The 144,179-nt window shown below is 37.4% G+C and overlaps 1 protein-coding gene, 1 long non-coding RNA gene and 1 pseudogene across 15 annotated transcripts in view; all 3 read left to right on the plus strand.

Annotated features, from left to right (window-relative positions):
• The first annotated feature begins 4,993 nt into the window (after positions 1-4,993).
• On the plus strand, positions 4,994-76,996 carry LOC128780864 (uncharacterized). Its single transcript, XR_008426842.1, has 4 exons — positions 4,994-5,036; positions 10,861-10,996; positions 74,309-74,593; positions 76,808-76,996. It is a non-coding gene; the product is annotated as an uncharacterized lncRNA (long non-coding RNA).
• Positions 64,563-64,994, plus strand: LOC112298133 (large ribosomal subunit protein uL24 pseudogene; annotated as a pseudogene).
• Positions 76,997-89,758: 12,762 nt separating the features above from the next.
• EHBP1 (EH domain binding protein 1) overlaps positions 89,759-144,179 on the plus strand; it is a 370,181-nt gene continuing 315,760 nt past the window's right edge. For 4 of the 14 annotated variants that reach the window (XM_045189390.2, XM_053924179.1, XM_045189391.2 and 1 more), the window contains exons 1-2: positions 120,853-120,936; positions 122,107-122,499. In XM_045189390.2, coding sequence (XP_045045325.2) covers positions 122,396-122,499 — 104 coding nt within the window. In that variant the 5' untranslated portion in view covers positions 120,853-120,936; positions 122,107-122,395. Of the gene's footprint in view, positions 89,780-120,852; positions 120,937-121,008; positions 121,224-121,526; positions 121,973-122,106; positions 122,500-144,179 lie in introns of those variants that run through there. The other 10 variants (XM_053924181.2, XM_053924180.2, XM_053924183.2 and 7 more) reach the window with 7 other exon arrangements.

Raw genomic sequence — 144,179 nt, forward strand, 5'->3', positions numbered from 1 at the left:
TAGAGATGAATAAAGGAATGAGGAGTAAGGAAAGTGTTAAAAATGTGGTTAATTGTAAGTAAATACTGGCTAAAAACCAATAACAATAGTAATCTCTTTAAGAAGTTAGAAGAAACTAGCTAGAAATGAAATATACAACCATCTGTAGCATGTAAATTTGGAGAGGAATGAGCAGAGTTAAAGTTTTCTTTTTATTGTTTGGGAGAATGGTAAGTATCGAAGTTAAAGTTTTTAACCATCGAAAGGGTGTATACTATTAAAAAGGAAAAAGAAAAACAATAAAAAAGTAAATGAAAACAGAAAAAAATATTAGAGGTTCAAGACACATAAAAAGAACAAAATAAGATAGTAGAAATACAAATATATCAGGAATTAAAATACTCAAAAATAGCCCTAGCAGGTGTGGCTCAGTTGGTTGGAGCATCACCTGTACACTGAAAGGCAGTCGGTTTGATTCCCTGTCAGGGTACATACCTAGGTTGCAGGTTCAGTTCCTGGTCCAGGAGACTACAAGAGGCAACTGATGTTTCTCTCTCTCATCGGCATTTCTCTCCGTCTGTCTGTCTCTCTGTTTCTTTTCCTCTCTCCCTCTCAATCTCTCTCTGTCTTTCTCTCTCCCTCATCTCTTTCTAAAAAAGCAATGAAAAAGTGTTCTCGGGTAAGGATAAAAAAATAAAATAAAATAAGCAAAAGTAGGCTAAATGCCCAACTTATAAGGCAAAAATTTACAGATGGTGTGCGTGTATACATATATATCCTGTTTTAAAGAGTTCAGCTATGTTCTGTTTGTCACATTTAAAACATAAAAGGATTTTAAAAAATTGAGAATAAGAGTGTGAAAAAATTAAACCATGCAGAGACACTAACCAGAAGCAAGTTGATATTGCTATATTAGTATCAGACAAAATAGTCCTTAAGATAGAAACCTTTAAAGGGAATCATTTCATAAGGATAAAACGTTCAGTTCTCCAGGAAGTTGTAAGAGTTCTCTATACTTATATGTACTTAGACCAAGCCAGAAAATAAGTACGGAGATAGAAGATTAGAACAACACAATTAATGAGCAGGCTCTAATTGAACCAGTGGGTAGAACGCTGCACCTAATGGCTACAGAACATAATTTCATTTTAACCAATGTGGTTAAATTTTTTGAAAATTGACTACATGCTGAGCTGTAAAACAGTAATTTTCAAAAGACTGAAATCATACAAACCACAGTTTATGATCATAATGCAATGAAGTTAGAAATCAGTAACAAAAGAATAACTAGAAAAAGCTCATATGTAAAAAATTAAGATATCCTCTATGAAATAAGTTGTGGGTCAAAGGAAACATTCTAATGGAAATTAGAAAATACTTAGAATGTATGACAACAAAAATACTATAAATCAAGACATATTCAATGCAGATAAAGTGACATATAGTGAGAAATTATATCCTTAAATACTTTTATTAGGAAACATGGGAGGCTAGCAATTAACAAGCTAAGAAGTTAAAAAATAATGAAATAAAAAACAAGAGTAGAGATGATAAAGATAAGAGCAGAAATCAATGCAATAGAAAAAATACAAAAGATATCTCTTCGTTTAATGAAAAGAAAAAATACAAAAGAGAGGATTAAAAAGGCCTAAAATTCTTTCTTTGAAAAGCCTTTTGCAGATAAATATTAGAACAGATCATAACTATAGTTGATGCTGACAATTAAATGGTTAATAAGGAGGATTACAAACAACTTCAAGACTATGAACTCAAAAATTTAGAGAAAAGACTAAATTCCTACAAAAATATAATGTATACAAATTTAAGAGGAAAAAGAAAATAATTCCAAAAAACTAAAGAAAAAGAAATCAGTTGTTTAAAATTACCTCCCAAAGTAAAAATCAAGACCAGACCAAATGTTATTACTGTTTTCCTTTAAAAAATTTTACTGTAATAATTTCCAATCAAGCCAAACAGTAGAGAGAATCATAAAATGAGCTGAGCGCCACTCAGCTTCAACGATTGTCAGCACTTGCCTTTCCTTTTCATTCAATCTCTTCCCCAACTTTAAAAAAAGGAAACAAACTTTATTTTGCAATAATTTTAGATTTACTGAAAACTTCCCAAAATAGTACCAAGAGTTGCCATGTACATTTTATCCAGCTTCCTCTATTGTTAACATTTCAGATGACCATACTACAATTAATCATAATTAAGAAGTAAAGTTTGATATAATAGTATTAACTAATCTTCAGACTATATTGGAATTTTGCAAGTTTTTGCATTAATGTCCTTTTTTAAATCCAGGGTCCAAATTGAGTCTCCTATAGCCTGCAATAGTTCCTCAAGATCAGATAGTTTTACTGTTGAGTTCTAACTATACACAGGGCATATAATTTCAATTTTCCACAATCTATTTCAAAGACAAAAAGAATGAGGAAACATTCCCCAGCTTATTTTATGAAGTTAGAATAATTTTAATACTTGAGGCCAGTCTCAATTATGAACAATGATGCAAAAAATAAATCAAGACAAAATGTTAGCAAATCAAACATTTAGAAAATGTATATGAAAAAATGAATAAATACTGACCAGGGTGGATCTACTCTAGGAATGAAAAGTTGGATTACCATTAGAAAGCCAATTAATGATATAAATGATTACATTAAAGATAAAAAAATCATATGTTCATCTTAGGTGCAAAAAATGATAACATTCAGATTACATTCTTGATAACAATTCTTAAAGGAGGAATAGAAGGAAACTTTCTTCATCTGATAAAGAATATCTACTACAGTGTATAGTAGGTATCATGCTTGAAACATTGAATACATGTCCTATAAGATTAGGAAACAAGACAAGGGTGTCTATTATTACTACTTCTATTTAACATTGTGCTAGAGAACCTAGCTAGCTCAATAAAGCAAGAATAAAAGAAACAAAAGTGTATGCATGGCTAGAAAGGAAGAAAACTCTCATTATTCACAGATGGTATATGACCATCCACCTATAAAGTCCCACAAGTATCCAAATTATGAAAATTAATGAGAAACTTTAGCCAGATTGCTGATTACATCAATAGACAAAAATCACCTGTATTTTTATATACAAGCAGCAGTGTGATTTGAAAGTATAAAACTGAAAATATACCAATTAAGCAAAATCAACAGTATTAAGTACCTGGGAATAAATCTAGCAAAATAAGTACAAACCTTTATGAAAAAAAGTGTTATGTTTTATTAAGGAAGATTTAAAAAATATTAAAAAAGATTTAAAGAAAGAGATTAACCATTTTTATAGATTGGAAAGCAATATTATAGGGATTTTGATTTTCTCCTGAATGACCCATGGAGTCAGTGAAGAAGCAAGAATATATACAGTTTTTTCTATTTATATGAAGTTCAAACACACACACACACAAATAAAATCTTTAAAAAATAAATACAAATACAGGGTCCAGCAGAAGTAAGGCCTGCTTGAGTATGGTTGGTAGGTTAGTAATATGGGTGGAATAATTTATTGTTTTAATTTGAACATTTCACCTCAAATGTCATGTGCTTGAGTGTGATACTGTTATGTGACAGAATTACATGCTTATGATTTTGTAATAAAATATTTTGTAATAAAAGGGGCATTATTTGTGCTGGACCCTGTATATATGCTAAAACTATAAAGAAAAAAAAAAAGGAAAATTTTAGGGTACTGTTTCTGAGTGTAGAGGGAGAGAGGCGGTATCAGAGAGGGGCTTTACAGAGAAATTTAAAAAAATAGTATTTTCTTCTTAAACCAGGTAGTGGGTACATGCTATCCTCCCTTAGGGTGGATATTCCAGGTCTCAGCCCTGGGCCCCATGCCTTGGATTGCCTTCCTTGGAACTTTGTAAGTTCCTCTCTGGTGCTTGAGACTCACTGTGCTGTTCAGTACCTTCCTGCCTCTGAGCTCAGACCTGATCCCGCCTGAGTTGCAGTTAGCAGAATGGCTTTCCTCAAAACTTTGTAAATCCTCCCCCAGTGACTAAGACCTGGAGGTCTTAGGTCTTAAGACCTCCACTGTGCTGGCAATACTGTCTGGGTGAGGTACCTAAGTGTTCCTAGGTACCCATTTCTCCCAGGGGTAGATTTCTTCTCTGGGGTACTCTTTGACTCGCTGCTTCCTCACCCCATCTCCCCTGCTGGATCGACCAGATGCCCAGAGTTGCTATGAGTGTCTGTCTGTGAAGTGGAGCCTGGAGTCTGGTGCCAGGCCCTGGTTACAGGAGAGTGATTTAGTGAGCAGGGAGCTCCCGCTGCCCGTGAGGCATTTCTTTTGCAGGATGGCAGGGATACCAGAATGGTAGGGACACGCTGATTTGGGGAGGTTCTCATTTATATTAGATTAAGGACAAGATCAGGGCTTTGGGGTACTCATGATCCACCAGTGACTAGAGCTTGAGCTGTGTGTATTAGCCATGAGTGTATCACCCAGGGTACAATACTCATGTGTAGCAGGAGTGGTGGCGGAAGTCCTGTACCCTATGGCACACCCTCCTCTCCTTATCACTGTCACTCTCAGCCTACCTCTACCACAGGCTCGAGGCCCCGAGTCAGACAGTCCTCTGGGTGGCCTTCCCTATCTCCTCAAGGGATTTTTAGAGGCTATTCTATAATCCTAATGGGCCTTTCTGATCCATGACATCATGCTCCCCCAGGGGAACCTTCAGGTTTGTGGACTAATGGACTGACTTCTTTGAGCTAATGCGACTGATATTTTGGCTCAATCTTTGGGTCCCTCACTTGTAGCCCTGCTGGTTGGTGATGTTTGGTAGGCAGGGGGGACCTTCTCTTAAAAGTAATCACATTCTAGGAATGCAGTAATTACAACCTCATAAGAGAAGACAAGATTAGAAAATGTTTTCCTATGCTTTAGATTTAAAATTCCTATAACTTTGACATGACCAGAAAACAAATTACTTTTCACATTTTTTTGCATGCCTCAGACTCATGTTTGTCATCATCATCAAAGCTCAGCAGCAACATTCAAGAGCGCAATTGGCAGCCAGTGTTCACAGGTGGCACATGGTAGGTGATGCAGCCTCACAACGTAACCAGCATTAAATACAGTGAATAGTATTAGGAAAGTACAGGGGTAAGAAATCCATGTTGTTCAAATATAAGTAGGTTTCAAAGAACCATGACAGTGTGAACAACAGTGTTGCTACCATTTTCCCTGCTTGTGAGACATATGAGATCAGCCAGGAACAATTCATTTGTCAATAAAGAATATGAAGAAATGGTTCCTGGATCTGAACAGGAAGAGATGCTGCCTGGACTCTATGAAGAAACTTCATCTGCACTGATTGGGCAATAAACAAAATACCTTGTCTTCTTTTTTAATCAATTGTTTTAAATCTTCATCCTAAATCACTATTATGCATATTGGGTGATAAATTTTATAATGCAGTTTTTAAATCAAATTGTGTATATTGACAGGGACCTGGCAAAACAAATTGACTGTGGCCCCACACACCCCAGGGGTAGCCCTGGGTACTTGATGTCTATGAAACATTGCCTTTTGTACTTTTGTGGTTGACTATTAAATTGTTTGCTATGGACATACTCAGTGAATAACTGTACTTTTTTCCCCCAATACTATTTTACCTCTTCAGTGAAGTACAAACCCCACTCATCTTTCTCTCTCTCTTTAAAATGCAAAATGAAATGGTTTAAGTGGGATCTTTCCATCATTTATTCCTCGTAACTAGTTCAGGAGTTGTTTTCAGGATTTGCCATGGTTGTTTCTACTACAAAGTCATGGTGTCCTGGATCAGCTAGCCCCTCAATACCGCTGTAATCTGTTTGGGTGCTGAGTAATCTTCCCCTTCTTGTCTTCTGTGACTGTCCCAGACTTCAAGCTATCTTCCCCATCGTTTGGCTAAAAGTAATTCCCCTTGCCCTTACCCACAATAAATTAGTTTTCCCCTACTTCACATACACACGAGCATACACACACACACACCTTAACTTTCTGATAAATCTCCAACTTTTACCACCATCAAAGGACCTTCTCTCACCCTTTCCTTACATTTCACTGTGAGTAGTGTTCTTCATTCTACTTGTGATCAACACACTACAGTGCGTTTTGATTCAAGTCTCTTGGAACCAGCTTAACTAAATTACTGGTTCCTTCATTATTTAATGAGTTAAATAAAATCTTTGACAAGTGTCCATTCTATATTAATGTGAGACTGATGTTTTTAACTTGTTTAAAATTATACTTTGATACTGTGATGCTACTAATAAATTATTTCCAAATTGTTTGTCTCATCATGTTATTTCTCTGCTTATTTCTCTTAATGGCTCCCAGTAACCTTAAGGGTGGATGTTCACACTCCTTAGCTTAATGTCTTTTATGTCTTTCGCAGCCTGGATCCTGCCTACTTTTCTACCCAAATCTCTTGTCATCCCCCAACCCCCAAATACTTTGTTTTAAACATATGACACTAATAAATAAGCAATACTTTTTTCTCTTTGTGCATGCTGCTTTCTTATCTAGAGTTCTTCCTCCCCATCACATCCCCATTACCCTTTCTCCCTTCCTTTCCTTTCTATCTTATTTATTTTTCAAGAATCAGCCTAGCTATCACCTCCTCCAGAAGCCTCCCCTGGGAGCCATTGCTGGGCTAGGTGTTCCTCTCCTGTGCTCTCCTTGTGTTTACTGCTATTGCAATGTCCACTGAAGTCTCTATAGTTCATTTATTTGCCTGTTTCTGAGACTGAAGCTAGATTGTAAAGCTCTTGAGCAAGAAACTGAATTGAATATCTCTTAAGTGCTTAATAGACTGTACAACCTAGTAAGAAAACCTGTTTTTGCCTCATCTGCCTTAGCAAAGAATAAATTTTTATAGTACAATTATGTTGAGTTTACTGTCAACACTGTGCCAAATGTAAGCAAAGTGAGATGTAGCCTCTTTCCAATGGCCATAGCTCCTAAATTTAACTATTACTATATAGATTCTTTTCCTTGATTCCTTCTTAATCATGTAGTCAATGAAAGAAAATAATACATTTTATCATACTTTTGTCTAATAAAGGTTGTTCTGTGCTTCTCCATCATATAGTCCTTAAAGTACTCAGAATTTTATTTATACTTCTAATTTTGCCCACAGCAAAATAAGCAGCATTTATGAACATGAAATTGTTTCTATTTTTCCCCAAGAAATCTAGAGGAAATTATCTCTTACTGGTTTTAAGGCTAAGGCTCCCACTGGTACAGTAAGTGTCCACGGCCTGCTGATAACAGTGTGCGCCACAGCCTCACCCAGTGTATCGAGCGGGCCCTTGACTAACCTCCCCTCTTGACTGCTTCAAACTGTACCTCATCTGCCCGAGAGACATTTCATTGTGTGATTTCCTGTTGACAACCGTCTTGTACTTTTCTCAGTGCTGGTCTGTCTGAAGCAAGTTGGTTGCCCTTGGCAGAAAGCAGTATTCATGAGAAACATTTCCTAATGAAAAGAACCCTAGACTTCAGTGCTGAGTGTCAGCAACATAAGAAAAAGCACAACTGCGTGAGGATTAGAACTTTATACATGTGATTCATTCACTTCAGGCTCCAACCAAAGCAGACAGCATCAGGGCAAATCCTCTTATGCTTTCACCCGCTCTGAACCACCCCTCAGATGTCAAGGTTCATGGTAAGATGTGTTCAAGCTATGCCCTGAAGTACTCTGAGCCTCTAGATCTTGGAAAGAGTATTTTACTCTTTCATTCCAGGTTAGAAAAGCATCATCAAGTAAGCTGAAATAGGGTTACTTAATGGTCTCATCTGAGATTCCTTATTTCTACAGGTAAGTACCATGTCCTATTAGTGGGCACTCAGAAGATTATTTAAAAAAAAAAGTCTCAGGTATTATGACTGTTTCTGCCTATTTGCAGTAGGACTGGTTGGATCAATGGTTTTCAAAGTGTCCTAATGGGTTCCTTAGAAATCCCTCAGGATCAAGAGGGATGAGTGAATGAGGCTTGTCACTCCAGTTTCAATATGAGCAGCTCTATTTTTGTCTATTTCAATTGGGCTCTAACATATTTAATTTAAGAAAGGATTTCACTGCTTAGAAGTTAGTTTTACAAAAGGAAACAGACTAGAGTACTTTTTTTTTACTCAGTAGTTAGCTTACATTGCATGCAAATAAAGTAGACTTAGGACACTGATATTGCCACTAGTTCAAAGCCATGAAGCCTTTATTTTCTTAATATTTGTACTACAGATATTTATTGAACTTCTATATGCTAGGCCCTGTGCTAAGAACAAAGATATAATATAGGCATGGCACCTGCCCTCATGGACTATAGTCTAGGGGAAAGACAGTTAAATGGGTAATTATCATGCATTGTAATAACTAGGTGTGTGTGGTAGGGGAAGGGAGTTAAGAAAGACTTTTATGTGTTAGGGAAGTAGGAATGTTCAGGAAATGGCACTTATATATGCAAAAGCCTATGGTTGAGAGAGAATATGGATCTCTTAAGGAGCTGAAAAAAAAAAAAGAAGTATTAAGTGTGGATTGTAGAGTGCAAGTTAGAGGAGTCTTGTATGCTGTCTTAAAGAGTATGGACTTAAGAGCCATGGGAAGTAGTAGGGCAAAACGGTCAGATATCTGTTTTTAAAAGCTCACTCTGGCTGTAAGATGAAGAATGAAGAGGAGCATAAAGGGAGAACCAGAGGAAAAGGCTATTAGAATGTTCCAAGTGAGAGTTCCCTTGGGGTTAAGCGAGCAGAGTGCTGGTAGAAAGATGTGGCCAGATTCCAGAGATAATAGAGGGTTAGATTCAGTTATGTGATGATTGATGGGATGGGTGTTGGGTAGGGAAGAGAGAGTGTCGGTTGCTATTGAGTTTTCTGGCTCAGTTTACGGAGTGGATAGTGGAGTCATTCATGGAGACGGGGAACTCGGGGGAGAGGGTCAGCTTTAAAGAACAGGTGATGAGATTCATTTTGGACATGTTGAGTGAAAGATCCCCGTGAGCCATCTGTGTGCGGATGTTAAGTAAGCAGTGGATGTTTGGGTCCCTAGGTTAGGACATAGTACGGGCTAGAGATATAGTTGTGGGACTTGTCAGGTTAGAGATGGTGATCAATGTCTTAAGAGCAGTGTGAATGACAGCTCCTGCAGAGACTGAGTGGGCAATGAAAAGAACTGGAGGACAGAGAGAAGAAAATAGAGAATGTGGTGTTTGTTATAGAAGCTAAGAGAAAAGCGTGGTTGGAGGAGGAGTGAGTGAGAGATAGTGTTAAATGTTGCAGAGGTCACAGTTTAAAAAGTATCTACAAAATGCCAGTCTACATTCTGTCAGTAGCAATATCTGAAAGCTGTCTGTGATTATCTTCGGTCTAGTTGAAAAGTTTTCTGTAGTAGCCCAGGAACAAACCTCATATGTAACAAAATTAACGAGGAAACTGGGCACTTTTAATTCTTAGAGAACTGCTACATCATGGTGAATTTTTGTAAATATCTGAAGAGGTTTAAAAAACAAACAGCTAATGATTGAAAAATCCCTCCCCATAGACGTGTGGGCAAGCAGCTAAAGCTCCCCCTCTAATGTGAGTTCCATATGGACTACTCTTTAATGTAGTATAATGTTAGTGTAATGTAAAATATAAGAAATATGACTTGGAGATAAACAACTAAAATAAGTGGCACACCCCCATCCCCCCAAAACTTTGCAAAGTCATGTTAACCCACAATTACATTTCCCTCAGACTTACTTTCACTCCCTACCCAGCTTCCCTTAACTTCTGTCCTTTTTCCCCTTTCCACCTGTAATTTGGGGTTAACTTTAAGGGAGCTATGATTGCTGGTAAATATATTGAGTTTGGGACTTTTCACAGGATGGGATAGTGTTTTTCATGCGTTAAGTGGTTCTTTGCAGATATTTACCCCTCTATAAATCACATGGCTGGAAGGAAACTTATCTAGCCTTCTTCCTTTTATAGTCAAAGAAATTAGGGTAAAGAAATGAAGTAACTTGAGCAATGACTCAGGCATTGAGTAGGTAGCAAAAGTAGGTCCACATACAGCCTGCTCTCTATGTATAAAAATAATGCTTCTTGGAGATGACAGAGAATTAAAACATGTTTTGTCCTATTTTATACTACAAGACTAAATCAGTTCATGTTAAGTTGCTAAACCATTCAGATATAAAATAAAGAAAAAGGTTTACTGTTGTATGTTTGATAGACATTGTGAGAACCAGTCCACAAATATGAATTCTCTTGTATTTTCTGTTTCAGTGCACTTTATGCAAAAATTTGTTTCCAAAGAGATTGAGAGATACACACTGATTTATTCTGTGGTAGTCTGTGTAGCCTGAATTTTGGTCCAGGGTACTTTCTACTACAGCACTCAAGCTCATCCACCGTCCCTATCCCAATAGTACTAACATAGTGACCTTCCAGGGAGATGTCAGAGATTCATGCAGCTGCTTAAGGTAGGACTTGCAGTGGCACAGAAAGAGACTGAGCCAGGAGGTGCTGTTAAATCCAGCTGGCCCTGAGCCAGGTTAATATAAGAGACGAATGGCTTTCTGTGGATAGATCCAATTCTGAGCTGCCAAAGAACTTGATGGTGTTTCAGAGGAGGTGTCTCTCTAAATATTGGAAACCCCAAACCCATGGAAAGTGATGGAGCATAAGGAAAAACTTCAGACTGTGGAATCAATGGACTTGGCTTAGATATCCCAGCTGTGCTTCTTAGTAACAAGGACATTCTTCAAATTCATTTTATTTAAAATAAAATTCTCTAAGCCCACAGTTTTCTCATCTGTAAAATGTGGCTGGGAAGATGTAGTGAAATAATGTATTGAAACTAAATTTTAGTATCTCTTTTCTTCCCCTTAAATTCCTTAGGTGCTTTCCATCTCAGGCCCTCTCTCTTTGCATCCCCACCAAGTGGCTCTGCTAAAGAAAGACTTAAGCTTTTGCTAAATTACTCCTGAAGAAAAGAATTTTGAAATTTGGACCTACAGTTTCAGAAGTACACGCGGTGAGTCAACACTACTGTGTTTTTTCTTTGCAGTTTTACTTAGACATAATTGAAATATAATGCTGCATAAGTTTAAAGTATACAACATAATGATTTGATTTTTGTATATATTGCAAAATGATGACCAGAATAAGATTAGTTAATATCCATCATCTCACATAGTTACAATTTTTTTTCCTTGTAATGAGAACTTTTAAAGTCCATTCTCTTAGCAACTTTCAAATATACAATATAGAAGTATTGCTAACTATAGTTGTCATGTCATATTTACATACCCGGAACTTATTTATCTTATAACTAGTAGTGTGTACCTTTCGACTACTTTCCCCAATTACCACATCCCCCAGCCCTGCCTCTGGCAACTATAAATCTGATCTCTGTTTCCCTGAGTTTGGTTTTTTAAACTTCCACACAGAAGTGAAATCATATAGTATTTGTCTTTTTCTGACTATTAAACTTAGCATAATACCCTCAAGGTTCATAAATGTTAGTGCAAATGGCAAGATTTCCTTCCTTACTATGGCTGAATAGTATTCTATTCTACATATATAATATATAGAATATATGTCACAATTTCTTTTTTTACTTTTATGTTTTAATTACAGATTCTATTCAATATTATTTTGTATTAGTTTCAGGCATACAACATGATGGTTAGACAATCAAATACTTTACAAAGCGGTCCCCTCAATGTTTTAGTACCAACCTGGCACTGTACATAAGTATTACAATATTATTGACTGTATTCCCCATGCTGTACTTTACATCCCCATGATTATTCTGTAACTTCCAATTTGTACTTCGTAATCCCTTCACCTTTTCACCCAGCCCCCTACCCACCCCCGACAACCATATGTCTGTTCTCTATATCTATAAGTTTGTTTCTATTTTGTTTGTTTGTTTATTTTATTCTTTAGATTTTGCATATATGTGAAATTATTCTCTGTCTGATTTATTTCACTGAACATAATATACTCTAGGTCCATCCAGACATGCTGTCACAGATGGTAAGATTTCATTCTTAATCCATTTTGAGTTTATTCTTGCATGTGGTGAAAGAAGGTGGCGTAGTTTAATTTTTGACATGAATAACCATTTATTGAATAAAATCTCTTTACCCCATTGTATGTCATATATTAATTGACCATATAGGCATGGGTTTATTTCTGGGCTTTCTATCTGTTCCGTTGGTCTATGTATAACATACAGCACAATTTCTTTTTTTTTTAATTTTTATTGTTATTCAATTACAGTTGTCTGCATTTTCTCCCCATCCCTCCACCCCACCCCATCCAAACCCACCTCCCTCCCCCACCTCCACAATTTCTTTATCCATTTATCTGCTGATGGATACTCAGGTTGTTTCTGTGTCTTGGCTATGGTAAATAATACTGCAATAAACATGTGGGTGCAGATATCTCTTTGGGACAGTGATTTTGTTTCTTTTGGCTATATACCCAGAGTAGGATTGCTGAATCATGTGACAGTTCTATTTTTAATTTTTTGAGGAATTTTCATACTGTTTTTCATAATGGCTGCTGTATCAATTTATACTCCACTGATAGGGCACAAGGGTTCCCTTTTTTCACATCCTTGCTAGCACTTGTTATTTCTTGTCTTTTTGATGATAACCATCCTTACAGGTGTGAGGTGATACTGTTGTGATTCTGATTTGCATTTCTCTAGTTATTAGTGGTGGCCAACACTATGGTGATAAGGGAAAAAATGATCTGTGACAAAGAAAAACAACTTGCAGTTTATAATACCCAACTAATTCCAAAGGGAGTTCATTGCTGGACAGAGTGATGGGATGAAGATGCAAAGTTAGAAGAGTTTACTGAACTGTTTTGCATTAGAAAAAATTGTGTTTTGGAGGAGGTGGAGGAGGAGGCAGGGCTGACGGACAGTGCAGTGAGATCCAGAAGCAGGGAAGACTTTGAGCCTCTGTGTGGACATGATGAAAGGGTGAAGAGGTAGCTGAGGGGGGCCTTCTGGGGGTCCCTGGAGTGTTTAACAGGAGTTTCTATTAAAGTGTGCCGTGTGGTGCTTGATGCAACCCTTTCATGCACTGACCCATGAAAGCTGCAGTAAAACCTGTGTTTCTCCTTAATGTCTTAGGGGAGCTGAATTTTTTCTTGTTCAGAAGTGTAGGCCTGCTGAGCCCTACTTCATGGTGTCTGTGAACTCAGCATGGAGCTGGGAGGCTCAGGCATATGTGGGTCACATTACTAATATATATCAGCATCCTCAGCTGAAGATACACACTGTATTTAAAAAGGAGAGTAAAGAAATAAACACCTGGAAACCATCATCATTGGGCCCAGAACAATACAGCTTAGCTTTGAAGGATGAAGGTGGAGATTCATCTGGGAAGGGCACACAAAATTCAGATTTTGGCAGAACTTTCCTATGTACCTCAGAAAACTGTCATAGAGCTTCCACTCCAAATATTTCTACCCTGAACAATGTCACTTGTCCAGACCATTTATTCAGTGCTGCAAACTTTGTGTGACAAGTTAGAGTATAACAGTATTCAGCAAATCCAAAGGTAGAGACTTGCAGTTTACTGAGAACTTGTTCCATGCCCAGAAAATCAACAGCAGCAGCCTTCTGAGCTCATCTGTGAGGTAATGGGGTATTGGGATAGATTTTCAGAGCTTCCAGCAGAGCTTGTGGCCACATTAAGCTCCATAGCTCTACTTCCCCACAATTTTCTTTTTTTCACAGTGGGAGAAGACCTATTAGGAAGCAAAAAGTAGCTTTTAAGAAAAAGGTCACAGAGAAACACATACCTTGAAAAACTAGTAAGAGTGGAAATTGGATATAGAGAAAGATGACAGAGTCCAGGAGAGACTCCGGGAAGCTTTTAACATTTGAGAGCAGTGTACAGTGTAATGCTTGGAAATAATGGTTGCTCAAATGAATAAAACTGCAGGAATTTGTTGTGGGAGCTTAATTGCTTCAAGCCGTTGGTGCTATTTTCAGAAGAACTACCATTTTAATTGGAAAATTGATTTCCACAGGATGACTAACAGGTACAAATGAGTGGATGGTGCTCTGCTGCACAGATAACGTGAAGATGTCCCTGATGGGATGCAGTGAGCCATCACATAAGCCAGCTCTAAGAACTGAGCATCGTGATGTAGAGGAAAGCATAAGATTTAGAATCAATGGCCAAGACTGAAACCCAAGCTCTAATACTTGTCAAGTAGTAGGTCACTCGGTCACTCAGTTCTTCTGAGCCTCAATATTTTTTTCTATAAAATAGTATATGATATGTGACATGATTGTTATAAGACTCAGTGGATAGAAAATGTGGATGGAGGCACTCAAATTTTTTTCTTAACTACAAAAGCAATACACATTCAAAGCAAGAAACTTGGAGAACAATAAAAGACAGAGGAAAACACCAAAGAAGTGCTCATAATTTTACCAACCAAGGACAACAGATAGTATTTTAATGTCTTCAATGTTTTTATATATACGCACTCACACACACACACACAAAGCATACACTTTCTTTAAACAAAAATAGCATTTTAACTGTGCGTACATTTTGTAGCTTGCCTTTCCACTTAGTAATATATTGCAAAATATTTCCCATGTCAAATAATCTCCTACTACATGTTCAGGAAAGCATTTTTAGAACTGTAAAGGACCATTCAAATATTAGTAGTTATTATTAAAACATGAATGAGTGAATATATTCATCTCACCTCAATATACACAAAACCCCAAGCACCCAAAAAGTCATTCTGCATCATTCTCTTGGCAATTGTCTAAATAAAACTTATGACAAGTAGAATTATTTTTGTCTATCTTTTATTTCTCTTTTGGTATTGTCTTCCTAATAATTAGAAAGACAAAGTTACCAAATGAGAGTATGTGCCAGCATATATTTTTTACTTTAAATATTGATATCTTTGATTTATTCTCTTCAAATTTGCTTTGGCAATGATGCATGGATTCTGTTGAGACATGCTGCATGTGTACCATGGTGTTTTCCATTAAATTTTAAAAATAATTATCCAGAAATCTGGACATGCCATCTCTTAGTTTTCTGTGTCCAAGCATGATGCTAAGTGAAATAAACCAGGCAGTAAAAGACAAATACCATATAATCTCACCTATAAGTGGAACCTAATCAACAAAACAAAGAGAAAACAAAATATAACCAGGGACATGAAATTAAGAACAAACTGACAGTAACCAGAGGGGAGATGGGAAGGGACAATGGGGGGGAAAGGGGGGAAGGGTTTTCAGGAACATGTGTAAAGGACACATGGACAAAACCAAAGGGGGGTAGGATCAAGGGTGGGAAGTGGGGATGGCTGAGGTGGGGGGTGGGGGGGAGTCATAGTGGGGAAATGGAGACAACTGTACTTGAACAACAATAAAATAATGTGAAAAAAATCAACAAACAGCAAGTGTTGGAGAGGCTGTGGAGAAAAAGGAACCCAAGTGCACTGTTGGTGGGAATGCAGACTGGTGCAGCCCCTGTGAAAACAATATGGAATTTCCTCAGAAAACTAAAAATGGAACTGCCTTTTGACCTGGCAATTCCACTGCTGGGATTATACCCTAAGAACCCTAAAACACCAATTCAAAAGAACCTATGCACACACAAAAATGATGATTTACATGTTAATTTGTCATAAGGATATTTTGCCAGTTTCCCTTACCTCATGTGACCTGGATTGAGATTTAGGAGATGTGGATCCTTGTTCTGGCTCTTCCTATTCATGCATCATGGACAAGCCCACCCTTTTCTCAACCTTGGTTTTCCCATTTGTAAAATGGCATGAGTAGAACACGTAATCTCTAAATACCTAAGATTTTCAGGCCAAATCTGGAGAGCTGGATGAGCATTCTGATAGCACACCAGAGATAATATAGACATATAGCCTTGGAACAGCTCTAGCCCATTACTGAAATATTAAAATCTTCTGTATCACTTATTATGAACATCCCTACTTGAGCTTCCAAGTGCCCTCTTTCTCTGGTCCCTCCCCCATTAACTTCCATGGCCCTTTCTCTTGGACCCCAGACTTCTCCAAATTTCAGCAGCTAAGCAGCCTCCTGCTGGCATCCACTCTCATTGGTTGGTGCCTGATTCTATCCAGTTTTAAAATATTTGGAGTATCACTCCTGCATGTAAGGAGCTCCTTTGCATCCCCATGCATGCCAGCTGATGGCAGGGGCCGAATCATTATGGCTGTGACTAAATCTTCTGGAGGCTATGTTTAAAACTGGCTGTTTTACAAATAGAAAGTGAAAACCTTAACTGAACTTTGTGAATTGTAGCAATCTAGGTATAATTTTAAATTGATACATTATTTTTCTAAGTGTGTCCAGTTGTTTTTAATGTTTTAAAAAGTAAAGTGAACTTTTTAAAAGTTTAGCTCTAGACATCAATATTATAGGATGTATGAATGTGCTTTTTTTCTTAAACATCTTTATTGAGGTATGTCACGTACCATAACACTCACTTATTTAAAATGTATAATTCACTGGTTTTTAGTATATTCACAGAGTTGCATGACAGTCATTACAAGAATATTTTTATCACCACCAAAAGCCCAGATCCCTTAGCTTTCACTCCCTGGACCCTCTCCCTTCAGCCACTGGAAACCTCTGATATACTTTTACTGTCTATGAACTTGCCTATTCTGGAAACTTCTTATAAATGGAATCATACAGTTTATGGTTTTGTATGAGTGGCTTCTTTCACTTAACATATTGTTTTCAAGGGTATGTGTGGATTCTTGATGTTTCCTTCAAGAATCCACACATACCAGAAGCAATTTCCAAACCAGAAGCAATTCTGGGCAAAAGTTTGAAGACACAATAACATTTGGATTTGGTATCCTCTGACCTCCTCTTCTAGACACAGCTCTCCCTGACCCCCAGGCAGTTTCCCACCTGTGGTCTAATCTCTTCCCCTACAAACCAGTTTTTGTCAAATACTTCTGTCTATGGAGATCTGTTTTATCTAAACTCTCATAAACGTGATAAAAGGAAGGAATCATGAGTAGTGGGGACTTAATATGTTACTCTTACTTTTAGCTGATAATTTCTTAATAACAAAAATAACTTTCATTTTGGAGCCCCAACTCAAGACTGGGATCTTCACTAAGCATATTTTTATGCCTAATTTTAGGTAATTATTGCTAACCAGGTAGGTGTATATTAGTATTTTAATTTCACAGAGGAGAAAGTAGAGGTTCAGAAAAGTTAAGTAATTTCCTCAAGGCAACCTATTTATCCAATGGCAGAATCAAGATGTCCATCCAGATGTGTTTGATTTCAGATCAATGCTCTTAATTACTCAAATTCATAGAGTTTAAGACATATTTTTCATATTTTAGTATGTCTGAAGTTGGGATACCTCTTACAATTGATGGTGCCTTATTATAATTGGTGTTGGTTTTTCTTTTTATTAAATTTATTGGGGGTGACATTGGTTAACAAAATTATACAGGTTTCAGGTGAACAATTCCACAACACATCTGTACACTGTACTGTATGTTCACCACACTGTATGTTCACCACCCCAAGTCAAGTCTCCTTCCATCAACACTTATCCCTCCTATTCCTTCCTCCACCTCTCCCCACCCTGGTGTTTCTTTCTTAGTGGCACATAAAATAGTATATCTTACAACTGATTATATCTCTTTTGATAAAAGTTGGCACTAAACAACATTGCCTCCCTAAAGGAATTAACCTTTAATAATGAAATTTAAGACATTAGTGCCAGAGTTAGGAAGAGAGGAGGAGATAGGTTTTGAGGGAAAATTCCCCCATCAACATAGCATGGATATCACATAATACAGATGCTCACCTGCTTCTTTGAATAAAAGTGACTTGGTAAGTACTATCTGCAGAGTACGTTAGTCTCCAACACTGTTACTTTGATGTCTGTTTCCATTTCAGTATAGGGCAGTGATGGTCTTGGAACATCAGTTAAAGGTGTCAGAGTAATTCAAATTGTGTGACTAACTCTTAAGCCACATTTTAAACAGCTCTGTTTACACTTCCAATTCTTTTTTTATTTTTTATTAATTTTTATTGTTATTCAATTACAGTTGTATGCCTTTTCTCCCCATCCCTCCACCCCACCCCAGCTGAACCCACCTCCCTCCCCCACCTCCACCCTCCTCCTTGATTTGGTCCACATGTGCTTTATAGTAGTTCCTGTAATCCTCTCTCCTCACTGTGCCCTCCCCACTCCCCCCCTGGCTATTGTTAGAACACTTCCAATTCTTTTGTCCTTATCACATTTATAAAAGGATAAATAATTTTGGCCACAAATCTTGTTATGAACATGCCTTTTTTTTCCTTTTGTGTGTTGTTTTTGGTTTATACATTTTTTTCTACTATGACTTAGCTAGACAACTGGAATCATAGCAGATAAAAGCTAAATGTCAACATGTAAGCAGGTCAACATTTTCACTAGCCTTGGGAGAGACTAGATAATATTTTAGCAGTAAAATGTCTGGTCATGATCATTCTCTGGGTTATTTACATGATACCAAATAAGTTTGTCAAATTATAGAAAATTTTTTCTTTGTTTTTAAAATTGAGATATAATTGATGTATAACATTGTATTAGTTTAAGATATACAACATGTTGATTTGGTACATTTATATATTGCAATATGATTATTACCACTACCACTCTCACATCACATTATTATCATTTCTTTTTTGTAGTGATACAATTGACTTTTATCTCTTAGCAACTGTGAAGTTTAAAATACAGGATTGTAGACTATAATCCCCATACTGTGCATAAGACCTCAGAACTTATTTATTGATTAGTGTCAAATTTGTACCCTTAAATAACATCTCCCTAATTTCCCCACTCCCAGCCCCTGATAACCAACATTCTACTGTTTCTATGAGGTGGTTTCTTTTAGATTCCACCTGTAAGTGAGATTGTATAGTATGTCTTTCTTTGACTTATCTCACTTAACATAATGTTGTCAAGGCTCATGTTGCAAAGCAGGATGTCCTTCTTTCTTTGGGTTAAACAGTATTCCATTATGTGTGTGTATGTGTGTGTATGTATCTCACATCTCCTTTATCCATTCATTCATTGGCAGACACATAGGTTGCTTCCATACCTTGACTATTGTGAATACTTTTGCAATAAACATGGGAGTGCAGACATCTTTTCAATATACTGTTTTCATTTCTCATGAATATATATCCAGAAGTGGGATTGCTAGATTATATAGTAGTTCTACTTTCTAATTTTTTGAGGACCCTCTATACTGTTTCTCACAGTGGCTGCACCAACTTACATGCCCATCAACAGTCCACAAGGGTTCCCTTTTCTCCACACTCTAGTCATCTCTTGTCTTCTTCATGATAGTCATTCTTACAGGTGTGTGGTGATATCTCATAGTGGTTTTGATTTACATTTCCCTGATTATTAATAATGTCGAGCATCCTTTCATTTACCTGTTGGCCATCTAGATATCTTCTTTGGAAAAATGACCGTTCCATTCCTCTGCCCATTTTAAATCAGATTGTTCTTTGGTTGTTGTTGTTATTTGAGTTGTATGAGTTTTTTAATATTTTGTTGCTTGTGTTTTTGGTGCCAGATCGAAAAAATCATTGTCAAGATCAGTGTCAAGAAGCTTTCCCCCTAAGTTTTCTTCTATGAGTTTTATGGTATCAGGTCTTATGTTTAAGTTTTCAATTCTGTTCAGTTAATTTTTGTGAGTGGTATAAGATAGGGGTCCAATTTCATTTTTCCACATGTAGCTTTCTAGATTTCACAACACCATTTGTTGAAGAGACATCCTTTCTCCCATTAAGTATTCTTGGCTCTCTTGTCAAATATTAGTTGACTGTTTGGGGCTTATTTTTAAACTCTCATTTCTGTTCCATTGTTCTGTGTGTCTAATTTTGTGCCAGCACCAAATTGTTTTAATTACTACTGCTACTACAGTAAATAATACAGAGCTACTACCATATAGTTTAAAATAGAAAGTGTAATGCCTCTGGCTTTGTTTTTTTCTCAGGATTGCTTTGGCTATGTGGAGTCTTTTGTGGTTCCATACATATTTTTTCTATTTCTGTGAAAAATATCATTGGAGTTTTGATAGGGATTGAATTGACTCTATAGATGGCTTTGGACAGTGTGGACATTTCAAGAATATTAATTATTTGGATCCATGCAGATGAAATATCTTTCCATTTGTGTCTTCAATATTTTTCATCAAAGTCATATAGATTTCACTGTACAGATTTTTCTCTTTCCTGGTTAAACTTGTCCTAAATATTGTTTTTGATGATAATGTGAGTGGGATAGTTTTTAAAATTTCTTTTTCAGATATATATTTTTTATTTCTTCTTTGTCCCACTGGGTCTTCAGGGAATGTGTTAGTCTCCAACATGCTTATAAAATTTCCAGCTTTCCTTTTGTTGTTAGTTTCATACCATTGTGGTCAGAAAGGATACTTGGTATGATTTCAGTCTTCTCAAATTCGCTAAGACTTGTTTTGTGGCTTATCATATGATCTACCTTGAAGAATGTTTCATGTGTGCTTGAGAAAAAAATGTATAGTCTGCTCTTGTTCTACAAATATCTGTTAGGCTCATGTGGTTTAACATATGGTTCAAGTCCAATTTTTCAGAAAAAAATTTTCTGCCTGGATGTTAAAGGTGGGATATTGAAGTCCCCTACTATTATCATATTGTTGTCTAATTCTCCCTTCAGATTTGCTTAATATATTTAGGTGCTCCAATGTTGTGTATGTATATATTTATGGTTGTTATATCTCCTTGATGAATTGACCCCTCTAGCATTATATAATGATCTTTTTCCTTTTGTTATTACCATTTTGGCTTAAAACTATTTGGTCTGATATAAGTATAGCTACTTCTGCTATCTTTTGGTTTTCACTTGCATGGAATATCCTTTGCCATCTTCTATCTCTTCACTTTAAGTCTATATATGTCCTTAAATCCGAAGTGAGTCTCTTATAAGTAGCATATAGTTGGGAAAAACTTTTTTCACTTGAATATTTTGGGAAAAATACTGCCATACGGATAAGCAGAACAGGACAGTAGAACAGTCTGTGCTTTCTGTGGAAAATTTTATATATATATATATGAAATTGGGCCTGGTTTTTGAACTTTGGGCTATTCTTGGACTAAAATTTATTACAAAGGGTCAAATATCAAAAATTCTAACTTGTCATGTGTTCCTGACTTCTCACACCAAACTAAGCCAGTTTTGATGAAAAAAATTGTAAAATATGAGTGTAGATAAAAGAGTAAACAGACTTCTTTTAATAACATGAGATTTAGGAATTAAACATAGTAGGCAGAAGATCCTGTAGGAATTTCAAGTGATATTTTATGATGATTCGCTAAAGGATGTTTTAAGCCTTGGTTTACATAGCATGCTACTTTATATAGTAGTCTTTATTCTGGGGATCCCTGCAAGATAAGATATTGTACTGATATAGATAATCATCTCTGCTTCTTTTCTATCTGGCCAGGTGGGATAGGAATAAACAAAAATAATGTCTAGCTAATAGAAGAAGTAGAAAATAAATTTTAGAAGAGTAAAGGCCAACATAAAAAAGAAATGTGAAATAGTGAATATTTTGAGTAGGATAACCTTACATTATGGCTCTCCTAAAAAATAAATACGACTTGAAAAGATGTCTGAATGTTTAATGAACTTACTAAGAATTACTAATTTTATGGCCTTTGCAAGGAGACATCTTACAACATCTTACAAAATATCCAAGGGTCTTCTGATACTCATTTATCATTACTCTTTTTTATCCTGGAGAGAAGGTATATGTGTGTTTGTTTGCTTATTTGTTTGTTTGTTTATACCTGCACATAAATGTTTATACCAGCATTTATCATTATTCTTATTTTAATTCTATAATTAGTGGTGGCTTTACTCATTATGCATTTGTGAGGCATATGTCAAAGACTTAACACTTAAAAGCTACAAAAAGGCAGAGTTCTTGCTCTTGGGCTGCTTATCATTTGCTTGCAGGGCCAGATGGATAAAATGATTAGAGGACAAAAGCAATACAATGACAATGTTTCAGGAGGAAGAACTAGCAGGGGTAGAGAGGAAAAAACTATTTCTGTTGCTATACTTTAAGAAAACAGCCTCCTGGAGAGGGTTGCTTCTACTAAATGGAAAGCCCTTTTAATACGATGAGCACTGTGAAGAGATTGGCCATGTGAGTTTGAGCGAAAAGCTGGGAAGAGTTGAACTACATGTTTAATGGAGGAGAATAATTGGAAGTTCTTGGTTCAATACAAGATAAAGAATAGAAGAGAGGAGCCAGCGAGGTAAAGATAGACCAGTGAAAGGCCATTAGACCACGAAAGGCCATGGTGATGCTTGTGGTGCCATTTTGATATTGTTTGTATCCCTGTAGCTTAAATCCCTCTTTCCCTGACCTTCCCAGCATGCTATCTACAGTATGTTCAACTCTTCTTAAGAATTTGTGTGGTGGAATAGTTTATCGTTATCTTCTGTGTGTGTGACTACCAAAGAAGGAGCTAAGTTTCACATGATGGATCTCAAAGAGAGTACCTGAAGAAGCAGAAGGTGGAGGAGGCCATGAAAACCTACAGCTTAGAGGAACTCGCCAAAATCTTAGAGGATCATGGGCCATGGAATTTTACCTAGGCCAGCAGAAAGGAAACCCCAGCTGACATCAAGTTTAATTTTACACAAATAAAGAGGGATATGATCCACACAAATAAGGGGTGTGTGTGTGTATGTGTGTGTGTGTGTGTGTGTGTAGTGAGAGGGGTAGGTAGTTAGAGAAAGAAAACTTAAATCCAAATCTTGGGAGACATGGTGTTTTAGGATTGCTTGCAGGGTAACAATTGGGCGCTACAGAGTGAGACCTAGCATGAACAAGGCCGTTAGCATGAACAAGACAAACCCACAATGCATAAATTAGAATAGAGTTTTGGCTATAGCTGGAGAGTATTGTTTTAACATCTCTTCATTTTTGCCCTGAAGAAATAAATTTTCAATTCCTCTCTAAGTTGCTAATGGTTCAATGAGAAACAAGACTCAGACCCAAGGTTTGCAAATGTGTTTTTTTTAATTGTATTTTTTTCTGTTGCCATTTTTGCCCCTTATATCCCCACCCATCCCCAAAATCACCACACTGTTGTCCATGAGTCCTTTTTCCTTTTTGCTTGATCCCTCTACCCCCTAAACCCCCTCAATAGCTGTCAACCTGCTCTTTATCTATTAGTCTGTCTCTATTTGGCTTGTTAGTTCAGTTTGTTTAGTAGATTCCGCATATTAGCGAAATCATATGGTATTTGTCTTTCTCTGACTAACTTATTTCATTTAGCATAATGTTCTCCAGGTCCATCCATGCTGTTGCAAAGGGTAAAATTCTCTTTTTTTCTTTTTTTTACAGCTGAGTAGTATTCCATTGTGTAAATGTTCCATAGTTGCTTTATCCACTCATCTACTGATGGACACTTGGGCAGCTTCCATATCTTGGCGATTGTAAATAATGCTTCAATGAACATAGGGGTGCTTATGTTCTTTCAAATTAGTGTTTTGGGTTTCTTCTGACATATTCCCAGAAGTGGGATTGCTGAGTCAAAAGGCAGTTCCATTTTTAATTTTTTGAGGAGTCTCCATACTGTTTAATCTTATCTTCAAATAAAACCTAATCCCAAAGTGCAACATGTAAAACAGATAAAAAACTCAGTTGCCTTGGTTAGGAAGGTGGAGGTCCTGTCCTCTTATGCTCCCCAATTCCTATTCCTTAGCATTCCACAGAGCACAGCTTGAAAACCACCTTCCTAGAACAAGAGAAATGAGACTGTCTCATTGGTCTCCTTCCTTGATTAAAATATACTGACCTTGCCAAGAAAAGTTTCATTTAGAAATTGGTGGCAGAACATGAAAAAGGTTGATAATATCTAATGTTGGCAAGAGAAGGGGGAAATGGACATTTTTGAACACTGTTGGTGAGAGTATAATTTGGTGCAGTCTTTTTGAAGATAGTTTATCAAAACTTTAAATGTAAGGCCATGTGATCCCACAGTTTCAATTTGAGAAATCTATTGTATAGAAATATTTCATTATAAAATTATATATATGGGCATGCTTATTACTTATGACTGTAAAATCAGAAACAAATGGGAATGATTAAGTCAATTATGCTACCTCCATATAATGGAATATTATAGTCAGTAAAATTAAAGTGGTGGATTTATTTATGTTCACATAGAAAAATGTTCCTAATACAGTACAAAGTGAAAATGCAAATTATAAAATGCCATAGTTAATTTGATAAATTTTTCAATCAAACAAATAAAACTTACATTCTATGAAAACTGTATAAGTACTTGTAATTGTAAAATGAGGACCTCTAGAAAAAAATGGTTAGTCTCAGGGGTTAGGGTTTACTTCTAGAGAAGGGAAGTGAAGGTATAGGCAAGGTGGGCATATACTTTTTATTATATAGATGTTTGTATTATTTCAGTTTTTTAAATAAAAGACATGAATTAATTTTATAATTTAAAAAGCAATGAAGACAAAGGTAAAATACTTTGCCTGTTTTCAAGAACTGCTAAGTTTCCTCTTTTCTATCAACAAAATTCAAATAATATTCCCTGTTTCCCTTTTTGCCCGACTTCCAGGAAATCCAGCGTGAACCTAGCAATGACATTGACATTTAGACCTAAAACATTTACCTATTCCTTTTCCTTTGGTCCAGCTTTTCTATTGCTAGTTAACTAACATCTCCCCAAAGCTTTCTGGGCTCATTTTCAAAAGAGATAGGAATAGGTTATAAAGAAAGAAACAAACTATGAACACCTCACTGTAAGGAGCCCACATTTCTCTCTGAGCACCAAACTCCCTGATTACTCGTGCATAGAATATTCGCACATAGATTATTCTGGGGACAAGAATCGGTAGTTTTGCAGCTCTATAAAACACTTGGCTCTACTTCGGGGTTTCACTTTGTCTCTATTCCAAATTTAAGAGCTTCAGGGATAGGCAGGGGCCTGTATGACAAGTCTTGTCTTTATCCTGTAGATGGCGGGAAACCACGGAGGGTTTTTATGCAAAGGAGTCATAACTGGATCTTAACCAAGATAGTAAAAAAAAAAATAAATAAATAACTGGCAAAGGAGAAAGTAGATTGGTGCAAGGAAAGGCAGAGATGCTCATTAAAATACCTGTAGAACAGTTGAATAATTGATGGTTAAATGCTTAAGGTAGTTCTAAAGTCTGTGTTTATTGGAAGGGAGTGTGCATCATTTGTCAGTAATACCAGAGTTGGATCACTTGGTCTGAACATGGGTTAGTTAAGCTCTTAGCATAGGTGTAGTGAGATTCAAAAAAGAAAACAATATTGAGTTTCAGACTGCAGTCTTAAACCCAGCACACCATTTCATAAGGAGAGTGTATAAACAGCTCCAAGCAAAGATATCCTTGTGGTCAAAAAAGAATGGAAGGCAACAGTTTACTCAGGTACTGTGGTAGCCAGCATCTTTATTTGTATAAAGAGGGGCGGGCTCCTTCTCTTTGCTAACAGAGGTGAAGAAACATCTGCCTCACCTCTGAGAAGGGAATGCTGAGAAAGGACCCCTTCTTGCTGTGAAACCTAGTTCAACCTTGATTCTGTCACTTACTAACTGTGCAACCTTATGCGACCCCTCAGAGCCAGTTTTTTCATTTGTAAAAATATCCACTTCTGTGGGTGAGGGTGAAATAAGGAAAGACAAATTAATCCTAAAGACCAAGCATGACTTTTGTTTTTTTATCTTGTTTTAAGTATTCCACTGTACCTACAAAAAGATTTAGGATGCACTTATTATATTGATGCAAATAGCCTGGGTGTGTTTTAAGCCTCTGTACATTGAATAGTTTACAGAATTAATAGCTGGTCTGTGTTCTCCCTTTAGATCTGTGGGTGGGTGTCACACGAAGAGGTGATAACTACTTGCCCTGCGGCCCTAACCTCAAGGTGGGGGGGCAGGCTCCTCCTCTCCCAGGAACCCAGCCTAGGCTCCAACTCCAGGAGGAGTGTGGACCTCAAATCTACCTTCAAAGGCTTGGGAGTTCCTGGCCTGGGTCCCTAAAAACACCCTACCTGCACACACACCTAGTTAGCAGCTGGCTCTGAAAGGTCTTGGGTTAATTGCTGTGAGCTCCACCTAGTCCCATCCTCAGCTCCTGCTCCTGCTCAACCTGGGGCAGGGTGTCAAAGGAGTTGGTGCCAAAAAATGTTACTGAATTAATGTTGGTATTATGTGAGGGTGGGTTATATTTCAAATGCATTGGGATGAGAGACTTCCTGGTTTAAAATAAAGTCCATGTTAAACCTTCCTCCATCGTGCTGGACCAATCTGGGAGTTCTCAGGTACTTTTCTGTCCCCGCCCAGCCATAGATGCCCATTGTTTGACCATGGCAGGATGTGTCTCTGGGAGGAGGGAGAAAATCATCCTATTCTAGTGAAAAATCTTATCCCACTGACTGGAAAATTTATTCCCATGCTCCATAAGTTCTTCCTTTTGGCTCATTCTGCACCCTCTTTTCTCTCCTCAGCCATGGGGATGTGAAAGGTGGGAGCCGCCATGTGCCCATGATGAAAGTCACCCAGGTGGTGTCAGGCTATCCTCCACCAAGCATGTCCTGGGCTTCTACTGTTGCACTCACCCGAGCTGCTGCTTGCTCCCTGGGCGTCAGAACAGCAGTAGGGGCTAGCAAGGACATGCTGCCCTGACACCCCCATTCATCCCTACCCCCAACTCCATGCCCAGGCATCTTGCTAAAATCCAACCTTCCCTGAGCCAAGTGGCTTTGCCAGTCTGTACTTAGCAGCAGGTGGTGTGTGGGTGCAGAGGAGGGGAAGTACTGCAGTAAAAACAAAGTACTTGTATAGGTCAGAGTTTATTAACATGATGGGCAAATTCCTGCAAAGCGTAGTTGTGTGAATACAAATACACACATGTGTTTTTCTGGGAAAAGTGTCCAAGGGATCAGTGACTCAAAAATGCTACCAAATTAATATTTGTATTATGTATGAGTTATATTTCAAATGCATTGGGACCAGGGGCTTCATGGTTAAATAAACAAGGAGGGGAAAATAGTTAAACCATGTTAAACCTCCCTCCACCATGCCTGAAAATATAGGGAGTCTCAGTTACCTTTCCCTTTTCAAGTAGTAATCTGTAAGAAGTACTCTTGTCAAAGGTCCCCCAGGCTGCTTATAGATTATTCAATACATTCAAACAAACCATATTTTGCCTTTGCTGATATGTCCTCCTTTAACACTCTTGGAAATATATGCTATACAGAACAAACTATGCTATCTTAATGCCGTTGCTAGCAGATGAGGAAAATGGGGAAAGAATATACATTTTTAGAGTTTAACCACATGCCAGGCATCTTTTTTTGTTTGTTTGTTTTCCAAAATGTACTTGCAGATGGAGAAAGTGGGTGTGGAATATGGGCATCCCTCCCATGCCAGGCATCTTTTAAACTGTCTTTTTTTCATCCCTGTGTCTTCAATCTCCATTTGTATGTGAAAAAACTGAGGAAAAGGAGATCAAAAATTTTGCCCAAAGTTACGGCATTTGAATACAAATCTCAAAATTCTTTGGGTCCAAAGTCAATACCTTTCCTACTCCACTTAGAGGTTCCTGAAGGGAAAATTTTAATTACCATTAAAATTTGTATTTTAATACTAAAACACTTTCAAACCTCTCTCCCTTAAAAAAAAAAAAAAAAAAAAAGTGTACTACCTCCTAAATCTCAGCTCCTGAGGTGGCCAAGCTGAGGATTGCTGGAGGAGAGGAGGGAGTGCTGAACAGATAATCCCGAAGATATTTCCCGAATCAGGCCACTAGCAGAAGCCATGCCTGGGATTTGACCGTTAGCTGTCCCTGCCATGCCAATGCACCAGGAACATCATCAGTACATTTGAGTAAGTAAAAAACATGGTTCAAAAAAACACGTTCCAAAAAAGATTATTTAAAGAAAGCCAGGGGGTTCTGGTTTAGATAATGGATTGCATGTGTGTATCTAATTTTATTTCTTCTTGAAGCATGCTAAAACTACATTAAAGAGATTTTAACAAATGATGCAAACACACAAGTACAGGGCAAATAGGAGAGATGGTAAGAACAATTAAATTTTGGAAGCCGGAAAGCAGATGGACGAATGGTAACTGACTTAACAGACCCAAGAAAGCTGAATCCCCATCTGGCTTCACCCCAGAATGCTCAAAAATTTCAGGAGTTGGCAGCATTAAGTGTGCCTAGGACTGGGGTAAATGAGAATTCTCGAGTGAGGAAGAAGGAGCTACTTGAAAAGCAGTTGCATTCCTAGCTGCCTTTTCCCTTTTCATGGCCCCAGGTGACAGGCTGAAATCTGGAGGTTTTCTCTTTGTAAGGAATAAAATAGATGGTCCTGGACTGAGGGATGCCAGCCACAGTTGAGAGTCGGGCTTCCTCCTGGAGGGGCCAGCGGGGCCTGGAATTAGGTCGTGTTCTCTGATCCTCCCTCCTGGCCTCTTTCCTCATCTGTTTCTCAGGCAGACTCTCATCCAGCAGGCAGGAGATTAGAAAATTCTTCTCTGGGCATCTGACCAGAATAAGAAGAAAATATGAAAATACTAATTCCAGAGATCCCCCAAGAAATAGCCCACCCAGATCACCTTAAAGTTTAAAGTTGGCAAGCCCTGACCCCTTGCTCAGTAGTTTTAATCAGTTTTTAGTTCTCTTATTTATCAAGAACAAAAAAACAAAGGTAACCAAATATATGAGGAGTCCCCAGTGAAAAGACAGAGACTCAATAAATATAAGAAAAAGGCAACATGGATAAATAGCGACTATGCAGGGAGGATTCCTATATGCTCAGATAATAGACAACACTGCATGTGTAAAACAAAAATAAGATATTATAAGAAAGGTTCATTTAGAGAACAAAAAAGAGTTCTTATAAATTAAAAACAATTATGAAATAAAAAAATAGAAGGGCTAAAATGTAAGATAAAGGATTTTCTCTGAAAGTAGAACAAAAATAGACAAAGGAAAAGAGTAAGAATGTGAGGGGTATGTTTTAGAAGATTCATCATCCAAATAATAAGAGCCCCAGAAAAAGAGAAAAATGTAAATGGATCAGAGAAAATTACCAGTGAAATAATTCAAGAAAATTTCTCAGAACTGAAGAACATGAGTTATCAGATCAATAGGGCCTTTAGAGTCCTAAGCACAATGGATGAAAATAGAACCCCCACAAAGGTGTGTTATAAATTTTCAGAACTCTGGAGCAAAGATGATTTACACAAGCTCCTAGAAAGGAATAAAAACATATATAGAGAATTAAAAATCCAAATAACTTAAGACCTCTTCACAGTAACACCATAAACAAGAAGGCAATGAAACAATACTTTTAAGGTTCTGAAGAAAAATTATTTCCAATGTAGAATTTTATACCCAGCCAAACCATCAATTAAGTAGGACTATTGTATTGCACAACTCCAAAAAACAACATTCAGAACAGTGTTGTCCAATAGAGTGACTTGCATTCAAGCATGAGGACAGAACAAAGACATTTTCAGACATTAAAGTTTCAAAGACATATTGCCCATGTACCTTTTCTCAAAAGACTACTGGGGAATGTGCTCCTCTAAAACAACAGAGTAAACCAGGAAAGAGGAAGACATGGGATATAGGCAGGGCCGGCTTTATGGGCATCAACCCACATAGTCACACAGTGTTCCATATGTAAAAGGGACATACATAGTTTAATGCTCTGATGTCACCATTTGAAATTATTAATAATTTTTAAACAAGGAACTCTGCTTTTTCATTTTTCACTGGGTCCCACAAATTATGCATTTCAGTCTTGGATAAAAAAACAGGTGATACAACTGTTCTAAGGAGAAAGGCAAAGGAAATCCCTGTGAGGACAGTAAAGGGAGATTTGAGAACAACTATCAACATACATAGAGGACAACTGTCCTAGGGAGGAGCATGAGACTCAAGAGACAGACATGTTGGTGGCTGTCGTAGCCAAGTTTCCCCTGTATTTCCACTGTGACTTTACTGTCTGTTTCAACCCGAGGACACAATACTTGAATAGGCCTTCTCCAGATTCTTACCTGTGTCATGATCATTTGCTGACTAAGTTTCTGTTCTCTCCCCATGCCCTGTCACCCGGATCAGCTGAGGACACATTTTCTCTCACCAAACTTTCTGCTTAAACTTCCCTCTGAGAGCTGAAGCTAAGGTAGAAAATAGAGAGAAACCCATACCCTCTCTATGTCTACCTGACTCCAGTACCAGGCTCACCGGGCAACCTTGCCAGATGCCCTGAGTGTGCCAAGCCCAGTGTTTGCTAAGGACTAGCTTATAACCTTGCCTACTGACTTCCCCGGAAAGGGCTCTTGCAAATTCTCGGGGAGCTGTCAACAAGAGATTCTGTTGTTTTCATCCCGTCGTTTTCAATTAATAGTGTAACTTTGATCTTTCTTTATGCAGCTACCAAATTTTCAGAACTAAACATGTTGTTTGGATACATAAACATAGGTGGTAAAACCATAAAGAAAGCAGGAAATGATAAACACAAATGTGTGAATTAGTAGTAACCTCTGGGTGGTCATTGAGGGGGAGTGAGCAGAGGAGAACCCAACTGTAATTATTTTATTCTTAAACTAGGCTAGGTGATAAGTACATGGGTATTGGGACTTTATTCTTTTATGAACTATACATATACTGTAAGAAACTCTTCTGAATGCAAAATACAGTAAACTATAAAATAATTGGCCCTGGCTGGATGGCTGGCTCAGTTGGTTGGAGTGCCATCCTGTACACCAAAAGGTTGCGTGTTCAGTCCCTAGTCCGGGCATATATGGAGGCAATTGATCAATGTTCTCTCTCATATCAATGTTTCTTTCTCTCTGTTTCTCTCTCCCTTCCTCTCTCTCTAAAATTGATAAATATATCCTCATATGAGAATTAAAAATGCCAATGCCATTATCATAGGATAAATTTCATCTGGCTCTTGAGTTGCATCAGTGCACATAGTACTTTCATCATGGAATTTCAAGTAAAAGACCTTAGACCCTCCAATCTAACCTCCTTTTTTGGGTAATTATTATTATTTTAACTGGGTTTGTTATATCCTTGTATCATATAAGTTACAACATAAATGCATAAGGTCATGTTCTGTCAGAGCTGGGTGAGTTGTTAGACTCTGTTTCCTACTGCTGTCTCTGCCTTTCTCCTTCACCTGGATCCTTTATCTTTTGAAGGGTTTGCTTGAGATTTTCTTCATTGGCCTTGATAATTTCATTTTGCTCAGTTATGTAGGGTGAGGAAGTGGATGGGGAAACTGATGGAGCAAAATATATTTGTTTGTGTATTTTTACCATGAAAGCTTTACTGCCTTTACTTTTTCCCCAGGAACTCAGTTTAATGCAAAGAGCTTGGGGATCTGGGATCTTTGTGCCAAGCAATATGAGCTGACTCACTGACATATATCTCAAATGATCCATTGGTCCAGTGAGTAACATCCTGGAAGAAACACGAGTTATTGTTAGTCATGATTATGCCTTCACCTTTCCTGGAATGCCTTTGAAGGCACTAGGCATCAGCAATATCTTGTCATCAAAAACTCTTTAGTCTGCAGTTTCTGTGATTGCATTCAGCTTGTTTGTGGCCGAGAAAGGTTTTTATTCCCCCCCTAAAATGATGGCTCTTTTTCTATAAAAGGTATCCACTATTTAGTCTGCCTGCAGAAAGGAAGTTGGCACAGATTCTGAACAGCCAATCAATTCCTTAGCTGTTCTTGAACAAGCAACCCTTTCCTGATAGCTCTAGAATTTTGCTACAATTGTAGAAGCTGAGTAACTTGTCAGCTGGTTATTTGTAACCAATAAAGCTGAAAAGATTATCTACCTTAATTTAAATTTTGTATAATTAGAGAAGATCTGTAATTCTGGATTACAGAGTTAAGAGTTGACTCTTTCATGGAATTTCATCTGGAAAGATTTTGCTCTAGATCTTGGCATTCCTGGCATGAAGGAATTAGAAACAGAAGTCAGAACCATATCTATTAACTTGTTAGTTGTTTTCATGGTATAATAAGTTAAAGAATGAACTGAAGCACTGAGATATGAGTGGTATTAGTTATAATTCTTTTAGTTGCAAAAGACAAAGATTTTTTGGTTCAGCTTACTAAAAACAAGAAGTTTACTATAATAAGGATATAAGAGAATCACAGAAGCCAAGGACAGACATATGGTTTGCTTCAAGAAGGGATTGGAGCCAGGAATTGGAAGGATCCAGGTTCTCTTTTTCTCATCTCTGCTCCTCTCTGCTCATGTACATCATTTTCTTCCACTTTGCAGATCAGCTGTTCTTTGCTTCTTAGCAGAATGAGGCCACTCCTATGTTGGGGCTATGTTAGGATACTCTAGGATATGCTGAATCAAGAAATAAATTCTAAACCTTAACGATTTCTTTCCTCACTCATGTCACAATTTTCTCTGGGATGGGAAGCCCTTCATCATATAACTGTGCCATCTGGAACATGTGACCTTCAAGGTCACTTCTGGGGAAACAAAAAGTGAAATGATTTCAGGGATATTTTCAATAACCACACCTGAAAGTGGTTGGAATCACTTCTGTTTATTTCCTATTGGCCAGGATTTAGTCACATGGCTCCAATCTACCTGCAAGGAAGACTGGAAAACAGGAGTGTATGGATAATTAGGGAGCACTAACAGTCTCAATTACATCTCTAATCAATAGACAACCCAGACCAATTAGTTAAAATCCTCATTTCCTGGAAGTGTTTCTATTAGTCCAAACTCCACATTCCTAGGGAAGAGACTCTGGCCTAGCTCTGGTCAGATGTCCACTGTGATCCAACCTGCTCTGTCTTGGAAAGAGTGTCCTGTTAAACAGAATGGCTTCCAGGTTCCCACCAGTTTTAACATATGATTCAAATGTAGAAGAAAAGGACAATACTCAGAAAGATAGGCTCTTCAGACAGTGTCTGTCTACTACCTGGAGTCATGTTTCACTTCTGAAGCCTCTGAGAAGCAGTCTCTCTTTTGCTATTTCTCAGTAATGGTATCCCTGATTTATGAAATTCTTTACTTTAAAGATGAAAAAATAATGAACCCACATGAAAGAGTTAGAACTTACTGCTTTTCTCTTTAGAGAATTGTCTACAACATCCATTTCTGGAAATAAGGTGCCTGAATTGTGAGGATGGTTACCAGAGGTATAAATGCAGACATCATTTTTCCTGGTCTCTTTTGAGAGCTACTAGAACACAAAGGTGGCACTGGCATCCCCCCAGTTGTAATCACTAGAGTTGCTCCAAATATTTCCATTCTCTCCTCCTTCTGGACACGTGGTAAGATTGCATTTCTCTGCTTCCTTTGTAATTAAGTGTGGACATGTGACTTGTGTTAGCTAATGAAATGGAAAGAGAAGTGACATGAGTCCCAAGCAGAGGCTTTAAGAGCCAGTGTGTGGTTCACTATATTTCTCCCAGCTGAAGTAATTGTAGAAACACGTTGAGATGCAGTAGGATCTCCCTGCCAACCCATGCTGGGCATTTAGCCCGAGCGAATAATCAACCTTTGTTGTGTTTAGCCACTGAGACTTTGGAGCTGTTTGTTACTGTAGGTAACCTAGCCCATTCCATCTACCACACCGCCGTTTGTAACCATCCATACTGCAAGGGATCCCTGCCAATATGCACAATCATTGTGGCAATTCCGCTCAAAGCCAAGTGCTCTTCCTCCTGTATGCCATCCCTAGGAGGGCCAGCTGTGTGGTTTACACTAGCTTGGTAGTGACTGTGACACTTGAGTCCATTTACATGGCCTCTTATTGTAAAAGCCATATGAATTATATGGTCATGGATATTTTAAACTGGAAAATCTTTGGATGTAGAGGACCACAGTATATGTTATATATGAAATAAATATTTAGGCACTCTATACTGCTGCCACCTTCCAGAAAGATAGGCTGATTTGCTATGCTTACTCTACAGGCTGCCTGCACAGACTATGCTTTGTTAAAGATTAGATAAAGATAGAGTGCTAAATAGAGAGCAAGGAAGAGCACCAGACACTGCTGTGGTTCAATACAAACAAAGGCTGCTTGTCTCACTGCAGCAGCTGTAACATCCTTCACAGGCTCCAGGCTAATGAGCCACGCTTTAACTCACTGTATAACAAGCTTTGCTTAAAGATGTTCTCAGGTTAAAGCAAGAACCAGCAAATCAGATTACTTGTTAAAGGACCAAATTTTACTTTAGTCATTAAAGATAAGACAATTAAAAAGGTATATGGAGATAAAGAGTAAATTCTAAGAGCTCCTTCCATGTAGGTAGGACCTAACATATGACTAAACTGAATTTCTAAAAGTCTTAGGTACTAAGTATTAATGTCACAAGACACCAGGGGTGAAGGTAATGTAGTTAAAACTGCCCAAGAACAGCAAGAAAAAAGCCCGTGGGCTGAAGTCACAGTCCTGAACCTGAGCACTTGCTTGTGCATCTCCTTCTCACCATTTCCTCAAACGCTGTTTCTCCCACTTGGCCTTAATACTGCCAAATTATGGTTTTGGAATTTTTCCAGAAAGGCTTAGCATCTTCTTGTGCTTGTTCTTCCCAACTCTGGTAATTAGCACTAGGCCTGTCTTAGGCTCACGGATGCAGCCAGCCCATAGCCTATGGGCAAATGAGAAAAGATGTCTCATCTTCCCCGCAGATGCTACTGTGAGCCAAGGTGTTCTGCCGGGAAAGCAGAGCACAGATCGGATTTCAGAATCCACTCACCCTCCTAGATGGACCCTGACTGCATAGTCCAACCTGCAGTCTGCACCAAACAGCCCTGCCTATTTACCCACTGTCCTTAAATTCTTTCATTGTTCAGCCTGGGAGCTGCAGTGTACAAAAGTGTAGAACTTGGCTCAAAATCTCGAAAGAAACTTTGATGATAATGATTATAAGGAGGAAAAAGATGAAAAGAATGATAATATTATATCACAATTATTATATTATTAGTGATAATAATTATTATTATATGACAATAATTATTATTGTTAGTCATTAGTAATATTATATAACTACTTACTATTGCACTTAGGTTAGTAGCACACTCCCAGAAAGCCAATTTAATGAATAATGCTGCTAAATGTTCATACTAATAATATTGGTTTAAATTCTTATTCCTGGGAGCAAGGATTGAGCAAGGCTCAAATCTCAAATGGAAAGAGAAAGGAGAGCATGAGGAGAAGGAAATGAAATGTTTCCTCCTTTTTAGGCCACATGTTGAAATTAGTGATATTTATTTGAGGCATCTTTTTACCTTATTTCTATACCTCTCCTAGGATGTCCTGTGCCCTCATTGTACACACACACACATGCACACACACCCATATCCCTCTACCCCACTTCCAGAAGGGCACTACTATACACTAGAATTATCTACTTTTCTCTCCCCAGTGTGTGGGAGGAAGACACTTTCCTTTACCCTCAAGGTTCTTTTGGCTGGTCCACAATCAAATGGACATGAGACAGGAGAGAAAATAGCGAAATTTAATACATGCAAATATGTGGGGAACCCACGCACATGAGAGAATCAGAGACCCCTCATGCACAAGAGATTCAAAGACAGAAAGGGGACGTGTGGTATGTATGGCATTCTGAGCTAAGGGTGAGGTTAGGTGCCTTGGAGGCTGCAAAGGGTCATTGCAGGATGAGAAATACAGATACTTAGTGTTAGAAGTTTCCCTGCCCTACAGATAGGTAAAAAGAAGTTATCTCTGATAATCCCTTATTCTGGGCACAGCCCCAGTTCAAGTTCTTCTAGGTAGTTAAATGGGGACAGAAGTTTCTCTGGAGCCCACAGGGTCTTGGTTGCCTCTAGCTTGAAACAATCCATATACCACGAGAAGCACATCTTGGGGTGACTCATTCTAAACTCCCACACCAGCAAATAAAATTCCATCTTCTTGGTGCTGGATTATAAGAAGGGAAGCATCTGGCTGAACCAAACCATATTAAGATTAAGAATAACTGATGATAACAGTGCTTTCCTGCAAGTTTGTTTTCCACTCTTTTTTATGTTACATTTGGTATTTGTTTTCAAAGGGATGTTTACCAAAAAGAAGGCTCACCCTGGCTGAATGTTTGCTCCTGGAAACGGCTCCCCTGAGCTGTTCCTTATTCTTATACTTCTCCCTCTTTTCCCTTAGGTACCTCTGATTTTCTAGAGGTTCTCATTTTTTCCTACAATGATTCCCTTGCAGGAGAAGCAGGGACCCTGGGGCCACTTTATGAAGAGGGCAATGGACTAGAGATTGTGTCCATTTTATTTTGGTTAGGGACTACACAAACTAGATATTCAATACAAGGCAGGCTCTGGGGCAGACTGGGAGCCTTATGTGGATGCCATATACCCATACCTGGCAGCAGTACACACTCTCGGTCCTAAAAGTCTTTACAGAAAAAGAGTATTTTCTGTAGTGAGACGTTCCTAATTGGATCTGAGTCAAACATGAATGAATGCAGAAAATGAGAGCAGCACAGTGTACATAATATCGCTGTCAGTGTATCTCTCAACTGACATTGAGGTGCCTGAAATTTTACATTATGGGAAATTATCTTTTTAATTAAATGACTTCATGGTGAATAGCATTGTTCTATAGTGAACACTAAGTGAACTAATGAGCCCCCCTCCCTTAAAACAAAGCATGATGTGGGAAGAGAACATTGCCTTTTAATGGATCCCCAAGTATATGTGAATCACTATTACTGGAGATTGATAAAGACAGACTCATGCTTAGAATATTGATCCTACAGTCTGTAGGAAGTACCATAAATACAATCTTCGAATCTGAAACAAAGTAAATGTATTCTTTTAATTCATATTTCAGGACTTCAGTAGGAAATCGCCAGTTACATATCAAAAGGTTTTTGCTAGAGCTTCCCCAGCTTCTTGCCTCTGCTTCATTTGCACAAACATAAAAGGAATGTGCTGGTCTTTTTATTTTTATTTTAAAAACAGAAATTGGAATAACTTGTTGAGAATATTTGATACGACTAAGCTGAAGAACAAACAGTCAGAGGAATTGTCCAAGTTTGGGTTGGGGAAGGGCTGGCTCAGCAGCATTCTGCCCCCCGGGTACTCAGTGCTCTCAGAGGGACCAATATCTGAGGGCTGCTCAATGGACGGGGTGGGCCACGTCATTAGTTTCTGGGTTTAAACAAAGGGGGCCTACAATGGCTATTTTGTTTTCTGCTTCACAGAAGAACAAAGCTAGAGAGTATGCTACTCATGATTAATTCTGGAGGAAAAAATTCCATGCAACTAGAATTTTTTCCAAGATTTAAAACAAAATAAACACTATTTTCGACCCATAGCAAAACCCTCTTAGGACAACTGATACTGTACAGTGTGGAGAGTGCTTAGGAGTATGTGTTATTTGTTCTCATCCTTTCTGGGGCCTCAGGCATCATTTTCCTGGCAAATTTCAAGGCCAACAAAAGACAAAGGCAGAGGCAAGGCTGCCCCTGGACCAATGGTGAGTAGGCAGAATGGGGTGGAGACCAGAGGAAGTTGAAGGGTGGGGTTGGGAGGCAGCTCACCACTCATAAACTGTGGGACTCTGAATCTGTCACTTAACATTATGAATCTCAGTCTCTGCATCTGTAAAATGGGAGACTGGACTAGATCAAGGGTCCCAACCTTCTCTGTGAGGCCTTCCGTGATTACTCAGGTTGTATTTCTACTTCCTTTCCACTACATCATTTAAAACTCCTTAACCATGACATTCTCTTAGGCAATACATACAGATTTACATTTTATCAGCAACTGCAGAATTTCAGTCCTGGTATATATAAATTGCAGGTCATTCCTTCTGGGGTAGCTGGGCAAAGAGAGAAATGCCTGCTGAACATAGAAAAGGAATTAAAATGGAGTAGAGATTTTTGAAATGAAAATCTGGGCAGGACCAAGACAGGCGGGAATAATCCTGGGCTTTGGAAGTACTTTCTGTGGTATTAGTGGGGAGGGAACAGAGAAAAATGCATGTACTTGGCTAAAGTTATCGTTCACAGATCCAGGGCTGCAAAACTCTGGTATTCAGGGAGATGAATTCTCAAAGGCTTTTTCATCTCAAGCCTCCAACATTTCTCTGGGACCCAGATATTTAGGAGGCAGAGCCCAGAGTGGTGTCAAACTTCCTGTTAGGCTTGGTTTTCCCCCAAAGAGCTAAAACAAGGCCTTTAATGAAAGCAGTTCTTTTAGATGCAATCCTAGGAAGTCATTACAAAGTGTTAGTGAGGACACATTACTGCTGAGGTCAGCTGGGGCCCAATTCTTCTAGAGACCTCTGGGATACTGTGTGGCCCACCTGCATCATCCCACTCTTCTACCAAGTTTCTTTTGCTTCTGGAGTTATTAAGTCCCTAGCATTTCCAGCCTGTCCCCTCCCCACCTCCCCTAGTCTGTCCCTGCAATTGAAAAAACCTTCAGGCTGAGTCACAGATACTTGTAGTAGGAAGTCCCTGGCATGTAAGAAATATGCACACAAAAACAATGTTTGATGGAAATTACAAAATTATAAAATAAAACAGAATTTGAACATTCAGAGGAGGACAAACCTCAGAAGGAGTTTTTCTCACTATGGACATTTTTTATAATCCTACAAAATGATTTATAAACATCTTATTGGAACTATAGAAAAGAAGGTCCTGAAAGGTATCTTGCTAGTGAGTCTAAAATGATAAAGGGTTGACTATTCATGTAGTATTTATGATTACTTAGGTAAAATATATAAAAGTTACTTACTTTAGTACAAAAAACCTATAATCCTAATGGCTTTCAAAGGTTTACTCCAAACATCACTTCCCCTAACATGATTTCCACCATAGGGATTTAAGTTCTTGAACCACAGGTCCTTCTGTCTCTGTGTCCTTAAGAACACTATTGTACAGCTTTTTGTTATTTCATTTTTTATTCTTATTGTTCAGTCCCATTAGAAATTGAATTTTCTACAGTGATGCAGGACACTGAACTTTTCACGGAACCCAGAACAACTCCTTGAACATAGTAGTTCTTCAATAACCCTTTTGATGTCATCCTAAATTTTCTCGGTAGTTATATTTCCAAATGTATATTTGGAAATTTAACTGAATTTTTTAACTCTCTATATTTTATATATAGTTTTTAACTCAAATTTAACTCTGTATTTGGAAATTTTCTCAATAGTTATATTTCCAACTATTTATATAGTTATAGTTCCAAAACTATTTATATTTTGGGTTGGCAAACAAGTTCATTTGTTATGCTTTATTTTTTGTAACATGGCTCTGGTAGTGCTTAAGTTGCCTTAACTTCATTTGAAACACTTTTGTTAGATTGTATTATGACAGCTGGCATATCACGTGTATTTAAAAAACATCAAAGTTCATGAATTTTTGTGTAGCCATTTTAATATTGAAGATGGAAGAAAATATGCAACATTTTCAGCATATTATTTCAAGACAGGTAAAAATGCAACTGAAACATACACAAAAAGATTTGTGCAATGTATGGAGAAGGTGCTGTGATTTATCAAACGTGTCAAAAGTGGTTGGTGAAGTTTGTTGCTGGAGATTTTTCAGTGGATGATGCTCCACAGTTGAATAGACCAGTTGAAGTTGATAGTGATTAAATCAAGACATTAATTGGGAACAATCAACATTATACCACGTAGGAGACAGTGACATACTCAAAAGATCCAAATCAATGAAGTTATTGGTGAAAATGAAAAATATGTCTTTTATTTTATGGATAAAACTAAAAAGACTTTTGGCCAACCCAATAGTTATTCCAAAGCTATTATTAGGGACATGATATAAGTTTATAAGGGAAAATTTATTTTGATGACAAATGGTCAAAGATATGAGTAGTTCACACAAGGGGAAGAGATTCAAACAAGTACAGTAAACAGATGTGAAACATGTGAAGCTCCTCTGATAACTTCATCTGGTGGATTCTATTGTTTGGCCTGACCAGAGCCTTTCTATTTGGTAACCTGTGTTTGGATTAATGCTCTTTCTTCCACACTCCAAACAAATTGCTCTCACAGGGAGTACCAGTTACCGTGCCTAACTTCCTGGCCACAGCTGATTGGTTAGGAGTAAGCAACTATCCAAGGCGGTCCCATAAGACTCCTTCCCTGGGAATGTGGAGTTGGTAGATGTGCAGTCACCATCATTATGAAGCATGGGAATGCTGGCGGCCAAGTTTCCTACTGTGTCGAGGAGGCCTTGTTGAGAAAATGAAACAAATGCACGTAGAAAAGCAGAGGCCAGAGACAGAGGGAGGAAACAAGCACCCAGCTGTACTTGTACCTTTGCTTCCTGTTAAAGGTTTTCTAACTTGAAACCAAGGGTTCCATCTGGTACAATGGGAAAAAACAAATGTAGCTAAAAGTAAGGTTAGATCCTTGTACCAATAAAATCAAAACAATACATGAAAAGGAGAGTTCACAGGCACCTGGTAATTCTGTAAGCTAATGTTCTTTTTCTGGAAAGTGTCTTGGACACATGTGACATGAATCAGAGACTAAACCTTTAAAATTCTGCACACCTCTCAGCATATAATTCCATGATTAATAGAAACGATTAAACACTTTGTCCAAGGTATAATAATTTGGATGGATCAAAAGAAGGAAATGAGCATTTACTGAGTTTTAGAATGCAACAAATAGTATGCTAAGAACCACATATAATAATGGCTGACATTATTGAGCACTAAGGGTTCTACGGGTTTGCATATATATAATATTGCATATAATTCTTAAACTAATCATACGAGGTGGGTCCTATTATTATAACTATGTTTTAGATGAGCAAACTATGCCTCAGAGAAGTTAAGTAGTTTGCCCAAGTTCACACAGATGGCAAGTGCTAGAGCCAGGATTCAAACACAGGCAGTGTGCCAGTGTGCACACCCTTAGCTGTACTATATATATTACCTTATTTAACTTTGGAAAAATAGGAGATGATTCAAAGGAAATAAAAGGCATATGGATACATACAGTAGAACTCATTAATATAAACCAGAAAAAACCCAGAAAAATCAGAAAAAGCCCATATACATACCTGTAGGGAAATGCAGCAGCAAGAATAATATGTTGATACAATAAAACAGTATATAGCTGGTAGAAATGATGAACATGAGAAACATAAAATGGGTAAAGGGCTATGGAAAGCAATAGCAAATGAGAAATAGTATATAAATTCAGAATGATAAATACTGCTTCTAACAATAATGCACAATTGTTTTTATGTAAACTAGTAGAATGGAAAAAGTCTTCAGAGTTTATGAAAACGTGGAAACTTGGGATTTTTTTAAAGAAAGTTCATGTTGCTATTGGGACTTAGATATTCCTATTTAGCTTTCATTGTAAGGTTGATTAAATACCCAATTAAAAACAAACTTACTGAAGATTTAACACAATATTAATGGAGGAAAATAAAGAAAAGAGGTTTGTGAGATTAAAAAAGATTTTTTATTTGGAAAACCTCATTTGAAGAATATAAGTAAATATGGGAAGGACTGTTTAATATATGAAGAAGAGAAAATGGTAAATAAAAAGGTAAGCCATCATCTGCTTACCTGCCCCTGATCTGTTGCAGTTCTACCTATCTCTTAAGTCTTGCTCCAGGGCTGCCATCCTATGCCAAACCAGAAGCTTTTTCTGAGCAAACGTAGTACTTGTCTCTCTCATGGTGCTTTCATCTTTCCACCTTGCTTTATAGCTGTGTACTTGGCCTCCTTGTCAACCATAAAGGTAGCAACCATCTATCTGCCACGTCTTTGTAGGCCCCAGTTGCCCCACGTAATGCTACACAGTGGGCGCCCACCTGTGTTTGTTAGATGAATAATTGTTCTTACAAGAGTAAAGTCACAAAAAAACTTGGGAGGCAGTTTTGAACAATTAGCAACTATAATTGGAGATATTAAGATGGTTGTACTTAAGAAAGTTATTTCTTCTGCCAAGTTAAGGAGGTGAGTGGTGTAGTTCTAATGGGCTCCAGAATGGTAGTAGAGCATAAGGTGATTTTGATTTGATGAGCTCTGAGGCCAATATATCTGGTGATGATGAAAACAGTCCAAAACCTAGATTTATGATTATAGCTGCAAAGAATACTGAAAAGAGAAAAGTTGAAGGAAGAGTAAGTGGGAATAGAAATCAGAGAAATGTCAGAGGTATTATCCCAAAGAAATCTTATAATCTTTCCCTCATAAGTCCCAAAGTCCTTATTTTTTATGACTTTAAAAAAAAATTAAAAAGCCAGGATTTCTGTTTACACTTCCTTTAATCATAGTGAGTTAATTGGAATGAGTGAAGTGAACTGGGCATTTTTTCTAACACACACACTTTCTCTGTCATGCCAATGACTACAATGGTTTTTTACCAAGTAGGAAGAGGCACACAGTGTCAAAGAATTCCTATTTCTATTTGAACCTAAAGGCCCAAGGATTCTTAACCTTTATGCTGATTGTAACCCAGAAGGAAATGTAGCTCTGATTCAAACAGTATACAAAAATATCTGATGGTTCTTCCTTTCCTCTTTGCTTGAGTGATGTGCAGGAACATCTTGCAAGTTGGAATTGTAAACTTCTTTGAGCTCAGGAACTAGGTCATAAATTATACAGTATCTGAGCAGTTCCAAGCTTAAATATTTACTAGTATGATTTTATTGACTACCAGTCACGAAGGCATAAATCCTCCCAGTTCCTACCCTTATGTGAATGGATAATTCCTTTACCTTGCCCATTAAATACATAGAGTCCTCTTTAAAGAAACTGTTCTTTGGGCAATTTTTGGCTTATTGTTTATCTTCTCTAACTAAAATGTAAGTTTTATGAGAGCAAAAGTATTGTCTTTTGTTCAACTATGGTATCCCCATAGCCTACAATGGTGCCTAATGCTCAGTGTATACCGTATTTTTTGGACTATAAGACACACTCCCCCCCCCCAAATTTGGGAGGAAAATGGGGGTGCATGTTATAGTCCTAATGTAGCTTACCTGGCTTGCTGGGGGCTGGGGATGGCAGTGGAGTGGGTTTTTTTTTCCCCTATTTTCCTCCTCTAAAACCTGCACATGTCTTATGGTCCGGTGTGTCTTATAGTCCAAAAAATATGGCACTCTGCTGAATAAGTGAATGAATAAATGATTGAATAATCAAACATTGTTCTGCTTGTGGCTTTAAAGTCTTTAGTATTCACTAAAATTCATATATTTTAACCTGAATATCTTACATGAACACACACACATGTGCCTCTTCAGTGACCTTCCCTCCCCTGCTATCCTTGTCCATGAACTCACCAGATAAATTATTATTGGCCATGCATAAGGATCCATCCATCTGGCTTTCACTGAATGGAAGATAAAAATGTTTTGCATTTCAAAAACTTATGTAGGGAACTTACATCTTATAAGAGATGTTTGTAATACCAAAATGTATTTTGTTTTATTAAATCCAGATTGTTGGGTGGAGTCCCTTAGCTAAAAGTCACTCTCAAGCAAAATGAATTGCTTGTTATTCTCACAAAGAATTTACAGGAAGCAATTTGTAAAGGTTGCCATCAGACTGAAGTCATTGTTGGCACTAGGAATCAGTGTGTTATCAACTCCAGAGCAATCATTTAACCTGGGTCTGCTCAGAGAAATCTCCATAATGCAAGGAAAATTGAATTCTACTGCCTCAGATTACAATCACTTTTGATATTATTCCAATTTGATTATGGAGCTTAAAATGTCTGACATATCAGTTTCTCTCCTCCTCCCACTATGTAGAAATATCTATTTTACATATGCTTAACAACAGGCCTGTCATTACCAGCTATTTCACAAAGAGGTTTTTTGGTTGTTGTTTTTGGTCTTGTGTACTCAGGAAATTTGTATGGGAATAGCTAGGAATTTAATGGTTTCCCAACATATTCTGGCCCATTCCACCCATTAGCCTACCTGCTGGTCAAGTAATAGTGGCAAAAAAAAAATTTCTACTCATTTTAGAGGAACTATCCTAAAATCTAGGTGACAGATGGGACACTGAATCCAGGCATGCAGTGAAGACGGACAGTTCTGTGCTCCTAATTTCTCCCAGTATGTTTATTTTTGTCACTCTGGGAAAACAGGGTTAAAAAGATAGAAACACATAGATTCATAGCGTTAGATCAGTTCCCTATGTTTCCAACACTAAAATGGAAAAAAAAATGACCTTGGCAAAGCCAAAATGATCAATATTTAGCTCAGTTCATTTACTGATTTAGCAAACATGTATCAAATGCTGTGAGCCGTGGCCATAAAGCACTCTGAAAATAATGCAGAAATGTCTTACTACTCAGACTCTCCAACCACTAAATGATTTTGAATGACTATTTTCCTTACTATCCATTGAGAACACAGACTGATGTTAAAATCCCCCAACTGTCTCAGGTAGAAGATGCAGCAACCATCAAGTCTAAGTGCTTTAGAAAGCTTCACTTCATCAAGCAGTTATCCTAGAAAAAGACTGACAAGAAGTATGTGGTCCTCTCTCTCTCCTCTCCAAACACAATCACATCCTTTGTTTAGCAGCTGAAACTGCTGTTTATAAGCCTTGTCATTCAGCATCCTGGTCTCTGGGCCTCCCAAGTGGAACATGCTTTCTTGATTGAGTCAAGCCATACATTTGCTGATTGTCCTGGACCAGTGTGGCCTGTTGGCTGCTATCCCCCTTAACAGCTGATGCTTAGTGTGACATGATTTGTCCTGATAGCACTTCCACAGCCTACCTAGTATTCCCATCACTTGTCCATTCCACAGCTGATTAGGCAACCTCCTGTCAGTAGTTCTTGTGCATCGGGGCCAAAGAAATTAATTTGCACTCATCATTCTTAGTTGCAGCTGGCTAATTGGGCTCTAGGGTCACTTCTTTGCCTTATATAATTAATTAAGGTCTACCTAGTTGATTACAATATTTGATATCTGTTGAACATTTACAATGTGCCTGGCACTGTGCAAAGTGCAGAGGATACAACAGGACATGCAAGTTCCAGTTGCCTAAAAAATTAATGTACTTTTCTAATTTCTACCTAGTTTTTCTATTTTTAAGTTGATGAGTGTTTTTAAAATTAAGAATAAACTATGATCCTTTCCTTTGTAATTTCTTCTATTGTTTCAAACTCAAAAAAATTATCTTTTAAGATCTGATTAACATTTACTCAGTCCTGTTTGCTTATTTTTGAGTTTGAAGGTGGTTATCTAAAGGACTTCTGGAATACGTTTTGGTGGTAGTATGAATTGTTTGAGCTTAAACAATTTAATGCAAATTTCTGGTGAATGATTTCCACAAATATATATATTTTTAAATCTTCTCTGTTGTTTTGTATTGCACTCTGGTATTTTTAAATCCTTACGCATATATAATGGGGACCTATTTCTGAGGCTTGCTTTTGTTTCACTGACTTACACTTTTAATTTGTTTGCTCTTTGTCCTTTCTCTTTTTAAGAATATATTTTCCTCACCTTTTTACTTTTTAAAATGGATATTATAACATTATTTTGAAATTCTAAAGAGAATTTCACTTTTATTTCATTTAGGATTACATTAAATTAAAAACATATTAAGAATTAACATCTTTATGATTTTTATTTCTCCTAGATGTTGTTGCTCCATAAATTTTATTACTCTGTTTATGTAGCCAAACACTTGTTATTAAGTCTGCTACTCTTTATGTATTTTATTGCCATTGTAAATTGGATCCCTTTTTTAAATTAGGTTTTTCTAGTTTGTAATTGTTGGTATTCAAGAATCTTAATGGCTTTTCTATATTGTACATATTATCTAGCCATTTATTTTTCTATTAAGTCTAAAGTTTTAGCTGATTCTGTGGGCATTTTGTTAAATGCATAATCAATTGTCTTCAAATAGTGATATTTTTGTTTCCTTCATTATTTATTCTTCTTCGGTTTATTTCATCTCTCTTCTTACATTGGCCTGAACTCCCAAACCAATATTAAATCAAAATAATGATAGAGGGCACGTCTCTAGTAATATCATTTTAAATACTTCCTCTCATGCCTTAAGCTAATCAGGAACATGTAGTGTAGGAGGAAGAAAGGCAGAAAGTTTGAAATTAAACATTGTTCTATGGAAAACTTGGCCTTTTATACATTTAATAACTGTGATTAACTTATGCTTCTTGGTCTTTTAGCCAAGATCTGGTAATTATGATTCTATTGAAATTCTAATGAATTGAAATTCTATTGGTAGAATTGAATTAGAAACCAGAAATATGATGTTTGTCATAAGTTGAGGTTTTATTCTAATACCTTGGGTTGACATTGTTATAATTATCACAAAATTATAGGTTGAATGTCAGGTTTCTTCCAAAAATAGTATTTCATACTAATTTAAAAGGCTATATAGCTACTAAGAAGTAAATTATGATTTTGGTTTTTTAATTCTTTTTTATTGATTATGCTATTACAGTTCTGATTTTCCCCCCTTTATCCCCCTCCACCCAGGATCCCCCGCTCCCTTAGGCAATCTCCCCACCATTGTTCATGTCTGTGGTTCATGCATATAAGTTCTTTGGCTACTCCATTTTCTATATTGTACTTTAGATCCTTATGGTTATTCTGTAACTATCTATTTGTACTTCTTAATCCCCTCACCCGTACAACTGCTCCCCCACATCTCTTCTACCTTCTAGCAACCATCAAAACACTCTCCTTATCCGATTCTGTCTCTGTTCTTGTTTACTTAGTTTTTTTCAATTGTTGATAAATATGTATTTTTGTTGTATTTTGTTCATAATTTTGATCTTCATGTTCTTAGATAAGTCCCTTTAACATTTCATATAATAATGGTTTGGTGATGATGAACTTCTTTAGTTTTTTTCTTGTCTGAGAAGCTCTTTATCTGCCCTTCAATTCTAAATGATAGTTTTGCTGGGTAGAGCAATCTTGGTGGTAGGTCCATACTTTTCATGTCTTTGAATATTCACTATTATAGAGTTTACTTGTTAAGACAACTTTCTAGCCATGATGTAAGAAAATTTTGTTGGTGTTTTTTTTTTTTTAAACAGTTCTGGGCTTCAAGTTCTCATTTATAAAGTAAGAATAGCAGCAACACCTACCTTATAGGGTCACTATAAAAATTAAATTAGGTAATGTTTATAAAACACGTAGCACATGTAAGAACTCAAAAACTTGAGTTTTTTTCATATTTTAAACATCTTCTTTTGAAACAAATTGTAAGAAACAAATACTCATTGTAGAAAAGATCATTTAAATCATCCGTATCCTTATCATCGAGAGTACTTATTGCTATTTTAACATATACATCCAGATTTTTCCTATGCATATATTTCTTAAAAGAGAATTAGTGGCATATACTTTTTAAAATTTGAGACCCTTTTTACCCAATTGCTCTTTAAAAAGGTTGGACCAGTATGTATTCCCACCAGTCCCATATGGGAGTGCCTGTCTTTCTTTGGGGAGATTTAATGTCAATTGAAAACATGTTGAAAGAATGGTGCCCTCTTTAGATCATGCAAATTTTGCTGTAGCTATTGATTATGACTTCCAAATTAAACAGAACAACACATGAGATCACCAAGTCCATATCATAACTAGAGATCTTTTGGCTTTAAGGAACCCACTCGAGTCACTTCAAAAACAGAGTATCTTGCCCTGACTTGTGTGGTTCAGTGGGTTGGGCGTCATCCCACAAAGCAGAAGGTCTACAGTTCAATTACTGGTCAGGACATATGACTGGGTTGTGGGCCAGGTCCCTGGTTGAGTGTGTGTGAGAGGCAACAAATCCATGTGTCTCTTGCACATTGATCTTCTCTCCCTTTCTTTCTCCCTCCCTTCCTCTCTCTCTAAAAATAAATAAATAAAATCTTAAAAACAAAACAAATAAACAAGCAAAAAAAAACCCTGAGTGTTTTCTGAGGCTATGGGGGCACTGGAACCACAACCAGAGTCAGAAAGTCCTCAAGGCCCCAGGAAGTTACTTCTCCTGCCTTCCTCTCAGAAACCTCAGCAAACTCATGGCAGCTCTGCATCTGCATTGGTCTGTGCCTATGCTGACCCTGCCCTCCAGGGGCTGCTTTCCAGCTTGCTCATGGCTCATAGTGGCCACCTCATGACCTTTCTTTCAGTCCAGCTCTTATGGTTATTTAACCTCACCTAGTTTTTCAGTTCAAAGATCCTTCTTTGAAGATGAATCTTCAAGAAAGATGAATCTTCTTTTCAACCAATACATTCAAAGCAGGGATCACTGAACAACCTATAGATGGGTGCTTTGGGTCAAGTGTATTCCTTAGTTGATTAATTGTGTCAGAGTACAGGACCATGTAATATAGATGAGAGCGTTAGGAGGTGTGAGCAGGGAAGGGTATATGGGAAGGTAGGCGTATTGAACATTCTAACTAAGGATCTTTGCCAGATGAAAGGGGTAGTATAATAAATATAATTTTGGTGGTCTAATTTTTGAAAGATATTTTAAAGGTTTATGAGGACAATGGTTTGGAATACTTGAAATTTGAACTATTCACCCAAATTTAGAGTATATATAGTCACTGTTTCTAGAAAAAAGTATAAAATCTGAAATCAGATGATTTTATAGTACTTTATAGCAAAAATTCAATAAGTATTACTTATAAATAATATAAGGCTTAAAGATCAGGTTGTGTGCCATTCCACTGCTTTGAATATAGATTTTATGCTTTCTTGAACTACCCATTCATCAGCAGTAAGAGCTTCCCCTTGCAAGCTGATGTTATGCAGAGGACATCTGCCTTTAAAATGTATGAACTAACACTGACTGGTGGTGAATTGTCATCTTTTGATCCTGGTTAACATATCAGGACATCAATGTATAAAAAGGCCTCAAAGTTTGGCCTTAAATAATGACCGAAGTCAAAGGCTTCAGCGTAATCCTGTATCTACAAAATCAAATGTCCTCCCACCTATGGCCCCATTCTGATTTTTTCTCATAATAATGAAATAGTGGGAGAAAATATTTGCAAACACATAACTGAATATAGATATTCAATATGTATAGATATTATATATAATTATATATTTTATATAGAATATATAGATATTTAATACAAATATTTAATATATCTAAAGCTTAAAGCTCAGCTGTAAAAAAAAAAACAAACGTAAAAACAATCCAATGATAAAATGGTGAAAGATATAAAGAGATTTCACAGAATCTCTTTACAGAAAACAATGTAGAGATCACATGAGAAGGTGTTCAACCTCATTAGCCATTAGGAAAATGCAAGTTAAAGCCACATAAGATATTACTACATACCTATCAAAATGACTGAAATAAAAATTGAAAATAGTGATAATACTAAGAGCTAAATATCTAAGTCAAGGAAACATTTGATTTATTTTTTAAGTTGAAATTTTCTCAGCTCTTGGTCTTTTGGGGATTAAATGCCTCTAAGAGATTCAACTGGAGAATCTCCAGTGGTGGCTTATGAGATTGTATTTTCTTACTGATGTGGCCAGAAGATGAGGAAATAGAAATTGAAGCTGGGAAAGGAAGACCAAATATATTACTTATTTGTTCAAGGAAGCATATGTATTGAGACTCAAACTGACCATGTGGATTTTAAAGATATTACCTGAAATTCTCATTTAGTTCCCATTGACGAGCTGCCCTTGGCTCAGTGGAATCATAGGTTTTGAAATATTATGTGACAATTCAGTAGAAATGAAGTCATAATTTTAAAATGGATTCATAAATGTAAATGAGCATGACTCATGCTCTGCATTTCTTTAACTGCCCTTAGATTATAAACTCTGAAATAAAAATCTTTTCTAGCCAAGTTGCTCATTTTTAATAAAAGTTCATTGACTGAAAGCATGGCCAAATCTCTGAAATTTCAGAGGCGAGTATGTGAATCCTGGTATTATACTAAATTTTATGGCTACGTGGTCAACTCTGACTAATGGTTTGAGCTACCTAGTTGTGAAAAAGCATATCCCCTTTTAAAGAAACTACTGAAATAAAAGAAAAAAGTCACCATATTTGATGTTAATCTGGAGTCCAAAATTGAGACCAAATATACTAGTCTTAGACGAGATTTGTACACCTATGCCTGTGTGCTTTGGAATAAGTGATTATTCGGCTTTAGGATTATATTTGTATTACAGGTCAAAACTTTCCTTCTCTCCCTCCTCTTCTCCTTTTTCTCATCTGAGTAAAAGAGTGAGGAGTAGCTTTTCAGGAGTGAAAAGGTAGATGATAATCTGAATGAACTTCAGAGGCAAGGCAAGGTCTGTGGTATTGATCATTTGTGCAGGTGGGCCCAGATCCCAAACAGAATGCACGAATATTTGAATGTTCCACTATTGTTTCATTCTAGAAAATACACAGTTTTGGTTCTAGTGCTGAATAAATCCCTAAATTTTGTCATTGTTTTTGAAGTTCACACAAAGGCATAAAAAATGGAGCTGGGGTTCAAATTCCTTCTTGTTTAGGATTTTGGGGAATTGCAGTTTCTTTCCATTCTACCCAGCTTTAAATTTTAAATTTCTACGAAATATATTTTGTACCAAATGTCCTTCTCTGTTATATCCCTTTTTCTCTTATATGCCTTCATTTTATTTTTATTACTTTTATTGCAAAAGTAAGCCAATACATATTTTTAGAATATACACACGTATATTTAAATAATTTATAAAGTATAAAGTAAAAATCTCCAACTGCTCACATATGTCCCCCCCCCGCTTGGAATGTGGTATAAAAACAAGTCTGGTTTTTCCTCCTAAATGGACATCCAGTTGACTCCAAATTTTTTGATAAGTTTATTATCTTCACTGGTTTGAAACATTTTTTTGGTATACTATTTTCAAGTTTATATGGATTTGTTTCTAGACACTATTTTATTCTTTGATCTACTTCTGTATCAACATTACACTACTCTAATTACTATCATTTTATGGTAAGCTTTGTTAAAGGACTGAGTTCCTTCTCATTATTTTTATTTTTATACCTTGCTTTGTAATTTTAGCTAATTTACTCATCTAAATGAACTTAGAATTACTTTGCCAATTGTCATTAAAAAATTCCATTGGAACTTTTAAATTTGAGGTGTTTCATCTTTATAACATCGTGTTTTCCCATCTAGAGTCATATTTTTCTCTTTTTCAGGGTCTTTTTAAATAATTTCTAGAAAGTTTTATAGTTTTCTTCATCTCTTTTGTATTTTAATAGTTTTGTTGGTAATATAAGTGGGGTCTTTTTTCATTACTTCTAATTGGCTATTGTTGGTATCTGCAAAGGCTATTAGAATTGCATAGTGGTCATATATGTACCTGTTTTCCTTGCTAAAGCTCTTCCTTCATAGTTTTTTGGTCAATTTTGGGGGATATCTTTTTAGATACATAAGCATAGCATTTTGTTGCACCTTTTGCAATATTTCTCTTGTTTTATATATTATGTGTATATGTATATGTGTAAGTATGTACAGAGTCTGGTACAAATAAGACCCCTTTAGATTTATATATTCATCTTTTATTACAAAATCATAAGCATGTAATTCTGTAACATAACAATATCACACTCAAGCACACCATGTGACATTTTAGGTGAAATGTTCACATTGCTGTCCATCTTGTGTGAGACATTCATGTATCCTCCCAACTAGGCTCAATGGTGTTACTTCTGCTGGACCCTGTGTATATGTGCAAATGTATGTATGTGTCTATTTATCTACAGAGAAAGAGACTCAAATTAGTTGGGGTTTCCAGAACATTGTTGAGCAATATTAATGATGACAAGCATTTTTATATTGTTTCTGATTCTGGGAACATCTCTCTAGTGCTTTAAGATTTCATATAAATTTTATTACTGACTCCTGATACTCTTTATCAAGTTAAGTTTTCTTCTATTCTTAGCTTAATAAAAATTTTTGTTGAGAACTGGTATTGCCTTTTCTGAAGCTGTAAAAATGAGTACATGACCTTTACTATATTAATGTTATGAAAGAAAGTAACAGATTTTCTGATATTGAACTAAATTCTATTTCATTGTAATTGTAATGCTTTTACCTATACTACTATATTTAGTTTGTTAATACTTAATTTATATTCCTTGTACCTATATGCATAAGTGAGGTTAGACTACAATTTTTTCTTTTGTATAACTTTCGTCTATTACTGGTATAAGACATTACATTAAATTTATAGAAGGAATTTGGTAAATTTCTATCTCCATTCTCTAAAATAGTTTAAATGACATAAAAGTTATCTGTACCTTGAATGTTTGAGAAAATTTACTCACAAATTCACCTGAGCCTGGGACTTTGGGGGAAAGAAAATATTTGATTAACTTAAAAGTATTTTAAGGATATTGGTCTATATTTTACCTTTTGTTGCACTGCATATGGGTAGGCAAATTTCTATTTTCCTAGACATTCTTACATTTCATCCAGTTTCTAAATTGTTGTAAAGTTGCACATACTGTTTTAATATTTTTAACATATCCTGTATCCATGGTCATAACTCTGTCTTATTATTGGTGTTATAATTTTTTTAAAATTTGAGTTATTAGAGGTTTGTTCAGTAACTTGCTCTTTTTAAAGAACTAGTTATCAGATGGCAGGTTTTATTTCCATCCAATTTTTGTTTTATCTGTTATTTTCTTCCTTCTATTTTTTTGTTCTTTTTTCAGTTTATTGTGTTGAATGTTCTTATTTAATTCAGTCTTTTTCTTACCAATAGATGCATCTAAAAAGATTATATACATCCTTGAGTCATATTTTAGCTGAATAGCTTTTTTCCTTTGTATTTATTTTATTAAGGTATAATTTATATATCATAAAACTCACTCATTTTAAGTGAAGAATTCAATGATTTTTAGTGAATTTATAGAGTTGTGTAAAAAACATCACAACCCAATTTTAGAACATTTGAATCTCCCTGAAGAGAAAACTTCTATCCTTTTGCAATTGCTTCTCATTTACTACCAATAGCTCCAGGCACTTGATCATTTTTTAAAACAATGATGTCCAAATTCCCCTACAGGACTGCATTTTTCTCTGGAGGTTTTAGGGGAGATATGTTTTCTGCTTATTCAGACTGCTAAAGCTTTAGTTCCTTGCACTTGTAAAACTAAGGTCTGCATTTGCTTCTTGGCTGTAAGCCAAGGGTTGTTTCAAGTTTCTAGAGGTCACTGAACTTGGCTTATGATCTTCTTGCCTTATTTTCAAAGCCCACAGTGGCAGCTTTTCATGTCACATCCGACTCCCAAAACGTGTAATAGGTAAAGTTGCCATAGACATCTATTTCCAAATGTTGTCCAAATGTTGTCCATTTCCAAATGATAATATAACATCATTTTTCTTTGTTTTTCATCCATGGGTCACTTAGAAGCCTGTTTTAAAATTTCCAAATGGTAGGACTTGAAGGTGTGTGTGTGTGGGTTGTATTATGGTCAGAGAGCATAACATGTATGGTTTCAACTTTGGGAATTTTCTTGGGATTGTCTTTGTAGCTTAATACATGATCAGTTTTTGTAAAAGTCCCATAAACATTTGAAAAAGATATGTATTTTCTGCTTATTGGATATAAAGTTTTATATATTTATGAGATTTACTTTGTGACTGTGTAGATCAAATTCCCTATATTCTCATTTATTTTCATTGGCTTGATCTGTCATTGTTTTTAGAGAGATGTACAAAAGTGTGCATTTTATTTAGGATTGTGAATTATTCTACGATTTTTGGGGTGAGAAGAAGCACTATATAGACTTAAATCACGAGATATATATAAACATATAGCCAATATTCCTGAATAGAAATGTAACTAATTAACACTAAAGAGATCTGTTAATATAGTGTCACAAAAGCATCCCAACAGGTTTTTGTTACTTCCTCTTCTTGTACTAGCCCCACTGGTGTGGAACCATTAAGTTGGTTCTTTGTTCCTCATTAGTTTTCTTGAACACTGAGTATTTGTTGCTTCCCAGGATCTACAGGCTGGAGACTCTGAAAGAATATGGCAATCCAAGAATCTAGTGAAGCATTCTGAGAGTAATGTGGGGTTCTTTAACCAATTTCATCCCCAAATCTCAAGGGAGGAAATTTGGGAGACAAGGCAGCTTCTGGGACTCAGGTCTCTACTTTGCTTGCAGCCTTTAGTGTGAAATAGACTTTCTATTGACTTGCATTTGTAAAATTAAAGTTGTACAGTTTGTTGATTTTTATTTTTATTTTAAATCTTTTAGCTTAGTCTAGTGACTATCACCATAAAGAACTATGGCGGATAATTTTTTATTATAAATTAACATCCCAAGTGCTGCCTTAAAAGAAATTGCAAAAATTTTTACAAATCACATAATCCCTATCTTAAATGTGTTGAGTCTACATTCCTATGTAAAGACCTAATGAGTGTACACCCAGAAAGAATTGCTTCCATTTCTCCCCCAAGATTTATGGGTTTCCACTGTAAAATTGTTTATTTTTTTCCATAACTTAATCTTAAGGACTTTACGTGTCGTGTAGTTAAATGTGCTTAGTTTGGAGAGTTAAGAAATGTAAAACCTATTTTAAGAACCATACTCCGCTAACTTACTTTTTAGGAAAGCAACTTCAACAGAGTTCTATGTGATAATGAGCCAGTGAAGATTTACTGTCTTAGTCATTTTGAGGGCTGAACCCCTTGGTTTTCTGTGGCTTACCAAACTAGTTACTCTGCTGAACTTTGAATTAACAAAGTAAAAACCATCAGCAGCATAAAAGGAGAGCTGCTGCAATATCCTCTTATCAGAAAAAAAGAGACAAGGCATAAAATCTTGGGCTTTAGGAACAAATAGTAAATCATTTATGTAAGAGAGATTTGGGAGAGGAAAAGTGGCATCCAGACAAATAAATAAAATACTGACAGTGCAGTATTAAAATGAGTTTAGCTAGCATTTAACCAAAGAGTGAAAATAGCCTGGGTTTAGCTTCAGGCTGGTTGAAGAGCACAGACTTCTTGGGCTGCATATGCTGACCCACTAGCAGAATTTTCCTCTCAATTCACATTTCACTTGTTTTCCCGAGAAACAACTTGTCAAACTTTAGATGCACCAAGATCGTGTTTTGAGATCATGGAAATACACGTGTCTTCACAGGAAGATATATAAAAGGTTGCAGTCAAAGTTCAATGTAAAGCATGAGGTTTACCTGTCCACGTTCTTTCTTGTCAACTGCTCATTGGTACCCAAGCTTTAAAATGCCCTCTTTTCCTTTTCCCTTGTCTCAACTAGAACCCTGGATATTCTACAAGAGCTCAAGTCTAAAACTTCAACTCCCTGACAAGTAAGCCTGACAGTTCCTGCTCCCACCCCACCCCCCACCATTCTCACCCCAGTAGTTTTTCTCTCCTGCTTCTAAATTTTTGTACAATTTTGCACCCATTAATTTGTCAAGCAACCATGTGCTGACTTGTGGCTCTTTCCTTTACTATTTTTATTTTTTATAGTATATTTTATTGATTATGCTATTACAGTTGTCCCTGTTCTTTTCTCCCCTTTATCCCAATCCTCTCTGCACCATAACCCCTATAGCATTCTCCCCCCACCTCCCTTAGTTCACGTCCATGGGTTGTACACAGATGTTCTTTGGCTTCTCCATTACCTATACTATTCATAACCTCTCCTGTCTATTTTGTGCCTACCTATTATGCTTCTTATTCCCTGTACCTTTTACCCCCATTCTCCCCTCCCCACTGAAAACCCTCCATGTGATCTCCATTTCTGTGATTCTGTTCCTGTTCTAGTTATTTGCTTAGTTTTTATTTTGTTTTGTTTTTTTAGGTTCAGTTGTTGATTCAGGTTTAGGTTCAGTAGTTGTAAGTTGTTGTCTCTTTACTGTTGATAGTTTTTATCTTCTTTTTCTTAGATAAGTCCTTTTAACATGTCATATAATAAGGGCTTGGTGATGATGAACTCCTTTAACTTGACCTTATCTGGGAAGCATTTTATGTACCCTTCCATTCTAAATGAAAGCTTTGCTGGATAGAGTAATCTTAGATGTAGTTCCTTGCCTTTCATGACTTTGAATACTTCTTTCCAGCACTTTCTTGCCTGTAAGGTTTCTTTTGTGAAATCAGCTGATAGCCTTATGGGAACTTATTTGTATGTAACTGTCTCCTTTTCTCTTGCTGCTTTTAAGATTCTCTCCTCATCTTTAATCTTGGGTAACTTGATTATGATGTGTCTTGGTGTGTTCCTTCAAGGGTCCAATTTCTTTGGGACTCTCTGGGCTTTCTGGACTGCCTGGAAGTCTATTTCTTTCATCAGATCGGAGAAGTTATCCTTTATTATTTTTACAAGTAAGTTTTCAATTTCTTGCTCTTCCTTTCCTCCTTCTAGAACCCCTATGATTCAGATGTTGGAATGTTTAAAGTTGTCCCAGAGGTTTCTAAGCCTCTCCTCAGTTTTTTGAATTCTTGTTTCTTCATTGTGTTCCAATTAGATGTTTATTTCTTCCTTTTATTCCAAATCATTGATTTGAGTACCAGTTTCCTTCTCTTCAATGTTGGTTCCTGTATATTTTCTTTTATTCCACTTGGTATAGCCTTCATTTCTTCCTTCATTTTGTGACCAAGCTCAATCAATTCTGTGAGCATTCTGATTACCAGTGTTTTGAACTCTGCCTCAGTAAGGTTGGCTATCTCCTTGTTGCTTAGTTCTTTTTCTGGAGTTTTGATCTGTTCTTTCATTTGGGCCATATTTCTTTGTCTCCACACACCTGTTATGTTGTAAGGGGTGGAGCCTTAGGTATTTGACAGGATGGAGCAACCCACCTCTATGTGTTGTGGTGCTGTCTGTAAGGGAGGGGTGAGAGAGGGAACGATGCTGCTTACTCAGCTCCTGCCCCACTTTCTGTCACTTCTCTCGCTTCCCAGGTGGGTAGGTTTGTGTACGTCCTAGGATCCTGTGGGTGTCTCCAGTGGACTCTCCTGTGAGGCTGGGAGTTTCTCCCATCACTGCAATACCCCCAGATTTTTACAGCTAGAGGTTTTGGGTCTTTAGTTTCCTGTGCTGAAACCCTGGGTTGCACCGTCTGTCTTGCTCCCTGTTTGTTCCTCCCAGCTTATCCGTGCGAGAATGTGGGATTGCCTGCTTGGTCTGCCGCCTTGCCTTGCTGTATCCTCTCTGCCCCTGTCTCCAACCCTACCAATCTGGATGAATGTTTCTTTAACTCCTTGGTTCTTGGCAGTTGGATTTTCTGGCAGTTGTAGTTGGTTTTTGTTTTTAATTTGGTTGTTATCCTTCTTTTGGTTGTGCAAGGAAGTGAAGCATTTCTGCCTATGCCTTCATCTTGGCTGAAACCTTCCTTTACTATTTTTAAACAATTATGTACTTGTTTCCTGTTATTGAGTATCTAAGGTTTATATTTAATCATTTAAAACAGTTTGTAAGTTCTTTGAAGTCAGGGTCTATATATTCAAATATTATTCTTATTTGAATAAGAGAGGAAGAAAGGGGATGGAAAAAGTAGTAACCTCGACCTGCATTGGAGCTCTCAACTATTGCAAATCCATGAAGCCAAAGAAATATGCCCAGTTTTAAATGACAATGTACAGAACTCAGCCAGGCTGTATGGTATAGCACAGTTATTATGATTACTATTATCTTGGGATAACCACCAGTGGTTTGGCAGTCACATCCTGTTAAATATATCTTGCTGGGGAAGCAAAGGGAGAGTGAATTAAAAAGTGTAAGAAAAGAAAGGTCAGTAAGGTAGAGTAGAGGGGCCCAATGAGGAGCAGGGCCTGAAGCAGACCTAAGGGATAGGATGCAGGTCCAGGGAATAGCTGGTCCAATGAACAAACAGGAAAGAGGTCTAGGTGAGCATCAAAGAAAATAATGGGGACAAGGTCTGCTTTCTGCACAGTGATGCTGCCTGGACCAACTTAGATTAAAGAAGCAGACACAAAGCAGATACTGTATATCTGAGCAAGTTTAGGACTTCAAGCAAGCTGCCTCTCCACATCTACAGAGGTTTTATGCTTTAGTTGAGAATAAAATCTGTTCCAGAATATAAGGATCTCTCAGTTTAGATACCATTTAGGCTACTAGGAAAAGTCCCTTTTGCTCTCGCTACTTTTTTCTGTACTTCCTGGCACCCTTTCCCTTCCTTAAGGCCCTGGAATGGCCCTATCTCATTCTCATCAGCTCCACCTTCCACACCATGTCTTTTGTTCATATGCTCAACCTTATCTGAATGCTCTTTCCTGTCTCCTCTGCATTCCGGCTGCCAATGTGAATTCCCTACAGTACAGAACCACATTCTCAGGCATGAGATGCACTGTAAGGCTCCCAGTTTCTGGCTGTCTTACCATGTGTTTGCAGTATCAGTGCCTAGAGTGGCAATAAAGCCCTATTCACAAAAGATGCTATGTCAAACTCCTACACTGACTTCTGTTATTCCAAACCTTTGGACTATTTTAAAGAGCTTTATCCGTTCCTCCCACTTTCCCCAGCATTAGGCATGTGCCCATTTTTCCTGGCTATTTGTTTAAGTAGTATGTACCTGTTTAGTTTGTTTGAACAGGAATTAGGAAGTCCCGTTGATGGTAGCTTACAGGGTTACTCTGGGTCTGTGCAGACTTGCTATTTCTTAGATTATTTATACAATTTATTTGTCTACATTCTCTTACCTCTGAATCTCTAAAATCCATCTTAATGCAATACAGCCCTTAGTGCCAAACCAATTTTTTTCTAATACACATGTTTTCCCTAAAGCCCCAATACCTTCATTCCTTTGTCCTGATTTATTGCTGCTGCCTAACCACAGCTACAAGGCAGAAATAATAATAATAATAATAATAAAAATTTTAAAACCCTAGTAGCAAGCACATCAGGATTAACATACTAGTTCTATGTTAAACCACCCAACAATGAACTAACTCATCTTTAATTTATTAGCTTGATTCTGATATAAATTCTGAATAAAAAGTAAAGGGTTCTGTAGATTAATAATATGAAAGTTGCAAAACAAATGCCTGAAAAATAGGAAATGTTAAGCAAAGGGAGCTATGCCATCTTTAATTCATTGCACTGTTCCTAAGAAATTCCATGCATGCAGGATGCAGGCTTATGGCTGCATTCTTAAAAAGATCCTGTTATACCCAAGCCATCAGTACAAGGTATAAACAGCACAGCATATTACCCCAAACTTTAAAGCCTAACTCACATTTATTCTGTGTAACATTGGCATGAAAAACATTTCATTATGATCTTTCATTAAGTATCACGTGCTTGTGTAAGTTCTACACAGATAGATCTATTATTCTTGAGGCAATTGCAGGTGAAGTACTAGATAAAGCCCCAAGTAGCCTAAGAAGGTATTAACAGCCTTCCATAGTATTCAATCGGCAGCCATGGATTAAGCATTGTGGAATTGAGGAATCTAAACCAACAATCTGTGAGGCAGGAGGGAAGAAACTTTCCTTTCCTCTTCTAGGTTCTTTTGGCTGCTCTAATGATTAAATCTACATGAGACAGAGTAACAGGAGGAAATGACCAAATTTAATTACATTCATAGTATGGAAACCCACATACATGAGAGGGTCAGAAACAGGAAAAATGAGGTCTATGTGACATTCTGAGCTAAGGATGGAGTTAGGCACCTTGTACTTCAGAGGGGAAGAGTTCATTCATAGGATTAGAAGAGCAGAAGTTCAGTTATTAGAAGTCATTTCCAGTGATAAGTCTTATTAAGGGCAAGGCCTCTAATTTAAATTCTTTAAGGGAAGGTAAAAGATTCCCTTGAGCCCTCAGGGTCTCAATTGCCTTCAGCTCAAAACAATTTATATGTCAAAGTGGCACATCTTGGGGAGGCCTGTTCTGAACCCCTTCAAATCTCTGAATGGGAAGAACATCAGCATCACATGACTTGGGTTTCCTTGAAACCGTTATTATTCGGTAAAGTTTTATTTATTTAACCTCATTTAGCCTGAATTTGTAACACAGACACAAGACAACTTCTAGATAATGGAAGTGAGTTTTAGCTTTCCAGCATGGACAGTGACTTCAGTTCAAGCTCTCAGCACTACCAGCTCGTGGTTTCTGCCCCTTCTGCTGGCACTGACAGGAAAAAGTGAAAATGGCACCTTAATTCTACAAACAACTCAGTTAATTTTTATAAACAACTTAGTTAATAATTAGCTTAAACATTTTCCTTTCAATATTTACATCAGCAGGTCTCAACAGGACACATTGATGTATTGCAAGTAACCTAATACCAATTATAGTAAAAGTATCAAATTTTAAAAATGATTTGGTTTTAAAAATAAACCAGAGAAGATTCAAGGTTATCACAATAATCCCATGACCATGAGTCTGAATTTCAATATGCTTTCTTGAGAGAAAAGAAGAGATGGGTTGCAGAGATGAAGCTAGGAAACACACATGAAACTGTGGTTTACGCCAACATTATTCTATGTCACAGAAAAGAAAAACAGAACTATTACTTTACAGTATCAATTTTCTTTTTAAAGAAATTTATATATTTATTTTTAGAGAGAGGGGACAGGAAGGAGAGAGAGAAACATCAATGTGTGGTTGCCTTTCTCGCACCCGCTCCTGGGAACCTGGCCTGCAACCTAGGCATGTGCCCTGATTGGGAATCGAACTGGTGACCCTTTGGTTCACAGGCCAGCACTCAATCTACTGAGCCACACCAGCCAGGGCTACAGTATATTCTTAATGAACCCTTGTATTACACAGAAATAGAACTGAACTCTCACCGTTCTAATTAGAGTCGATGATCAGAATTAATTAGGTTTTACTTACCATCTACACCTACATGTACCAAAGAATTTGACCTTAGAGATTTACACACCACTAGCATATTATTTTGTTGTACTGAATGAAGTGTGGTAAGGAAGAAGAGTATAATCTGGGAAAACAGTGGGATCCCTGCTAAGCATTAAAGGGTCACACCACCTTGGTGAGGTCATGTCAGGCCAGCCTTAAGAAACCCAAGTTTGAAAAGACTATAATTTCATTCAACAGACTGAGACAACTGATTTGGGCTGCCCAAATGTCAAGAGATTGCTATGTAGTGTTATTCATGAACAGGTTTATATGCTTCCTTCCTGATATCATAATACTCTGAGAATTGAATTTGTGGTTATGAGGCTGGCTGACAAGCATGGAATCAGAGGAGAAAGTGGAGGATGGTCTTACTCTTAGGAATAATACTCTTGAGGCTGTGATGAGGTTTGAGGAATTATCCTTGACCCACAATAGAGAATACCTTTCTAGTCACCAGCCTGCGTGAGTCCTCAGAGGAGGTGCACTCTCCTCTGAAGAGTGCTGGACAAATACTGCCAATATCCTATTCTTTGGGTTTCCTTTATCTGGGCTCTAAGCTTCCTGAGTTCCTTCTGCTCAGACAATTGGGTCAGTTTCAGTATATTCCTGCAAATGGTAGGGCTCTGTGGCTATACCTAATACAAATGAACTTTCATTAACTTGAGCACAAAAGTAGAATTTGTTGGAAAGAGCTGAGAACTCTTACACAATTGAATGAAAAGCTGAAGTCCTGGGTCTCCAAAAGAAACTATGGAGCTGCTCTTAAAATGTTTACTTCTTTGTATGAGGAAATGGGCATTTAAATTAAAAAGTAGGAATAACATAGGTAATTTTACTATGGAAATACACTCAAATTAACAGAGATTACCAAGGAGGAATGGTCAATGGTCCCTGGCAGGGGTAGGGATAAAATTCAAGGATTAGGTTTAGGGAAGGTGATATTTGAGTTGATTCTTAAAAGATGAGTAGTAGATGTTTGCCTGGTGATTAAAGAAAGCACACTCAAAAAAGAGAAAGGAAGGAAGGAAAGCAAGGAAAGGCCCTCAAGGGACAGACATGGAGGTGTGAAAGAATATAACATATTTAAGGAAGTGAATATCATCCCACATACTTCAGCGTGGAGTGGGGGTTGGTAAAATGGAGTTTAGCGAGGAAAAACTGGAGAGGAAGACTGACTGTGAAGAATTGTCTTGCAATAAAGTGATCATAGAACACTGAAAACAAATTCAAAAACAAGTTTTATGTGTAAAATTCCTGCAAACCAGAAACATTTTAAATTGAATTTATTGGTGTGACATGGTTAATAAAATTTTATAGGTATAAGGTGTATGATTCTAAAATGTATCATCTGTAGGTTATATTGTACATTCACCACCCCAAGTCAAGTCTCCTTCCATCATCATTTATCTCCCCCAGACCCTTTTCTACCTCCCCCACTCCCCTTCCCTCTGGTAACCACTATATTGTTATCTATGTATGGTTTCTTGTTTGATTTTTGCTTACCCAAAACTTTTTTTAAAAGTACTGATGGGGGTTATTTTTCAAAGCTCAATTAGTTTTCTCCCTTTTTCTCTCAGGTGTTGCTGAGTCCTTCATCATCAACGCCTTGCCACCAATAGCTCCCTACACACACACACACACACACACACACACACACACACACACACTCTACATGATATTCATGTCCATTTGGAGTTGTTTTTCTCTTTGAGAATCATTCTCCGAAAATTCTATCCTGGTTGTAGGAGACTTTGCCAATAATGATTCAAACAATTTGTAGGAGATAATTGCCCTAGGTAATAAAATATATTGAACTTGCTTTTTTAATCCATAGTTAGTCTTTAGATATGTATAAGCTAGTTCCTCCAGCTGGGGCAATAGAAGGTAATTCATAGGGCCCAAATGGATTATCAGGTTATTCTGGACTCTTTTTCCATCATTCTCATGGATGTGTTAATGCAAGATGTGCCACATCTAGATATAAATAAACCTTGAGAAGGAGGAATTGTAAAAGATTTTGTCCAGTCTGGACACAAGAATTTTGACCATAATACTCAATTAGCATGAATTCAGCTCACATATTGAATAACTAAAACCCAAAAGTGCTCTTAAATTTTGGAATTTATGAAGATAACCAATGGATTTGTTGAGAATAACTGAATCCTCATTCTGAAATAATTTTAATGTTTAAATATTCTATCGTGTAATTTAATAAAGACTATTTTGTATTTAATATATTATTTATTGTAGATTCTGTTATCTATTTGCCTTCTTACTGCCTAAGGAAGTGGAGGAAATCCCTAATCAGTGTGGTTCCAGAACTGTTCTTCTGTGTTTTAGAAATCCTCCTGTCTCAGCTTCCTAGGCTGGGATTCTCTTTTAAGGACCCTTATTTCTGGTAGGTTTATAGGCTTTGCTTATGCATTCCTCAAAGTACAGTTTTACTAGTTGTTTTCTACAGAAGACGTCCCTTTCTTTCAAAATGCTCTGCTAAGTGCTGGCTGAATGTTTTACTGGTAACAGGAATGGCTACATGTTGGTTTAATTTTCTGTCTCTCTAATCTGGGTGTTCTGGGGCCATGTTGTGTCTGCCCCACTTTCTGTGATATGAAAAATATGGAGGGGAAGGATTGGCTGTGTTTGGACACTATTAATATCCTTACCTTCTCTTTTCCACACCCCTTCCACTAAATAAGTAACTTACAGGATTTTTCATTGAGATATCACACTAATATCTCTTCCAGTCAAGAAGATCCAGAAGTAAAACCAAACTTACTACTTTCGATTTTGTACAAGATCACAATTAAAATCTCTAAGAAGAGGAATTTTTAAGAACACCCTAAAATTATTTATAAATTTTATTTTTCCCTATCATCTCAGATCCTTATTACCATTGTGCTTTTTAACTGTGGCAGATGGCATTTCCCAAAGGTGGCTGTAACAATATCTCCTATCTCACATGCACTTCTACAATGTGACTTTGCTACCTTCCAATCAAGAAGTTGCTATTTCTCTACTCCCTTGAATTTGGGAAGGCCCTGTGATTGCTTTGACAATAGTATACAGTGATCATGTCAATTCTGGGCTTAGCCAGTAACTGGCCCAGCAGTTTCTATTCCTGCCTTCTAGAATTCACCTGCTATGTAAGAGCTGTGACTATCCAGAAATCATCCAATGAAAATTCCAAACCACAATGAAAGGCTCTGGAGGATGAGATGCCACATGAGACAGAGAGAAGTCAAGAAGCTCTGATGCTCTGGACAAGGAAGTGAATCACGCTGGACACCCAGCCCAGCAGAACCTTCAGAGGACTTCGTTACTACAACTGCCTGAGAGTCCCCGAGCAAGAACTGCTAAAGTGGTCTGAGCCTCGTCAACCCACAGAACTACGAGAGATAGCAAAGTTTGGTTTTGAGCCACTAAGTCTGGGGTGGCTTGTTAAACAGCAAAGATAGCTGGGATATAACCTGTGGTGACTATAGCAGGGTCTAAGGACTACCCTTTCTCCCACACTTTAAATGGAATAATGCAGCTCCATGGTTATCTATTTTACATTTTTGGATTCTTAAAAAAATATTGAGAAAAGTTTGTCTCCACTTCTTTAAAAAGTTTAACTATCCTCTTCCCTTTGGTGGCCATCGCTGAGGCGCAAGCAGTCAAAATGAAGTTTAATCCCTTTGCGACTTCTGACTGGAGCGAGAGCCATAAAACGCATTTCAATGCACCTTCCCTCATTCACAGGAAGATTATGTCTTCTCCTCTTCCCAAAGAGCTGAGACAAAAGTACAGTGTTTGATCCACGCCTATCCAAAAGGTTAGTTCAGGTTGTGAGAGGACATTACAAAAGACAGCAAATTGGCAAAGTAGTCCAGGTTTACAGGAAGAAATACGTCATCTACAATGAACGAGTGCAGCGGGAGAAAGCTAATGGTGCAACTGTTCATGTGGGCACTCACCCCAGCAAGGTGGTCATCACTAGACTAAAACTGGACAAAGACCGCAAAGAGATCCTTGAACATAAAGCAAATCTCATCAAGTAGGAAAGGAAAACGGTAAATACAAGGAAGAAACAATTGAGAAGATGCAGGAATAATGTAGTCTTATATACAGCTTTCATTAAAAAGTTGAAATAAAAAAAAGTTTAACTATCACTGCCATGGGTAACTGAGAGTTGGCTAAATAAATATGGGCCACCCTTGTGGATCATAAAAAACATTGTGACATCAAATCTCCCCTGACCTTTAGACACAAATATATCTAGGCCATTCCAAATGGACATATATTTATGTCTGATTTCTCAAGCCCTCAAAAAAGGGTACCACTTCTGGTTTTCACAGTCCTCACCATTGGGAAATACTTTCTAACTCAGAGACTCATAGACTATAGACTATGCCGTATTCCTGTAGCTACCCTTGTTTGAGTTCAGGAGAAGGAGCTCATGGCACCTCTCTTGGCTCTTGGAAGGGAGTAAAAACCATTTTCCTTGGTGCCAGTGTCCTGTGCTAGACACAAGATAATGAGAAAATGCACCTTAAAAGGGCATTCATTTTAATTAGAAATGGCTTCTTTATAAAACTTGTACATCCTATGATCCTGAGCTTTGCCTAAAGCATTTGAAGTGCCTTTGCCAATCACAACTGTTTTCCCTTCAACATTCAGCAGAGCTATATGTAGTAAGAGTTCCTTAAAGGCTTTCAGCATGCTAGCTAAGAGTAGTGTTTTTAGTCTCGCTACCCTAGTGTGCTGGTTCCTTTTATCATTCAGACCATCTGTGATGAAGTCTATTTTGTTAACTCAGAAAACCTCAATTTCTGTAAGACTTTAAAAAGAGGCATTAACATATTTTTATGGATTGTGCTACCATTGTGGTTTTGGAGACTTCTCATTTCTGCTATGAAAAAGAAAAACCCTGCCATCTAAGCGTCTCATAAGAAACTATTTTTACATTTATAATCTTTAAAGACGCTTATGGAAAGAAGTGCTTTGAACTCTTTCAGTAAGATTTAGCTCAGCCTAAAGCTTAACAATAATATAATTTGAGTGAGGGTGTCTGATCCCACCTGTCAGAGATGCTGCAGAAAGATACATAAATCACAGTCAGAATCTCATCTGAAACCAGTTTAAAAATTCATGTGGCTAAAAGTCATTCCTGTGTGATCTGGTTTCTTAATACCATAGTATACCCTGAATATAAGAGTTCAGAGCTGGAATGCACCATAAAACTCATTTTATCCAACCCCTTTGTGCTACCGATGAGTGAACTGAGGCCACACATTTGGACTGGAAAGCATACTTTCTTTTCACTATCCTCCTGCTAGTCCATGTGTGCTTCCTAGAACCAGCCGCACCACCTGGGAGCTTGTTAGGAAAGGAGGATCTTAGGTACCTCACCAGACCAGCTGCATCAGAATCTCCATTTTTACAAGATCTCCAAATGGTTCATAAGCACATTAAAGTTTGAGAAGCACTGCTCCACACCACTTTGTTTCCCAAGAAAAATGTGGCAAGACTTTGGAATCAGATATATCCAGATTTAAAATCCAGATGGTTTACTAACTCTAACGTGGTCCTGAGCAATTTACTTAACTGCTCTGGTTCTCAGTTTCCTCAACAGTTAAATGCGGAGGAAATAATACCTACACTGGAAGGTCACCATGGATTGTAAATGAAATAATGTTTGCATAGTTCCTAGTCAAGTGCCTGACAGTAGACCCTCAATAAACAGAAACTTCTACTACTATTGCTCTTGCTACTACAGCTGTTACAATTTCTCTTGCTGCTGCTGCTACTATTATTGCTATGCTGCTACTAGTGCGTTACTACTTAACACTAATGCTGCTGCCGCTACTCTCATTACTACTGTTGATGCTATTACTATTCTCGCTGCTACTACCACTACCGCTCCTGCAGCTGTAACTACTGCTGCTGTTCCTGCTGCTGCTTTGACTACTGCCACTGCCACCACCATGGGTATTAATATCTCAGAGAGGGAAAGTAGCCTGTCCTATATTCACAAATGACCAAAATCAAACTGGAGCCTGGAGCTCCTGACTCTTATTCAGGTGCAGTTTTCCTATGCCTCATAATTTCCCTTCTCTTTTAAGTACAGCTAAATGCTAGAGTCCATTTTAATTCTTGGGATAAGATGCAGAAAAAGGAGACTGCTTTTTTTTAGGTTTCCATTTAACCCTCCTGGAAAAATAAAGTCAATTTGTTCAATTCTGTTTCTTTTCAAACTGTCATAGCTTCAGCTCAGTCTGAGTTTCTTCTAGGTGGCAGCTTCTGTTTCCTTCAACTATGGAGTGAATACTGCCTTTCTCTAGTTTTGCTTCTGGCCTCCAAAAAATTTTCCACAGAAAATTTTACTGGATCTGATAGTACATTTATTTTCTTAGAAAACAGGATAGGTGTTAAATTACAGGGTAACCTTGATATTTTTTAAATATGAATTTTTAAAAATTTCAGTGTTAGTCCTTTCAGCTTTTAAGTGTACCCATCTCTCCAGATGTGTAATGATTTGAATTATTGTATATAGAGAAAAACCCCTCATTGTAGGAAGACAGGATTTTGCCATTTTGAAAACTGAAATAGATGTTGGTTTCTTTCTTTGAGGTCTCAGAATGACTTCTTGTCCCTGTTCTTATAATTGGATTCAGTGACTTAAGAACATTGACTAAAATGTTATCCTCTCAGACTCAGATAGACTGGATTACAAACTGTAATAAATCCTCTGGGTGGAGAATATCATATTTATGTGGAAAGTATCCAAATGTTCCAATAAGATCAGTAAAAGCACTTCACAACCATTGATACCTACCAGATATTCCTCTCTCAATTAAGGACATGTATACAGAAGAACAAGATTATACAGTAAAGCCAGTTTCAGGCTAGCCTCACCATAGTCACACACTTTATAAGAAATTACATGCCCTAAGTTGGATGGACACCATGAAAGTTGTGCATCTGAGCCCATGCATGGGTTCTTCATACCAGTGGAAGAGTTCTGGGATGAAACAGACCCCCTTGAACAAGTCCTGGTAGTAATGATGCATGTCATTAATATCCAAAAAACATAAGGAACTCATACAATTCAATAGCAAAAAAGAGGAAGAAGAATTTTTAAACAAAGGACTTGAATAGACATTTTTCCAAAGAAGACATAAACATGGCCAATAGGTATATGAAAAGATGTTCAACACCACTAATCATCAGGGAAATGCAAATCAAAACCACAATGATATGCCACCTCACACCTGTTAAAATGATTATTATCAAAAAGTCAAAAGATGATATGTGTGGCAAGGGAATGCTTATGGAGTTTCCTCAAAAAATGAAAAATAGAACTACCATATGATTCAGCAATCCCATTTCTGGGTGTATAGCCAAATGAAGAGAAAATAGAGTATTAAAGAGGCATCTGCAATCCCATGTTCACTGCAGCACTATTCACAATAGCCAAGATGTAAACACAACATGAGTGTCTGTTGACAGATGAATGGATAAAGAAGATGAGAGAGAGAGATATCTGTCTGGAAAAAGTCCAACCATTGCTACTATAATGAGAATGGTTTGCGTGACATCGATGTAACCTGGCAGCCAAGGAGAGTGGACTGGAATGCACATGTGTGAACAATGACAACTTCACTGTACTAGTCAGTGGGGGTGGTAGACACTCTTGAGTGAGTATGTGTACTGTGTGGCCATCACATTCAAAATGATCAAGTGAGTAGAGCAATGAATCTCCACCAAATTTTGCATTAAGCTTGAACATTCCTCTGCAGAAACTATTCAGATGATTCAGAAGGCCACAGCTATGGCAACTGGTGATTGGCAGCTTTATCACAACCCACCTGCTCATACATCATGTCTAGTGCAGAGTTTTTTTGCGAAACAACAAATCACCCTGGTGACTCAGCCTCCCTACAGCCCATATTTGGCTTCTGGCTTTTCTGCAAACTAAAATAACCTTTGAAGGGGAAGAGATTTCAGACCTTTGATGAGATTCAGGAAAATACAATAGAGCAGCTGATGGCGATTGGGAGAACTGTGTGAGGCTGCAAGGTGCCTACTTTGAAGGGGACTGAGGCATCATTGTCCTACATACAATGTTTCTTGTATCTTTTTCAATAAATGTCTCTATTATTCATGTTACATGGCTGTATACCTTCTGGACAGACCATATATATATATATATATATATATATGTATGTATGTATACACACATAATGTACACACACATAATACGATATTATTCAACTTTAAAAAAGAAGATCATGTTATTTGCGACAACATGGGTGAATCTGGAGGACATTATGCTAAGTGAAATAAGTCAGGTGCAGAAAGACAAATATCACATGATCTTATATGTGGAATCTAAAAAAATTGTTGCACTTACGATAAACAAGTAGAATAATGGTTACTAGAGGGTAGGGGGTGGGAGGAAGAGAAAGATATTGATCAAAGGCACAAACTTTCAGTTATAAGATGAATTAAGTTCCAATGTACAGCATGGTGGCTATAGTTAATAATAAGATATACTTGAAAATTGCTAAGAGGGGAGAGATCTCAAGTATTCTCACAACAGAAAAACAAAGGTAACTATGGGAGATTATGGATATGTTAATTTGATTGTGGTAATCATTTCTCTCTCTATATATGTATATCAGAATATCACATGTATACCTTAAATATACACAAATATGTCAAAAATAAATAAATAAAAATCACAGAGAAAAAAAAGAAATGATTTACCTCCTGCTATGTAGGTGAATGAGCATTGGGTTTTCCATCCCCAGGTGTCTGAGACTCCTCAGCTGCTGCTAGAGAAGTGGTCACAGTGATAGATTTCCTAGCCTGAGGGCTGCATCTTACACTTGATCAGTTGAGCAAGTACTGTGCCTTATGCTCTTAACAAAAACATAAGCATTTGTAGGGACCTAAATGAATCAGAAGATCCAGTATATATTTTTTAAAGCATGTCCCTGCCATGTACACACTCATGCACACATGTGCATGCACACATACACTGGTTAAATTCACACACACACACATGCACACACAGCTTTATTAGGGTTAAGAGGCCTTAAGTATGGCTCCACGTGATTTAGTTACAAGTCAGAAACAGATCTCACATCTTTTGAGTGATAGATAATACAGGTACACATATACACTATGCTGTCCTAAATTTCAAAGGCAGTGTTTCCCAGGGTCTTAAAAAAGAGATTTCTTTTAAATTCGATTGATTGATTGATTGACTTTTCTTAGCACTTATACACTAACCAAACACAACTCTAAGCACTTTACAAATATTAACTTATTTAGTACCTATAACAGTCTTTAGCTGGCAGGTACTACTTTTATATTCATTTTAAAGATGAGGAAATAATCAAAGAGAGTTTTAAGTAACTTGCCCAAGATTACACCGCAGATAAATGGTAAGATTGGAACTCAGGCACTTTGACCCAAAACTCTGTGCTACTATGTACTATGCTGTGTCGTAAGATTATTATATTGTAGTTTTATTTATACTTAGCTGGTAGATAAGTTTGTTGCTTTGTAGTACTAATGAAACCAAAATGATGGGTTCATCACTTGAATGTGCCAATTATTGAGGCTTTGCATATATGATATATAAGCTACAGGCTATATTTTTAATTTCAAAGCCTTCACTTAATTGACTATTATAGTTTTTCCTTTCAGGGTTATGTGTTATTATAAACTACAAATATAAAAAGCAAGCTAAACATAATTTTAAAAATATCTTAAAGTTGTAATACAAGGGGCCATGTACAAATACCCAGAGCTTACAAGAGATATAACAAGAAAATTTAAAAGAGACTAGGAATAACCTATTTGCCCGTTGAACACCTCAGTGCTTTCTTTCCACGTTGCTGTTTGCATGAAAATCTTCCTGGTAAGTCACGGTTTATTATAGGTCGGACATGTTTCCAATAGCCAACCATAAACTGAGGAATCAATTTTCCCAATACACATGGAAAACAAAAACCCTCCCTAATCCGTAGCCAAAGTGCTCCCGGGCCCTGGGACGGCACTGTGCCTGGCTACTCCAGCACAGACGCAGCAGTGTTGCCATGGCGGCAGGGACCCAACTGTGTGGGCTGGTTTCAATAACCAGCAGCTGCTCACTTCAGAAAAAGCAGGATGACAGCCCAGTTCTGAATGAGCGTTTTTTCCTCTGGGCTTCGACCTGACCTGAATTTTGTTTTCTCATTGAATTTCCTTTTATTTATTTATTTTTAGATATCACCTTTCCTTGAACTTTCCTCCTCATTTGTGTGGCAGTTGGCAGGATTGCAGACTTCTATTTCCTCCTGTAGAAAAAAAAAAATTTAAAACAGTTCCTGAGGTTTTCCTTGTGCCTTCCTTACCTACTCACCCCCACACATTTTTTCCTGACCAGTAAATTTAATTTTTTAGTACATAACAGTAAAACCTAACACATGGAATTATTGGGTTTATTATATGAATGAATACATAAGTTCACATTCCCCCACACACATTTTACACACACACACACACACACACACACACTACACTTTTGCCTCATTATATAAAGATGCAGAAAAAGGGGGGTGAGGGGAGGTAGAAGAGAGTATAGAGGGGATGAATGGTGATGGAATGAGACTTGACTTGGGGTGGTGAATGCACAGTACAGTATACAGATGGTGTGTTATATTGTAGAATTGTACACCTGAAGCCTATACAATTTTATTAACCAGTGTCACCCCGATACATTCAATTTAAAAAGACCTCAAACAAATCCACTGAATTTATTTACTCTAAGAAATGTGAAGGTCCAGACATCCCCTCCCCCCCGAAACCCTCCATGATTCATCCTTCCCCAGGTGTATTTTCTTTGCCCTGTGAAAATCTGGAGCTGGAATAGAAAATATGACTCTTCCATTATTCTGGACATAATCAGATAATCTATGTTTAATCCTAAACATATTCTCAATTCACAATTGATTCACAACCCATTTTTGTCTTTGTTTACATGTTGGCAAAATGCAAAGAATATAAAAATATGGAAACTAATATGATTTCTGACCCTTCACTCACAGGGATTGCAGAAAAGCTCGCTCTTGGTGGAAGACAAGAGCTGTACTATATTTGAATGAATTTTGCCCCCTCTAACTCTTAATGAGTTTGGAATAATTTAGAAATGAGGCTTGTACTGCTGTTGATTGTTTTTTAAAAATAAACTTGAAACAACTTGTTTACAAGTTGTTCCTAAAGACTGTCAGAGAAAAATGTTTGTGGACATGTATCCAAAAGGCTGACAGAATCCAGAACTTGCTTGGTATTGAAAGAAGAGCTCTCCAACTTTATTCTGCATAGTGTATAATTACTTGCATGTTGGGAGCCAAAAAAGGGAATGCAATCCTGTAAGTGTGTTTATACTGAAGAATTTAAGAAGCAAAACAATTCAGCAAGCATTCTTCAACCCCAACATCTGGGAATAATTAATTTGCTTGCTGTGGTTTATAGCACGAAGTTGTCTGCAACTCTGCATTGAGACCATTTGCCTTAGTAAATAAAAGCTTTCTTCTTTAGGGTTTAGCATTGTAGCTAATTTTAGTATATCTATTTATTTTTAATCCAAAAATGCTGTGACAAGGAAGAACCTTCTGCTTATGATTTCTTGATCATTTTTATTTCTGTCTATTCCCATTGTGTTCAGGAAGCTGGCACTCACACACCTGCTCCCTGCTTCTTGCAGTGTAATGCTGCAGGAGCAAAGAGATCTCAGAAGTGAGGCCCTGTAAATGTGGTAGGGCTTTTACACATTTTCAGTAAACACATACTTAAAACTCTGAAGAGTTCCTCTGGAATATAGAATGTATTATTGTTCCATTTTACACATCTTAGGCCAGGACACTGGAGATTGTCATGTGAGACTCTCAGTCTATTATCGATACATAATGAAACTATTGTGACAAGTTCTGATTGTTTATGTTAGGTGTTACATTCTCTTAATTGTGACTTTTACGAAGAAAGTACTATATATACATATACTGTTATCTCTAGTCAATCTAACAATTCAACATACCACATGAGATTTATCAGTCCCTGAGGCTTCTCCAATTTCTCACTAAGTCATGCTAAAATGAAACACAACTGTTACTCTGACCTTAGTTTGTTCAATTCTGGATTTCAGAATAAGAGCAAATGTCTTATTTTTGTTGGCTAAGTGCTCCAAGTGTTTAACAGTGTTAAAAGTTTTCTATAGCACTTTTAAAAGCTCATATTTCACAACATCTAGCTATTTGCTTTTGAATCCTGGTGAGAAACAAACTGAGAAACTGCCCAAACATAGCCAGGTTTTCCTCCCCCGCCCCTCTTTTCTCAGGGCTAATCTCCACACTTGGACAACTCTTTCAGATCGCTTGTGCCCTATGTTTCCGGTTTCTTCGGTCTAAACATGGTTGTCCTTCATGGTCAAAATGATAACTTCTAGAAAGATTTCTGTTTATATGGGGGTTATTCTCACAAAGAGTAGCCAGCCTGAGGTCCAGTCCTCTGGCTGGCATACTCGCTGCCCAGAGACAGAAGATACTTGCTCAGAGGAGCTGTTTTTGCTTTTTGCCTCTACACTCCCAGTCTCTGGATAGTGTGACACCTTCCTGTTCCTTCCTTCTGGAATTAGAAGCAGGGAGTGGACCTTACATTAGTGACTAAGTACTCTCATGCCATAGTTCTCAAAATCCACATGGTCCAGACTGGATTGGTACTGGTTGACCATGAGCTTTCCAAGATCTGTTGGAAAACAGATCTGATTAAAAAAATAAAATGCGTAAGCTCCATGAGTACAGCAACTTTCCCTGTCAATGGCATGGTTACTATTGTACTCATTACTTAGAAAAATTCCGGGTGCATATTACTTAATAAATATCTGGCCAATGAATGAATAATAGGGTAAGTGCATGGGTGAGCAATGTGAATTTTTCCTAAAGTTAAATATATTATTTTCAGAACAAAAACTTCTGATATTATGTCCTGCTTACCTTTTTGCCAAAGTTATTATATAAAGTAGAAGTGTTATTAGGGAGATTTTAGACAAAAAGGGAAATATTAACCAACTTGATACCAGTTTGCAAAATTCTTACACTGTTCCATAAAATTCAAAATCCAGAAATCACTGCCAAAAGCATATTCTTTCTTGCTGTTGCCTTATCTTTTGCCTTCTTATTCTTTTCTTCCTAAACTTCGCCACAGAAGGGGTAAAAAAAAGTTTAATTCATAGGAATCAAAGTAAAAAACATAATTCACATTCAGAATTGCTAACATTGATGAGCATCCACCTTGTATGAGGCCTGGTGCTATGCACATTCACGTGTTATGCTGCTTAATTTTTTAAAATTATGCCTTATTATTTCCATTTTACAGATGAGGTAACAAATGAGCTAGATTTGGGGTGGTTTGTATTCTCCCACAATCAAGGAAGATCCAGAGAGCTGAGAGCTTGATAAGAGATGTGGGACTGAACTGAGCCTTGCTGGTCAAGGACACTTTGGTTGGGAAGAGAAGACATTGTGATAGGAGTCAAGATAAGGAGGAAGACTAAACACCATGCAATTTGGAACAGAGTCCAGGCTGACCTGCATGGAACACAAGCAGCAGATATGAAGATTGTAGATGCACAGTTGATTGGACCAGATCATCATTTAGCAGGTATGAAACTTCAGAATTTGGTATGTTCTGGAGCTTGTTAATTTCTCAGGTTTCCACTTAGTGCCCTGAAAAACATATTTGTTTCTTTGAATTTGTTTACTTGACTGTTTCTGGCTTCACATGATGTTCCTTGGGAAGATGATTGTACTCTAAACTACTGGGCATATTTCCCTGTAAGAAAGATTCTCTTCATACCTTAGTACACAGTCTTGTGGGACTTTAAGTATAATGAGTCAATAGCTCTGTTGCTGAGTATGAAGTGAATTCTTAGTTTTCTATAGGAGCCCAGACTATTGAGTTAGAAGTTTCCAAGAGGAACAGAAACCCAGCCTAAGTTTCCAGGTCCATTAATGCATCCTTAAGCGTGGTGTAAAAATTATATGACATTAATCTTGTAAAGTCCTACTTTTTCCAAGGTAGATATCTTATGTATCTAAGACATGTCCACCATTGTTAGCTGAGTCATCTCATTTGAAGAGCAGAAAGTTGAACTTTTTTATGGCACACATAATGCCTTTACATATGTAAAGCACCTAATTCAATGCCATGTGATAGGTGTTTGATAAATTATAGCTACCGTGGATTCTCATTATTTGTGGATTGTATGTTTGGGAATTTGCCTACTCCCTAAAATTTGGTTGTAACCCCTAAATTAATACTTGTGGCATTTTCACAGTCATTCATGGACATGGGAAGAACAGTGAAAAATTTCTCACCTGACATACACATTCCCAGCTGAGGTTGAACAAGGCAATCATCTGCCTTCTTGTTTTAGCTCTCAGACTATAAACAAGTGGTCTATTTAGTGCCACATTTTTCACTTTTTTTAATGTTTGTTGGTGATTTTGCTTTTTAAAATGGCTCCCAAGTATAGTGATGAAGTGCTTTCCAGTCTTCCTAAGTACAGGAAGCACCTTATGGAGAAAATATGTGTGTTAAATAAGCATTTTTCAGGCATATGTTACGGTGTTGTTGGCCATGAGTTCAATGTTAATGAATCCATAATATATATTAAAGAAGGAAATAAGATATCTTTAAACAGAAACACATGTAAAACAGGGTTATGTACCGATTGGCTGATGAAAATGTAACCACAGGCTCACATGAATTTAACCCTGCATTTTCCCTGGGATCAATGGTTCTGTATTTTCTAATCAGTGTTTCCAGCAAATTTCTAGAATACAACTACCACAAATAGAAAATCTACTGCCTTTAACATAATAGTAATTCGAGAAAGCCAAATTGTGTGGTTGCTGCCTAAGCCCAATCTTTTGAGTGTAAATAATTTTAAGCTTATATCAGATCTCACCTTCTTTCCTCTGCTTCTACCTTAACAAGACTCTCAAAGTGATCCACATTCAATACAATATTCCTTCAGTTCTTGAGCCAATCTTGTCTAGGGCAGAAAGTTAGTAATCACTGCCTCAGGCTCACCATTTGTTAAGCTTGGCATGAATGAAGTCAGACCATTGCTCCCTACTCCTGCCATACCCAAAAGCCCACTAGAGGGGTCTCAGGTTGAATTCTCAAGTCTGCTTTACAGTCCATCATCTTGGAATTCTGAGTCCAAGAATGAGCCCTTGAGTATCCATGTCATCACTAAATCTCATTACGTCAGCATTTCCTATAACTGAGCCATGTGACAGGTACCTACCCAGTCAAATATTTATTCTCATAGAGGAGAGAGACCCATAAAGAGGTGCAATATAATGTAGTCAATGATGTGTAGATGATGTAGATGCTGTGGGAGTATGGAGGAGAGATGTTAAATCCAGCAGAAAGCCTTCCCTTGCCCCTGGTCCAAACTCTCATTAAGACAGTTCCTCCAAATCCCACCCTGAGTCCCTCACACGGGCCATTGCCTAATCCTTGCTCCCTAGCCTCCCTGCCAAATCAAAGAGCTATACTCCCAGCTTGCCTCAGGCCATGTGTTTAGGAATTCAAAAGGTCAATATTTTTTTATGTCTCAATATTCTTTTTTAAATTATATTTTATTGTTTATGACATTACAGTTGTCCCAGTTTTTCTCCTATTTCCCCCATCCAACCTCCCCCTGCACTCCGTTGTCCATGTCCATGGGTCATACATATATGTTGTTTGGCTACTCTATTCCCTATGCTGTACTTTACATCCCATGACTATTCTGTAACAACCAATTTGACTTCTTAATACCTTTATCTTTTTCACCCATCCTCCTGACCCACCTCCTATCAGGCAACCATCAAAACATCCTCTGTATCTAAAGTCAATACTCAGAAATCAAAGGCATTCTTGTATACCAACAATGAAACACTGGAAATAGAAATCAGGAAAAAAAAAAAAAACCCATTCGATATAGCAACAAGAAAAATAAAGTACCTAGGAATAAACCTAACCAAGGAGGTAAAAGATCTGTTCTCAGAAAACTACACAACACTGAAGAAAGAAATTAAGGAAGACACAAACAAATGGAAGCATGTACCATGCTCATGGATTGGAAGAATTAACATCATCAAAATGGCCATACTACCCAAAGCGATTTATAGATTCAATGCAATCCCTATTAAAGTACCCATGACATATTTCACAGATATAGAACAAACATTTCAGAAATTTATATGGAACCATAAACGACCCCGAATAGCTGCAGCAATTTTGAGAAAGAAGAACAAAGCAGGAGGGATCACAATACCTGATATCAAACTGTATTACAAGGGCACTGTAATCAAAACAGCCTGGTACTGGCATAAAAACAGGCACATAGACCAATGGAACAGAACAGAGCCCAGAACTAAACCCAAGTCTCTATGGTCAATTAATATTTGACAAAAGAGGTAGGAGCACAAAATGGAGCAAAAATAGCCTCTTCAACAAATGGTGTTGGGAGATCTGGACAGCTATGTGCAAAAAAATGAAACTCAATCACCAACTTACACCATACACAAAAATAAATTCAAGATGGATAAAAGACTTAAATATAAGTCATAACACCATAAAAGTCCGAGAGGAAAACATTGGCAGGAAAATCTCAGAGATTCTACGCAGCAACATCCTCACAGACACATCCCCTAAAGCAAGGGACATAAAGGAAAGAATAAACAAATGGGACCTCATCAAAATAAAAAGCTTCTGCATGGCTAAAGAAAACAGCATTAAAATGAAAAGAGAACCAACTATATAGGAAAACATAATTGCCAATGATACCTCAGACAAGGGCCTGATCTCCAAAATATATAAAGAACTCACACAACTCCACTCCAGGAAGACAAACAACCCAATTAAAAAATGGGCAAAGGACTTGAACAGACACTTCTCCAAGGAAGACATACAGAAGGCCCAGAGACATATGAAAAGATGCTCAGCATCACTAGCCATCAGAGAGATGCAAATTAAAACCACAATGAGGTACCATCTCACACCAGTCAGAGTGGCCAACATAAACAAATCAACAAACAAATGTTGGAGAGGATGTGGAGAAAAGGGAACTGTAGTACATTGTTGGTGGGAATGCAGACTGGTGAGGCCACTGTGGAGAACAGTATGGAATTTCCTCAGAAAACTAAAAATGGAATTGCCTTTTGACCCAGCAATCCCACTGCTGGGATTATACCCTAAGAGCCCTGAAACACCCATCCAAAAGAACCTATGGACCCCAATGTTCATAGCAGCACAATTTATAAAGCCAAGTACTGGAAGCAACCTAAGTGCCCATCAGCAAATGAGTGGATCCAAAAACTATGGTACATTTACACAATGGAATTCTACGCAGCAGAGAGAAAGAAGGAGCTTATACCCTTTGCAACAGCATGGATGAAACTGGAGAGCATTATGCTAAGTGAAATAAGCCAGACGGTGAGGGACAAATACCATATGATCTCACCTTTAACTGGAATATAATCAACAGAAGAAAAGAAGAACACAAAATATAACCAGAGACATTGAAGTTAAGAACAATCTAAAAATAGCCAGAGGGGACGGGGGAAGGGATAGTGGGGAGAAGGGTTTTCAGGAACTACTATAAAGGACGCATGGACAAAACCAAGGGGGAAGGTGGAAGCAAGGGAGGGAGGTGGGTTTGGCTGGGGTGGGGTAAAGGGGTGGGGAGAAAATGCAGACAGCTGTAATTGAACAATAATAAAATAATTTAAAAATAAATAAAATTCTCTGTATCTATTATTTTGTTTCTGCTCTGCTTGTTTATTTTGTTTTTTAGATTCAATTACTGATAGATATGTATTTATTGCCATTTTATTGTTCATAGTTTTGATCTTCTTCTTAAAGAAGACACTTTAACATTTCATATAATACTGACTTTGGTGGTGATGGACTCCTTCATCGTTTTCTTGTCTTAGAAGCTCTCTATCTGTCTTTTGATTTTAAATGATAGTTTTTCTGGGTAGAGTAATCTTGGTTGTAGGTCCTTGCTTTTCATCACTTTGAATATTTCTTGCCAATCCCTGCAAAGCTTCTTTTGAGAAATCAGCTGACAGTCTTATGGGAACTCCCTTGTAGGTAACTGACCACTTTTCTCTTGCTGCTTTTAAGAGTCTCTCTTTGTCTTTAACCTTTGGCATTTTAATTATGTTGTGTCTTGATGTGGACCTCTTTCAGTTCATCTTGTTTGGGACTCTCTGTGCTTTCTGGACTTGTATGTCTATTTCCTTCAGCAAGCTAATGAAGTTTTCTGTCATTGTTTTTTCAAAAAGATTCCCAATTTCTTGCTTTCTCTGTTCTCCTTCTGGCACCCCTATGATGTGTATGTTGCTATACTTGAAGTTGCCCCAGAGGTTTCTTACACTACGCTGATTTTTAAAAATTTTTTTTTCTCTTTGCTGTCCCGATTGGGTGTTTTTTGCTTCTTTATTTTCCAAATTGCTTATTTGATTCTCTGCTCCATACTCTACTGTTGATTCCCTGTAAATAGTTGTTTATTTAGTTTAGTGTATCCTTCATTTCTGGATTTTTTTTTTTATGCTGTTGAGGTTTTCACTAAGTTCCTTGAGCATCTTTATAATCAGTGTTTTGAATTCTGCATCTAATAGATTGCTTGTCTCCATTTTGTTTAGTAATTTTTCTGGAGTTTTGATTTGTTCTTTCATTTGGGATGTGTTTCTTTGTCTCCTCATTTAGGCAAGCCTCCCTGTGTTTGTTTCTATGTATTAAGTAAAGATGCTACATCTCCCAGGCTTGATAGAGTTGTCTAATGTAGTAGGTATCCCGCAGAGTTCAGTGGCACAGCCTCCCCTATTACCCAAGCTGGGTACTCAAGGTATTCCCACTATGTGGACCGTGTACACCCTCCTGTTGTAACTGAGCTTTGATTGCTATTGGCATGCCCAAGGTCAGCCACCTACTATGTTCTGTCAGGGGTCACACAGCATAAGCTACAAAGTGATCTGTGTATGACTACTACTTGTGTTGGATTTGGAGGTGCCCAAGTGATGCCAAGCTGTGAACCAAGGCCAGCTGCTGCTAGTGCCAGGCCTAGGGCAACCTAGCAAGAGGGATGGGGCTCACTGAAGCCAGTTGCTGCTTATTTGAGAGAACTTAGGAAAATCTGAAGCACAGGCCAAGACAAGCCATTCTTATAGAAAAGCCACTAGAAAGAGTTTGGGTGGACAGGGCCTCAGAGAATCACCAGAGTGGGACAAACAGTGTGAGCCAGGTTGATGAATCTCAGATATGTTTCCCACCTCTTGGCTCTGTTACTCTATGGGGGGAAGGCTCAGCCTTCGACAGCACTTCTATCTGGGAGAAACCTGCCACCCAGCTCTTGCCCTGATGCTGGACAATTTAGTTCCTCCCCATATGTCTCTGATGCCTTTCAATCTGCTTCCCCCACACAGGAGTTCAGAGGGACTGAGTCCAAGTAAATCTGTGTGCGGGCCCTTTAAGAGGAACTGCCTGATTTCTGTCTTCCACAGCCTTAATCCTTGCTGGTTTTTACAGCTAGAAGTTATGGACACTTATATTCCTGGCACTGGAACCCTGGGCTGGGGAGCCTGGTGTGGGACTGGGAACCCTCACTCTTGAGATATCTCTCCTGATTTTTATCTACCATGTGGGAGTGGAACCATCCCATTCTGTGTCTCTGTCCCTTCTACTAGTCTTGATGTGGTTTCTTCTTTAATTCGGTAGTTGTAGAACTTCCATTCAGCTCAATTTCTGATGGTTCTGGATGATGGTTGTTCTATATTTTAGTTGTAAGTTTGATGTGGTTGTGTGAGGAGGCAAATAGTGTTTACCTACACTGCCATCTTTACTGGAAGTCCAAGAAGGTCAATGTTGATAAGCAATGGTCTTGCATGTTTTCCCAGAGAAGATGTACTATCAATAAGGATGAAATTTCTCTGAGGTCATGAAGGGTTGGATGGCATTATGCGGGTACTGGTTTGGAAGCAATCAATGGAGAAGTCAGTTTCGTCCAGCTGGACATGGGACTCCATGTCCAGAATCCATGGCAGGTATTACAGGGGACCAAACCTAGGGAAGAACGATTGATTAGGAAACTCATAGAAACTTCAGGAAAAAGGTCAGAGCTGCCATCCACATCTCCACAGAGCCAGAGGAGATGAAAAATCCAGGATCATGCCTATAGAAGGACACAACAGATCCAATGTCACTGTAGGAATAAAGATTTGAGGTCCAGGGAAGTGGAACAGCACCAAGGCTTCAGGAATGCCAAGAGTCAGGGTCGGATTACAGAACCACATTGTTATAGGAGTTCTGGTCTGAACAAGGCAAGGGCTAAAACAAACAGAATCTTGCCTCTCCTAATCTGCCCTGAGGAAGACTAGAAGAAACAAAGAAGCAGGCCAGGAGAACACTGCTAGGGGACTGGGGCAAGGCAAACCTTTTCCAGCACAGATTAAACGTTGAAACTCAGGCATAAATGGATCAGGTAGGCAGTATAGCTGTCCGAGGGGTCCCTCAAAGGCAACCTTAACTGATAGAACCCCTGAAGACTTTGAGCTGCCTGTGACTGGAAGTTCACTGAAAAAACTGGAATAGGGATAGGGCATGCACAAGAGATAAGATGAGGCCCCTTGATAACCACCAAAGCTAACATTCTGTTACTTGTTCTAAAAGGTGAATGTATCTACAAATCATCACTAGAGTGCTAAAGTTCACTCTACTGCTTAATGCAACTTATTTATTTTTGATTATACTATTACAGTTGTCCTGATTTTTTCCCTTTGCCCCCCTCCACCCTGTACTCCATACACCCTCAGGCAATCCCCCCAACATTGTTCATGTCTATGGGTCATGTGCATAAGTTCTGTGGTTACTCCATTTCCTGCCCAGTACTTTACATCCCCATGACTATTCTTTAACTATGTATTTGTACTTCTTAATCCCCTCACTCTTCACCCATTCCCCCATACCTTTCTCCCATCTAGCAATCATCAAAACAGTCTCCATATCCATGATTCTGTCTCTGTTCTTTTTTGCTTCATTTTTTAGATTCAGTTGTTGCTAGATATGTATTCATTGCCATTTCATTGTTCATAGTGTAGATCTTCTTCATTTTCTTAAATAAGTCCCTTTATGTTTCATACAATAATGGTTTGGGGATGATATAATCTTTAGTTTTTTCCTTTCTTGGAAGCTATTTATCTGTCCTTTGATTCTAAATGATAGCTTTGCTGGGTATAGAAATCTTGGTGGTAGGTCCATACTTTTTAAGTCTTTGAATATTTCTTGCCAGTCCCTTCTAGCCTGCAAAGTTTCTTTTGAGAAATCAGCTGACAGTTGTATGGGAATTCCCTTATAGGTAACTAACTTTTTTTCTCTTGCTGCTATTAAAATTCTCTCTTTATCTTTAACCTGTGACATTTTCATTATGATATGTCTTGGAGTAGGCCTCTTTGCATACATCTTGTTTGGGACTCTGTGCTTCCTGGACTTGCATGTCTATTTCCTTTACCAAATTAGAGAAGTTTTCTTTCATTATTTTTTCAAATAGATTTCCAATTTCTTGCTTTCTCTTTTCCTTCTGGCACCCCTATGATGTGAATATTGGACCACTTAAAGTTGCTCCAGAGGCTGGTTACACTATCCTCATGTTTTTGGATTCTTTTTTCTTCTTATTCTGATTGGATGTTTTTTGCTTCCTTAGGTTCCAAATCATTGATTTGATTCTCAGCTTCATCCATTCTACTGTTGTTTCCCTGTAAAGTTCCTTGAGCATCCTCAAAACCAGTGTTTTGAACTCTACATCTGAGAGATTGCTTATCTTCATTTTGTTTAGTTTTTTTTTGTGTGTGTGGAGTTGTGATCTTTTCTTTCATTTGGGCCATGTTTCTTGTCTCTTCATTTCGACAGTCTCCCTGTGTTTGTGTCTATGTATTAGGTAGAGTGTCTATGACTCCCTGTCTTGGTAGAATGGCCTAATGTAGTAGGTGTCCTGTAGGGTCCAGTGGCACATCCTCCCCAGTCAACTAAGCTGAGTACCCAAGGTTTGTCCTTCCTATGGGCTGAGTACACCCTTCCCCTGTAGTTGAGTCTTGATTGCTGTCAGCAGGTCAATGGGAGGATTTACCTAGGCCAGTCAGCTACAAGGACTGGCTGTGGTCCCTGACCACTAACCTCCACCTTCCATGATGGATCATCCGTGCAGGTGTAGGGTGGTGGTGCTTTGACATGGTCTGCAGCTTTCTCCTGGGTGCTCAGGCTGCGGGGTTTCCCTGGGTGGTACAGGTCAAGGTCAGCCCCCACCTGTTTTCTGCCTTGTATGAGCTATAAAGCAATCTGATATGGCTGCTACTTATGCTTGGGTTGGAGATTCCCAGCCAAAGCCAAGCTGTGAACTTAGGCTGGCTGCTGCTAGTGCTGAGCCTGGGGACACTTAGAAAGAGATACAGGGGCTAGGGGCTTACTGAAGCTGGCTGTTACTTGTTTGATAGGATCTAGGAAGTTGTGAAGCATGAACCAAGACCAGTCATTCATATGGAAGAGTCACAGTTTACAGTTTGGGTGGGCCCATAAATTGGGTGGGACAGAATCTCAGAGAATCTCCAGGGTGAGGCAAACAGTATTAGCCAGGTTGATGGTGTCTTAGATGTGGCAACTGCTTGCCTGCCTCTCAGTTCAGTGGCTCTTTTGGGAGGGCTCAGAAAAGGGTCAATGGCCTCTGCCTGCCTCTGCTCTGCCTGTCTGAGAGAAACTGTCTCCCAGCTCCCAACTTGATGCCAGACAGTTCATTTCCTCCCTGTATGCCACTGGTTCCTTTCATACCACTACCCCAGTACTAGAGCTCAGCTGGTTTGAGTCTGAGTAAGTCTATGTGTGGATACTCTAAGGAAAACTGCTTGGGACTCCAGAAGTTTCTTTTACCAACCCAATTCACATGGGTTTTTGCAGCCAGAAGTTTTGGGGACTTATCTTCCTGCACTGGAACCCTGAGCTGGGAGGCCTGGTGTAGGGCTGGGAATCCTTGCTCCTGAGATATTCCTCTGAATTTTAATCTACCACACATGGATGTGGGACCAGCCCATTCCACATCTCCTCCCTTCCTACCAGTCTGGATGGATGTGGTTTCTTTAATTCTGTAGTTGTCAGACTTCATTCACTCTATTTCTGATGTTTCTGAGTGGTAATTGTTCTATATTTTTATTGTAATTTTAATGTGGTTGTGTGAGGAGGCAAATAGTGTTTACCTATGCCACTATCTTGACTGAAAGTCTGTTAATGAAATTTAAAGATTTTATTTATTTTAGTGAGAAAGGAAGGGAAGGAGAGAGGGAGAGAAATACCAATGTGTGGTTGCCTCTCATGTACCCCTTACTGGGGGCCTGGCCCGCAACCCAGGCATGTGCCCTGAAGGGGAATCAAACCAGCAACCCTTTCGTTCACAGGTCAGCACTCAGTCCACTGAGCCACACCAGCCAGGGCCCTTAATGCAATTTAAAAGAGATAACAAATATGCAAACACATTGCATACTATAACACTGAATGAATGCAAGGTGTTAATACTATTTAAAATCTAGTCATGTAAAATAGGGTTTATAACCCCAATTTATGGAGAAGTACTATGCTACATATTTTACATAAATTATTGTGTTCAATCTTTCCCACAACCATAAGAAGTAGGTACTATTACTACTTGTATTTTATAGATGGGAAAACCCAGGCTCACAGAGTGTCTAATCCAGGTCACACAGCTAAATTGTAAATGTCAGAACTCAAGGTCAGGCCTCTTTATGTGTTGATTCCAAAGACAGTGCTTCCCCAAAGACTGAACACATGCTATCTCTGTTTTGGAAGTCTGGCTGAGTTGTCTCTTCACTCATTGCTTGTAAAAGTTAATCCCAAAACACCAGTTCTGGTGTCCTCTGTTAGCCAGAGAGCATCCTCCAGAGAATTTTGAGGAGAGCCAGGTTCTGGTGAAGGGCTCCCTTCCATACAACAGACCCACAACCACCAGCTCTGGAGTCTTATCTGGCAGTCCTCACATTCCTGCTGAGTGCCCCAAGCAGGACACATTCCTGACTGGGTGGAGGGAAGAATTCCTAGCATTCTTTAGCATCTGTCCTCCTTGGAGCTCCTAATCTCCAGTGAGGTGGAGAGGGAAAAAACCTTTATTTCTAATATTTGGAATTACTCTGAAATAAGTCCTACTTTCCAAGCCATAAGAAGGGGGAAAAAGGGAGGGAGGGTGTTTCAGGATCAGTGAGATATGTACTTCTTCTTATAACATGCTTGGGTATTAAGGAATCAGAAACTCACATTCTTTCTCAATAGAATCTAGGGCCAGTAAAGTCTTTGCATTTGATCTTCATTGTTGACAGTCTGTATTGTTTGTCATTCTTATATGTCACAGTGTCCTAATATTAGGTATACTTTGTAACTAGAACAGTCCAGATATTTGCATGAATATTTCTTCTCTGCAACAATAACACATATTAGTGTTATAAATGAACTTATACTTTACCATGTTTTATAACTTACATTATCTCATTTGATCTTCACCAGAAATGTATGGGAAAAGAAAGAAGTCTATGAGGTGGGTATTATAATTTCCATTTCCTAAAGGAGAAATCTAAGCTGAGAACTGAAGTAACTTGACTGCTGTCAAACAGCTGCCAAAGCAGAAGTGGGTTTCTGACTTCCCTTCACCTTGTTTCACTCAAGGCTTGCTATTATGGCATCACAGATGCTGCCGGGTGTTAACTGCGAGTCTGCTCAGTTAGTGGGTAACATCTGATTCTCCTTTCTGGAGAGGGACTTCCATGAAAGACTAGGTATTTGAAGGGCCAGGCTGGAGAGCACTGGAGCTGGCTAGGGTACAAGGTCAGAATGTCTCTGCAATGGAAAAGTGTACAACAGGAAAAGTGATCCAGCATTTTAAGAAGCTGAGTCAGAAAACCAAGCCAACCACCTAAGCAGTGATTTTCAAGGTATGGACTATAGCCAACTGGTAGGCCACAGGCATCCTCCTGATGTTCCACAGACTGATCCCAAAATACACATCTCTACTTTGGATCTTACTAGCAAATGGCCTCAATGCCCTAGATTGTCAATGTGTGTGTGTGTGTGTGTGTGTCAAGGCCACTTATTAATAACTGCTGAGTTGTTAAGAGTCAAAGTATTTGGTATACATAAATAAAAATTTAGCACACAACTAGAGTTTACTGAGGGCTGAACTATACAATCATCTGGATTCCAGGCAACCCTTGGCAATATATGCAAAGCTCCCATATAAACATGTATGGGGCTCAGAACAAGCCACTCTGAGATGTGCCTCAGTAGTATACAGACTATTTTGAGCTAAAGACAACTTTAGCCACAAGCTTGAGAGAAACTTTTTGCCTCTCCCTTAACTACCTAGAAGAACTTTAATTAGGGGCCTTAATCTCTTATTAACCCGTAATAAGAGATTATTAGAGATAACCACTTTTTTAACCTATCTATAGGGCAGGGCAAACCTCTATTTACTAAGCTCCTGTACTTCTTGTTGTCCTGCAATAACCCTTTGAAGCCCCTTAGGCACCTTACCTCATCCCTAGTTCAGAATGTCTATACACCCCTATTCCCTTTCTGGCTCTAAACCTTTCAAGCATATGGGGTCTCTGGCTCTCTCATGTATGTATGTGGGGTACCCATACCTATGTATGAAATTTACTTATTTTTTTTCTTGCTAATCTGTCTCATGTCTATTTGATTATTAGATCATCCAAAAGAACCTTCAGGGTAGGGGGAAGTTTCATTCCCCCTCACACATGCATGGGTGGATTGTTGAAGTATCTTCAATTTGGGGGAAGATTGCTTTGTTATTAGTATCAATGCTTATTGAGTTCGTTGTTTTTTCAATGGTTACTATTCCAGCTTTCTAATTATAAATTACCCTTTATTTACCTCCATCATCATCTATTTTGTTTAAGATGGATTGTTTAATTATCCTGCAGTAGGACAGAGATTCTGTGTAGGTCAACACAACTCATGACCTATATTGCAGTTTCTTTTTGTTTATCTGAGATTAAGGAGAGAATTGAAGGAAGATTACATGAAGGTGGGATTACAGGATAGCTAAGATTATGTGCCCTCTTGAGGGTGGTTACGGTTTATTTCAAAGTTGTGTTAATCTAGATGCACAGAAACAATGGACAGGGCTTGCTTAAGGCACAGTTATTTGCTTGGGGCATGACTATGCACCATGACCTGACCAATTAGGAATTTATGATCAGATCACCCCATGAGGTTACTTTCCATAGAACCCCTTTTTTTTTCATTTACAAATTTTCTAAAACAAAATGTTAAAACAAATATGGATTGTTGTACACATAGGAACCATCCATACCAATATTGCTTAAGTATGTAATACACCCAAAATGGGTATGCATAGCAACAGTTCATTGAAAAGCAGGAAGAGCTGTGTGGTATGTGAGTCCTGAAGCCTTTTTCTCCATCTAGGTGGTCCTCAGTCAAAAAAAGTTTGAGAACATTTTAGGGAGAGGCAGAACTTGGTTTCATTTTAGTTGGATGGAAAGAACTACAGAAACCAGAAGAGAGTGAGCATTTTGAAGGAAGCCTAGGAGGCAGAACTTGGAGAGATTCTGGTGCTGAAGAAATGATGCCTCCAGTGTCTTTTCAGTTGCCTGTGATCTCAGACATTGGATGGGAAAGGAGCAGGTAAAGGTGAACATGTTTCCAGGTGCCCTATAGGGTAGTCTGATCTGTATACTGCAAAGGTGCCCTGGTAGGGTTGAATTCCAGCTGTCCTTTATTCCAGCTGACCATGAACCTCAGTGCCGGGGAAGAGGAACATTTTTGTAATTTGTCTGTCTCTACAAAATACCTTTTAGTAAATGAATTAAAAGGCCCATATGTGGCTTCTAGTCAAGATGGTGGACAGATAAATGCTATATTTGGCTCTGCCCATGACATCAAAATTACAACTAAACTACAGAACAACCATTATTGAGGACCACCTGAAGTTTAGCTGAACAGAAGCCCTATAACTAAGAGTATACAGAAGCCTCAAAGAAACTGGTAGGAGAGGTGGGGACTCAGAATGGACTGGTCCCACACCCACATGTGGTGGTTAAAAATCAGAAGGAATGTGTCAAATGTAGAGGTCCCCGCTGGGGATCGAAGGGTCCCAGCCCCACACCAGGCCCTGCATCCCAGGATTCCAGTGCTGCGAAGAGAAGACCCCATAAGTTCTGGCTGTGAAAACCAGTGCTGATCGTGGCTGAGTGAGATGGATGGCTTCTGGAGTTCCAGGTGTTGCTTACAGGGCCCCTGCACAGACTTACTTGCTGATGGACTCACTTACTCTGACCTGTAGCACTGGGGAAGCAGCTCAAAATGTACCAGGGATATATAGGGGAAGAACTGAATGTCTGGCTTTGGGGCAAGAGCTGGAGGGGTGGCTTTCTCCCAGACAGAAGTACTATAGAAGCCATTGTTCTGTTTCTGAGCCCTCCTCCTGCAGGCACAGGCAGGCAGGCACCATAACTAAGTCTCCATCAACCTGGCTAACACTGTTTACCCTGCCCTGTGATTCCCTGAGGCCCCACCCCACCCAATTTTTGGGCCCACCCAAGCTGCTTCCAGTACGTTTTCCATACAAATGGCCTATCTTGGCTCATGCTTTCACTTTTCTAAAATCAAAGGTTCACAAACCCCAAACAAAGGGTCCGTGAACCCCTTGATATGTCCCATACCTCTTGCTAAGTGGCCAAAAGACTAGCAGCTGACCTCAGTTCACATCTCAGCCTCTCCCCAGCACTTGCAAGCCCAGCACAAGTAGCAGTCATCTGCATATCACTTTGTAGCTCATACTGGATGGCCCTGGGTAGGACACAGATGGTAGCTGTTCTTGATCTGAACCTCCCAGGAGGCCTTAGAACCAGGATACCTGGTGGCCAGCTTCAAACCCCACTGAAACATCACCCAACCACCTCTGTCAGTACACACTCAAGGGTGAATTCAGCAGGCATCTGAGCCATGCTGAAGTGAGTTCTGCTCCATGGAGTCAGCCCCTGCACAGAAGCTCCTCTGCTGTTGTGATGGCTGGTCCTAGAAGCCAATCAGGCTGGGGTGGGGATGTAAATCCTTCCCACTGACATGCCAACAACAATCAAGGCTGAATTACAACAGAAGGGTGCGTACTGCCTATAAGGTGTGAACACACCTGGACTGCCTGGCTCAGGTGACCAGAGAGGCTGCACCACTGGGCCCTATAGGACACCTACTACATAAAACCACTCTACCAAGACCAGGAGACACAACAGCTCTACCTAACATGTAGAAATAAAAAACACAGGAAGGTAACCAAAACAAGGAGACAAAGAAATATGTACCAAATGAAAGAACAGAACAAAACTCCAAAAAAAAGGAATAAATTACAAGATGCAGAGTTCAAAACACTGGTTATAAGAATGCTCAATGGACTTAGAGGAAGGTGAGATCTTTAACAGAGACAAGAAACATAAAAATAGATACAGAAAACATGAAAAAGAGCAGATAGAAATGAATACAGTATCTGAAATGGACACTACATTAGAGGGAATCAACAGTAGATTAGGTAAAGCAGAGGATCAAAGCAGCAATTTGAATCTTTAAATTTTGTTTTCTTTTATTGATTACAGAGAGAGGGGAAGGGAGAGGGAAAGAGAGGGAGAGAAACATCCGTGCAAGACAGAAACATTGATCAGCTGCCTCTTGGACATGTCCTGACAGGGGAGCAAACCCACAACCCAGGTATGTGCCTTGACTGTGAATTAACATACAACCTTTTGGTTTGTGGAACAATGCCCAACTAACTGAGCCACACCAACCAAGGCTGAATCTTTTTTTAAAATGGATTTTAGAGGTTGGGGGGGAGGGAAAAAGAGACATTGATTTGCTGTTATAGTTATTGTGCATTCATTAGTTGACTCTTTTATGTTCCCTCATGGGGATTGAACCCACAACCTTGGCATATTAGGATGATGCTCAAACCAAGAGAACTAGGACCTGCCAGGGCCTTGAAACAGCAATTTGGAAATAAGATAGCAGAAAACACCCAATCAGAATAGGAAAAAGAAAAAAGGATCTTCCTAAATGAGGATAGTTTAAGGAGCCTCTGGGACATCTTCAAGTGTACAACATTCACATCATGGAGGTGCTGGAAGGAGAAGAGAAAAACAAGGAATTGAAACCTGTTTGAAAAAAATAATGATGGAAACCTTTTCTAACCTGGTGAAGGAAATAGACATACAAGTCCAAGAAGCACAGAAAGTTTCAAATAAGATGAACTCAAAGAGGCCTACACCAAAACACATCATAATTAAAATGTCAAAGGTTAAATATAAAGAGATAATCTTAAAAGCAGCGAGAGAAAAACAGTTATATACAAGGGAGCTCCTATAGGACTATCAGCTGATCTCTCAACAGAAACTTCTGAGGCCAGAAGGCATTGGCACAAAATATTCAAAGTGATGAAAGCAAGGACCTACAACCAAGATTACTCTACCCAGCAAAGCTATCATTTAGAATCAAAGGACAGATAGTTTCCCAGACATGAAGAAGCTAAAAGGGTTCATCATCATCAAACCAGTGTTATAAGAAATGTTAGGAGGTAGAAGAGGGTGTAAGGGAGATAAATGGTTATGGAAGGTGATGACTTGGGGTGGTGAACACACAATACATATACATATGATGTATCATAATATACATATGATGTATCATAAAATTGTATATCTGAAACCTACACAATGTATTAATAGTGTCACTCCAATAATTTAATAAAAAAGAAAGAAATGTTAAAGGGTCTTTTTTAAGAAAAAAAAATTGCCCTGCCTGGTGGTTCAGTTGGTTGTCCTGTACACCAAAAGGTTGTAGGTTTGAGCCCCGGTCAGGGAGTATACAGGAGGCAACTAACCAATGTTTCTCTCTCACATTGATGTTTCTCTCTCTCTCTCTCCCCTCACCCCTTCCTATCTCTAAAATCAATGGAAATGTCCTCTGGTGTGAATTAAAAAGGAGAAGAAGGAGAAAGAGGAGGAGGAAGAGAAGGAGGAGGAGGATGGGAGGGGGAGGAAGAAGAAGAAGTAGGATAAAAAATATGAATAATAAAATGGCAATAAATATGTATCTATCAACAATTAATTTAAATGCAAATTGATTAAATGCTTCAATTAAAAGATATAGGGTGGCTAAATTGATAAAAAAATAAGCCCTTACATACCCTGTCCACAAGAGATTCACTTCAGATTGAAAGGCACACACAGACTGAAAGGAAAGAGATGGAAAAAGTTATTTTATCCTGGCCAGGTAGCTCAGATGGTTAGAACATCATCCCTATACACAAGGTTGCAGGTTCAATCCCCAATCAGGGCACATACAAGAATTAACCAATGAATGCATGAATAAATGGAACAACAAATCAATGTCTTTCTCTCTCTCTCTCAAATCAATAAATTAAAAAAATAAAAAGATACTTCATGAAAATGGAAACAAACAGAAAGGCTGGGTATCAATACTTATACCAGGCAATATAGACTTTAAAACAAAGGCTATGACAGGAGACAAAGAAGGACCAAGCAGTTCCACTTCTGAGTATTTAACCGAAGAAACCTAAAACACTAAATGGAAAACATATATGTATCTATGTTTATTGCATTGTTATTTACAATAGCAAAGATATGGAACCAACCTAAGTGTCTATCAACAGATGAATGGATAAAAAAGGAAGTGGTGCATATGTAATAGCTATATGACTTAACCAGAAAAAAGAATGAAACCTTACCATCTGTAATAACGTGGATTGACCTAGAAGGTATTGTGCTGAGTGAAATAAAGTCAGACAGAGAAAGACAAATGCCAGATGATTTCACTTATATGTGGAATCTAAATATTAAATGAACAAGCAGAACAGAAATGGACTCATACATACAGAGAATATTTTGATAGTTGATGATGGGAGGGGTTTGAGGGATGGATGAAAAAGGTGAAGGGATTAAGAAGTACAAATTGGTAGTTACAGAACACTCATGGGGATGTAAAGTACAGCCCAGGGAATATGGTCAATAATATTTTAATAGCCATGGGTCAGATGGGTGCTGGATTTAGCATGGTGATCACTTCATAGATTATATAAATGTCTAATTGCTGGGTTGCACACCTGAAGCTAATATACTATTGTATGCCAAGAGCAATTAAAAATAATAAATATTTTTTAAAAGGCCCATGTGTACAAGTATTGTCCTTAAAGTACTTCACAAAGTGCTGGGATACTTCTTTTCATGGATATACTGATATACTTCCCATCAGAGAAACTGGCTGAGCAGCCAAAAGATATTGAAAAAGCATTGAAATTGTCTTAAAACTTAGAGAATCTGAGTCCAATAATGTGCTTATATATCAGCAAATTCAGTCCGTAGGAAGAAAATAGCCTATGTATAAAATAAGATCTTTCTTCTGTTTCTTGAAATAGCGCCAAAAATAAAAAACAAAACCCTTTTAATACTGCAAAAATACCATGTAAAAGGAAGAAACCATGGAGATACAATGTCTTCTTATCCTGAGAAACTTGGGATTTGAATTCAAGCAGGATGAAAACATCTGGTTATTATTAAGAATTGAAAGCTCCTTAAATGAAGCAGGCCATAATAGAGTTACCCTCTTCAAAAAGCAGTTCTAAATCTATACTGGAATATAATTCCATAAATACTTTATTATAAACTTTATACCATTATTAGTCATTGTATATGTCCATTTCATAAAGTGATAATTGTCTTCGAGTAAACCTTAGTTGAATAGCAAGGTTTAGATGTCATTGAAAATATCATTGAATATACAGATTTAAAATAATATTTAGTTAAGTACCTCAAAATTATTCATCTTGGTTTTTTGCCGAGTAACTATTGAGAGAGATGTTGACATTGTGCTATTTCACAAAACATTTTGCTAAGTAAGTTGCCATATTCCTTTCAGAATTCACATTTCAAAGATAGGGGTGGTAGTGTCAATGGCTACCTTTATTTGGTTTACCCTGGGTGACTGAGTGACTGTTTGGCATTAATCAAGTTGAGGATTAGCCCATGTCTCTGGCACACCAGCCATGATCCTATGGGACTGTGTGATTAGGAAATGTCCGTGTGGGAGTTGTTGAATTGTATGAGATCCATAATTTTTTTGTTTTCTAGTGGTTTATCATTCCACAAAAGCCCAAGCCATTGTATTACTGTAAGAGCAGGCAGAAACCAGATTGCTTTTAAAAATTAAAAAACCAGAAAAACAAACAAACAAAAATCATGGACCCTTACCTGTAGTCAGTGAATTTAAATACCCAAGGGCTCTGCTCAAGTTCCATAACTTGCTTCCTTAAATCATGAATAGGTAAGCCTACAACAACCATTGTTTTCCTCAGTTCTTAACATGAGTGTAAGGTCGTAGAGACATCAACTACAGAAGCCTTGAAGAGTAAAGCCACAATAGCAGATAAATGCAGTTTTTCAAATATCCAGCTAGAGTAAGAAGGGGGAAATATAGTAAAAGCAATATTCACTCCTGTTTGTTTTTTTTTTAAATTTTGTTTCTCCTTTGGATTCATAACCTAAGCCAGGCATTGGAAAATAATAAAAATGGCACTTTAGAGTTCATAAACTGCATTCATATATGTTAGCTTTTTTGAGTTCTAAAATAGACATTATTATTAGGCTTGTTTTAATACAGAGAACACGGAGCCATACAGAAGCCATCTGACTCACTCAAGGCAACTTAGCTAGTGAAGGACAGCCTGAGCTGCAAGCCCCATCTTCTGCCCCAAGGACTATGCTTTGCATTTTATTACATAATCTAAAAAGAATGGTATCCCATTTTGACTTGACCTCCCACAACAATTCAAACTGATCTAATCACTCCCCAAATCATGGAAAATTGACTTAATTATAACATCAATGTCATACCTGTCAGTCAATTCAGGAGCCCAGATGCCTCTTGGATAGTTCTACTGTTTTTCTAACCCAAGCAAGTAAGCAAAGCTTAGCAATACCATAACCTCCCGCAGAAAGCCAAGGTGACTCTAACATGATATCAGATCAGGAGGTCTTCTTTATCCCCTGCAAATTTTACATCACTTGTACCTGTACCTAATTAATTTTTAGGCCTTTGCATTCCTTTAAGCAGTTAAATTTCTCTAGCATTCACAGTTTTCCTTTGGATTATTTTTGTTTTCCATCTATTTTATATATTCCTCTACCTCTCCCCACCCCCACAGTTGGCTCTCTTAACGTTCCATTTCTTGTCCTAAGGTCCTAGTAGGTAGCTAGACCTAAGACAGGGATCTTAGAAAATGTCATGCCTCTTCACTATTGGAAATATTTTTAAATCTACTTAAAAAAATTTCTTAACAGTAATAAAATACATAAAACAAAGACTCAAAACAAAGTCTAAAATTCATATAGACAGAAAAGTTAAAAAGTAAATAAAATTGTATTAGTCACTAGTATACACAGGAATTTGGATCATTAAATTATATAACAACTTGCTTTCAAGGGTAAATCCAAAACTATCCCCAATGAAGTGTGTTACTCCAAATGTCTAGGGGTCTGGAGATAAAACCACAGCTAACCTGTCCTGGGCTGTATTTGGTCTTGGCAGGCCCAAGGAGCAAGAGGACAAGGCATGCTTGACCAGAGCATTTGTGCAGAGAGCACTGAGCATATTAACTCTCCCCGCACTCAGGCAAATTGCCCTCTTCCACCGCTCCCCTCCAAATTCAGGTAAAAGAACTTGAGTAAATTTTTGTCCCCAAATATTGAGGGATTTGTCTTTCTTTATCGTTTATTTTTTTTAATCAACCAAACAATCTTAAAAGAAGATAGCTTCCAGCCTTGCATCTTCTTCTTTATGAACTCTTTCATTGGGTTAAGGTGAGATGAGAAAGGAAAGTTCCATTTCTAGCTGCTCATAAAGATGCACAGACAGTTCCTTCCTTCTCATTTTTAGTGCCCACTGGCATTGCCCACATCCCTCACTCTGCTCCACACTCCTCTTCCTCAAGTTATTGAATCTGAAGAAAAGCAAATTATACTCAAGGCAAAGAGAAAGGGAGAGGTGGGTAAGCTTCAGGTTCTATGTGGAGAATCCTACAGATTAAGAGTTTCATTTTTCTTCCCCATCATTACTCATTTATGACTTAAAATTAATCTTAACCCTTTCTTGCAACATTTGGCAAATTGAGCCTCTGATTCCCATCAGTGGAGAAGAAGGGGAGGTAGACACAGTTATTATTGCTTCCAACATTGTCATTGTATTTGCTGAATTCAGAACTGGTTGTGCATAGAACAGGAGGGATGGGAGTGAATCCTTGGAATTTAATGAGAGATCACTGGACTCCAGTAGTCAGAAGACCTGATTCTTTCCGGTACGGACCACCTGACAAATGCAAGGTCCTAAACCTGCACCTCTTCAGAGAGCTGCTTATGCAGTAGTGCTGTCTAGGGGGAATATGAGGCTATTTGGTGATAAAGGACAATGGCTCTAGAGAAAACAGAACAGTAATCTGAAAGTCAAGAGTTTTGGGACTTGAGTCCTACTTCTACCATTAACTAGTTATAACCAGGCCTAGTAGTGCCTCCTCTGCAAAGTAGGGAGAATAAAACATTGCCCAGCTATCTTTCCAGAGTGGACGTGAATATCATGTAAGATAACATATATAGAAATACTTTTAAAAGTATTGAAAAACAGGAATACTTGTAAGACAGCATGACCAAAATGAGGCAGTGGTCTGAGTACCTGCTCAAGTGCCTCCCAACAGCACAGACCTGTGCTGTTGATAGTCTTGATCTAAAGTCTGACAAATTTAATTACGGAAATGTTGACAGGCCATTTGTAGCCAACCTTATAGTGCCTAACAGGGTAGAACTATTATGGAGAACTACATAAAATAGTTACAATGATATATAACACTGAACAATGTGTTTTTTTCCATTAGTTTTGCACCTGGAAGGAAATACCCAGCTTCTGAATGAATAGTCATGGGACGTTGGGGAGACTGTATCAGCATAAAGGGGAATTGGAGGGCAGGAGGTAGGGTAGCATCTCAGAGAACTTTGAGCAGGGCAAGGAAGGGGTAGAGCACGCAGGCGTATTTATCCCAGAGGGGGGAAATGTGATGTGAGGAACACAGATGCTGTCATAAAATATTGACAGGGCCAGTACAGAGGAGATGATTAGATACTCTGTTCTAGAAGGCAGATCACTGGGCACAAAATGAAGTTGTTAGACTAAATGATCTCTAAGTTCCTTAAACAAAGTTCTGATATTCCTAAGTTGTAGGAAGAGAGGCTGTGGCTGAGCACAGGAGAATACTTTGCATAAATAATAGTTCTCCTTTGTTGGGCAGAGACACCCAACCTTGGAAATACATTGACATTCAGGAGTCTAGATTTAGGAAGGATGTAAAGTACATGTGCACATTCTAAGTACCATCAGACTCCATGACAGAGTGGCCTCTTCAATTCTAAGATTTTTTTTTTTTTTTGATTCTTCAGTAGGATGTGTCCTAAAATGTGCTGAGTAAGGGGTCTGTGTCTTTCGCTGTCAGCTGGGATAGATACTTTCTAGGAGGTGATTGTTGTCATTTTCTTCTTTTCCCTTGCTTAGAAATTGCTAAGAAACAGCTTTTCCAGTACATTTGGATTAATTGCCTTATTTTCTACCTTATTTGGGTTATTTTTATTGTTCATTAGAACCATCTGTAAACAGTTATTTTTACAGCAGCTTCAAAACCAAAGCCACATATAAGCTTGCACCAAGAAAATTCTATACTCAGCCTGGAATGAGGATGTCATTGGATTCTGTTTTGCAGATATCATGTGATAAACTGATTGACAAAGTCTGGAAATAAATCAAGATCATCTTGATGTTTAGAAATCTGACAGACAGATGGTACCAGCACAGTTTTAAGCTCTTAACTAGGTTATACGCCTATAATGAGTTATGCTGTTTTCTGACCTTCTAGGCAGCTATACTACCTAACTCTAGGACAAAACATCGCTGGATTTGGGGCAACAGTTTCATCATCAACTAACTATAAATTCTCCAAGTGGAAAAACAAGATTAGCAACAGCATATTCACTAAACACCCTATTAACATTGAAGTGAAGCTCATCCCAACACAGTTATGAGGGGGCTAAACATATGCACAAGAGCAAAAATAACTACATACAGTAAGCAAGTAGAAGACAACAGAAAGGCTAAAGGAAACAATGGATATATATTAGACTGTTTTCAGTTGCAAATGCCAGAAAACCCATCTCAAAATAGCCTAAGCAGAAAGGATTTATTGGCTTACATAAGAAAAGGGCTTGGCTGGTTCCAAGGATGCAGATGATGTCAAGATAATATTCCCACCCACCCTCTTCCCCTTAATCTCTCTATCTCTCATCTTGGCTTCATTCTCTAAAGATGGCTGGGAAATTATACTTCAGACTATAGACCTAGGCAGCTGGAGGTCCAGTGTTTGCCATTTTATTAACAGAAGCATCAGGCCTACCATGGACCTGGATGCAGCAGCTCTAAGAACACCAAGCAGTTCTCAAGTCTGGATAGTCTTCAGTCCAAGAACAGGTATCAGGCACACTTGACACAAGAAGGTCCATGTTCTCACTGTGGCCTGATTAGGCACAAGTGCACATGCAAGGAACTTATTACCTTGTAGTGTCATCTTAGGAAGCAAAGAACAACTCTGTGAGGGTATGTGGGCATGCATGGATGTTCAGGTGTGTCAGTGGCCTTGATACTGTATCATGGGTGAAGAAACACTCAGAAGAGTACGATAGGCAAGTGATGATCCTGGAAAATCATCTTTCATTTGGCAACTGGTAGAAAGGGGGGTGGCAACCTGGGTTAGATTCCTTTCTGGAGGTGGGTTGAGGGGCAGGCAGGTGGAATTACTCCTTAGGAAGGAAGGAAAGGTAGTAGAACATAGTTTCTGCTCCATTTTGGAGGCCAGTGGCTAAGTCTGGACAAAGCAAAGTTTTTTTAGCAAGTTGAAAAAGGAGTATTTTAGTCAAGGAAGGAAAAGCCACAGTGGAAGAAACAAGGGAAGACTGGAGTTCTCCAAGGGCCTGAAATGAGCCATTGACTTTCAGAAGCCATTGATTTGACTTTGAGTGCACAGAGAAGTCACTGGCACATGGTCCCTGGGGCAAGCCGTTTTGCCCACTATTACCAAATATTAGTCACAATAGGTATGGATATGCCTTTTAACAAGTTGTATTTTTCAATGCTACAGAAAGCATTAAAATTTATTAATGGCTTATAAACAAAATCATGTTCCTATCTTCCAGCCTCCTTTTCCATGAAGTCCATGGGAAAAGGAAGGAAAGAAGGGAAGGGAAAGAAAAGAGAAAAAGAAAAAAAAGAAAGAAGTTAATTGCATATATTAGTTTGCTAGAGTTACCATAACAATGCACCATGAACTGAGTGGCTTAAATTATGGAAATTTATCATCTCACAGTTCTGGAGGCCAGAAGTCCAAGATTGTGGCATAGACAGCATTGGTTCCTTCTGAAGGCTGTGAGGAAGAATCTGTTCCTTGCCTCTTCCCTGGCTTCTGGTAGATTGCTGGCAATCTTTGGTGCCCTTTGGCTTACATCACCGTAATCTATGCCTTCACCTTCACTTGGTGTTCACCCTGAGTGAATAACTGCATCCAAATTTCTCCTTTTTATGACACCAGTAATATTGGGTTAGGGTCCACCCTAATGACCTCATTTAACTACCTCTGCAATGACCCTCATTCCAAATAAGGTCACATTCTGAAGTACTGGGACTTAGAACTTCAACATACGGATTTGGGGGTGGAGTGGGGAGAACAATTCAATGCATAACAGTCCATAAACCTCTGTAATATTCCAGAAGTTATAAATAGCTGCATATTTTGCTCCAGTGTTTAAACTCTAGAGCTAAATATATTCTTACTACTAAGATTGTAGGGGGTGGTAGGGCAAGGTACAGGCTTTAGAATTCCCCCTTTCCCATCACTGAGATCATCATGATGACTAAAGATAAAAGATCAGATTCTTTCAGCTTGAAAAATTTATACATCTTTTGCAGAAAAAATGGAAGGAAAATCAAAATTCCTTTTGTATAAAAGGACTAATTGTTTGACTTTCCAATGGGAGAGAGAAATCCTTTGTTACTTTACTCTCAGTAGGGACAGGAGAATGCAGTACTCCTTTCTCTTCTCCCCTACTCTGAAGAAGGGCCCCAGCAAGGGGTTGGTTATTTCCTAATTTGACTTTTGAGAGCAACTTCTCCTATTGCTGATATAAACCAAGTGATTACATGTTGCTGCAAATGCCCACTGGCCCAGTGTGAGTGAGGCTTTGTGCTGAACAAAAGGAGAGCAGCCCTACATTTAACCACAGTCAAGTCCTTTGTGGGACAGACAGGAATAACATGCATGATTGCAACTCACAAATAATACACCTCATGTCATCTGCATTTTACCTGCTCTTTAGGACAGAGGCTGCTGTTCCTGGACAAGTCAGCGTTAATCCTGAACTCCTAACTACAGAGCCAACTCTTGCAGGGAGTGGCATTTCCCTTCACTTCTTCCTTTCCCTTTACTTTCAGTCCAGTCAAGCATAAATAAGTGGGCAATTTCTACCCTGATCACTGAAGCTCTAAAGATAGGGCGCTGAACTCACTAAATGATGAATACATGCCATATGGAGCTAACGGCAAGTTCAGATGTAAATTATCCCCGTATTGCTCTCTGCATTGCAGATAAAAAGTCCCTTGTGTCATCTCTTTGTACTGAGCTGTGTGTATCTGAAAACAGCAAAAAATCACTGAGAAAAGTGCAACAATTAACTTCCTCTAAAAAGAACTGGGTATTACTTGTGTTAATGAATAGTAAATATTTTTTAAAATTATTTGAGGTTCTGCACAATTTCTTTCATTTAGAATCTCATATTTTAAGCAAACATTTCCATCCTATTGGCCAGCTGTATTAATAGTGCAAGGCAATGTAACAAGAGTTGGAGTCAGATGACCCTGGTTTGGGTCCCTGCACTTACAATAACATTTGCCAAGCACTTAGTACCAGCAACTGTTCTAGGCACTTTCCATAAGTTATATCACTTACTCTTCACAACGATTCTAGAAAACAGGTCCTATTAGTCCCATTTTATATATGAGGAAACTATTCAAATAGTTACTGAAAGAGCTGGGTTCAAATCCGTGCTGTCAGCCACAAAGGCTCTGCTCTTTCCACTTCTCCATGAGGCCTCTTGCCTTCCACATCTTTTCACCTGAAGCAGATACAACCCATTTTTTGGTCTCCCTCTTTTTTTATTCTTGAAGAGGGGAGTTGAGTTAAATATTCTCTATGATGCTTTTCAGTTCTAAACTTTGCCTTTTGGTGATCATGCTCTCTTAACTTTTCAAAATGTAAGTAAACCTTTGATTTAAATAGTGCCTTTGGTTTTCAAACCCTAAACAGTTCTGTTGATGAGGGTGGGAATCTTTCTTGTTTCAAAATTTGGAAATAATAAAGTTCAGAAACTTTTGCCTTGGACCCTCTCCTTGTTGACCTATGTGCAGGCTTCTAGTAGTACAAAAGGGACATAGAAAATGCCAGTCATATTAGCAGAGGTCCTGAGATTATCAGACAATGTATGGATGGATGTGCTGCGTAGAATAATGAGCTTTATTATGCTCTGTGTATACGTATAACCTATTTAGGAACTCCAACCACTTATTATTTGCCTAATTTGGGGGGGGTATTTCAACCTAGATTCAATAATTGGAGAGTTCCTTATAATAGTTAAATATGGAATACCTTTTTAGTATGTTCTATGATTTTACTCTAAAGTATGCATTTTATTTCTCTCAATCCTTTAATTGCTTTGATATAGTATTAGAGAGGTTTGAAATGCTTTATTTACATGTGTGGCTTTCATCTATAAGAAAGGTTTCATTTTTTATTATGTCTTTTAATTTACAGCTCTAAAAATAGATGTGCTTTTTTTTTTGAGTTAACATTCATAGCCCAACTATCCTCATATGGAAGAAAACATTAACCTGAATGTTGAATATAAATAATATAGATTCTATTATGTATCTATAAGCAGTGAAATACTTCTTATATTTTACAGAATACAAATTTCTATTGAGAAACAAACATACTTCCAGATGGAATAACTTAATAGAGGGATTACCAGAACTACAAGAATTTATTTCTCTCTAATTATTTAAAAATACTAATCATACTATATATTCATTCAAAGTTAGAAGTTTGTTTTGAATTCTGCATTTCCTCATATGTCCATTAACAATGTAAATTGAACTAGTGCCTAAAGTGTATAAGACCTAAATGAATGTTGACCCTGTCTATCCAATGCCAACATTCTCAGATAAAGAAGTGAAAAATAAAAAAATATATATTTGTGATATGGCATATTAATTTCTCACTGAACCCTCCAATATTTTTTCCATTTTTAATCCTCGCCCAAGGATTATGTTTACTGATTTTAGAGAGAGAGGAAGGGAGAGATATAGATAGATAGACAGAGAGAGAGAGAGAGAGAGGAACATCAGTGTGAGAGAGAAACATCCATCGGTTGCCTCCTATACGTTCCCTGACTGGTGATTGAAACTGCAACCTAGGCACGTGCCCTGACGGGGAACCAAACCTAACCATTCGGCGTACAGGATGATGCTCTAACCAACCAAACCACTCAGCCAGGGCTTTTCTTTTCTTTCTTCCTTTTTTTAAAAAATGGATTGATGTGCCAACCTAAATACAAGAGGCCAGCTATGTTCAATGAAATTGTATTATTAAGCATCCAATACAAAGAAAAAGCATATTACTTTAAAGATACTTTTAAAAGGCTTCAGGATCTGCACAGAAGGGCTATAGAAGGATTAGAGACAAGAATGATCATGTCCTTATAAAGCTGGGAGTTAAGGAGATTCAAGGAAATATAGCAAGAGTGACTTAATCCCAAAGAGGTTACTGCTGAAATTTTATATGAAATGAACTGATAGATGACTTCTTTACTAGAGTGAATAAGCACACAGAAATTAAGATGTGCCTACATTTGGAAAAAGGTAAGAACTCCCATAGAAAAGTGGATCCTGGAAAAGATCCCTCAGCTTTCTTCCTCATTAGAAATTGACCACTGCAAAACCAATGAGGTGATATATTTAGTAGCAGTTTTCTAAAAAATAAATGATCTCTTTTAGGCTCTGATTTCTAGCTTGAAAAATAATTGCTGAAGAAAGTAATTTTGTATCTAATGTGTAAGTTGGCTATTTCAGACAGCATGGGTGATCAACACTATCTCCTCCCTTGCACTTTGTTAATCTAATCAACAAAATTGTATACTATTTGCTTCCCTCAGACAGGACAGTAAGTTAAGACTATCAGCATTTATTGAGTACTTTCTACGTGTAAGACACATTGTTTTCTTCATCACATTGTTTTTCCTCCACCAAGCCTTAATCATAGAGAAAGAATAAGAAAACACTTTTGAAATGGACAAATCAAAATAGGATCACTTTTTTAAAATCTTCTCAATAACCTGGAAATTGTGCATTAATACCTCTTTTTGTAGAGGAGTAATACAGGACTGGATGCAAGTTTCAAAATGACTATTCTGGCTTTGATTCATGAAGGGCACTGCCTGAGTATTGAGAAGGTGTTTTTCTTTTTCTTTTTTTCTTTTTTTTAACACAACCCCCAGTAAGGATGTGTGTATCCCATTTTATCCATCCATATGGGGTAGGGCCTCCTCCCAAACTGGAATTATCTTCTGGAGGGCAGGCCCCTTGTAGTACAGTCTTCCCCTGCTAGGTGAGCATTCTAGGAAACCATCTGTATCAGTGTACCAGCTGGCATTGCTGTGAGAGACTGTGTTCAGCTTCAGTGAATTTGGTTTGAAGATAATGCATTTCCCCATTTCATGATGGGTGATTTACAAGGGCACCTGCCCACACTGCGCTGAGTGTTCAGCAGTTTTTGACCAAAAACAGCATGACCCCTGTGCCCCACCCTCCCTATGCACCCACTCTCTGCCTGAGTGACTTTTGTTTGATTGCTTGTTTCCCTGGATAAAAAATGTCCTCCAAGGGGAAACGTTTCGCCAATGCAGAAGAGGTGAAACAAAAAACAGCAGAAGCACTAAAAGGCATAAAAATCAATGAGTTCAAAAATGGTTTTGAGCAGTGGAAAAAACATCTTGATAGATGTATTGTATCAAATGGAGAGTAGTTTGAAGGTGACTGAAGTTTAAACATGTAAGAATAAATATACAACTTTTTATAAATACCAGTTTTTAGATGTCCCCCTTCTTTTCAGGAGACCAAGAATGAAGCCTGTTATATTTTAAGTCACTAAGCCAGCACATATTTAATATTTTAAAAAGAACCGTCAGGTCAGTTGTCAATTTTATCAAATAAGTATCCTTAAATGCAGTAAAACTCATCAGTCTTACCGGTTAAAACCCATATGTCTTGATGCCTCATCCGTGAGTTGTGGAAATAATAAATATCAGTAAGTGTAACCTCAATAGAGAAAAAGTCCAGTATGACAGAAGTGAAAACAAAAAACAAAAAACAAAAGTAGGCTAGTTCAGAATCTATTTTGATATATCTTCCTAACACAAAAGTCTCTGTTATTATTGAAATCATAAGTGTCTATTTTCATTAATAAGAGTTGAAACCTTCTGGCTATATTATAATTACATTAATATCAAATTCTGGCTTTTCCCCAGTGAAAATACTTTATTGAGTATGTATCTGTCCTTGTGTTTAAAGTGAGTTTTAGCCCTTCATACATGAATGCTAAACATAGAAAATATATCTAGTTATTTAAAATGGCAGTAGACTTTATAACTTTAGGAAGTGAAAAACAGGTATTTGTCAAGATTCTTATTTAGTATTTCTTCATGTGACAGAATTTGCATGGATGTTGTTTTAAAAGTTTCTGGACTTACAACAAAGTGTGGTAAATCTGCTTTTTAATCACACAGGTATTGTCTATAATAGTTGAAATTTTAGGGATATCTGCCCAGGAGTAGATGGACTATGACATCTTTTAGTAATCCAGGAAATTGTGAACGTAGCCTGGTTGAAAGTTACTACAGCATAGCATTTAGGACTAGAGCCTCTGGGTTTCTCCTCTGGAGTAGTTTAAAAAGCCCACCCAGGAATGATAGGGTGCATGTGTTTTTAAAAATAGGGTTTTTTAATTGAATAATTCAAAATAATTATTGAATAAGATTTTGAACAAATATTAACCAGTTATAAAGCCATGGAAGGCTCTAGTAGCCAACAATGAATGATTTTTAAACCCACCAGTAGCTGTTCTTATGCCCCTCAAGCAAATGCTTACTAACCATGCAGATTTAGGCAAGGTTAGGAAACTGGAGTAGATTGAAAAACAAAGTAGAATACCATTGGAAACCTATTTCAAAGGAATAAGATCCTGCCCTCTCCCTACAAACTAATCAACTTTGATACCCACATTTTTTGGAATTTTCTGGCTGATCTCAGCTGGTATGAAAATGCCAGGGAGAGGAGACAGGTACAATGACGATGAACAAATTTGTACAGTTCTAGGTATTTTTGCCATTGTCAGAAAACTTTTGCAAGATCAAATCAAGAGCCCTTGCATGCTCTGAGGTTAATTTAGAAAGTTGTTCCATCCAGAAAGAAGGCTTTAAAGAGTAAACTGTCCTCCAAACCAATCTAAAGGGCTTTTTACTCTTTACTCTTTATAAACCCAATGTATTAGGATTACATAACTTTACACATGATAGGAAAAAAAACAAAATAGCTATGGCTTATGTGATTATTTCTATTTCATATAAAAGAAGTCTAGTGGTAGGCAGGTCAGGGTAAGTGTAGTGGTTCTACAAATTTGTGAGGGACCTAGGCTCCCTCTAGCTTGGCACTTTACTGTCCCTTGTCCTCATGGTCCAGGATAGATGCTGGGTCTCTGACCAACCCATCTATATATTCCAGCAACAGGAAAGGGGGGAAATGAAAGACATATTCCCTCCCTTTAAGGAGATTTCTGAAAGGTACACACACGTCTTAGCCAAACTTGGGCACGTAGCTACATCTGGCTGCAAAGGGGGCTGGCAGGTCTTCAGCTGAGTGGAAATGGTTCAGCTAAAATCTGAGATTCTTATTGCTAGAGAAGAAAAGGAGAATGGGTGTTCAGATGTAACTAATAGTCTTTGCCTCCAAACTTGGGTTGGGGTTCAGGAAAAATTAGAAGCTATATCTCCTAATTCCAACTGTAGGGCACTTTCACATTTTAAATTTCTCTATGAGAATATTATATTTTTCAGAGATCTCCAGCATATTGAGTTGTCTTGTGATTTTTGGTTCTATGTGGCTGCAGAAAAATATAACTGGTGAATGTCTTTGGTCAGTGGTTTGTTTCTTTATTGTTTTATTTTTTTAACATCTGCTTTATGAGATATAAATCACATATCATAAATGTCACCCTTCATGTAACCAGTTTAAAGTGTACACCTCAGTGGGGTGTTTTAATATATCCACAGAGTTGTGTAACCATCATAACTATCTAATTTCAGGGCAGCATTTCATCACCCCTAAAATAAGCCTATACCCATTAGCAATCACTCCCCCATTTTCCTGTTCCTTAAACCCCTGACAACCAGGAATCTACTCTCTATCTCTATGGATATGCCTGTTATGGACATTTCATATAAATGAAATAATACAACATGTGTTTTTTTATGATTGGCCTCTTTCACTTGGCAGGTTTTCAAGGTTCATCTATGTTGTAGCATATATTAGTACTTCATTCCTTTTTATGAATGAATACTATTCCACTGTATGGGTATACCACCACTTGTTTATGCATTCATCAGCTGATGAAATTTGGCTTGTTTCCACTTGATGGCTATTATGAAGAATGCTGCTATGCACACTCATGTACAAGTTTTTGTGTGGGCATTGTGTTCATTTCTAATGGGTATATACCTAGAAGTGGAATTCCAGAGTCCTATAGTAACTCTATGTTTAACATTTTGGAGAACTGCTAAACTGTTTTTCAAAGTGACTGTTCCTTTGTACAATCCCACAAGCAATGGGTAAGGGCTTCAATTTTGCTATATCCTTACCAACATCTCTTACTGTCTTTGACTTTCAATCATCTTAGTTGGTGTGATATGGTATCTCATCATGGTTTTAATTTCCATTTCCCTGATGGCAAATGACATTGAACATCTTTTGATGTGTTCATTAGCCATTTATATATCTTCTTTGAAGAAATGTCTCTTTAAATCTCTTGTCACTTTAAAATTTGGATTATTTGTCTATTATTGACTTGTAATAGTTCTTTATATATTCTAGGTAGAAGTCCCTTATCAGATATGTGATTTGCAAATATTTTGTCCCATTTGTTGGCTATCTTTCACTTTCTTGATTTGTCTTTGAACCATAAAATTTTTTATTTTGATAATTTTTCTTTGTTGTTTGTGCTTTTATCATATCTCAAAAAAACCATTGCCAAACCCATGGTCACAAAAATTTACTCCTCTTTTCTGCTAATAGTTACATAGTTTTAGCAGTTGACATTTAGGTTGAGAATCCATTTTGCATCAATTTTTTCATGTGGTTGTTTTTGCACCCTTAATCTTCACAGCACTTTAAAGAAATCATTGTGAATCATGGGTGTCTCTTTGAAGAGGGTTCAAACAATCTCAGCAATTATACTCTAAAAGATTGAACTCTTTGGGCTGGATTGCCATTGAAGTTATAAATAATATACTCTACAAAAAGTAATGTGTTCTATCAGTGCTTTTTTGTTTATAATTTATCATAAATAATTTACAAAATGACTAAAATTGTCTTGTGGTTACTCTCCCCTTTAGAGCTGGGTATAAGCAAATGAATTAGAAATCATTGCATTTAGGACTAATATCTTCCATGTTCCTAACAGACACTATTCTGCCTTCATGTTGACTAGGGGAATTGTGACTGTAAACTTGCAATTTTTGACCAATCAGAAAATTACCCTTTGCAACAGCATGGGCGGAACTGGAGAACATTATGCTAAGTGAAATAAGTCAGGTGGTGAGGGACAAATACCATATGATCTCACCTTTAACTGGAACATAATCAAGAGAAAAAAGCAAACAAAATATAACCAGAGACAATGAAGTTAAGAACAATCTAATAATAGCCAGAGGGGAGTGGGGAGGGGACAGTGGGGAGAAGGGTTTTCAGGAACTACTATAAAGGACACAAGGACAAAATCAAGGGGGAGGGTGGAGGTGGGGGAGGGAGGTATGTTCGGCTGGGGTGGTGTGGAGGGATGGGTAGAAAATGCAGACACCTGTAATTGAATAACAAAATTAAAAAAAAAGAAAATTACAGTTACACAAAAATCATCAAAATAGGCATAACAGTGGCGGGCGGGGGGGGGGGGACCTTCTAAAGATAGCAAAAACTAGATTATAATGAAAACAACTAGAAAGAAATTCTGATTCCTTCTAATTCTGAATGCCAGTTTTTAATTTCACACACACATATATTCATTTATTAAAGGCAAAATTGTTTTAGATCACAGAATTAGAGCTGGAAGGGGTCTTAAGAGAATCTTTTCTAGCCTTTACCTCTAGGTAACAAAGTATCATGTTCCTGTATTCCAACTTACAGATGAGGCAAATGTAGCAACTCTTTCTCCTTCATTCCTTGGCTTCCTCAGTTTGGACTTCTCTCTCAAGTGGATTTGACTAGCAGAGGTCACTGGCAGGACATTCATCCTTATAGCTCCAAATCCAAGAGGAAACTGCTTCTCTTTCCTAATCATTTTATTTCTACCAATTATCCCAGAATTGTGTCTACTTGCTTTGACTTGGAGGTATATATACAGTTGACCTTTGGACAACATGGATATTAGGGTCACCTACCTCCACATAGTAGAAAATTCATGTACAAATTTGACTCCCACAAAACTTAACTACTAATAGCTACTGATTTTTTTTGCCATTATTTCCTTTACCTTTTCTATTAAATTTATCGGGGTAACATTGGTTAATAACATTATATAAATTTCAACTTTACAATACAACTTCTGTATACTCCATTGCGTGCTCACCCTCCCTCGCCAAGTCCAGTCTCCTCCTGTAACCTTTGTCCTCTTTATTCTCCCTTCACCCACCTGCCCCTCTAGTAACCATCATTCTGTTGCCTGTATCTATGAGATTGTTTGTTTGTTTGTTGCTTTTTGTTTTATATCCTACATATGAGTGAAATCATACAGTTCTTGTCCTTTTCTTTCTGACTTGTTTCACTTAGCATGATACTCTCAAGATCCAGCCATGTTGTCACAAATGGCAATATTTCATCTTTTGTATGGTGAATAATATTCCAATGTGTATATATAACACATCTAACCAATCATTTATTGAAGGACACTTAGGTTGCTTCTATGTCTTGACTATTGTGAATAATGCTGCAGTGAACATAGGGATACATCTATCTTTATATAAAAGTGTTTTCAAAAAATTTTGGTAGATACCCAGGAGAGGGATTGACTAATATAGCCTACTGTTGACCAGAGGCCTAACCAATAACATAAACAGTTGATTAACACATATTTTGTATGTTGTATGTATTATATACTGTACTCTTACAGTAAAGTAAGCTAGAGAAAGTGTTAAGAAAATCATAAGGAAGAAAAAACATGTTTATAGTACAGTAGGTATTTATTGAAAAAATCAGTGTATAAGTATACCCATGCGATTCAAACCTGTGTTGTTCAAGGGTCTCCTATATGTACTTTTCCTCTTCATCCAGAGAAATTATGTGAATTCCTAGGATGATATAATTAGTAAGTGACAGAGCTGCAGCACTAACCCAGTTCTTTCAACTTCAGCCTCATCCTATGTTCTTTGTACTTCACTGTAACTGACTCACTTCAGAGTACAGTACAATAATGGACTTCTTATATATTTTGATTTTGTTTTAGACTGTTATTTGAATATTTGATAAGGTATTACATTTTTTATGGTTTACACTTTTTACTCTCTGTACATACATTTTTCTGAAATAAGTTTAAATTCCTTGAGGTCTTCAACTGTGATTTATACATTATTGAAATGTTTATTTTTATACATTTTAAAAATGTATAGCTTTATTTTTGTCAAGACTTTCTTGAACAGAGTAGGCACTTGGTAAATATCTGCTTATTTGAACCACCTGACTTGATATTGAAGCAGAGAACAGAGTCTCCCATACATAATATGAAAATAAGAGGGCAGTTACACATGAGCCTGAAATTAGGAGATGATGGAGAAAATACCCAGTAGGCCCATGAAATTCATGGTCCCAAGTCTGAGGAAAGCAGTTCAAGCACATAAAAGGTACCAGTGAAAACTCATCCTTCTTTTTATGCTATATAATATGGAAAATATTCCCAGGAATAGATTGTTTTGTGAAAGAAAAATCTTCATTCACTCCCCAAACTGAACTGTGTCCATGGGCAAAATGGACCTAGAATCAAAACAGATGTGCTAGAAATGGTTTATCCTGGGGAGAGTTTTCATTTTTAACAACTAGATATGAGTTATAAACAGCAACTGTAGATGGAAAGCTTTTAGAGTACATGTTAAAGTGTATGTAATGACATACAACATCTTCAATCTGAGACTACAGTTACACAAGTTTAATCATTTTTCTTGTAAAAAAAGTATAAAATGTTAAAGGATGATTTTAAAAAGAGAATGGTATCACTCATAATCTTTACAACCTAAAATGAAGTTATTTGTGTGTTCTCTTCGAGTATTTATTGTCTTATAGATGTACTTTTAAATTTTTAAAAATCATAGAACACATAGGAGATAAAAGTCAACTTTAAATTATTTACCTCTAAGAATATCTAGGAAGAGAGCTAAAATGTTTTTGAGTAAAGGGCAGTGAAAATAAGCTATTATTAATTTATATTTTGAAACTTATTTTGTTTATAACTCATATCAAAAAAGGAAATCAAATACGATGGGTGTGTGTTTCTTAAAATCCTATCACATTCTTATAATCATTTCATTTTTAAAAGTTGCATGGGAGCTCCAAGGATGTATTGATCAGATTGTTTTTGGCTAACATTTAATAAATTGCAGATCATCTCAGACAATGTAATTTCAATTTTGGCATGTGTTAATTTTGCATTTTTTTAGTTATCTTATACACATAATTTTAAAAAATGAATCAATTTCTCTAAAGTGGTTCACTGCACATAAAAATAATGAAAAAATAGTAATGTAAATTCAGTTTAAGTAAAGAAATAACCATGAATTGTAAACGGGACTCCAGTACAAATTATAAATCTGTTTGAGCTGTGACAAGTCTATAGGTGACATTGAACAAGCACCCACAAAGAAATAAGGGTGTGAATTGGAAGTACAACAATAAATACCTGAGAATTGAATTTCATTGAGTGGGCTATGTATTAATGTTAGTCCCCAGTGCATTGTCTTTTATAACGTTTTTCTCGGTTAGCTTTTGTGCCATTGTTAAAGCACAGTGAATTGAGGTTTTCCAAAGCAAACATCAAATAACAGTTTCTAATTGATGAGGAATGTGAGCTCCATAAGGGCAGGGATTTTGTCCTTTTTTTTTGATGTGCTGCATTTCCAATACTTAGCACAATGCTTTGTGATTAGTAGATTCACCTCATAGTATTAATTAGATAATTGTTAATAAGTGAGTTTTTCACTAAAAATATCATCAAAGGAAATCGAAACCATAATACTATCATTTAAAGTTGTACTCCTTGTAGCAAACTAGGTACAAGTTATATTGTTGCCTCAAAGCTTGCATAATCAGCTGAAAATTAGTAAGATTTTAATAAGAGAAAGCAGCATGAACTATTGGCAAAGTTGTTTGATCACATAACATTCTTGGACATTGCAAATATCCGTAGCATACACTGTAAAACAGCAATTAGTGTCATGCATGCAACGCAGCAGTTTCACTTGCCAGCATGGCATGTACGAAGAAGTACTCAGCAGGTTACTGTTTATCACTGACAAGGGCAAGGTTTTGGTAATTATTATTTTGAAAATTGTGATGTAATCTGGAGAAGAAGCATGCACAAGGTAGCTTGTTGAGTAGCTAAGAAGTGTATTATTACAGGAATAAAAGAAGTTGAACAGTCAACAAATAGGCCTCCTGTTTCTGATTCAGTTGTTCAAGGAAAGGATGAATTTTTAAAATATAGTCATGATCTCTAAATATACATCTTTTTAGCATGTGTTGTGTAAAGAGGGGTGCACCAATATAACACTCTCTAGTTCTACAATGAAATATACTGGTTTATCGGGGTGAAGGTGCTTTATGAAATGAGAAATGGGACATTAATAATGTCACATTCCTTCTCAAAAGGTATAGGTTAGCACTATATTCACTATCTAAATTAGGCTAAACATCATTTCAGGGATAAAATATCATGGTTTTTAATGTTGAATATCATGATTTCTTCAGAAGATTGAACTGTGGCACAGAAACTTAACTCTTGCTCAACAGTTGACTTTCTTTCCTTGGCAAAAGATATCAATGACTCATTACTGGGAATATTTAAACATAGCATCCAGAAATTGTGGCAAAATATGAAGAAATATCCAGCAACTCTCAGGAAGTCCTCTTTGCTTAGCTGGCTATGTTCTACTCTCGGTAAGCCCAGTCACTGACTGGGTGACTTGTAAAAAGGGAGATCATTTGGGGCAATATTACAGCTCTCTTCTGATTTCCACATGATTGCCTTTGACCTGGCATTTTTCTCCACCTCACCCTATCCAGCAGATTGCCCAAATGGTGCATGAGTTCATCTTGGCTTTTGAAATTTGGGTTTATTTTTTAACTCTACTTATCTGGGACAGGCTTCTGCAACAGGGCTACTTTCCCTTGGTCCACAACCAGTGACCTGGTAAGTGGGGTCCTGCTTGATTTCAACTGGCTGCTTTTTTTTTTTTCACTGAGCTGGACATGCTTTTGATTTAACACCACATTGGGGTGGGGTATATATTCAGTGTCCTTCAAGATTGTGGATTCCCATTGATTTTTCTTTGTCTGTCCTGTCTAGCTTTATTATTTTAGAATGTCAATTATATTATCTTGTTCATACTAAATATAGCCATCCAGGAATTATTCAGAGGAAAATACTGGCTGGATGCTATATCTGGTTACCTGGAAAGTATTCCAATTATTAAAAACACAGGAGAAAAAACAGGTCAGTTTATTCTTTATAATTCATCAAAGGTTCTTAACATTTCATGGAATGTGACCAATAAACCTTGGTCAAGAATCCATATTGATTTTATAGACAAATATATTGAGTTTAGCAAAGACTTTTTCAGAAAGGATCCTAATTCCAACTCAAACCTTTGTTGCAAAAGTTCCAGTAATGGTCTACTTATTTGCAATGTGCAAATTATTTTTGATAAGTGTGTTTACCTTGGTTTACAGCACTTGTGGACTGTAACTTTACCACTATGAAATTATCTTGAGTAATCGGAAGAGTCATACTGAGAGGATGGTAGAGAGGAGTAAGAGCACTCTGGAGTCAAAGCTGATATTTAGCTGGTCCACCATCGAATAGCTGGACCAATGTTTATTGCTGTCATCTACTCCAGCTGATTAATGCCTGTGTTGTGTTATTGTTAACATTTTGAGAATCTACATTTTCTGTATCATCATTGCCTGTGATGCATTCTTGAAGAAGACTTCTGAAGCTTCTTATCACTCAATATGTTGCTCTAACAGGAGTCAGGCCTACTGAATCACCAATAGATGATATCTATAGACTTGTTTCTGTCTATTTAAATTTCAAGGCAGTCAAGGATGCTCCTTTCTCTCCACCAACCAAGCCCAGGATGGCCTTTCCTAGGTGCTGTGGAACTGGACAAAATTGTGGGGGTTTTTTAGCACAGAATTGAGATCCCAGAATTAGTGCCATGCCAGGTTCAAGGTGCAAAGGTTCATTGTGACTAACTTCAAAGATTGGTTTTTGGGTAAGGAACAGAAACAATTTCACAAAAGGATATTCTGTTTTTAATTGAAAATGGTTATCTGATACAACTTTTATAAGCTTTCATGTAAACTTGGGTCCTATAGTAACAGAGAAAAAAAGGGCTGCCTTTTAAAAGAATAAGTACAGGTTTCTATGAATTTTGTTAGAATTGTTATTATTAAGGTTATATAGTGGGTACAGATCTCAATCTAAAATAACACTCAGGTTTGCAAGAAACATAAATTTACTTTTTCATAACTCAACCTAATATCTCTTTCACGTTCTGATTTCACAAGGAGTGGCAGACACTTAATCATAGTCAGTCTGGCAGGTATTGTATCTAAATTGAGAAGGTTTACATAGAATTAGGGTATCAGAGGAAGGGAATGGGACATTTGACCCTCATCCTCCTCTACCATGCTGGCTCCCCTGAGAGTTCCAACCTGCATCATTCCTCGATAGCAGACAGCCCCACAGATTGCTGCTGGGTCCATATGGGTCTATCAGCAAGGCCTTTTTAGGTCTGGTGGCTTCCAGTGCTCTGTACCCTTTTGGGTTTCTAGGAATTATTATGTTGGGCTTCCAGAACCTCTATGGTACTAGGTAAGGTTTCATTGTCCATTATGATAGCTACCAGCACATGCAGGCATTTAAATTTAAATTAACTAAAATTAAATAACATTAAAACTCCAGTTTCTCAGTTACACTGGCCACATTTCAAGTGCTTAATAGTCCCAAGTGGCTTAAAGGCTATAACCACTTCCATCACAGAAAGTTCTGTTGAACTGTGCTGCTCTGAAGTCTTGGCTGAACTAGATACACTGCCCAGCTTTTCTTTCTGAAGGGTCTTGCTACCTTCCCAGGGCTCTAACAAGGAAAAGGAATGTAAGTTACCTCTTGTTCAGCTCTCAGATCCCATAGATAGATGCTGCCATTTCAGTGAGCCCTCTTCAAGGCTTGTGCCAGAATAGAGTGAGAATAGGGCCTTAAGTCCAGTTATAGAGATTCCCCAGCATCTTGCGTCCCATTACATTTCTTCCAACATTTTCTTCCTTCCAGTCTAGGAAATCCATTTCTCATCTCTGAGAAAGGAAATTTTACTATTGTCTATGCCAGCACTGTCCAATAGAAATACAATACAAGCCACATATATAATTTAAATTTTTCCAGACTTCTGGGCAAGATGGTGGTGTAGGTAAATGCATTACTTGACTACTCCCACAACCACATCAAAATTTCAAGTAAACTACAGAACAACCATCATTCAGAACCACCTGAAATCTGACTGAATGGAAGTCCTACAACTAGGGAATTAAAGAAGAAGCCACATCAAGATTGAAAGGATGAGTGGAGACACGGTCCCACACCCACGTGTAGAGGATAAAAATTGGGAGTGATATTTTGGCTGCGGAGGTCCCTGCTGAGTAAGGGTTCCCAGCCCTACACCAGGACACCCCCCATCCCAGGGTTCCAGTGCCAGTATCCCAGTGGGGACTGTAAAAACCAGTGGGGTTTGGGGCTGAGGGAAATGGAAAGTTTTTAGAGTCCCAGGCAGTTCCTCTTAAAGGAACTCACTTCCTCTGAGCTCCAGTGCTGGACCAGCAGCTTGAAAGGCAACAGAGACATATGGGGAGGAACTGAATTGTTCATCATCAGGGTGAGAGCTGGGGCATAGATTTCTCCCAGACAGAAGTGCTGACAGAGGCCATTGTTCCTTTGATGAGCCCTCCTCTCACAGAGTCAGCCATATATGAGTCTCCATCAACCTGGCTCACACTGTTCTCTCCCCATCCTGGTGATTCCATGAAGACCCCACCCAACTTTCAGGCCCACTCAAACTGTTTCCTGTGGCTTTTCCATAGGAATGGCCTGTCTTGGCTCATAATTCAGGTTTTCTTAAAATCTCTCAAACAAGCAGCATCCGCCGTCAGTGTGCTCTGTACCTCTCCTAAGTGGCCCCAGGCCTGGCACTAGCAGCAGCTGGCCTTGGCTCACAGCTTGGCTTTGCCTGGGTACCTCTCAGCCTAGCACAATAAGCAGCCATCTGCAGATTGCTTTCTAGCTGATTCTGGTGGCCCTGGGCAGAACACAGGCAGCTGCTGACCTTGGCCTGCACCTTTCAGAAGGCTCCAGACCCAGCATACCCAGTAGATAGCTTCCGACCACATTGAAACATCACCACCCAACCACCTCCGCAAGTGACACACTCAAGGGGTGAACTCAGCAGGCGCCACAGCCCCACTGAAGTAAGTACTGCTTTGTGGAGTGGGCCCCTGCACAACTGATCCTTCATAGTGGTCGGAGATCAATGGTTGGTGGTCACAGCCAGTTTTTGCAGCTGATTGGCCTGGGGATAAATCCCTCCCATTGACATGCCAACAGCAATTAAGGCTCAACTACAAGAGGAGGGTATACACAGCACACACAGGGGAATGCATCTTGAGTACCCAGGTTGGGTGATCAGGGAGGTTGTGCCACTGGACTTTGCAGGACCCCTACTATATTAGGCCATTTTACCAAGCCTGGGAGACATAGGAGCTCTACCCAATACATCAAGAAAACAAAACAAAACACAGGGAGGCTTCCTAAATGAGGAGACAAATAAACATGTCCCAAATGAAAGAACAGAACAAAACTCCAGAAAACTAAAAGTGGAGACAAGCAATCTACTAGATGCAGAGTTTGAAACACTGGTTATAAGGATGCTCAAAGAACTTAATGGGAACTTCAATATAAAAGACCAGTCAGAAATGAAGGATATACTAACTGAAATGACTAATTTACAAGGAATCAACAGTAGAGTAGATGGAGCTGAGAATCAACATAATTTGATTTAGAATATATGGAAGTAAAAACCACCCAATTGGGAGAGCAAAAAGAAAAAATTAAAAAAATGAGGATAGTGTAATAAGTCTCTGGGTCAACTTCAAGTAGGGCAACATTCACATAATGGGGGTGCTGAAAGGAGAAGATAAAGAGCAAGAAATTGGAAACCTATTTGAAAAAAACAATGACAGAAAACTTCCCTAACTTGGTGAAGGAAACAGACATATAAGTCCAGGAAGTTCAGAGAAACCCAAACAAGATCAATCCAAACAGGACCACACCAAGACACCTTATAATTAAAATGCCAAAGGTTAAATATAAAGAGAGAATCTTAAAAGCAGCAAGAGAAAAGTGGTTAGTTACCTACAAGGGAGGTAAGGGTTCCCATAAGACTGTCAGCTGATTTTAGAATTGAAAGACAGATAGCTTCCCAGACAAGAAAAAGTTAAAGGAGTTCATCATCACCAAACCAGTTTTATATGAAATGTTTAAGGGTCTTCTTTAAGAAAAAGAAAAAGTGATAAAAAATATGAACAACAAAATGGCAATAAATACATTATCTAACAATTGAATATAAAAATTTAGTGAATAAGAAGAACAGAAACAGATTCATAGATACAGAGAACATTTTGATGGTTTCAGATTGGATTGGGGTTGGGGGTTGGGTAAAAAAAGGTGAAGAAATTGGGAAATTCAAATTGGTTGTTATAAAATAGTATGGGGATGTAAAGTACAGCATAGGCAATATAGTCAATAATATTCTAGTAACTATGTATGAGATCAGATGAGTGTGATATTAGTTATGTAATATCTAATCACTAGAGTGTACACCTGAAAATAATACAATAATGTATGTAAAAAATAATATAATAGTGCAGTTAAAATTTTTAAATGATTTAAAAAATAAAATAAACATAAAATAAATTTCTCCAGTATCTACATCAAAAAAAATAAAGGAACAGGTGAAGTTAATTTATGCCTTTCATTTAACCCAATATATCCAAAATATTATTTCAACAATTAGTCAATATGTAAATGATTAATAAGACATATTCCATTCTTTTTTACATACTAAGTCGTGGTATATATTTTATATTTAGAGCATTTAAAGTGTTCAATAGTCAATGTGGCTAGAAGTTATTGTACTGAACTGTGCAGGTCTCTATCTGGATCTATTTCATTACTTGCTAAAGGAAGAGGATTTTGAAACTCAAAAACCAAGGAAAAATTTTTTTATTTTTCTTTTGCATTCTGTTATACTCCTTTCCCGAAACAATGAGCACAGACAAGCCTGGGTGGGAGTGAGTGTGATGCTGAGGGTGTCTTGGTGTGGGTTATAAGAGAGGAAAGGCCATAGGATGAAAAGAAATACCTGGAAACACAACTACAGCAAAAGACGTTGATTAACATTTCCAAGTATTAGCCTGCCACAGTGAGTTTCTTCAAGTAAACAAAAATTGCTGTAGGATTATTAGGAGTAAATTGTTTGCTATGGGTTTAAAAGAAGTAATTTCATTAGAAGTTAAAAATTGCTTAGCATTATTGTTTAGCATAACTGCTTTGGAAACTGGAAAACAATGCAAAACCTGCAGTGTTAATATTGGGATTAAATCTTATTACCATGACTAGGCATAGATAAATTCTGTTAGTAGTTAAACTGCTATAATACCTTGACAGTTATTACTGCAAAAACTATAAACCCAAACATAAGAATTTTATCACCAGACATGATAATTCAAGACTATGGTTGCATTTTATAGACTAGAAACCTTATTTTGGGGATTTCTGAAATAGTGTGTAGAAGAGCTGCTTCAATGAAAATAATTTCTATCATTTAAAAATTGTCATGGGAGGGAAGGGTTAAAGTTTTTGGATGGCATTTTTCATTTATTCATATTTTATCTTAATTGTAAGCCTGATGATATTTAAAGGCAAAGTCAAAATTATTTTAAATGTTGATGTTTCTGTTAAGTAAAACATCCGTAACAATTTGTGATCATAACCTGGGTCAAATGGACAGGACAATTAAACTAATTTTCACTCCCAGATCTATTTTATGCAGATTAAACCTAGGGCAGAAGGAGATGATAAATCAAGACCTGAGTAAACATGGGATTAAGAGGGGGCAGAACCACAGTAGGTGATTCCACTTTGGAAGAGGGAGGATCAATAGGCCGTACATGCTAGTAGGTGAGGAGAATTGAGGGCTTTAAGAAAAGGGTAACATCTAGCATGCCAACAGATCTCAGCTAATATATGACATGAAAGGTAGTCATGAGGATTGAAGGTAAGTAAATTCTTAGTGATTATTATAAAATCCTGAGTCCACATAAATTATTGGTGTTCCACTGTTGGTAGTCACTGAGTTAATGGGAGAGGAATGATGTTAAAAACACTGTATCTTTTGAGATCTTTTAATTTTTGAGGTAGTAATGTTTGGTAGCAACTAAATATTGTTTGAAAGCCTGTTTGCTTTTTTCTTGACTGTTTAAGTTTGCTACCAAGCACAATAGTGTACATTATCAATTACCATTTGATTGTTTACTGTGTGCCAGGTACTTTACATACATTATCTTGCATCTTCTCAACATCCCAAAAAGATAGGCATGATTATTCCTTTGACAGAATAGGAAGCTGATACTCAGAGAAGTTGAGTAATTCACATGACTTTCTTGCATGCGTGCTCAACATCTGTTTCTGAAAACTCTTTGAGAACAGGGACTGTATCTTTTATGTACTACTAATAGTATTTAATATGATCAATAATCACTTGGTATTCAATAATTACCAGCTACATGGACACATAGACATTAAAGTATTCTATATTGAAGGTGTTTCAATAAATTTAGTTAGCAGATCATTTATTTAAAAAAAAAGTTATGAGGAAAGAAACAGTTGCTCTGTGGAGCCTCCGGGAGCCAGTGTACTGAACTTGAGCTCAGCAGCTGAACAATGTCAAGGTCTGCTTTAATTCTTTAGTCTCCTCTTAGCTACCTTTGCAGCAATAATTAAAGAATTTACATCCAAGAAAAATACTTCCCCTAAAAAGAAGAGCTGCCTTTTAAGAAACTCTTTGTTGGTCTCTTAAAATGTCCTACAACTAGAGAAAGATTCCCTGGGGGTCCAGCACATTACTTTTTTTTTTTTTAACGAAAGATACTTATTTAAAACTGATTGCTTTTCAAATAATTTCTTTACAATAAAGTCTTCTTTTCCCCTACCCTCGAGGCAGGAACATAGTATTAGGAAAAACCAGGGTGACCACATGAGAAAATTTGAGAACTTCTTGAGAACAATAATAAATAGGATACAAAACCCTCCTGGATCATCATGTTGGGTTTCTGAAAGGCAACTTAGATTAAAATAGTTTGACCATTTCTATAAATTAGCCATTTTAAAAAATGACACAATTAAAATCTGTTAGTGTTGCAGAATATATCACTGCATGAGATCACAATGGCTGTAGGTTGTAGTGACTTAGTAAACCACTCAGGTTTACTAAGATGTACATGATTATATCGACAAGAGTCGATATAATTATTATGGTTGTCTTAATATTTTAAAATTAAGACTATAGCAAAATAAGTAATATCTATGCCCTTTTCTGTAAAAATGCACATTAGTTCACCTTTACTGAAATAGAAATAGATATTGGATTCAAGCCTTCTGTCTCCCCATCTCTGTTGATTCTTCAGAATCTCTTTCTCTTTCCCCATTATCTCTACATGTATTCAGTTCTCACTTATTGGTGCCTTTCTGTTCACAAAGAATCCTTCTCTAGACCCTAACACCTTTCAAGCGTTGTTCTTGTATCCTTAGTAAGATTGAGAATAACCCTTAATAGTTTCCAGGACCCATACTGCTTATTATCTTTTTATGTTAGCTTCCCTCTTTTTTTCAAACTATTTGCTGATTGCTTGTAGGGTGCTCCTACTTCTCTCGATTCTCCTCGGTCTCTTTCTCACTTCCCCCCGCTTATTTCTTAAAATGTTGGGATCTCCCCCCCCACCGGCTTTTCTCCCCCTCTTTCTCTGCACCAGACGTCTATAAGACACCTAAAATTGAAAGCAAATTTGCGACTGGACATTTTTTCCTCTTTGGGAAAGTGTCTATGAACTTTCATCGTATTCCCAAAAGGGGCCTTGGCGGTTTTTAACAAGGTCAAGTACCCCTGCCCTCGCACTCCTCTTCGGTCATTTCATCCTGTCCTTCGCTTAATAACCACCCTTTTTATAAGCCAGCCACTCCCAAATCCATGTGCAGTTCCTACCAGGGGAAAAAGACCCACATCGATGAGAAACCAAGATCCAAAGAAATCTTGAAGAATCAGAATAAGAAGAAATTGCACCGTTAAACACTTTCTGTCTAGCTTGTGTCAAGTCCCGTTGAGGACTAGTTGACTGCCTGTCAGGCGGGGTCTGGCAGGGTTATTACTTCCCAGTTTGACACGGGAAATCGGGTGAAAGCAAGGCTGTGTGCACAAACACCCTAGTTGCTTAGTGGCGGAGGAAAAGAGAGCTCCCAGCTCATAGTGTGGGGAATAGAAAAGGAGAGAAAACCGGAGCAGCCGCACCGCCCAAAGCTGCCGCGAAGGCAGCCCGGCTCTCTCTGCTCCGACACACAGACTCTAGGCAGAAACCCCGCTTGGTGCCGGCTCGCGGTTGACAGACATTCACCTTCAGCAACCATCTTCCAGTTCACCATAAACACTCCTTACGCCTTCGGCCTAGCGCTTCCCTTTCCAAGCCAATCAGAGGAATGAGTGGGCGGGATTGTCCTCAGTAGGTTCCATTTTTTTTTTTTTTTTTTCCCCCAAAGGATAGATTGGTGCGCCGCGTTCCCGCAGGGGGAAAACACCTCCGGAGCTTGGGAGTGGCGCCCCTGTGATGGGCACTCAGATCAGCCAATGAGGCTCCCCTGATGCTCAAAGGCTCACCCGCCGAGGTGGGCGGGGAAAGCGCGGGGCCCGACCAATGGCGGCAGGGCGGACGGTGGTTTAGCCGCCGTGGGTAGGGTTAGTGTGAGAGGTGCGGCGGGGGAGGTAATGATGATGGTGGTGGAGGAGGAAGGCGGGGGAGGGGGTGCTGGGCACTGAGCGGCGGCTCTGGCAGGGTTTTCTCGGGTGGGGGGCGGCCGCGGGGCGACTCCGTCCGGGAGGGGGCGGGCGTGAGGCGCGCCGTCCGCCGGAGGGGCTGCAGACCCCCGGCTCCTTCGAGCGCCACGGCTGGCTCTGCTATTCCATGTGGCTCCGGCCGGGATGGAGGACTCGGTGGCGGCGGCGGCTGCTGCTGCTGCTGCGGCGGCGACGGAGGAGCGGCGCTGAGGAGGGTACGGGGCCATACTCAGCCCGACAGCGGGATTAGAGGCGTGAGGAGGGGGCGGGAGTGGACGTGTGGCTGGGCTGGGGCTCGGGGACCAGGCTGGGATCTGCTGGCATCGCCTGGGTGACAGGGACCGCGGGCGAGCCATTGCCTGCCTCCGCTGGGGGGCCGGGGTCTGGGCTCTGCGTGAGTAGACGAGGCTCTGGCGTTCTGTTCCCTAAGGATGGGGGAGGGAAGGCACCGCACCCTGCACCCCGCACGGTTCATTTGCCCTGCTGGTCATTGCTTCAAGCCCAGGCAGGAGTTTCCTTTTCCCTCCGTTTGGCAGCGAAGGTGAAGGAGAGCCCAAGTGGCCTGGAGCCGGGACGTTGCCCTCCCTCTGCTTTGAGATTTCCCTCCACTACTCTTTCCCCATCCATTTCCCCCTCTGACTCAACAACAGCATTCCTCCTGGCTCCTTAATTTGTTCCAAGCAAACATTCTAGGACTCGAGGCTGTTAATTATCGGATGAAAAACAAAGTTTATTTAAAAATACTCCACTTCTCCCTCTGACTGGCCGTGAACATTAAACAGCATCCCTTGACTTTCCCGCTCTGCTCGCCCTTCTGTGATGCTAGAAGGGGGAGGTAGGGGCCCTACTTGCGTCTTTGGGTTGTTGTTGATGCTGATTACCTGATGTGCTGCTCCAACATCCTCGGTGTGAATTGTCATTTTTTCCTTGGTGTCTGGTATCCTCGATGTTACTGGCTTTTGAGGTTGGTGTTTTGTTTCATTGTTTGAAAAACATGCAGAGAACTGGGGTTGTCTGTTGCAGTGTTATCTAACATGGGTGGTTAGTTACTTGTCATCCTTCTCTCCTCATATTTTTTCTCTTTGTTTTGCTTTTCAGTTCTCCAGAATACACATGATATAGACCCTGAGGTGTCTCCATGAGGAAACCTCCACTCACTCATCCTGTCATGTATATCACACTGTTCTTGACTGGGCCATTCATCTAAGATGGGATTTACCCTGTGAAACAGGGAGAAGACTTATGGACCCCAAACATCATTTCAAGTTGTAGTTGAGTTTTTAAAAGTACAGACATACATGCAAAGCTTTTTTGCTTTGGACCCTCTGCTTTGTTAAAGCTGCTGTGTTGCTCACCCAGAACTGCTCCAGTGTACTGAATAATCATCATGGCTTCAGTTTGGAAGAGACTGCAGCGTGTGGGAAAACATGCATCTAAGTTCCAGTTTGTGGCCTCTTACCAGGAGCTGATGGTTGAGTGTACCAAGAAATGGTAAGACATGCCTTGGGGTCGAGTTTGCTCTGCTGTGGCCTAAACTCTGCTTCTTCTGACAGCAGATTTACCTTTCTGTGGTGTACAAGTGTGTAGAAGCAGGGTGGGGTGCAGATTACTCTAACAAGTAAGGTGTGTACTGTTGCTGCTGGCACCATCCTTTTGGGTTTTAATTATTGTACTTCAGAATGGCTCAGAGGGCTGTAACTGTGAGAGAACATCACTAATATTAGAATAAGTTTGCTTTTTATAATTTTAAGGATACAAAGAATGGCTATTGAAATATTACAAACATATGCATATGCTTTAATGTAAAAATCTGTATTACGGGGTGGTGATAATCTATGTAATTTTTTTCCAGGTTTTTTTTTTTTTTTTTTTTTTTTTTGCTTAAGATAAAGAATTTTTTGTTATTTGAATAATGGAATGCCAGTCCACATAACCTTAGAAATTCTTTTGTTATATATATGCTTAGGCAACTGTGTTTTATTTTAATTGCTTAATGGGATACATTTCTTGGCCAGACTTAAGGAAGCAATTAATAGTGCTGGTCTGTGACTTGCTTCTTTCCACTTGAGCAAAGTAAATTTAGGGCTTTCTTTTCCATGCCCTGAATGATAAGCAAGAAGAATTCTTATTTAGTGAGAAAAAAAAGTTAATCTTAAGCAAAGAGTCCTTTGGGTTTTGATTTGTTGCAGTGATTAAGCACTATTAATGCAAAAATAAGTCCATTTCATTGTCCACAAGGACTATAATCTCATGTCTGTATTAACTTCTTTTTGACATTCTTTTTATTAGATGAAAAAAAATAGCTTGCTCTATTCCTGAACTCTTACATATATTTGAATATTTATTTGGAAACTAGTTTCTGAGTGTTTTTCTCTTGAACTTGTTAGGAATGGTATTTATATGTAACTCAAGAAATGTAGGTACTGGTCACCTACTTTAAACTAGTTACTGTGGCTTTAGAGTTGAATATGATATAATCCTCACCCTCCAGGAGCTCACAGTTCAGGGTAATGACAGTCATGTAAATAAATTCACAGTGACAGGTGCAATAATATAAATATATATGGTGTCAGGATTTTAATCTGTCCCCATCACTTAACAGTTGGGTATCCTTGGGGACAGGTTGTTTAATTATCTGTGGTTTAGTTTCCATATCCATAAAGGTAATCATGGTACTACTTCATAGGAAGGGTTATTTGAAGATTAAATGAGTTAATACATGTAAAATGCTTGAAACAGAGTCAGGCACATAGTGAACTCCCAACAAATGCCATTATTACCAAGTTCGCAGAGGAGGAAATATCTACTCAAGAATTGGGGGTAAGGTCTTGGGATGCCTTCCTGGGATCTGAGCTGGCTTTCAAAAAATTCATAGTAGTTGGCCAGGAAGCCAAGGGGGAAGAGATGAAAGATATTTTGGACTGAAACAGCAGACTATACAAAAACATGGGGGCATTAAATAGTGTAGGGTGTGCTGGAAGTTAAAGCAGTGTAGTTTGACTTACAGTGCCGGATGGGGGTAGTGCGGTGGGATACAGTGTTTGAGAGGCAGGCAGGACTCAGATCCTGAAAAGGTATATGCTGTTATATATGGGCACGTAACTGAAAGTTTTTGAGTGGAAGAGACCTTAGATTGGCATTTTGGAAAAGTCACTTGATGACATCATAGAGTGAGTATCATGTAAGTATCATGAGGGAAAGGGTGACTGGAAGCAGTGATATTAGGGTAGCTGTTGCAATAGATAAGGTGAGGAAAAAGGGTTAGATTTGAGGCAATGGCAGAGGGAATGGAGAGAATTAGGCCCAAGGAACACTTAGGACATAAAATGGATAGGACTTGGTGGTCATTTCAGTCAGAAGTCTGGAAAGGATGGGGTTAAGGGAGAGGAAAAGGTCTAAGTTGACACCCAAGTTTCTGGTTTGGATGACTGGGTGTACTACTAACCAAGCTAGAGAATACATGAGGAAAGTCCAGATTACCAGTATTTCGTAATTTGGCGGTATACTGGGGATATCAGCTTGAAGGTGGTTAAACTAAAATCCCTTTTCCTAAGGGAAATACAACACATCAGGTGATTCTTCAGTCACAAAATAGTTTCTTTCCTACAGTTTGCAGCATCCTGGGATTTTTTTCCTTGAGAAGTATTAAGTTATTGTTAATGTGTCTCAAGGTGAAAATTTAACTTGATTACAACTGAATAGATGGCTTGATCATTTTTAGGGGTTGCCATTATGGCACACCTATTAAATTAGATCCTTATGATGATAGGATCTGACCTTAATACTAGAAACATTGCGATGTTCTAGAATATTCAGAGATTAGTTCTAAATATTCTGTTTTTTTTCTTCTCTCATTTAGCAGTATAGTTTAAAGCTAACAAGGTGACAGACTCAAAGAATAACATTTGTTTGATGTACTAGAATTTTATTTATAAGTGGATGCTTAAATAGAGCTTTAAAATCTTTTCAATATATAAAAATTTGTTGTAATGACTTTCATTTCTTTTGCCTTACTTTGCATAGGGTCTTGTGATAGATACAGATTAGGCCCAATTTCTGCACTTTTATCCTGTAGTTTACTTTCTTCTGTTTCTTTATTTCCAACTCTCATTTTGATCTTTGCAAGAAGTCTTAAATTGTTGGATGTATGTGTGCTGAATTGGAAACTATTTAAAGAACATAAGAAAAAAATGGACTTGGGCACATAGTAAGAAAAATTTTTATCAGCTATTTTACATTTAGGTACTACTTTGGGGGATATGGAGGAATAAAAGGTGAAGAAGGAAATTTAGAGATGCCAGTTGAATGAAAGAAAAGAGACATCAGTAATAGCATTGAAGATAAATTGCAAGTATTGAGAGGATATCAAAATACATCTGGTATAAATTAGAGAAGGAATAAACTATAAAAAGAAAGAACAGTTAACATTCTATTGGGATGTGCCTTTGGAGGTAGCCTATGTCATTGCCTTTTAAACCTGCTGCTGCTTCTGCTGCTTCTTCTAATCCTCACCTGAGGACGTGTTTTCATTGCTTTCAGACATAGAGGAAGTGGGAAGTGGGGGAGGAAAAAGAATCCATTGGCTGACTTCTCCCGTGTGCCCCAACCGGGGATTGAACCTGTGACCTTTTGGTCCATAGTACATGCTCCAACCAACCAGGCACATTAGTTAAGGCTGGAACCTCTTAAAATATCTTCTGAGATCCACGACATTAACAACACCTGGGACTTGTTAGAACTTCTAACTCTCATGCCAGGCCTTGTCCTAGACTTACTGAATCAGAAACTGCTTTTTAATAAGATTCACAGTATGCATATTAAAGTTTAAGAAGCAGTATTTTAAAGTGATGTTTTGAACCTTACCAAGTGCCCATTCATGACTTCTAGATAAAGTATATTTAAAATACACTGACTTCTGCATGAATTTGAAACTCCAAAGAATGAAGATGAAACTCAAGGGATTCAGAAAAGGCATAGTATTTTGATGGAATAGGGTAATGGGAATCAGGATATATTTTCCAAGGGAGAATGTGTTGTTTCTGTGATTATGGAGAGGAGAAATTTTTCCCATATTTTGTCATAGCCATAGGGTATAAGCCTAGATAAGACAGGTAACAGGATGAAGATGAGGGATTGTGGAGGCCACCTTTTGAGATCTAGGCCATGAGTAAACTCAACAGTAATTTGCTCCTTGATCAAAGGATGGATTCTATAGATTAGAGGGTTTGGGATTTCTGCTTTCTCTTTGTTGCCATTTATAGTATTTTGCTTTTGTCCTGGCTGATGCGGTGTGTGTTCCCTTAGTTCAACAGGGTCCACTTTCTGATTCTTTCATAGTGTAGTGGTTCTAGAATTTGGGTCAGGAACAAAAACCAGAATGACTTTTATTCATCTGAGAGAAGGACCCTGCACTTTGAGGTCCTCTTCCTCATTACTTCTTGATTATCAGGTAAAAAGGCTCTGGCAAATTGGGAGTTAATAAGAGTTTATATATCCCTTACTCTTATTGTTGTTCCCAAGTCATTTAATTATTAATCTCATTTAACTCACGTAGCTGTTGGCAAGTGGTGAGACTGGCCACTGGAGATGAGTTTGAGAGAAAGAGACTGTTCTCTTGTATCTTAGTTTATTTCTTATCCTATTCTTTTATCACCTGCAGGCCTTTAGATTTCTGAGGGAAGTTGTTACTATATGAGCCCTTAATGGCTGTTCAGGTATTGAAGGAAACTACTTGAAAGTTGGCAAGTTGTGGTTATGATAATTTAGGTTGCAGAATTTAGTTCTGATAGGACCTCCCTAATATATGGTAAGAACCATTATGTATGAGTATATATTTCAGTTTTCTGTGTATGTCTCTATCATCTAAATATATGAACATATTTATGTTTTTTATGTTTCATCTAAGTCTTAGTTATGGTATTCAAAAAGTATTTAAAATACTATACATTTTTCTTTAAAAAGAAAAATGTGTTTTGTCATATAAGAATTCTTGTTTTTAAATATAGTTTTAATATAACTAAAACTTGATTAATTGAGCTTTAATTAACCTACTTAAAAAATAGATAATACAATCACATGGTTCAAAATTCTAGAGATACAAAAATGTGTATATATATCCCTGAAAGTAACTCATTTTTTCCATTATTCCACACCTCTTTGCAAACCTTGTGACCTCAGGATTTGAAAAGTAAAAAAATAACTCTCTTCAGTGCTTAAGTTTGTGATGCTTACCTGTTAGATAAAATATAAACTCCTTAATCTGATGTTCTGGGCTCTCTGTAACTGAACCCAATTTAGTTTTCCAATTGGACATCAGAATGCTACATGTACTTTAAGTATTAACTTGAGTTTATGAAGTCCAAATTACATTAATAAATACTCATTTAGATCCATTTCTTTGCGTGGATTAAGCAAGCATTGATTAAGCAAGCATTTCTTGGTCGACCATCTAATAGAGTGAGATAGAGGTATATGAGCCTTAACATGAAGAACCTACATTTGAAATACATTTTTTTTAAAAAAGAAGAAATAATTTATTGGAAGTAGACTTGATGTGTTTTAGGAGTTTCTGGAAGACCAATGTGTCTGGAACCAAGTAGAGTAAGGGGTAAAATGATAGGTGAGCTCTGAGAGGTAGCTGGTGGTGGGGTTAGATCGTGTATGGCCTTGAGAACATGGTAAGGGCTTTTGGATTTTAAGTGTGATCGAAGGCTATTGGAGAGGTATGATATAATATGATTTACATTTTAAGAAGATTATTGTGGATACTTTGTGAACTGTTGTCTGTAAAAATGGTAGCAGGGATAGCAGTTAGGAGGCTATTGCAATCATTTAAGTAGCAAAGAGGTAGCAGTGGAGGTGGTGAGAAATGGTCTGATGTATGTAGGTGATACACACACACATGCTACCAGCACACTTTACTGAGGGATAACTTACACTTTTACACACAATAAAATATATCCATTTTAAGCATACAGTTCAGTAAGTTTTGATAAGTTATAAACCTGTGTAACTGGGAATGACGTTTTTTGAATGTATAGTTGACAGGACTTAATAATGGATTAGATATGATACAAAGTGAGAGATGGATCAACAGTGACTATAGTTGTTACCCCTGAGCAACCAGGTGAATGTAATAATTATAGGGATGGGGAACACTTGCGAAGGACAAGGTTTGCCATGAAGGAGAAATCAAGAATTGGTTTTGCTTTTCTTAAAGTTTGGGACATCCAGATGGAGGCCTTAATTGAGCAGTTATAAGAGTCTCGAGCTCAGGAGAGAGAAGAGGCTGTAGTCAGTCAGTACAGTCAGATATCGCTTAACTATGGGAACACATTCTGAGAAATACATCGTTAGGTGATGTTTTTGTGTGAACATCATAGAGTACATGTACACAAACCTCCACCATACACCAAGGCTATATGATAGTATAGCCTAATGCTCCTAGGCTACAAACCTGTACAGCATGTTACTATACTGAATACTTGGTAATTGCAACACAGTGGTATTTGTGTATCTCAGTGTAGCTAAACATAGAAAAGATGCATTGGAAATATGGTATAAAAGATAAATGGTTCACCTGTATAAGACACTTACATGAATGGAGCTGGCAGAATTGGAAATTGCTCTGGGTGAATCAGCGAGTGCTGGGAGTGTGAAGGTGTAGGACATACTGTATACTACTATAAAGTAGTGTACTTTATAAACATTGTTCCACAAGCCCCACTTGCTTCCTTCAGACAGGGTCAGGAATAGAACATCGAAGCTGTCAATGGTGCTACATAGATAGGGTAGTGATGTAGGCTGGATTGATTGGAAATATGAGGATAAACAGTCTGGGTAAGGTGTAGGTCACCATAATGGTGACTGTCAGGAGAGAGTGAAAGGTGGTCTGTGGATCAGTAGGAATAAGAAATTAAGATGGAAAGGTAAAGGATCATAGGGGATTGTCATGGCAATTTGGTTTGGCCTGTCACATGTTGGAGCAGTGGTCTGATTAAGGAACTTTGTAGTACTCATCAGAATAAGAGGGTGCTTAATATGGAGAGGGTATAGAACTGAGGACTCAATATTTTGACTTTGGAAATTTGTTTTTGGTTCCATTGGACCCTATCTGGCACAAAGGGCTCTGTCTGAATTGAACTGATGGAAGAAATAAAATTTATCTGCACATTACCACCTGAAAATATTTCCAAAATACAGGGATAGGCTGGCTCCACACCCCAAGAAAGCTTTTACTAAAGTGGTAGTGGCACTTACTACTTGTAAAGGTAGCTCCTGTGGACCTGTGGCCTTGTATAGGATTTTAGGTCCTCAACAGAGAATTTACAACAATGTACTCTGAAAATCATGAAGTAGAATTAATTTGCCAGCATATATGTATGTGTTTGTGTGCATACATGTGTATGTGCATGCATGTGCATGTGCACTATGGTGACCATACTGTTTAGGATACATTTCTTTATGACAGGTTTTCTTTAAAAATTGTTTTCCTGTCATGATTTTTAAAATGAACCTATGGAGTAAATTGTATCTTTTGATAGTGTGCAATTCCCTTACCTTATTTTGGCATCAGATCTTGGCTTATAATTTTAAAAGTTGATTTTTAAAATGAAATGTTAAGGGTTTATGTGAAGAAGTTCCACTCTTAAAATTTAGTTTTGTTTCACATTAGTTGTGCAATTAGATGCTCAGAGAACTTGAAATATAGTATTGATGTGTTCATTCTAATTTTGTGGAAAATTTCAACAAAAGAGCCACTGAAGTAGTTCATTGCATGATATAAAAATAGTCCAGTGTGCTGAAGGAAAAATTGTACAAGCATTTTGAACTGAATGCTCAATAGGGATGTTCATATTCTGCATCAGGGCTTTTGCATATTTTTTAAAAGGGGTAGAACCAAATTTGTGAAATGGAGGCCATGAAATTACTACAGGCTGTCACTATGTCTTATTTCTCACTGTTATAGTGCTATTTTTAGACAGGTTGGTAATAGAGACCTAAAGATTTTCTTTGATAAATTTGATATATTAAAACATTTCCTGGTGTTATTAATCCTGGTGGTATTTTTAAAATACTCTTTAAATAAAAACACTTAAGAAGCATGATTCTAATACCTCAGTAACAATAAAAAAGGTTGACTTCAATGCAGTGAAGTTAGCACTTTAAAAGTTAATACTCTTCCTGTATCCAAAAGAGTTTGTCAGCTTCAGAATTTAAAATAACACTATGTTGACTAATTTAGTGATATAAATAGAACCGAGGTAGTCTTAAGAGTGCATGTTACCAGGCACTTAAGACAGTACCATTGGATAGTGGACTTGGTTCGGAGTTCACTGGCAGCTGAGACATGTTGGCTTACATAATATTCCCTCTGGCTAAAGAAAATACCCAATTTCATTTGCAGAGACTTTTCTTAGAACTTAATTCAAAAAAGATTTTTATTATGAGAAAAAAGTATGACATTTGAGATAAAGTCTCCACCTACAAAGACTCAGACTGCTAAACTGGATAATGGTTATGTTGCCAAGATATATAATGTTAATAAAGACGCTGTATGAGAGAATATGGTTGAAGAACCTAATTTTCTGATTATCTAATGTAAGTCAAGAGTACAACTTATTTAGAAGGATGGATATGTGACATAAATCAAGTTCCGTGCTGCCCAGTTCAGAAACAACTAACCACATCTGGCAATTTATATCTAAATTTAAGTTAAGTTAAATTAAAAATTCAGTTCATCAGGCACGTTAGCCACATTTCAAGTGCTCACTGGCCACATACAGCTAGGGGGCTACCATATTGGACAGTGCGCAACTGTGGAACAGTCCGTCATCACAGAAAGTTTTATTGGACAGTGTTGTTTTAGCTATTTCCTCTCAAAGTGACTGATTTAAGAATCACCACAGCACTTTGCAAATGTGCAGAATTCCATGCCCATTAGAAAGCCCTGATTTTGGTGGGTCTGGAATGGTGCTGGCAAATCTGTCATTTTAGAAATTCCCCTAGTGCTTAAGATCATCAAGCCAGGATTTAGAACTACCATATTTGTTTCTTTCTCAAGAATCTGTCTGAAATAAAGCTTTAGTAGATGCTGAATAATAATTCCCGTTGGTACTCCAGATAGGTTTATTGAGTCAAAAATTTTAATATTATTATTATTCTCGGTTTAGTTGTGTGTGTGTGGGTGTATTAAAATTGAGAGCAGTATACTTTAGTATGTCACAAATAAAGATTACAAATTAATATAAACACTATAACAGTTTTATTCATTCATTAAAAAAAAAAAGACTAGGTTGTTGTCTTCCATAGAAGCAAGGCCTATTGGGGGTGAGGGTCAGTAAAGACAGAATAATTTTTTTAAGCAAAGTTTTGAAAATTCTCAAATATTTTCACTGTTACACTTCCAGGCAACATCTCTGGATCTACTGATTTTTTTTTCCCTGAATAATGCCTTAATTGTTACTCCAATTTTTCTATTGCCACTACCTTGGCGGCATCCTTTGTCATCTTTTGCCAAGGTGCATGGTTCCCAAACTGTACTTTGGAACCCAGAAGGCACTGCAGAGAACTCACAGATGTGCCAAGAGTTGCTTAAACATTTTGAGGGAAAGGGAGCAACAACATCTGTTGGAAACTACACAACCTACTAACTTGAGGGTGGTTCATTTTCAAAATTAGATTGCTACATTCCTTTCAATGCTACCGTATTTTTTACAAAGCAGAGTTTTTAGTAGGTGCTATGACAAAAAAAGAACTATGTGAAAATCCGTGTAGAAGTAAAAAAGAGAAAGGCAGTGTTCAATCTGATTCTAAGGTTTGAGAAGTTGTGCAGTGTCTACCTAACACAGGTGTTAAGTTAGGACATACATCTTTCTTAATTTGTTTGAACCTGACTACTTAATAAACAGAATGGCTAGGTACGTCTTTTGGCCTGTGAAAAAATTACTGACACATTATGGGTCTTATAAACCCAGAAAGTTTGGGGATCTCTGGTGTAGGCTTTTGTGATAGCCCTTAACACTTCCCTAGCCCTTTCTGGCCCTTTGTCTATGTTACTGCCATAGTTATCCTTCCAGAATGAACCTTCCACATTCCCCCTTGTTTATAGGGTACTGTTAATGTAGTAATTTTAATCTTTTAAATCTATATTCTGTTTTACTAGTCTTCTTCCAACCATCCCCCCTAAGTTTCCAAAATTTGTTTACCTGAAAATGATTTTTTTCTGTATCCCCTTCCAAAAATCTTTAAATGCAAAGAGAATGTAGTAACATTCTATCTCAGAGTAGCTTAATTGAAACTGAATTTATTCCTACAGTAAGTGGGCTTAGAAATGAGTTTAATGGTTCAGCTTTAATTTGAAGAGTACTCTAATGTACAAAATAATGTTTTAGAATGTGGTTCTTTCATTTTTACAACTTTTTATTGAAATTATTTTAGACTTACAGAAGAGTTGCCAAGATAGTATAGAAGTGGAACTGCTGGGTCATGTGGTAATTTTATCTTTTTGAGGAACTGCCAAACCCTTTTCTAGAGTGGCTACATCATTTTATATTCCCACTAGCGATGTAACGTGGGTTCCGATTTCTTCACATTCTCACCAGCGTACCTTATTGTCTGCTTTACTCTAGCCATCCTAGTGGGTGTAAAATAGTCTATCACGGTGGTTTTGATTTACATTTCTCCAGTCGCTGGATGATGTTTAGCCACAGTCTTTTCATGTGTTTATTGGCCATTTGTATTTTATTTTGAGAAATTTGTATTCTGATCCTATGCACATTTTTAAATTGGGTTATTTATATTTTTAGCATTGCATTATAAGACTTAAAAAATATATTTTAGATATTAGACACTTATCAGATATGTGATTCATAAATATTTTCATCCAGTAACTTGTCTCTTCACTTTCTTGGTGGTGTGTTTTGATGCATAAAAGTTTTAAATTTCATTAAGTCTAATATGTCTATTTTTAAATTTTATTAATTATGCCTTAGTGTTGTATATATGACTACTGGCATTTTGAGTTAATTTTTGTGTATGGTATAAGGAAGGGGTCCAGTCTCATTTTTTTGTTGTATGTGAATATCCAGTTGTTGTAGCACCGTTTGTTGAGTCTGGGTATATTTTCCTGTTTCTTTTTGCACAAATGAGTGATATGTGTACTTTTTACTCTTATTTCTTCCTGTTTTACACAAAAGGGGTATGGAAATACTATTGTTACTCTGCTTCACTTTGCTTTTTACTGAACAATACATCCTGGAATCATTCCATATCATTTCATAGAGATCATCCTCATCTAATAGAGATAAATTATTATTACCTAAACTCTATACTTTGCATTAGGGTTCACCTTTTTGTTGTGCACCTGTTGGTTTTAAGAAATATATAATGACATGATTCCATCATAGTATTATACAGAATAGATTCAACTGTCCTAAAAATTCCCTGTACTCCACCTGTTCATTCCTGTCCCTTTTCTGAACCTTAGCAACCACTGATCTTTTTATTGTCTCCCTCGTTTTGCCTTTTCCAGAAAGTAATATATTTGGAATTATACAATATGTAGCCATTTTAGATTGGGTTCTTTCACTTAGTAATATGCATTGGAAGTTCCACCATATCTTTTTGTGGCTTGATAGCTAATTTCTTTCTAGCACTGAGTAGTATTACATTGTATAGATATACCACAGTTTGTTTATCCATTCATCTATTGAAGGACATCTGCATTGCTTCCAAGTTTTGGTAATTATGAATAAAGCTGCTATAAATATTTGTATACAGGTTTTTGTGTAGAACACAAAAGCTCCTCTGGGTAAACACCAAGGAGCACAATTTCTGTATCATATGGTAAGCATATTCGTTTTCTAAGAAAGTGGTAAACTGTCTTTCAAAATGCCTATATCATTTTGTATTTCCACCAGCAATAAATGAGAGTTCCTTTTGCTCCACATTCTCTCTCGATTTTGAGGTTGTCAGTGCTTTGAATTTTCACCATTCTAGTAGGTGTGTAGTGGTATCTCATTTTAATTTGCAGTTATGTGGTAACATATGATTCTGAGCGTCTTTTTATATGCCTGTTTGCTATTTGTATATCTTCCTTGATAAAATGTCCAGACCAATTGCCCCTTTTTAAAATTGGGTTGTTTTCTTAGCATTGAGTTTTAAGGATTCTTTGTATATTTAGTATACCAGTCCTTTACTAGATATATGTTTTGCAAATATTTTTTCCCAGTTTGTGGCTTGCCTTTTCTTTCTCTTAATAGCATCTTTTACAGAGCATAAGTGGTAATTTTAATAAAGTCCAACTTACCAACTTTTTTTTTTAATGGAGTATGCTTTTGGTGTTGTGAAAGATGTGAGGTCTGTGTCTAGATTCATTCCACCACAGTTTGTTGAAAAGACCATCCTTTCTTCACTGAATAGCCTTTGTTCCTCTGCCAAAGATAAGTTTATTCTATTTGTGGGGGTCATTTCTAGGCTCTTTATTCCAGTTCATCTCTTTGTTCATTCACCAGTACTACACTGCCTTAATCAAACCAGCAACCCTTTGGTTTATAGGCAGACACTCAACCTACTGAGCTACCAGCCATGAACAAATGAATATTTCCTTACTTAATATTTACTGGTTGTTTTTACATACTTTTTTTTCTTGGCTAGACTTTAGTTGTTAGATATTGTAGCGTTAATTACTGTTTTGTTAAAATGATTTTTATATAGTATTGTTTGAGATACCGTAATTTAACTTGCACTTAAATTTTATCCCTTGAAGATAAATCTATGTTGATATCACAAATGCTACTGATTGAAACCCTTATTTTTTCTTGAAAAAATTGTATTAACTTCCTTCCATAACAAGTATTTCTTTGTCTGTTCTGCTGTAGTTGGATGGTTCACTTCACTGTTCCATATACATGCCCTGCTTCTTCAATCTCATAAGTTTTTAATAAGCTCTGTATCTCTGCCTAGTCTTATCCAGTTCTAATCTTCCTTTGAGGATTAGCTGAATTCTTACATCCTTTGAAAAGCCTTCCTTATTTCCTGTTGTTATTGATTTCTTCTCCTTCCTCTAAAGATATAACACCGATAGTCAACAACATTAACAATCGGTTACAAATAGTATCTAACATTCACATACTGATTATGTGCCAGACGTTTTGCCAGGTGTTATACTTGAATATTTCATTTAATGCTCACAGTAATTCTGGAAAGTCGGTAATATTATTATCTCCAAATAAGAGACAAAGGCAGCTGGGGTTAGAGAAGCTGACACTTGCCCAAGGTCACACGATTATTAGATCCAAACATTTGTAGAATCCATACTTAACCACATTGCTTATATATTTAATTTCTTTTGGTGTTCTTTTATTCTTGTTCTTGTAATTTAATCTTGGTTCCCACTAGATGGTAAACTCATGGAAGGTAGGAACTTACTTCTAATATGAGCTAAAATGCATGCTAATAGTTTTTGAGGAGTACCAGAATGTTATACAGGAAGTTTGCTAATGATTACAACATATTTCTTTAAATAATTTTAATGGTTTTTTAGTATGTACAAAATGTTTTGTCATAATTATCTTTAAATTAAGACCATCCAAATACATATTTTAAATTGTGCTTCTTCCACTTTAGTTTCTTAAAAATATAGTTTTCCCCATTATAAAAACAACTCATTTACAATAAAATTAGGAAAAGTAGAAAAATGAGGAGAAAATGGCGATGGCTGGGATGGAGGGGAGTGGTGAGGTGAAAATGGAGACAGCTGTACTTGAACAACAATAAAAAATGTACATATAAAAAAAAGACCAGAATGTGGGGTCATGTGAAAGTGACCAGGAGTGACAGATGGGCATTAGGGAAGTGTGTAAGGGTATAGACACAGAAAGTAAAAAAGCCAAGTTGCCTGAGAAAATACAAACTTAGGAATCATAGTATTGACCTTCATCTACCAAGAACTAGAATAATTTCACTTAATATTAATGAAATATACTAGTATAACTGGAAAAATTAGTTGCCCTGGGTTTCAGATAAGTGTTAAGTATGGGCATGAGGGTATATATAAAATTTCAATATTCCGTAAAATACTTTCCATGAATTCAGTCATAGTGGTGGCTTCTTAATGGGTATTTACTTACCTCCTTTTTCTCTCTGATGTTCACAATTAGGTAAATCTTGCACTGAGGCCTCTTTCTCATGCCTCCTAATATTCTACTCTCCCAGATGAGTTGTAAGCTTCTGACTGTTATATATGTATTCCCCTAACTATGTAAGTCACCTGTGCTTATTAGTATAGTTATTTAATTTAATAAAATGTTAAGTTTTGTTGTATTATAAATACTATTTTAATAAAACATTCTTAAATAATACAGTATTTTCCATTTTATTATATCATAAATAAATGCCAAAATATAAGTCAAATTTAAAACCAAAGAAATATGAATGTAAAAAGAAAAAATTACATCTATAAGAACTAAACTTAATCCCTTGTAAAGACTCAATAAAAATGTCATTTTGGAAAAAAAACAACTAATTTGCAATAAAATCATAAAATACAGACAAGGAGAAAAATATCACAATCCCATTACCCAAAGGTAACTATTATTCATATTTTTGTGTACTTTCTTTTAGTTTCTTTTATGAGTTTTGTTTATTTATTTTACCTAGTTATGGTGCTTTGTTTATACAGTTCTGAATCTGAATTGCTCAGGTTTATTATAAACCCTGTGAATGTTTTTAATAACTGCCTATTAAGGGATGTGACGTAATTAACTATCTTCCTATGGTGGGATATCTTCCACCATAGGAAGACATTCCTAAGACATTCGTCTTATAGGTTGTTTCAAGAAAAATTAAATATCACGAAAATACTATAGTGAGCTTATTTTTATAAAGGCTGTTCATGTTCCAGATTATTTTCTTGGTTTATTTTTCCAAAATTTGCATTACTAAGTGTGTTTTTTTGGCTTGTAATATAATATGCCAAATGCTTTATAAAAATTATCTTAGCGTACCCTTTAATTATTAATGTATGGCAGTCCCAGACTCACCATACTCCTACCAATAATATAATTTTTAAGTTACTAATTTGATATATTAAAAATTGTTTTACCTTGTTTTAATTTTATTTTTGTTTGTAAATTCAATATTTTTATTGTTAACTAGTTGTCTTTCCTTTTTTATAACTCTGAATTATCTATACTGACTGGGAGTCTTTATTTTTTTGCTGTTGATATGTGTGCTGTATTTTTCAGATTTAAAAAGGTTTATTCTGCACACAACTCCTTTTAATTTTTTTTTGTGGAGGTTTTTGTTGTTATTGTTGTTGGATAATTTTAGGTTTACAGAAAAGTTACAGAGGTAGTGTAGAGCTTTTCTATATATTCTTCACTTAGCTTCAGCTTCCCCAATGTTTTCATCATACATTTCTTCAATGTTTTCACCATTTCTGTGGTACATTTGTCAACACTAAGAAAGAACCATTGGCAAATTACTATTAACCATAAACTTTAGACTTTATTCAGATTTCACTAGTTTTTAAATTAATGCTCCCCTTCTGTTCCGGGATCCAACTCAGGATACCACATTGCATTTAGTTGTCTGTGACAGTTCCTCAATGTTTCCCCCACTTTTATTTTGATCTCCAGATATTTATTCAGTCTTAATTATGTAATGACTTTGAATTGTTGTTCTGGTAGAAGGACTAGGTTTATGGTGTGGCATTCCTATTCCTGATTTTTTATGAGATTTTTGACAGAAATTGTGGGTATTGTCTAAGAAAAGTGGAAACTAAATGCTTTTTAATAAGAAGGGAATTGACCTATATGAAATAGAGCTAGACAACTTCAATAGCATCTTTACAGAAAATTGTGGGTACTGTCCAAGAAGAATGGAGACTAAATGTTTTGTAATAGGAAGGGAATTTACCTGTATGAAATAGAGCCAGACAACTTCAGTACTACTTTATTGAAGCAAATAAACTAATCACTGCTGGTTCTGTGTTAGATATCCTGTAATAACCTACCACTCAAGACCCTCAATTTAAAATTGTCATTCAGGCCTTGGTTTGTCAAATTGTTTAAATTTCTGAAGAAAATTATTATATGTCTATTGTGTATATATATATATATATGCCTATTATGTATAAGATCCTGAATTTCCCATTTCACAGAAATTTATTGCATTTTAGAAAAACTTCTACATGAAATTTAGGAATGAGGTCTCTGAAGCAATTGCAAAAAATTAATATCTTTGGCAAGCCATTAATTACTCAAATGTGTAAAATATTTGCTGAGACATTAACTCTCTGGATGTGTCAAGTATATTGGAGATGACAAATTGCTTGAAAGAAAGTGGGTTATGCATATAAATGTGATAAAAGTTTCATTGGGTCTCAAAGACTATAACCTCCTTTTTACACAAAACAATTTGTGTTATAATTTGAGTGTCTTCTCTTTCCTGTAATAACAAATATAATTAAAATGCCTATCATGAAAAAATAAAAAGGGAGAGTGAGGACTGGAAAGTAGAAAAAGAGAATGTGAGCCAGCAACTGGGTTTGTTGGGGAAGAAGTTTTAACATATTTAATTAGCACAGTGGGATTTGAGTTCCAATATTTGATTCTTTTGTGTACATTATGTTTTTTTCCTACTTTTGACTGAAATTTTTTTAGAAAAATAATATTTCTAATCAAGCATGTACCTGATATGTAGAGTAGCACTTAAATGAATGTTTCACACATTGATTGGGATAGAATGCATTTTAACTTTAAATTATTGAAAATTTCACATTTTACCAAAAGAAATGGCTAAGGTCTTAAATAGTTAATTTGTACAGGTCAAAAGGAGAAAAGATCCTACTACAAGTTTTCCCAATTGCATATGATACTCCTAATTATATTTAAATGAGTAGATAAATTAGGTCACATTTAATTGATACATTAAGCAAATTGTTAGATATGAATATATTATTTTAAATACTGAGTTGAACTTTATATAAACTTCGTTTTCTTAGAAATGTCAGTGAAAATGTAACTGTCAGTCTTGAAATTTGCCTGTTTGTTATTAAGATGGTCTATAATCAACTTCATCAAAATTTTTTAATCAAAATTTAACCCATTTTGGTAAGTATATAGTGATATCTTAATTTAATTTGCATTTTTCTTGATGACTAATTCTGTTGAGTTATCTTTTCATACCTTATTGGCCATTTTTATATCTTATTTTTGAATTGTCCTTTCAAATGTTTTACCCATTTTTTAAAAAATTGGGTTGTTTGCCTTATTTTTATTAATTTGTAAGAATTCTCTACATATTCTAGGTGCTAACACTGTGGCAAATAAAAGCATTACTGCTGTTTTCCCCACTTTTGTATTTTCCTTTTCATGTTCATGATAATTTTAAGAACAATTTTTAATGTTGATGAAATCCAAGTTAATATTTTCTCCTGTGACTTTTGTGTCCTATCCAAGAAATCTTTGCCTACTGACAGGTCATGAAGATTTTCTCCTGTGTTTTTTCCTCGATGTTTTATAGATTTAGCATTTACATTTAGGTCTGTCTATGATTTAGTTCAAATTAATACTTGTTGTATATGATATGAGGTAAAGGCTGGGGTTTGTTTTTCCCATATAGCTATCCAGTTGTTCCATCATGGGGTATCCATTTTTAATGTGTGTGATCAGAGTTAGTAAGATGGAAATTAGAGTATACTTCTGTTGTTAGAAGTGAAATTGATATTTTATTGAAAACAAGTAAATGTGGTATTTGCCTGTACATACAAGCAGATTTTGAGATCCTGAGTATTAGCACCAAGAGTTAAGGTAACCTATTTAAAATATAAACCAGCTAACCATTGAAAAAGTAATTGGATTTCAGTCAAAATACCACGGTAGTTCCCAGTTGGTACCAGACTAAGGGCTACACAAATTTACAGCTTTAAAATGAAATTGGATAAACAGATTACTTAATAAAAAGCATATGAAAGGTAGGCTTAAAAATAAAAAGACATATCACTTCACTAGAAGTTGAAGGGAAGGAAGAGAAAAATCTGCATTTTCCCTGGTGATTTTTAACCAAGAGGAATTAGGTGAGATCTAGAGAAGAAACCTTGAGATGGGCAAGGGTAATTTTGTTGCTGCTGTCATTTCCTTGTTTTTCTTCAAGCTATAGAATAAACAAATGAACATTGAGTCTTAGGAAGATTCAAAAAGATGACAGAAACCATTGTTTTTTTACACGTGGTTAATAGTGAAGGAACCGAACCCACTATGGTATCACTAAGAAAAAGTCATGTTAGACTAACCTGAGTTCATTTTTTGACAGAGCTGCTTCTTTGAGAGATGAAGTACATGTGATAAACATACCATATTTGTAGTTCAGTACAGGGTTACCTAAGTTCCAATGTGATATCAAGAAGAAAAAATAAAAAATAGGTTCTGGAAACTGGATAATTTATTTTAAATTCAAAGAAACATTTCTGCATCCTTACCACAAGACTTGGTGCTTATCTCTATTCTGTTTGTTTGTTTGTTTACTTGCTTGTTGAAATATTTATTTTTAGAGAGAGGGGAAGGGAGGGAGAAAGGGAGAGAAACATTGATGTGAGAAACATCAATCCGTTGCCTCTCATGCTCTCCCTGACCGGGAATGGGACTGGCAACCTTTGCTTTGTGGGATGATGCCCAATCAATGAGCCACAATGGTCAGGGCTCTGTTTATTTTTATCAATTATTTTACTTTCATGCAATATAGAAGGCATACGTTTTGAATTTGCAGCTCATAGGGAGCTATGAGGATAGTAGATATGTGAATTAAGAACCAGGATCGCAAAAGATCTCAATTGGCTAGAATCGTGGATTGAATTTAACACGATTACATTGAATGTGATAAACATGAAACTGTGCGCTTTTTATGTTTAAAGATTCTGAATCTGATAACTGAATCTAAATATTCCTGATATGTAAGTGTCTAGTGGAAGAGATTTGACTTCACAGGTAAGTAAAAGATTTTAGCTGGTAAGCTTACTATGAGTTTGATGTGATGTAGCTGTTAAGAACACATTTGTATACTGCATTAATGGAGGTCTTTAAGAAAGGGAGTAGATGGTTCTTCTCTAGTCAGACAACATTTGAAGTATTATCTTCAGTTCTGGGCATCCTAGTTTAAGAAAGTTATAAGCAAGTTGGAATTTATTCATAGGAAAGTGACTGGGGTCGGGGAGGGCGGTCGCAGTTACACAAGGTTAAGTTTAAGGAGTTGAGGATATTTAGCTTACAGAAGAGAAAATATTCCAGGGGCTGTTTGAAGTATCTGAAAAGCTGTTCTTAGAAATGAAAGTAGGTGTATTCTGCTTGACAATAAGTGGCAGAATTGGATAGTTGGATAGAAAATTTAGGGAAACAGGTTTCCCTCAGCATAGGGAAGAACCATGAGGGTTGTCTGAAAGTAGCCTGGGCATCTGGGTGGGGCTAATGATTTCCCTGTTGCCAGGATCTGGATAACTGCTTGGCAGGCATGACATAGAGTGGATTCATGTATCTAGACTTAGTAGGTGTTTAGACTATATAGATGATCTTTAACATTCTTTCCAAAACTGCGGTTTTAGGATTCAGTTAAATGATAGAGGCAGTCTGGCATATGCTCTTATTTCTTAAGTAAGCAAGCTTTGCAAAGTGAAAGGATGTTTAAAGTCAGGAGCCATGGTTTCTAGTCTGGCCCTGTTCTTGTGCACCTGAACACAACTGTAAAATTAAAAGATCATACTAGATCTACAAGTTAAATTGCAGCTCTCAAAAACTCTATTGTTGGTATGACTTTTGTGGCCCAGTGCTTTAGGAAGAGGAAGGAGGATTGGCAGTCAGTTTGGTAAGGCTCCAAACTCAGTGATGTTTGCATGGCTTGCTGTGAGCAAACTGAGAAAAATCAGGGTAGGAATTGAAAAGGCTGTGCAAAGGTTATATGGAAAGGACAGAGACTAGAAAACCAGTCCTCACTGACTCCATGGTCTGATCTTTGCGAGGGTTTTGTCGTAGGAGATAGGACATGGCTTTCTCCTCTTGTTGAAATAAAATGATAGGTTCTTTTCTTTCTTTTTTAAGGTTATTTTCCCTTTAGCTTACTCTAATTCAGAACCTACTGATTTCTTAGAGTCTCTGGACTTTTAGACCTTTTAGTTAAATTCTTTAAGTTTCAAAAACCTATATTTTTATTTATAACTACAGTTTTGGCATAAAGAATTTTAAATAAGTTAAAACACATTAAGACATCTACACATTTTAAAAGGCAAAATTTTTAATACTCTTGATGTGAGAAGGTATGTGGTAGTAGCTGTGGTATTAATTACATTGATTGTGACTGATTGGGAACACTTGCGTATTTTATTTTCTTCAGATATTAATGCTTTTATTACTCAATTTTTCACAGATTAAAGTCATACTGGCTTTATATTATTTATCATGTTAGTTTCTATGTAGTTATGACTTTCAGAAAATTGAAGCTCATGATCCAGTGGAAGTTGATTGATAGAAAGGTCAGTATGAGGTGGAAGTTTGAATCAAAAACAAAACACCCCCAACAATCTTTGTTGCAGTTGTACCATAAGCAGCTACCGCATGTATTCTTTCATATCTTGTCATAATAAATAGTAATGTATTTTTCTTTATGATATTAAACCATTTTTACATCCTAGAGTTCTTTACTAGGGTAATATCTTCTGTTATACAATAGATGCAGAAATGTATGTTGATACCTTTTGCAGTCTCTTTGTGTATCCACTTGTGTTTGTTTTCATATGACTTCTTTATCCCCTTTATTTGCTCCTCTCTCTAAACTGATAAAATTGTTTTAAAAATTAGGCAATAACAGCAATTGATGTTTGTCCCAAGCCTCATTTTAAAATTAAAAATACATTTATTTTGAAATGACAAGCTCAAATCTTCAACCTCCTGAAAATCACAACATAGTATGGTTATTACTGAAGGCAAGCAAGCATAATTTGCTGTTACTCACAACTAGAGTAAAAATTAACCTTTTTAGTTTTACAGAGTTTTTATTGATCAGTAGGTATCATCCCTACCCCCACATTCATATTCCCACACACATATAGCTGTTTTTCTTTAAAGCTTAAATGAATATTTATTTCTTTGAACAGTTTATCCTTTTTATAGAATTTATTGGGGTGACACTGGTTAACAAAATTAGGTTTCAGGTGCGCTTAAACGTGTCTAACTTTGTTAGCATTAATGTTGAGTAGTAGAAGTGATTAAATAAGTGTTTACTGTAGAAAGGGTACTTTGTTGCTAAAAGACTTGGTGGGCTGTTTTGGTATTCACCTAAGGTGAAATGAACAATTATGTTTAATTTGGTACTAGGCTGGAAAAATGTTAATACTGGTTATGGGGTGGGGATGGGGGATTAAAAATCTCTCTACAGCTTTCACTCAGTTTCATCAAATATTAACATTTTGCCACATATGTGTTATCATTGGCTTTTTTATTTTTCATACATGTATTATTTCTCTTTTGTGACAATTTGAGAATAAGTTTCAGAATGATTTTTCTTTCCTTAAATAAGTTATTATGTATTCTAGATATCCATTGTTGTATGAACTGTCTCTAAACTAATGGTGTAAACCATAGGTTAGAAAACTGCTGCCCATGGGGCGAAATCTAACCTTCCACCTGTTTTTGTACAGCCCACAAAGAAGAATGTAAAAAGTTTTACATTTAAAAGGTTTTTAATAACTTGAAGAATATTTTGTGACATATAAAGTTATATGAAATTCAGACTTCCATATCCATAAATAAAATTTGGGGGCACGGCCATGTTTATTTATTTACATATTGTCAACAGTCGCTTTTGTGTTAGTACACCAGGGTGGTAGCTGTGGCAGAATCTGTGTGGCTGTCAAAGCCTAAAAAGTTAACTCTCTGACCCTTTACTGAAAAAGTTTGCTATTCCTGTTGAATATCAACAACCAGATATTATGCTTACAAACCTCTGGGTCAGGAGTTTGGGTGATTTATCTCTGCTCCATAATGTTTGGGGCATCAGATGGTATGGCTTGAAAGGAGGAAGATAGCTGGGAAAGCTTGATGGGGACCATATGTCTGGATCCTTGATTCATTTTTAAAAATCTATGGGGCTGGAATGTCCAAGATAGCTACTTCACTCACACG

This window comes from Desmodus rotundus, chromosome 5 (assembly GCF_022682495.2).
Source record: "Desmodus rotundus isolate HL8 chromosome 5, HLdesRot8A.1, whole genome shotgun sequence".
NCBI lineage: Eukaryota > Metazoa > Chordata > Mammalia > Chiroptera > Phyllostomidae > Desmodus > Desmodus rotundus.